This window comes from Watersipora subatra, chromosome 1 (assembly GCF_963576615.1).
Source record: "Watersipora subatra chromosome 1, tzWatSuba1.1, whole genome shotgun sequence".
NCBI classification, from domain to species: Eukaryota; Metazoa; Bryozoa; class Gymnolaemata; order Cheilostomatida; family Watersiporidae; genus Watersipora; species Watersipora subatra.
In genome coordinates, this window is record NC_088708.1 from 47,618,604 (window position 1) to 47,751,771 (window position 133,168).

Here is a 133,168-nt window from a genome sequence, read left to right on the forward strand (position 1 = left end):
AAATGTGTTATGTATCGTTAATATACTTTAACGACTTTACATTCCGATGCTTAAATTTGTTGATGAAATTTTTAGCCAAGGGTTCGTCTCATTGTTGATGAATAATTTTCGTAAGTTGTGTGCACATGCATTTATCATAAAAACTCCCACACTTCGCTCCGCTCGTTTGCTCGTGGGATAAGATGTAATACGCATTAATATGATATAGTTTTGTGGTTTGTCTGCTCACTGGCAATAAGCTTACTTGTGCCGCCTTCATTACAGTACACTAGAAATTCCACTGTCATACAGCCCACGACCAAAGAGATGGCCAGAGATATTGGCAAAAAATAAAGGGTACTGATGGCTGAGAAATGCAATATTAGCAATCAAATGGCTCTGCAGTGCAATAGGATAACTGCAATGGTAGCTGTAATGTACTGGGTGTGGGTGTTATTATATACAACAATAAGCAATAATGAATGGAAAAGATGTTTATATTTTCCCCCTGCAATAGGAGAAATGCAATATTGGCCAATATTAGAAGTAAAATGCACTGATATTCTTAGAATAATCAATTTTATTAATATAGTAATAATAGAAAACCAATACACAATTTTGTTTACATTTCAAAACGTCATAGGTAGCAATATCGAGAAGTTGTGGTATTTAAATAGGTTTTTAGAAAATTTATTTAAAAAGTGTTTGGTCATGACAAACAACAACAATGAAAGGAAAATATTACACGTTTATGTCTCTCCCTTGCAATAGGAGAAATGCAATGTTGGCCAATATTATAAGTAGAATGCACTGATATTATTAAAATAACCAATATTGTTAATATAGTAATACAGCAATAATAGAAAACCTATGAGCGTTCACGCGTCTCGAAGATTTCTGCAAACTGCAGCAAAACAAAAGCTGTTATAAAAGTGTTATAAAGCTGTAGGCCTAATTTACTGTAATGTATGTAATTCAACAACAATAAAGAAATATGTTTATTATAACTCTGAAATGCAAAATTAGAAGTAAAATGGCAAGCTATACACAGTTTGAAAGTTTGTTGCGTTGAATGTAGAACGGTTTTGATAAGCGATCTTTAACAGAAAGCGAGTAGGAGCATTCACGCGTATAAAACTGTAGCAAAATAAAAAATGTTTTTGTCATGAAGGGGCATTGTAGTTCAGCCCTAGCTTGTACATAAGTTGTAAAGAATTTCGGCTAACGTTTCAAATAATGAAACCTTCGGTGATTGGACAAAAAAGCACAGGCTGATAAACTGTGTACCACAATTTCGTACCTGTAAATCGGTCTACGCCTCAAACGGTCTACGTTTATTACAGAAATCTTCGAATAAATTCGATTACAAGTAAAAAATGCCATAGACTGATGAAATGGGCACGGTTTTCTTGTGAAATGCGCACTGCTAAATAGTTCTACTATCTGTCGCACGGCTTTATTGGCGTTTCAATTTTCGGTCTTAACTTTTATTAAACCGAGCTTTTCAAGCTTTTTGTGGCAATTTTCGTTCAAATTAATCTGTCTATTTGTGTATAATCTGATCAGATGGGTAAGTTTAAAGATAATACCGACGGTTTACAAAGACTTGGTAACATATTCAAATAGGTTTAAATGTGTTCTGTATTGTTATTATACTTTAACGACTTTACATTCCGATGCTTAAATTTGTTGATGAAATTTCTAGCCAAGGGTTCGTCTCATTGTTGATGAATAATTTTCGTAAGTTGTGTGCACATGCATTTATCATAAAAACTCCCACACTTCGCTCCGCTCGTTTGCTCGTGGAAAAACAATGTATCTGTGTTAGGCATATATATGCGCTAGTCATCAAGAAAGGTATTTTTATTGTTATACATATATTGTCATGCTTATTTTCATTATTTTGTATTTATGAACACCGCTCAACTCTTTCACTATGAAAAGCCTTTATAACGACTTGCCTTAGTACTGTTTTATGATGACATTTGTGGCGCTCAGCTACAATAATGAGTGAGGTCCAAACAGTTGTGGGTAGTCACTGCCTTTATGATAAGTGGATAAAGTAAGTGGAATAGAAGACACATGTATCCTTTGCTACAGCACATGGATGTACTTATTTTTATACAACATGTACCATGTACATGTACAAAGACATTCATCGAGCATCTCAAAGTTAACAGATCGACCAAATATTTTGCCACAACAAAAATAGGATATTTGGCCTTCGTTTTGCCAAAAAACAAGCCAGTTTGTTTCTCTTCAATTCAGAAATCACAGCATAAAAATCACAGTTTCCTTATTTGTATTTTTAATTCTATATAAACAAAAAATATTAGACAGCAACCTCAACATATTTCTGCAAATGAAATTCTTTAACACTGAGCCATAGAAACCTCTGACAAATATATTTTTCTATTAGAAAATGTAAGCCTGCGTTTTTGTTCAACTGCGAAACCAATAGCGTTTTGTTTCTGTAGCCATTTACAGAACTACAAACAATATTAATCTTGGCTTTTGTTTGTCAAATGCATCAATTCTTGTGCAAAACTTTCTGCTGATTCCAAAAAAATCCTTAAACTAAAACTTTATGATTGAGACTTTAACTTTTCCTTGGAAAGTATTGAGTGTACATCAGCAGAAGCCTTTTGGCATGTTTTAACTCATGACTTATTCCATCCAAACAAGCAGAAAGTTCATGGTGAATAAGTTAATACAGTGGTCGTCGCCTGTAGTGGCCACTATAAGCGACAGTCACTATAATCTGCGGTAGCCAGAATTTGGTAAAAATATGTAAAAAATTTTGTTTTATTATATGTCGTTTAGTTGCACAATAGTAGCATAAAGTCATCAATTTCAGGCTCGTTAAAATATCATTACAATTATTCTAAATCAATTTACAACCATTGCCAGTTTTTTTGTTGCATCGGTGGGAACACCTTTCTCATATGATCGTTTAGTGTGTTTTTGAGTGAGTCAAAATCGTCCACCGTGCTGAAATCTGATTGTTGAAGTCCTTGTCGCATCAGTTGGAAGCTACGCAGCATGTCAGAAGCAGTGACTTTTGGTGGAGGCTCGTTTAACAATTTATAATTTAAATATATTTGTTTTATAATTAAATTAAAATTTATAAGCACTGCATGACATAAAGTGAAAAATAATGTACACTAAAACACAGACCGAAGGTGAGCACAAAAGCTAAAATTATGAAACTTACCTCTCCAGAAGTGCAGTTTTTTTCTTGTTTGTGTGGGACTTGTGCTTAGACATGCTTGACGTGCACTAACAACTGTGATTGAATGTCAAATGACTCATGGTGGCCTGATTATGATCACTTGTGTCTGCATGGCTGTGCAAAATGCATTTGCAAAAATGATCTCAACACTTCTACATGCCTACCCATTGGTGACCAGTATGAGCGGTGAACTGGCCACTATAATTAGCGACATAGTTTGCTATGTAAACATTCTGTGCCGGGCAATAATGGTCACTATAACTAGCCTGCCACTATATCCACGGACACTATAAACAGCAACCACTGTATTTGCTATGCAAACAGTCAAGGCACTGGGGTAATGTGTTTAGTTAAGTTAGTGATTGTGATTAATTGTTGTTTTGATAGACTGCCAAAAGTCAAATCTGTGGCAAGGATTGATAAATAGATGATTGTCTCTATTAAGTTGAAGTGAGCAGATTTATTCAAATTAGGATACCCTAGGACACTTATGTATTCGCGGCATCTAACTTTCGCGTTTTCGCGGTGTCATCCTCTCGCGAAAGTTTCATGTGCGAAACTAAACTATCATAACAAACGAGCGAAAAAGCGAAACTAAATAGCTTTGTTCATTGATACTGTAGAATGGAATTTTATAACGACAGTTATTTTAACATTTTTAACAACCACTATAGCATCGTTAAAATATAAACCAACAAAATAATTTGACTGTCAAAATTTATTACGTTATTATTTTGCAATTAATTATGATTATTTTCCCATTAAGAATGATTTATAATGATAGGAATTTGATGTCAATGCACACGCGTTAGTAGCGTTTGCTGGGGACATCAATCAATGCAGTGAGCACCGTGTGTTGAAAGAAAATAAGACACATGCACTGACACTCGCAGTACCACACAAGCAGCATGGCTCTGGAAAGGTTTGGATTCACCACTGACACCTCTTCAATAACTTGTACTTTTTTGAGATTTATTTTGTTTTAAGTGATGTGACTGACGAGACGTTTTTAAATTAAAATAGGCAAAACATGACCGCAATTAAAACGCTCAGAAAAAAGACATCTTTTTCTTTTGAGCGTTTTAACAAAGATCAATTTTGCGGATTTTATTTTAAGTTCATTCGGAGGCTTTTACGCTTTCGATGGGACATGGCCAAGCGGGTGTTTGATAAAACTTAATCTTCTACAAACCTTTATAAAAGTCGTTAACAAAAATATTTTGCCTCTGATGATGATAATAATGATGCCTAAGAACTACTAGAAGTTGATGTTTGTCTCTATGGCTTGGAATGAGGTGATATTCTACAGCGATAAAAACCGCGTCCATGGCCGTTGGGCAAATAACTTTTCGAATAAATGATGTTGAGGTCGAGTTATCTGAAGGAATTTATCATTGCGTTAGAACTGACAAAACAAATCCGTTTGAGTTGACCTTGTGTTTGAGATGAAATGTTACATTTTATCTGAGGGCGAGTTATCCGAGTTGGACTGTACTTACCGTAAAAAATTTCCAAAAAGTTGGGACGGCTCAGCTGGCCAGCTGCCCCAGTAAAAACGGGCCTGTTGATAGTCCAAGAAACAAATGGCAGCAAGCGATCAAATTGCATTATCGACCTTGCCCACACCACTCTACCTGCGGTTTACAATTACAAACTAATCGCAAATTGAATTTTTTTTTATCGGTGAACTGAACTTGAGGAATCTAATTATGTTTGTTCCACTGCATTTATTTTTACATCACTATATTTTCGCACTCATTAGAGCTGCAAAATTAAGTTGCTTCAAAATTTTACTCTGTGAGCTACTCACGAAACTAAATACTAGCAAAATATAAGTGTCCTAGGGTAGCTAATAAATTGAAAATTGAATTGTAATTTTTTGCACTGAACTGTGAAATGAATCGATTCTTAGACAGCCTTTGATGCAAAAGAATTGGGAATTGAATCGCTAATTTTTTGATGAAATTTGAACTGAATCAAATCATTTTTAAAGTCTTATAAACATCTCTACCGAGTAGAAATTTAATCGAAGTGTATAAAGTACACCTGGAATATTTTTGTACAAATTGAGTAGGTGTATCATTCATATGCTTTCATAACATGTTGCTACAAAAACAGCTTTTAAACTTAAAATATCTCACATGCTGCTTGCTTTTGAAGCAATGACTGAAGAAGGGAAGGATGTTGAGTGCGAGTTCTGTTGGCAAAAGGGTGATGCGCTGCTCAATCCCAAGGTGCTGCCGTGCTGCCATATCTTCTGCTCAGAGTGTCTCACATCTCATTATAGAGAAAAAAAGTTTATTTGGTGTGGCATTCAAAGTTGTGGGTAAGATGTCATTTTTGGTAATTGTATGTAATTATATGTATAATAAAATTAGATTATAATACATATCATTAAAATAACATGTAATTGCATGTAATTGTATGTAAATATGTTTTTCAAAGCTTTCACTACCAGTTTTTTAAATGTTGGTGTTCCTAAGTAAAGAGTTGTATTGACTTCCACTACATGAGCTTGAGGTGTTTTGCTCTATAGCAAACTGCTTGTTTCTAAGTCTAAGATGAAGTGTTACTGGCAATATAAAAGTTGTATATAGTTAGGCAGCATTTCTAGTGGATACAATATTTGTGCATCGATTTAATATTCCAGGAAGGTTTATAAGATGTCTCCTGACTCTTTGCCAACTTCGGCTGTTGATGTCGCTAAATTGTGTGAAGCCTGTATAAAATTGGGAAAACACAGTCAGCAAGCAGAATCCTACTGCACAAATTGTTCTAAAAAGCTTTGCGCAGAGCATGTAGAGGTATGTATTGCTTTAAGTAAAATCAATTTCATATTACATTGTAAGTTCCTCTCTGTTAACAATCAACAAATATTTCACATAATGTACTAACTCTTTACATAGAGATACGGCAATTTAGCCTAGTTTCTAAGTAACCTGCTTACACATGTCAGACACCTCTTAAGTAACCTGTTTACATGTGTAACACAGTCCATATGTAGCCTGTTCACATGTATATGTCATCTCCTAAATGACGTGTGTCTAAGTTATATGGCAGTTCCTAAGAAACCTGTTTCATGATGCAGGCATCTTCAAGTAACCTGCTTCCATGTGTCAAGAGGCTCATAAATATCCTATTTACATGAGTCTGGCAGCTTATAAGTAACTTGTTTACATGTATCAGTCAGCTCCTAAATAACCTGTGTCCAAGTGACAAGGCAGTTCCGAAAAAACCTGTTTACACTTGTCAGACATCTTCGAGTAACCTGCTTCCATGTGTCAGGCAGCTCATAAACAACCTATTTACATGTACCAGACATGTCCTAGGTGACCTACTCGCATGTGTCAGACGCAAAAAGATCGGTTAAAACATTGACAGTGTATTAAAACCTCCCTCTCAGGATATTCTGCTGCTGTCATCAGAGTTCCATGACAGCAGCAGAATATCTTTGTGATAAAAAGCTCAATAATATCGCAAATAGACAGTTAAACAAATAGAATATATTATCTCTATTAAAAATATATCATATATTATGTTTATGAAACATAGAATATATATGTTATGCTCCAATCGAATGGACTGCATATTCAATCTCAGCAAATGAAGTTTTGATCAGGGAGCCTTTGTCTAGCTTCAATTAATATTCTTATGTTCAATACATGTAAGTACATGGCTACTACATTCACATTCACATTTATATTGCTATTTGTTCTATTAATAATTTTACTGTTATGAGAGTCTGTTACTGTTATGAAATCTGTTTTGCTCTGTGCTACATGTAGATTGCCTCCAATGACCTGGTACCAGTTCAAAAAAGAATGTCAACCATCTGAAATCTTTCATGCCATTTTTCTATGCTTTCTGGCTCTCCATTTCTCATACTCATACTATTTCATGGAATATGTTCTGTTTTTAGCTAAGCAGACTTAATAATACTTTCACTAAATGAGAGAGAACTTTACTCGAAGCATAGCCAGATATGGCTTCATAATATCAGTCATAGAGAATTCAAATTAATATTGGAACAACAGCCTTGAGACCTCTTTCCGTATATCTTGCTCGAACTTTACCCTGTCTTGTTTCCTAATCATGGCTCTTAGATCTCCTAGCTTTTTAGCTCAGCAAGATCAATAATGACACACTAATTTTGCTTTTTTTGACCAGATTGATACCCAGTTGTCATGCTTCTGTGAACATCCAGTGAACATCTGTGAACTCCAAGTGCACATAATGCCTGTAAAGGAAACAGTGCATCACGCTCTGCTTTATAGCCAATGCCTTTTTACTTCAACCAGTTCAGGTGGTTGTTCCATGCTTGTTCTTACACATTCACTATATAGCTGGCTCTCTTGAGAATTCCCTTGTATGTAGTTAGTACATAGTGACTACCTTAGAATTTCAGTTAATAAGAGTTTTCCGTTTGGCATGTTAAGTGCCTCTTCGCGATCATTCCCGGCTATTGTGCACAGCAAAGACTCTGCTTTGTCTTAGTTACCATCTTTCCATTATTTTTTCTCTGTTTGTTCTTTAAAGTCTCCTGTTGCTCGTTTTGCTTTTACTAATACTTACAAAATTACTATTGCTATTATTATGGGTATAGTTATGGTTGTAAAAGTTTTTCTTCACAGTTGTGTGGTGGTAGGTGACTGGTTGTTGTCCATGTTGAGTCCGGGTCTTAACAAAAGGCCAAAGGATCCAACATCTTCCTCAACTCCACTAAGAGAGGACCTTCCTCAAAATGTGAGGAAGGTCCTCTCTTAGTGGACTTATTTATTATTAGGAATTATTATTATTGTTATTATTATTATTATTATTATTGCCTATGTACTTATTGCTACTATGTGGTATTATTACTATAGTTATAGAAATTTCTCAGCAAGTGCTGGTGATTACCCTGCTATTCATTTGAACCATCCAGACTTAACTAAGCAGCATTCCCTTCATGAAATTTGCTGCAAATGTAGCATTGCAGTCTACTGAATGTTGCAAACTTCTCCTTCTATATTTAGGAAGCAGTATTTTTATTACTAGTACACAGTAAGTATTTATTAGTATTAGTATATACTGTAATATATTAACATTAATAAAATAATATACACATTATTAGTATTACTGTATACTGCAAAGTTTACCAGAAGGACTCTACCACTTCGACCAGAAATAGTTCTGGCTGTAAGATTTCTGATGAACTTAATTTAACAATGACTGATAACACAATCAGTCATGAGAAGGTTAATATAAATTAAAATCACTGTCTGATCGAGGCTCACAGAAATGAGAAAGAAGCGAAAAGTGTGCAAACCATAAAGACATACAATACGACTTACAAACAGTGATGTAATGATACAATATCAGTTCTAAGAAAAGACTCAATAATAAAATAGCAAAGAGTATGATGAAATGCACTCTAATAGATGTCAATATCATGTAATGTGTAAGAATCCATGTACATAGAGTGCTGATACATACAAAACCAATTATCATTGTATGTACTACTTTTGGTAATATTAGTGATATGACCTTACTGTTATCATATTTTGTTAATATTATTATTACTGTTGTTTTTACTATTTTAGTATTAATTTGTTATTAATGCTATTACTATAACCATTATATCACTACAATAATTGCTATGAAAATTTTACTAATGTGTATTACTATTCTTAGTATTGTCACTAATATTTGTTGTAGTTATTTTTATTCCAATAACTATTAACTACTAGGATATTTTCATTTCTTTTTTTATCTATTAGGTTTGTTTAGCTTTTGCAAACTGTTTTAGAGCTTGCAAAAATCAATGGAATAAATATGTTTGTTTGTGAGGAAACTCACAAAAGAACTTGCTAATTTGAGAATAGATCGTTATTAGGATTCATAAAGATATGATGGCGACAGCGCCTATAGCAGGGCATAGAAACTCAACTTTTACACCAGAAGTAGTTGAAAGGTGAAAAAAGGGTGTTAACACCACTATCGAGATTTTGGTACACAAAGTACTTGTTCAACTTTCATGTCTCATTCTCAATTTGTCACTAGACTGGTTTCATCTATGAAGAACTGCTCTAGAACTCAAATCATTGTTTTAGCAACATGATGCTCTCCTTGATGGTCATCAAAAGATTCCTTTGACAGAATTTTTAAAGCTTGAAACCAAGCCTAATGTGAAAACCATAGCAAAGCAAGATGGACAGGCCTGTTTGCTAGGGTGCAGAGTCTGTCATGTCATCAGCGATGTGAAATGTTTGAAAGATTCTACTAAATGTGATAAAGGTGGGCTTGATGAATATATACACAATACCTGGTAGAGGGACATGTAGATAATAGCTAATAGGGATGAAAAACACCTATTAGAGATATACAATATCTAATAAAGATAGACAATACCTAATAGAGATAGATAATACCTAATAAAGATAGACAATACCTAATAGAGCTAGACAATGCCTATTAGAGATAGAAAATATCTAATAGAGATAGACAATGCCTAATAGAGATAGACAATATCTAATAAAGATAGACAATACCTAATAGAGATAGACAATACCTAATAAAGATAGACAATACCTAATAGAGATAGACAATACCTAATAAAGATAGACAATACCTGATAGAGATAGACAATATCTAATAGAGATAGACAATGCCTAATAGAGATAGACAATATCTAATAAAGATAGACAATACCTAATAAAGATAGACAATACCTAATAGAGATAGACAATACCTAATAGAAATAGACAATACCTAATAGAGATAAACAATACCTAATAGAGATAGACAATACCTAATAGTGATAGACAATACCTAATAGAGATAGACAATATCTAATAAAGATAGACAATACCTAATAAAGATAGACAATATCTAATAAAGATAGACAATACCTAATAAAGATAGACAATACCTAATAGAGATAGACAATACCTATTAGAGATAAATAATACCTAATAGAGATAAATAATATCTAATAGGGATAAATAATACCTAATAGAGATAGACAACACTTAAAAAAAGACCAGCGTGTTGATTAAAATATTGTGTGATAACGGTTACTCTATCAATTGCAAAAAAAGTATGTATAATTTATACTTCACTTTCAATGAGACAGCTAGTTAGGCTTCCATGAACATAGAACTATACACTCTATAAAGTGTAGTCAATACTGGGAAAGATGTTGAAATCTACATGTAGTACATCATCGGCTAGCATTTGTGGGCATCAATTTTCTCATCTATTCTAGTACTGTGTTCAAGTATTTACACACCCACAGTAGTTTGTTTGAATGAAGACGTATACATGAGTCTTCACTGTAATTTCTTTCTACCTTTCATTTTGTATTCACATGACATCTGTTAGCTTTACATACGGCTATAGTTTCTCTCACAGCTAAGTTTGTACGGTATTTGTTTTAAGTTATAGTTTAACTTAAATCAATGTGTGTTTAGTACCTGATGACTTATTATATTTTAACTTAAAGCTAAATTAAATTAGTAGACAAACCTAGCTTTAAAGGTTGACTTGCAATAAAATTCACATTACAGTTATTTGGTATCAAAAGATTCACCATGTCTTACTCTGATATGTTGTAGGTGCAAAAGACGTGGGAATGTGATTACAAGCTGTTAAAAGCTAAAAAACGAACAGTTAATCACAGCCACAAAGACCGCCGTTGTTTGGATTCGCTTTCCATAACGGCTCAAATATGACGTAGTTGTTACAGGATGGTTTCTGTTTACACTTTCATGCACCCTCATTCGTCGAAATATTTTCACAAATTTACTTCACGCATTCAATAAAACTATGTTTATTGTTTTTACGTGTCTGTTTTATCGTCATTGTAATGCTGTCACTTTTAGCACCGATATCTTATAACTTACCGTAAAAAATCGTTAAAGTTTTTAACCTTAGCTCGAAAAAGTATATATCATTGTCTGATAATCATGACGAGCCTGTTGGTTACCTGTAATAATACTAATAAAGAGCTGCAAAAATTATTTTCGAAGTATTGGGTCACGTGATCAGATTACGACTTGATGATTGAATAATGCCGAATGAAAACTGTAAAGTAGTGAGCATCTATATCTAATATGGGGTCTTCGGTAAAACCTCAAGTGTTTGTCATAAACTAGTGCTACAATAAGTTTTACATTAAGCTTTTTATTGGCCTTTCAATTCACGTGAGAACATATGTGACAAGACGATAACCAAACTGTAATGACTACGTCAGATAAATAAACAGATTCCACTCTACAGCGGCTTTTCGTTTTTGAGCTTTTAAGAGCTGGTAATCACATTTCCACGTATTTGACAACTACAACACAACAGAATAAGACATGGTGAATCTTTTGATACCAAATAACTGTAATGTGAATTTTGTTGCAAGTCAACCTTTAAGTTAGTCATAAATTAGAGACAATGACTTGTTATGGTTCAACTTAAAGCTGGGTGTGTTAGGAAATTTTTGGATTTTTAAATGATGACTTGTCAGCAATGAAGATTGTAATTTTAGTTCAATATGAGTGGCAACTGCGCAGATTTAGAAATATTATTATGATACAGAAAACACTTTGAAATGTCCTATATCATTGGTTAACTTATATGAGACAAGTATATGATTTAGGGAGATATGTTTTCTACTCACCCAATATTTCAGTAGTCTTTTTATACCTATGTAATATTTATGTAAACTATAGAACATTTGGCTATTTCAGGTTGTTATTTTTCGAAATACTAAAATATATTACAGGTGTTCCACACGACTTCTTGCCATTAGAAGAGTTAGCTGAAGGTCTCTTGACTGATGAAGTTACAGCTAAGATTTTATCAAAAGAGAAGAAATTTGAAGATGTTTTTAAAGAGGCATCAAAGTTTCAGACAGAATATGAGGCTGAGACAGCGACCATGCTAGCGCTTATTCATAAGACTAGAGAAGATGAGGTTTGAAATTGCTTTTTTTACAAAAGTTTTGTATTGTATTATATAGCTGGTTAAAAACTAGATTTAAGATATTTCTTTTAATAAATTTGTTAGAATAAGTTTCATTTGATAAGGATTATTCACGGATATATGGCAAAAAACGTCTAAATGGGTAATAAAACATAGGTATGTGTGTAAATCACCTATGTTACTCTTAAAAAGCCACGTTAGCAGCTATTTAAATGAAACAGTTTGTATTTAATAGTTAGCATTTGCATATCAACGCATATAAGTCAATTCTAGAACGCAAAATATTTTTTACAAAACTTAGGGGTCTGGCTGATCTGATTGAAAGCAAACGAAGTGACACCTTAATGTTAATGCTAACTTAATTTTAACAAATCCAAATTGAGCCTTTATTAACTCTAATCTATTACTAAAAGTAAAACATAATTATAATTGTAACCATTATTGTTAACTTTTTCGCTACCAAATAAATTTTTATGGAGACAAATATTCGATGATTGATATTTGCACAGATAAGTTGTCATAACATTTTACAAAGTTAATTAGCATAAAATTTTACATCTGATGCCATAAAAAGGCCACAAATGGGTTGCAGAACCAGTTTGGAGATTTTTTTGTCCTTTTTGTACTATCATGGTAGACGTGTTAAGCATGTTCCAAGTAAATTACAACTATTGCTATAGCTTACAGCGTTATTATTACAGTTAAAATAACAACTCACTGTCACTACCACTATTGATCAATAGGTCTATTGATTTACCAATTTGTGAAATCTATGTACATGTAGCTGTAATGCTTTTGACCATCGCGAAGAACAGACAGCTATAAAGTGGACTTTTAAAAAGTGAAATTGAAGTCAGCTCGAGATGCAAACATGTTTTCTATTGGCTAAACACAAACAGACGATTGTTTCTTCTCAATAAAGCAAAGAGACGATAGGCTAATTATACAACTATTCGCCAATTAGAAACATTTTGTTCTAAGCCTGCAAAAGCTGCTCCATTTCCGCAAATCTTTGCTGATACGTATCATATAGTGTGTTATGTTTTATAGGGTCGGCTTGTATGGAAGTTCTTATAAATTCCCTGATTTCATTCCTGTTTTTCTGGCTCGGCTTATACACGAGATAGGCTTATATGCAAGGATATATGGTAATCTTAATAGCTTTTTTCATGTTGACACCCCCAGTTTCAGACAACTTCAAGAAGATTTCACTTTGTCTTTTTACAATATAACCTTCAGGAATGCATACACAGATGACCATACCATGTTACATACCTATATACCTTTCTGACTTAGCAGGCAAAGCCTTCATTTTGTTTTACCAATAAGACAAACTGAAGGAGTTTATATATACAGTTTTCCCATACAGCGATAGTGTAACGACACCTGTGTGGGTCAGTGCTAAAGCACTATGATGGGCTGACAAGCCGATCATGTTCTCGTTGGGTGCTATAGTAGAGCGTTGGTTGTGCAACATCATATGTCAACAGCAAAAATTTAAACAAAATAACAAAATAATAAACAGTAAAAGAATAAACAGAGGTGTATTTCTGCAAGTCATATGTTCAGTAGTAGATTGAGTGATAGAAATAGGGTAGTGTGACCTATTTTAACATCTACTAGGTATAGATGTAGTTTAAATTAAAGTTAATTTATTTTATCAACTTTTTACTTTTGTGTTCAAAATTGTACTATTTTAAGAAACTTTGACACATGTTAAAGATTACTTTGCATGTTGACACAAATAATTGGTTTAACTTTCAACTGTATATGTCAAAAGATTTGTATGTAGAGGTGGCATAAGTCAAGTTTAAACTGTATTTGTTGTTCTTTTGGGGTTAACTTATGACTTTTCAAAGTGATGTAAATATGAGAATACAACATGTTTCTTATGTTTGTTTCCATTGATTTAGTACATTGCTTCACATAAAAATTCAGTTAAATTATAAATCTTATTGTATGATTATTTTAAGAATTCCTCTTTTTTAAAAAAATATTTTTTGCATGAATGGCTGTTGTCCATCTGCCTGTTCATTTTTTCTTTTACAAGGCAAGCCGAACAACGATTGGCACAAATATTCTGAGCCTTAAAAAGTGTTATAACATGGCTTATAAGCTCAGTTGGTTAGTGTCAGTCTCCTAATCAGAATTTCATGAGTTATCCCAAAAATTTAGTCTCATTAATTACATGTACAGGTTGCATGAAAGTTTGTACATTTAAAACGACCGCTGTTGTAACACCAAAATAAAAAGCTTTGACACCCATTCTGCACTGTAACACTTCTGCCAATTAAACATCAATTCAAAAGTTACCCACTATTGACAACAAGTCTGTGAGTCGTTTTAAACAAATCACAAAGGAAGCTGATTTCAAATAGAATGACATACAATGAAAGTTATTATCTGTCCAATGAGGACCACTTACTTCAACAAATCAAATTTAATCCCATGACCAAATGAGCGGAGTAGAGCAAATGTTTGAGAGTTTTATGATAAATACATGTGCAAACAACTCACGAAGATTATTCATCAACAACGTCGCAAACCCTTGTACCGAAATTTCATCAACAAATTTAACCATTTTTTGTGGAGTTGTTTAAGTATAATAATGATACAGAACACATATAAACCTATCTAAATATATTACTAAGTCTTTGAAAAGGGTCGACAGTATCTTAAAACTTACCCATCTGAATGGATTATACACAAATAGACAGATTAATTTGGCTGAAAATCGTTATTAAAACTTGCCAAGCCTTACTTTTATCAAAATTAAGACCGGTAATTGAAACGCCGAGCAACAGAGAATAGAACCATTAAGTCGTGCGCAAATCACGAAAAAATAACGTGCACATTTCACCAGTCTATAGCATTGTCGAATTGCCGAAGGTTTCTGTAATTAACGTAGAAGTACTGAAATAGGTAATCATTTTTTTTGCCGATTTCAAAGTAACTGACATTTTAGACACTTTTGACTACTTTGGTATTCTAACTCATGTCCAACGCAGTGAAAGTAAAGGAAATGATGATGATATTTTTTCTAACGATTCTTATGAGATTATTACAATATTTAATTATAAGTTTGGATGACTATTGAAGTGTTATAGTCACACTAACAACACCGATGATGGGCAATATGTTACTGTTATTATTTTTTCTAAATAGGTTTATTAAATAGATTTTCTAAAAATCTATATAAATATCACAACTTCTTGATGTTGTTAGCTATGACGTTTCGAAATGTAAACAAAATTGTGCATTGGTTTTCTATTATTACCGTATTACTATATTAATATTATTGGTTATTCTCATAATATCAGCACATTTTTCTTCTAATATTGCATTTCTCCTATTGCAGGGGAGAGATATAAACATATAATCCTTTCCTTTCATTATTGCTGTTTGTTGTACATAGTAACACCCACACCCAGTACATTACAGCTACCATTGCAGTTATCCTATTGCACTGCGGTGCCATTTGACTGCTAATATTGCATTTCTCAACCATCAGTACCCTTTCTTTTTTCCAATATCACTTTGGTCGTGGGCTGTATGACAGTGGAATTTCTAGTGAAGTTATTTCTCATTCATCAACTACCGAAAGAGCGCTAGCTATTATTTAAAATGATCAATAGTGATAAAGAAATTTTTTTGTAATAATCCTTTTTGTTTTAATTTTACTTTCAAATAAGCTGAATGATACCAGAACCATCCAGATTGTTTATATAAAAATTGAACTTTTAAATGCAAAATGAGTCTGAAGGATAGAGTGTAAAGTCAGCCATATATAAGCATACATATAAAGTTCAAAAGCATTATATGTACTATTAAGCGGTGTTTGATATATTCTGATCGTATATTGTTAATTTAAACGCATTTGAGATGATTACTTGAATGAGTCAATGGAGACAAATATTAGAAAAGTTTTTGCATGCAGGTGAAGGCAGTCACACAAAAATATGCTGTGTTAGAAGAGCGTGTACTGGAGTACCGAACAAAGTCTCACACAGAAATTGCTGACTTTGTGGAGTCAGCCTTACTTCAGCCATGGAACAGCTTGAGAGAACAACGCGAGTTATTGGAGGCTAAGGCTAAAAGCTCTTCTCCGGTGATTTTAAGAATTATAATTCATCAAGTTATTATTATGAATGATCCCAACAGTTTATTGAGGCTTGCTAGTGTATGTGATGTTATTGTAAGGACTTTCCGCTTTTGTTTGTGAGAAATATGTTTGTTTATTGGGCATAGGAGTTTTTACTGTAGCGTAGGAATTGCCTACTTGTTTTTCTGTTTGTGCTAGTTTTGCGTATAATACGGGTCACTAACCAGGGTTCAACAGATTTCTGTATATCTGCTGACAAGCCCGTTTGAATTGTAGATGAGCTGAAAATAATATCAAAAGACTAGCCAAATTACGAAGTTGCATGGGTATTAAAAACAGCCTATAAACAGTGGCAAGTAATGTAGTTGCCTGCCACTTACCATTAGACTGGCACATTGCCAATGAATAATTTGAGTAAGCTTCTATCTGTATTGCTAAACTTACTAATAAGAGCCGTGAGAGCAAGCTTTAGTGATGCTTTGCATATTTTAACCGACATAACGACTCATAGCGCTTAATAAATTTATTGCATCTTGCGTAGCTTAATTAGTTAGACTATCGCCTGATGAATGGGAAGTTCTGAGATCAAATCCAGCATGTAGTGGATCTTTCATTTTTAAATTTTAATAGCTATATCTGGACACACCGAACGACAGACTTTAAGACTTATGTATATAGGTTATCTATCTAAACGATAAGCATTTATTTAGTCTTACAGTTTGTTTATAGTGTATAAAAGCATGCTAAATAGACTTGCAATAACAACTATATAAACTTTATAGACTACTGGTGTTAGGCTTGGTAATGCTTGTGATTTCTCTGATTTTCAACTCAAATTGTTGTGTAACAACAATCCATTAACACAATGATTGAGGGCTATTGTCTTAATTGCATGCAAATATGATGACACATAGTGGCACATGGTGACGTATGATAACACATGATAATACACGATGACACACAATGACACATGATGAGACGATGACACATGATGAGATGATGACACATGATGAGACAATGACACATGATGAGACGGTGACACAGGATGATTCATGATGGCACGTTTGCTGGGTTTATATGTTTTGAATGGATTCGGAGTTTCTTCAACTTCAAATCATAGAAATGGTAAAATCCAAATGGATGCGAAGGAAATTTATGCAAAGGCGTTCGCTGTAAGACTATTATTCGACATCACAGAAACACTCACTGCGGATAAACTCGAATTGACCAGGTAAGCTCTCCCCAGTGGAAGTAAAACATTGAACGCATTTCATCACGTTACCACGTGGGTATATTATAATTTCTATGGCCAACGATAGGTTGCTCACACGACAGTGATGAGATAATTATCTTTTTATATATTTTGTTACCTTATACATTAAATACCTGAACCTGCTGATTTTACAGATTCTCTCTGCACTGGTGTCAACCTCTTCTTAGATTTAACTCTTCTAGCATAGAGAAAGGTTTTTTACTAAAAGTGATTGTCATTCATGCGACCTTCAAAGTAATAATTATATAGCAAGTAGTAAATTCTGGCGCTTTTTTGTAATATAGAGAGATATTAATATTATTAACAAGAAAAGAAATTCTGATCAGGTATCCTGGCTGAGTTAGTGAAACAAACGTACAAGGCAAGAAATGAAAAGTGATCGTAACCCGAAAGCGAGTCTACTTGAACAAGTTCTGTGTTGAAAAACTCATCGCTAATCTTGAAAAAATTGATAAAGTGCAACTTCGAATCATTGAAACAATAGGGTGTGAATTCGTCGGCAGAGGTAAACTCCGAATTAGTTGGAAGCATGGAAATCCAGTGATGATGGCACACAATGAGACATGATGACACATAATGACAAAAGATGACGCATGGATGACGCACGATGGTGCATGATGACGCACGATGGTGCATGATGACACACACGCGCGCGCACACACACACACACACACACATGATGCATGATGACACATGATGAAACGCAATGGTATATGCTGACTCATGATACACCATGACACATGACACGCCATGACACATGATGCATGATGACACATGACAATGGAGTGATGCCTTATTGATAATAGTCAAGTTTCATCATATACCTCAAGCTCACTGTATATATTTTCTGATAATACCAAAATGCCTCACATAGGGCATCAGAAAGCAACTTACGGTGTACAGTCATACCTTGACATATGCGCTTAATGCCTTCTAGGCCTGAGCTCGTATGTCAACTTTTTTGTACTTCAAGGCAATATGGCTTATATAAAATAACTAAATACAAATTTATCCACTCTCATACTATGAAAAAAACACATAAAACTGGATATTATGATTGAAAAACCTGCTTTTAACTGTTGTAATTCATTACCTATGCCTATGAAGTAACAAATACCTTGTAGTAGTCATGATCAGCAACAAAATGTAATATTGCTATGTACAGTACTGTATGAAGTCGTTAATTTTAAGACAGACGTAGTGGCTAAAATAGTGGTCTGAGAGAGACTTGACAGCAACGCGTTTGCTACACTAGACTATTATGATGCAATGTAACATAACAACCTTTGAATTTAATTTAAATGACTTTATCTTACTAAACACACTTGAAGCTAAAGTTCCATCTTTTATTAAACTTGACTAAAATTTGGTCTTCATTTTAATTTTTATTATTTTTTTTCTGGTTTGCTGCATTTTTCTTCACTTTTGCTATGACTTTTAACTGGTCTTTAAAAAGAAAAACTCAAATTGATTTGATAAAAAAGATCAAGCGATGCTGTTTTGCGATACACCTGCTCATATACTTGTATCTCAACGTAAAAACTTGCTCAAGATTTTTTTGTATTTCGATGATTCTGTATCTGTATGACTGTATAAATGATCCGTGCATGCATAAGTTTTTAAATGAAACTTTATCGTTAGCTATAAATGCCAGATATTTATCTATTCTATCCCTTTATTTGTTTTTTGACATCAGCTTTTGCTCTTGTTGTCATAACACAGGCTATATCTTTCACTGAATTGTATCATTGTGATGGATCTGGCTATTTAGCACTTGTATTGCCTGTCATAATAGTATCGTGTTATTACCATGTTAGATCTGCCTATTTGAGCACTTGCACTACCTGTCATTATAGCATCATGTTATCACCTTATTAGATCTGCCTATTTTAGCAGTTGCACTGCCTGTCCTAATAGCATCATGCTATCATCATGATAGACCTGTCTATAATTATAGCACTGCTCTGCCTGTCACAATATCGTCATGTTATCATCATGATAGGCCTGTCCGTTTTTGCACTTGCACTACCTGTCAAAGTAGCACCATGTTATCACCACGATAGATCTGCCATTTCGTTACACTGTCTATCCGTAGACCGTAGTAGCTTTTTATGTGTTATAATACTTGCAGTCTTGTCATCCCTCTACAATGAGGTTGATAGTAGGTTGGCTGATATAATCCCGGTGTTGATTGTTTGTTTTTAATAAAAGTTTAAGGCTGTTTTATGTGTAGACTGAGATCGTAAAAGGATTCAAAGAGCTTAAGGAAGGTCTGGACAAAGTTATTAAAGACAGGTTGCTCAGATTAGAACTTGGAAACCAAATAAAACTGAAACAGAGAGGTATGAGTGGGCATCAACGTGTCACAATTTATTTGTTGAGTGTCTCTGAAATTACGCTTAGCCAGGCTAACAAACCTACCAATGAAAAATAAACAATGTATTTTTTGCAACTTTCACCTTTGGTATGCTTTGGTTTTTGTATGATCTTACAAATTAGGGTTTGCCATTTAATGTGAAAATTCCAATTAGTGTGTATACTAAAAGAATTTTTGCTATGATGTCTACTACATGTAGTTAAGTGAGCCACTTTTATACATATAAAGCATCTAAAATAACTTTCCGATAAAAAAAGTGAAATTTATTAATGTAGATCAATTAAGACAAGCTTCATTTTTAGCTTAAAGTTTAGCCGGAGTTGATCATTGTGGATTAGTGAAATAGACTCTGCCAGAAGGCTAAGTTATTACCTCACCAATTGTGTCTTCAGTGAATGTTTGCACTGTTGAGAGATGATTATTGCTCCAGTGTCCTACTTTTCATTAATGAGAACTCTCCGCTTAAGCATGAATCTAAAAACCTAACTTTGGCTTGTCAACTTCATTATATATTGTAATGAAAACTGCCGTGTTCCCTCTACTCCTCCACAAGAAAACAAACCACTTGAGTGCAAGGCAACAACTAGATATATATATTTCACAAATATATACGAGAATACAAATAATTCAAAGTTGCACGTACAATGAATTGTAGTGCAAGAGACTACCAGGAATCTCTGTTTTTCATCGTTTCAGTCGCTGATTTTATGCTCTTGCTTCTTGATGGTCTCTACTCATCGGTAGCATGATCGACTCGACAGCTAACCTTTGGCCAGCCAGAGGTAGCGTCGGCAGTTGAGTCACCTGCCGAGTTGGGGCTCGGCCCAGTCGTGGCGTTGATCGCCTCCTTAGTATCGGCTAGGCAGTATCGCCTCCTTGTATCGGCTGATCTGGCCTTGCCAGTTTTTACCGCACTGTATTATGTACCACTGTACCACTACTTCATGAACAATAATTTCATTTTAAATAAATATATTTTTCAAATTATGCTATACAAGAATCATAAAACAAATAAGGGCAACAATCAATAAAATCAAATAGTTGGTTTGACATATATCGTTTAAAATATCATTCTCTGATAAGATAACCAATATTAGGTAAAAGATGGTGAAAGCAGCAGGCAATGATATTTTTTAAAATAATTGTTGGATGTTATATGTAATTTGTTCACATCACGTAAGTTGAAATGAATTGAAAACCTGTAAATTTCATGTAAAAAATGAGGATACAAACCATAAAAGATCTTGAATCCTAAATTCAACATAAAATAAACATTAGTGTCTATAAGCTCACCTAGACTGTAGTGCTGGAGTTTCCAAAGAATCTGTGTAATTTAAGTGATAAGGTATTGAAAACCAATTGTGAACACAGTATTTGATAAAAACACAATGGTTGCTGGTTGGAAAGACAGGTACATAGTTAGGTGTGATTGTTGGCCTAGAATTCTGATAAGTATCCTTTTGTATTATTCTGGTCAGTTTGTAACAGATAGCTAGCTGCTACATGTATCAGCTATAAACCTTTCCAAAGCCCTACCAGCAGTGCTGCAGTGGTTACATCGTAAAATAATTTGAGCTGCATGTTCATATTTGAATTGTAGAATAAGTTGAATGATACCTTTATATTTGATTTAAATCTCATTTAAGAAAGTTTTAAACATCTACAAAGTTGCCATTTTTAACTATTCCATTCTTAATGAGTTTTTTAACTTTTTTGTTGTTGCAAAAATATTATTTGAGTCTTCTACATATTGTTTTTTAAGGTGAAGGGCAAAATACCAAACTAGAAGTAGTCTCCTCTGCTGATGTAGTTTTTGGAGAACAGGGTCAAGAAGTTTTCAGTCTTCCAAGCTCACTCAAGCTTCTTGAAACTGTGCAACTGCTGGCTGGACCGCTGTCCATCTGCGAGCACAAGGGAAATGTATATGTTGGACTGGCTGACAATACAGTCAGCAAAATTGACAACTCCTACAGACTACAAAACTCATTCATTGTATCACCTGGGCCAGTAGAATCTCTCTGTGGTTATAAGGGAGCGATATATACACTATCTCAGGGCAATCCTCGAACAGTTGGAGTTTATGATAAGGCAGGGAAGCTTTCCTCAAGTTGGCAGCATCCGTATCACAAATCTCTTTGCAACGTGTTGACTGTAGGGTTAGACCAAGTGGTTGTGGTTGACCCACCCAATGCCAGAATTACTGTTTATAATTTAAGTGGAGCCGTTCTTCGACAAATCGCCTGTTCCTTGTTGAATAATTATTATATTCGCATGAGTTCTCTTAGCGATGCGTCAGTTGTGCTATCCGATTTGGATTCACGAAAAGTATTTTGCGTCGATGTGACTACAGGTGAGGTCAGGTGGATACTCTCTAGTGTGAAACATCCACAAAGCGTTGCCCGATATGGAAATTATATCATGGTAGCTGAATACCACACCCCTACCATCACCATTGTTGATTCTGAAACAGGTTAGTTATGCAAGTAAAATCTATTAATATTAGATTAGAGCTACTATTCTCTGAGGTTGACTCATTCTCTAAGTCACCATCACCGAAAAACTCTCTATTAAGTGCATTTTCTATATCAGTATCTAATCTTATCCATCTACTTTTGCCTGCAATTTTGTTTTTAAGCCTTTTCACTTGGATATTTATCAGAAGGAAAGTTCTGGTGCACATAAAAATAGTTCTAACATCTAAACCAAATGATTATATCATGATGGAAATTTCCATGATATTATTCAAGATGGCTGCTAATCTCTTTAGCATCTAGTTTAGTACCCATAAAATGTCATTAATTCTTACTTTTGAGCAATTTTTTATGCTGAAATTTGAAGAGAACATGTCAAAGAACATTTCAGTGTAAGAATACAAAAACAGTGTGTGAAATAGTTTTCCAACTTTGGAAGCCTCTAGACAAAATCAACAAAAGTATCAAATGGGCCCTTTTTCCTTGGTGTGCCTCAGATGTCAATCTATGTTCAAATCTCTTTTGTACAATTTTACAAAAATCTTAATCAGTCCAAGTTAAAAAAGACGTGCTTTCTTACTTAAGTTTTTATGCACTTTTGCATTAAAAAAAATAAAAAAATTTTTTTACACTTAGAAATAGAAAAAATACATAATCTTTTAAAAAGTATTTCAAATTTCTCTTTAGATATTGGTTTTAGTAGCACATAAAATGGCATTTTTGTTGATTATCAAAATAAATACATAAAGTTAATTACATGTATTATATTAATGTATATATTAATATATTTTACTAAAATATATAATAATATAATATAAAACATATGCCTGAAATATAAAATGCCGAATTGCCTAGGCAAAAGGAACTTCAGAAAAGGCCTAGTAATTTTTATCTTTACTATCAAGAGACGTGCTCGGCCATCCGTCTGCCTGAAGCCACAGTTGGATGTTTGGAAAAATTGAGCACCGCTTAGGATTAGGACAGGACTAGACAGGATTAGAATATGTGGCTTACCGGACAGGCACGCTACCATCCGCGCCACTCGACCACCATGTTGCATTTAAATGAGTAATTGTGCACATATTTATTACATGTGACAATCACAGCATACAGGACTGCCAGCTCACTAGTGATAACCCATAAAGTTCATTTGAAAATGGATTGTTTTGATTAACTTTGTGCCTTTTTAGTCATTTAGAGATATACCAAAAATTGTTGTATATTTTTATAAGAAACTCTTCGTGTTTTTTTAACTCTTGCGATTGTTTTTGGTATTTAACGTGATCTGATTGCCAGGATATTTCAAAATTAAAATCGATAAAACTTGATCCTGATTAAAATGCTCAGAAAAAATGTTCAAAATGATGTCACTAATTGTCATCGTTGCGATAGCTGATATCAGCTATTGCATTCAAGTTTAAACGTATTCTTGATAACGTATGATGAAATCATAAACAATATAATTGCGCTTTCACGCCCATAATTGTACAGCTGCTTTTTGTCTGTGCTTCATCAACACACCTGATGATCTCTCCCAGCGGACTAGACTGCATGCTACTAGTATACCGTAAAACCCTTATTTGAATGCCATGCCACTATTTTTCAACTCTTCATTTAGAGTGGCGCTTTATTAGAGGTGACACTCAAATAAAGGGTAGCATTATATTTTTCAATATCTCATCAAAATGGTGATAATCTCCAACTTGTCATAGATTTTTAAGTATATGTGCATTGGGGAGCTGATACATGTGTTTACTAGTTGATATCTATTGCTTGCAACTCACCAACAATGCAAGCTAATTAATTGCAAGCAATAAATATCAATAGTAGCAAAAACTTGTAATGCAATCTCATAGCCTGAATTTCAATTTTTTGGAGATTTAAAGTTTTTGATTTCGCTTTAAATTTGAAAGCGTATTTTCATTTTACAATTATATTTAACAAGGTTGCATAAAAGCTCATTGCACTCAGCGATATGTTGGATGCAGGGCGCAGCCAAAACTGACTTTTTATGTGCATTAGAACAGGAGTTATGAGCATTGACCCATTGTAAGCTGAGTTGAGATTATCGCAGTGACGATATCAAACAATGAGCTATAAATGTGCAAATATATAAGTTTTATAAAAAAAACAATCCATCAAATGCTACAATTATATATTCAAAAACAAGTGGCAAAAAAAGAAACAAACGATAATTCTAATACAGGCAGCAAAAAAGTTAATATTTTAAAACAAACATTAAAATTTTTAGAATAAAAGTATTAGCATCGTTTGCTTGACCAGTTGCGTTCTGATAGCTGCTTTTGTGTAAAACAATTTCATATTCTTCACTACATTCCACAGTGTCTTCTGACTCCAGCTCTTTTTCTTTACAGCGAAGCTAGTCAATATTAGGGTCCAAACAATTTTTTAGCACGGCAAAACCTTTTACGCGATGCCGTTTTCAATAGAAACTTTTAGCGCAAATGAAAAGAAACCACGTGTAATCCAAATAGCCTCAAAATGTTAGCCTCAAAATACGTAGCAGCACAGTAAATGTGAAAACTTTTTCTCTTATACATCAAAGTATCAAAATCGCGTTAAAAAGGAGCTACTCTTAGCCTGATACAGTTACTAATTATTTCTGTGGTGTTGCATTCAAAGTTTCCAAGGAAAAAACCTAAATACTTGGTTTTTTTGAAAAGACCTAAAGAGTTGGAAAAGGGACTTCATTACAAACAGAAGAAACAAATAAATTATTTGCTATGAATGTAATTGAGTCATTATTAGTACGTTTTTGTAGACACCTTTCTTCAGATCATTTGCTATTATGAGTTTGTGAGGACTAAGAATGTCAACTAGTGTTAGTCAAATAGAAGTGGCGTGCAATTAAAGAGTGGTACTCTATTTTTCAACCATTCTTTTATGGTAGCGATCAAATAAAGGTAGCGTTCCAAAACAGGTTTTACGGTATATAATAGAGATAACCATATACGTAATTTTCTCTCCTAAGTGCTGAAAGAAGAAAGTGATATCTTAAGGCTAAAGATTGTCATTATTCAAATTAAACTTGAAAAATGCACCGACTTCACATCTTTTCGTTACCTAGAATATTTTACTTGGCTTGAAACAGCTTTACGTAGATTCTTTACACTATGTAAAATTTATGTCATAAGATTATGTTATAAGGGTGTCTACTGTATCACTGGTACTCAGATTGTACCAAGGGATTCTTCAGTAAAACTCTTCGGTTGTTGTCAGTCCCTTGACACCATAACCATCTAGAGTGAAACAGGTCATGCTTCTTTAACATAAATCACACGTGTTCTGAAGACTTTCATCACAGTTTGAAGCTTGTCAGTTAACTACCTATAGTTACATTGACATGGTCTCAATGTCTCTACATCCTGCTAATATTGCATGTTGTAGGAACCATAGTTGGTCAGGTAGCAGATGATGTTCTACCAGCAGATCTGTTAGGTTTGGGGGTGTTTGGATCCACTCTACTCGTACCTCAATATGAGAGTAAGAAGGTCCTCTTCTACCAAATGATCTGAAACTGAGAAATAGTTAAAGACAATTTATTAATTTTTGGTCAATCATGTCATTAAATCTGTTGACAATTCTTGATTTCTGTAGTTTCATCTATGATTTTACATGCATTACCAGTTATCCCTGCTGAATATCACACATGTATGATTTTACATGCATTACCAGTTATCCCTGCTGAATATCACACATCTATGATTTTACATACATTACCAGTTATCCCTGCTGAATATTACACATGTATGATTTTATATGAATTACCAGTTATTCCTGCTGAATATCACACATGTATGATTTTACATGCATTACCAGTTATCCCTGCTGAATATCACACATCTATGATTTTACATGCATTACAAGTTATTCCTGCTGAATATTACACATGTATGATTTTATATGCATTACCAGTTATTCCTGCTGAATATCACACATGTATGATTTTACATGCATTACCAGTTATCCCTGCTGAATATCACACATCTATGATTTTACATGCATTACCAGTTATTCCTGCTGAATATTACACATGTATGATTTTATATGCATTACCAGTTATTCCTGCTGAATATCAAACATGTATGATTTTACATGCATTACAAGTTATTCCTGCTGAATATTACACATGTATGATTTTACATGCATTACAAGTTATTCCTGCTGAATATTACACATGTATGATTTTATATGCATTACCAGTTATTCCTGCTGAATATCACACATGTATGATTTTACATGCATTACCAGTTATTCCTGCTAAATATCACACATGTATGATTTTACATGCATTACCAGTTATCCATGCTGAATATCACACATCTATGATTTTACATGCATTACCAGTTATTCCTGCTGAATATTACACATGTATGATTTTATATGCATTACCAGTTATTCCTGCTGAATATCACACATGTATGATTTTACATGCATTACAAGTTATTCCTGCTGAATATTACACATGTATGATTTTAGATGCATTACAAGTTATTCCTGCTGAATATTACACATCTATGATTTTATATGCATTACCAGTTATTCCTGCTGAATATCACACATGTATGATTTTATATGAATTACCAGTTATTCCTGCTGAATATCACACATCTATGATTTTATATGCATTACCAGTTATCCCTGCTGAATATCACACATGTATGATTTTATATGAATTACCAGTTATTCCTGCTGAATATCACACATGTATGATTTTACATGCATTACCAGTTATCCCTGCTGAATATCACACATTTATGATTTTACATGCATTACAAGTTATTCCTGCTGAATATTACACATGTATGATTTTATATGCATTACCAGTTATCCCTGCTGAATATCACACATGTATGATTTTACATGCATTACCAGTTATCCCTGCTGAATATCACACATCTATGATTTTACATGCATTACCAGTTATCCCTGCTGAATATCACACATGTATGATTTTACATACATTACCAGTTATCCCTGCTGAATATCACACATCTATGATTTTACATGCATTACCAGTTATCCCTGCTGAATATCACACATCTATGATTTTATATGCATTACCAGTTATCCCTGCTGAATATCACACATGTATGATTTTATATGAATTACCAGTTATTCCTGCTGAATATCACACATGTATGATTTTACATGCATTACCAGTTATCCCTGCTGAATATCACACATTTATGATTTTACATGCATTACCAGTTATCCCTGCTGAATATCACACATCTATGATTTTATATGCATTACCAGTTATCCCTGCTGAATATCACACATCTATGATTTTACATGCATTACCAGTTATCCCTGCTGAATATCACACATGTATGATTTTACATGCATTACCAGTTATCCCTGCTGAATATCACACATGTATGATTTTACATGCATTACCAGTTATTCCTGCTGAATATCACACATCTATGATTTTATATGCATTACCAGTTATCCCTGCTGAATATCACACATCTATGATTTTATATGCATTACCAGTTATTCCTGCTGAATATCACACATCTATGATTTTATATGCATTACCAGTTATCCCTGCTGAATATCACACATCTATGATTTTATATGCATTACCAGTTATCCCTGCTGAATATCACACATGTATGATTTTATATGAATTACCAGTTATCCCTGCTGAATATCACACATGTATGATTTTATATGCATTACCAGTTATCCCTGCTGAATATCACACATCTATGATTTTATATGCATTACCAGTTATCCCTGCTGAATATCACACATGTATGATTTTATATGAATTACCAGTTATCCCTGCTGAATATCACACATGTATGATTTTATATGAATTACCAGTTATCCATGCTGAACATCACACATGCATGATTTTATATGAATTACCAGTTATTCCTGCTGAATATTACACATTTATGGTTTTATATACATTACCAGTTATCCCTGCTGAATATCACACATCTATGACCTGGTATCAAGTAAAGCCTAACAAACATGATACTAATTTCTAAACAGATTTTCACTTTAAAACACCTCCAATTCAAGTGAACACATTTTTAAATCTTTTTACACACTGATTGTATCGACATATGTTTGTTTCCTCAATATAAACAACTAATTAAAAGTTACATCACTTTCTGTTGAGCATAAAACAGCAACTGCTTATGGTTGCATGAACGGTATACAGTCATAACTCGACATGCGAGGTTAATATGCTCTAGGACTGAAATTGTAAGTCAATATACTTAAATCTCAAGGAATTATTTCCCAATGTAAAAGACGCTGTTTGCTCTTTCATGGCACACTAGCTAATTTCCCTTTTTCAGGCTCAGAAATAAAGCCTGAGAGTAGAGTGCTATTATTGTAGAGTGTATATTTGCATATAACAGGCACAGTTGCAGCCAAAGGCTACTTCGCCATCTCAGAAAAAGTGCCAGCCTTTTATATGGTTGGCCCACAATGAAAACAACAAATGTTACATAAGATAGCATAGTCAAACTTGTGAGGCAATTACATAAGTTGTGGTAAGACATTATTCAATAAACAAGGAAAATGATATAATAAGTGGATAAACATAGATATATATATATATATATATTTATTTATATAGGTAATATAAAATAAAGTGTAAGTTTTAAAATGTACAGTAGCTTATAATGTCTGTGTGCTATGACCACCACACTATATAAAATCATTGGGTACAAATTAATCCGTTACCATACTATGACAACACTACATAAACAGGATAGTACAGTGGAAAAAAGTGTTTTTTATTGTTGCAATTCAGTACCTCTAACACCTATTTAGTTGGTATGATCTGTAATAAAATTTAACATTGCTATGTACACTACTGTATGGAGTTTTTTCTCATCGAGACAACTATTGTTGATTACTAAACTTACTTTAATTTTATAATCGTATTTTTTTAGTATCTTTTGGCAGTTAAGCGGTTTTGCCTCGCGATGGCTATAACTTTTAGCCAACTTTTAGCCAACTGTTTTCAAACTGATTCAAGGAGAAAGTCTGACCGATGATGTTCTTGAATGCTGTTCTTGGGTCTCTTGCATACTTGACCATATAGTGACTATCGATAAATAGCTTGTTTGCTCATATCTCAAATATTACTTATAGTTAAAGGAAGAAACTTGCTAGAAAGTAAACTCATACTGCAAGTTTCTCGTATGTTGTAATGCTTGTATGTAGAGGTGTGACTGTATGTCTACAGCTACTTCAGGCTTTTATGCAATGAAATACATGTGTAGCCCACTTAGAATTAAAGTACAGAGTACCACAGTTAGTTTCATAAAAAATCATTTCATGCGTCTGAATAAAGGTTAATTTTAGCATAGCTTTTAATGCTTATTTTTTCATGAAACTTACTTTAATAAGCGACAAGACAAAATATTTCTACTTACACTATACTATTAAATCAAGTGTTTTCCAATTTTTAGCAAATCTTCTAGTACTATAAGTTAGCGTATAATCATGGAATATATTGGATATCAGATGTGTAAAAGGATGTCTGTTCTTGACTGAGCAGCAAACAAATGGATTACCAAAATTGTTTAAAAATTTTCAAGTTCAAAATTGTTAAAAATTCTCTCATTTCCGCACTTCTCAAGAAAAATTTGTTTCATTGTTATTTTCAAGTTTCTAAATTGAAAAATACGCTGTTTCTATTAAAGAGTTTTGAATTAATATTGCAACACTGTCCACACTCAATCTACTTTAACCCATTCATTTCTTACTTATAAAAAATCAGACTTAGTATTGTCTGATATCACATGTGGGAAACATGGCTGACTTTTCCATATCTTAGGGGGCACCAACGGCTGGGGGACTACAGGTGTTAGTGGGAATTCTAGGAGGCTCTTCTCAGGTCGGTCGGATCTGGCTCCTTTCATGTTCAGGCATCTCCTGGGTTTCAGGGGGGCTAGGGCCTGCCTTAGCTTTTTTGGACACACATAGTATGGTTTCAGTCTCACCTCATTCTGTATGAAAGATTGGCTTTGCCTCTCTACCAAATACGTACGGTTGGCCCAGGCTTTAAGGATCTGCATGGCCCTGCAAACCTAGCCTGCAGTTTTGGATTGTCTCTCCTTTGCCTGCGTTTGTCTGTGAGCCAGATCTGCTCACCTGGTTTGTACAGAAGGAGTTCTTTTTTGTCCTCCTGCTGGACTTCCATGTGGTTCTGTCGTAAAACCTCGTGCATGGTTTCAAGTCTCTTCTAGACTGTTTTTGCGAGCTCGCTAGTCGAGAAGAACTCGGTTAAGGTGAATACCTCTTTAGCTTGTCTGGCAGCCTCAGCTTTTGCCTCAGCATCAGCATATTTGCTGTTTTTCTGCTTGCGGAGTGGGTGATGCTTTGGTATGCTCTCGTCAGCTGGGAAAGCGGTGTGTTCCAATCATCTTGCTTCCGAGCGAGCAGCAGAGCAAACAGCGAGTCTCCTAGTCTGCGATTGCTCCGCTCTTCTAGGTGAGTGTCTTCCCCATGTTCCAGAGTTGTACAGCTCAGCCATCAGCTGGCTTTCAAATTGCGCTCCCTGGTTTGTGTAGATTTATTTCTGGCAATCTCACACAGCAGAGCATCCCCTCGTCAAATGCGCTGGCCACTACCTGTGCCGTGGCATCTGCCAGCACTCGAGCATCCTGCCATTGGGTGAAGTGGCCTGTGAGTGTCAACACCCATTTATTGCCACCTGGGGTAGTGGGAGCGGTTTAGCCAAATTCATAGTTACCTTTTATTAGGGTCTGCCTGTGTTTAGCATGTGTTTTTCAGCAGCGGCTTGATTCCATCACGTTTGGCGGCCTGGTAAACGTAGATTTTTATTAGCTTCCTGACTGTAGCTATTATGGTCGGCCAGTATCAGAAAAGCTAGAGGGAGCTTGTCATTCTTCCTACCCCAGAGTGGGCTAGGACGGGAGTCTGCAACACAGTGATTCTCGGAGAGCTAGAGAGCAGATGGCGCACCATCTGAGGTGGTGTTGGGGCCACCCAAGTCTCTAGCACTCTGTCTGACAGGATTTGGAGGGAATCTCGCATACAGTGCAAAATATCCTTCTCTCTTCCTCCTAACATCAGCTGTCCGATTGATACTTTGCCTCTGGTGATGATGGCTTGGCACATGGTTGCCATAGAATCCAGGCTCATGGTCTGTAAACTTGCCAATTAACCCGTTTGACTAATATCCTCGGCGATCATCTGTATCGCAATCAGTGCTGGGCCTTTTTGTGTTTCTAGGTTGGCTGTTGGAAGAGCAGTCTCACAAAACCATGCCAATGCCCAGGTCGAATTCTGCTACTTTTGAGGTGGGAGTCCCAACTAAGCTACCGATCAGTGTTCCTAGATAAGCAATGTTACCCAGTTTCAATCCAACCGGTTCGAGTAACCAGTCAGTATCTGTGTGATTGACTTTCTCCATTTTTTCTCGGCCAACTCCTTTTGGGATAAACTTCATCTTTTTGTTTGATGTTCTTGCACTTGTGGCAGCCTTCACAGGTTTGTCTACTCAAGTCATCTGGATTGCCGTGTTTTAAGCTGAACTGAAACTCCAATGTGCATCGAAACTCTTCCAGTATCTCTAGCTATCGAGCCACCTGATGAGAGAGCTCTCTCCTTTTGCACAGACAGCAAAGGGAAGCGTGATTGGTCTGTAAGAAGAACTTTTGGCTGTCTAAGTAGGGCTTGAAGTGCTTTACGGCCTTGATCACAACCAACAACTCTCATCATGTGTTGCAGTAGTCAGAGTCAGGTGGTAGAGTTCTGGCAATGTCAGAGTTTTGCTGTAGAAAGTAATGACCCTATCTTTATCTTCCTGCACCTGAGAGAGCACAGCTCTTACACTATGTTCGTTAATGTCTGTACTCAGAATATACGGGTGCTGGGGTCATGGTAGCCCAAGACTGGTGCGAAGGAAATGCTGTTCTTTAGGTGGTTGTAGGCTGTCTGTTTCTTGTCTGTTCCTCTCCATATCTCACTCTTGGCCATCAGCTTGTGCAAGGGGTGGGCCATTGTGGCAGACTCTGAAATGTACTGCTGGGAATATCCAACAGTTCCCAGGAACCCTTGGAGATCCTTGATTTTCTAGGGTGTCAGCCACTTATGAACTGCCTTATTTTTTGCTGGATTGGTGGACCCTCTATCTTGGCTGACAATGTTTCTTAAGTAACACAACTAGGGTTGAAGCAACTCGCACTTTAAAGAATTCAGCTTTAGCCTGGCTTTTTGGAGTGTTTGGAAGACCTCTTTGTGATGCTGAATATGTGTCTCAAAACCTGAAGCAATGGTAATGATGTCGTTGAGGTACAACAGCAATATTCTCCTGTAGAGGTGAAGTATAATGCACTCCATGAGTCTTGGGAAGATGGCCGAGGTCAGCCCAAAAGGCAACACCTAGCACTTCTACAGGCCAGACCAAAGAGAAAGCTGATTTCGCTCAGGCATCAGTGTATAGGGGTATCTTCCAATACCCATTGACTAAATCAAGAATACTGAAATATTGAATGCTAGATAGGGCATATTGGCTATTGATGATCTAAGGGGGTGGCACGCGTCCTGTTCGTTAACAGCATTTAGATGCTAATAGTCAATACAGAATCGCCACTTCCAGTCTTTTTTAGTTATCAGTACCACGGATGAGCTCCAGTTCCCCAGTCGACCCGATGAGTCTTTTCTTGAGCAGGTCTTGCACCTGCCTCTCTGCCTCCATTTCCGGCCTCAACCTGTATGGAGGTTGCTGAATGAACTGTGCCCCTTCCTTGAGCAGAATGAAATGCTCAATTTTTTAAGTCCTTCCTACATCCCCGTTACCCGTACTAAACACGCCGGTGTAATAGATGACTAGTGTAGCGAACCTCGCTGCCTGACCTGGCTCTGGGCCGTTAGATTGGGCTACTTGAAATGGGTTCTCTAAGTGAGCCAACACTCCATTGGTGGGTGTCTGGTTAGCTGCCCACAGCAAGAAGATCTTCTCATTGATCTAGGAAGTGTTCACTCTTGTGTAAGTGCCAATGGTGGCACCTGACTTGAGGGTCATGGGCTGTCCTGCTGAGTTGAGACTCCTGGCTATGACATGACTTTTAAGTTCAGCTTGGCTTTTGCATCAGAGCAAAATTTTTCCATAGGGTTGCTCGGGGTTCGAGAGAGACGTGCTGGTCTGTTGAGTGGGTCTCTTGGAATGGCGTATGTGTCAACCCTGCCGCTTATAAGGCAGGCTTCCGACTGTTCCGTCTGGTGAGAGCTGTTTCGGTATTCATTGGAGTCTTGGTCGGGGAAGATTTAGTGGTCTTTCCCCTGCATGTCAAATTATGCCCTTATCGCTCACATGTGAAAGTGTAGGCTATGTTTGTTTCTGGAGCAAGGTCAAGGCTAGCTTTGACTGGTAGTAGTTTTGAGCCTTCACAGGTGTATTCTGTGCATGACACTCCTCTCATCTAGCCTTTGCAGGGTGAAACCAGCCATCAATCTCTTTTGGGTTCCAAACGGCTTTGCCTGATTTTTGGGGAGCAGGTGCAGTAGCCGGTGCTACTGCTGTGGCATTTCATTGTTTTTTGGAGTTATCTTCTTGTTGCTTGGGCAGTCCTTCCAGACACATTCCCATCTACCACACCTTCAGCAAAGGATGGCCCGAGGTTGCTTCTCTTCCTTCTGGGAGGCTTGCTCCTGGAGCCATTCCACATTTTTGGTAAGTTCCTGGACCAACTGTGCTAATTAGCCAATGACCTCGGTCTCTGCAGACTTTACCTGGCTGGGAAACTCTTCTTCCATGGACCAGATGAAGGGACCGGCATTCTGGAACTCTCTCCTCTGTATCTAGAAGTAGTTGTTACCAGCCTGCATGGCCTCTGCCAGCATAAGCGTGAGCCTTGCCAGAAAATGTCATTGCAGAGAGAGGTTGCTGAGTAAGTTGCTAAACATCTCCACAGCCAGGTTGTCCTGATGTGGATTAGACAGGTTTTTGAAGGCAATACGAACCGGCCTGTTTACCATCGATTCATGCTCCTAAATATTTGTTTGCCCATTCCAATGCAGGGCACTGAGTCGACTCTTGGCCTGTTGTGTGGATAGCCCAAGCCAGACCGTGAAGGAATCAAAGACATCGTTAGGCGTTAGGCATTAGTTCTCAGCCCTCAGCTTGATTGCACAATGTTTCTTTTAGATGTAGCAGGGTCGCACTTTCTGTCAAGCGATTGTAGTCAGCCACCTCTTAAAAACAAGTGATAAAGTACTGTATATCCCCAGCCTTAGTGTACTGAGAGGTTTTGAACTGTTGGGCCAACTCTTGAGACCAGGCCATAAAAAACACTTGCTCCAAGGCTTTAGCCAATTGGTCTGCACCTGTGTTAGGGCGCCTAGCTCTTCTGTTTGCTATTTTAGCCATTTAAAGGGAATGCGGAGTAGACTTCTGCCACTTTTAAGGCAGGTCTCTACTGTGCCTCTCTGTTTGTTGAATTGCCACTTTTAAGGCTTGTAAAGAATTTGTTTTGTCACTTTTACTAGCTCCAGGTAAACTCAATGAATGACTCAGTGCGCTTTGAGTTTCTTACCTATACTTGCTGAGCGTATGATTACAGTATAGAAACATGTAACAGTTCATAAGCAAGCACAAATTGCTTCTACCCTCTCCCTCTTTGTTGCCTGTGCCTTTCATATGCGTCTTTGCTAGGAGGTCCCGCCTCCTTATGTATGACCCCGGCCAAGCCTGAGATGCCCTGAGTCGTGCCGAGCTGGCCCGAGCCAGGGTGTCTTGAGCACGCCAAGTTGGTCTAAACTGAGTCAAGGTACTGTCCTTCACACATGTACTGGCAATAAGCCAATTGACACAATCAACAGGAACACGCTAAATGATATTTAATAAAATTGGCTGCCGGCTAAAATTCTTATCTATTGTGTGAGTATTACACAATGATCTGAATGCATTGGTACTGTTGGCATAGGAGCCAGTGAGCCTCATACATTCCCACTAGTGACAAACAAAGATGTCTAATTGCTTCAACACTGTTTCTAACATTTCCTCTAGATGTTCTAGATGTTTTTCACAACAGACTAACAGCTGGAATCAAGGTGCAGTATAAAATGGGTAGGTGCCTGTTCATTCCGAAAAATCTCAAAGCAAAGTCTCTAGTATATATATATAGTACTTTATTGGCAATAATTTCATTTCACAAATAGAAATGTTTTTCAAATTAGGCCATACAACAATAGTAAAACAAAAAAAGGGAAAAAAGCAACAATTAGCCATTAAAATTGAATAAATAGTCTGACAAATAGTGTTTAAAATGCCTTTCTCTGCTAAGAGAACGGATATTTGGTGGAAGATTGTTAAAGCAGCTGGCAATGACATTTTCAAAATGATTGTTAGTGATTGTATGCAATTTGTTCATATCACGTAAGTTGAAATGAGTTAAGAACTTGTAATTGTCATGTAAAAAACGAGGACACAAACCATGAAAAATCTTGAAACATTGAATTGAAGTAAAATAAATATTTAGCATAGGCAGAGTAAGAAGATGCAGAGATTTAGAAAGATCATTTGTTGGAATAATATATGCTGGCATATGATGTAAATTTGCAATGAGTCGAAATGCTCTTTATATACACATCCTGTATGGAAATTATTGTATGCAAAAGATAATGCAATTATTGCTCATTCAAAAGAGACTTTGCAAAATACAATGGAAACTTTTGAGTACGTTTGCCACATCTTTAGGTTTGAGCTCAACACCAAAAAAACTTGGGTTCTTTACCACCTAAACCCAGGCAGACAGAGATAAGATGTATGTACTAGATTTGTTTTTCTGTTTAACTAGAATGACCGAAAACCTTGAGGGTCCATCGGCTAGCCAAATTTATAAAATAATTTGCCTGACACTATCTTCTATTTTTTCTCAGTTTTCAATCTGCAGGTTGCTGGTGCATTGACGAAGTGTTGTAGGCTATGTGCGATTATTTTCTACTATGCAGTTTTTTCTATATGTATATCTTTTCTTTAGCTGAAGAGATCTTGCTATTCAGTTGAAAGCAAGTGAATATCTCTCAATTGGTCGTCTTGAGAGCAAATGTAGGTTATGTTTGTTCAGAAGGTGCGTAAATAAGCAAACAATAACCCCAGCGATGTGCTGCAAAGAGTGCCCATCAAAGGCTCAAATGCAGCAAGCCTGATTGAAGATTTAGGGTGTGGCAATATGGCAGTGAAAATGAAACTTCCAAAGTGAAAAAAATCTCAGCTGAAGCAACCAAAGTTTGAAACTAGTGATCACTTGATTCGGAACTGAACTAAAATAATTAACATGGTTTCAGTTATTTCTTGTGTTAAAGATGTGATTGCATCATTGAAGTCATTCAAATGAAATTAAGGCAAATATAAGGCTAAAACATCAGCTACAATTTGATGCCATTTTTGTTTTTGTAGACCAGCCCTGTCCAGAATTTCAACTCTTTAAATTTTAACATTTTAAATTTAACTAGCGACATTCAAATCGCAAGTTTACAAACAAGCGCGTGTAACCACAAAGCTAAGCTGTTCCTATCATTCCCAGTTTTTTTACCATATACTGTATATCCTTTTGTGATTGCACGCGTTAAATGTGCACTCGTTATTATTAATTAATATTACCTTTTTCATTCGTTTTATTTTTTTAAATTTTTAATAGCTTTATTTTTCCATTATCTATTTTTTAATTTTGTTTGTTCAATTTCAATTTCAAATGTGACATTACACTCATATTTCTGGTTTTGGTAAATCTGTCAAAGCTAAATACTTTTAAACTAGACATTATCTGTATTATCTGGCGAAGGAATTGCCTCTACATTCTCTTTACATTCAGTCAGACATAGTATCAGAGAAAGATAATCCGGTACCTCATTTTTGCGTTTGTACCAGTATCAAGAGGTACTAGCACCCTCCATCAAAACTTTAAATATAGTAAACAGTAACCTTTTTTATACACAAACTTCCACGTATTCATTGTTTATTTTTTTCTTTTAATTTATTTGAGTTGCACAAAAACATTTCTCTCATAATAAAAAGTTTAAAAGTTAAAATGGTAAATGTTGCATATGTTAAATAAAAATAAGTTTTTTGCGGAAAGACTTTTTATTGCCAGGAATAATAATAATATTTTATTATAAATAGTAAATATATAAATATTATTATTTGTAGACCATTTTTATTATTTATTTATGACTTTTTTATTTCTTGGGCAACCCCGAGAATTTGTCTAATTTAAACCATAAAAAGGATTTTAACCTCTTTATTTTTATGTTTGGTTGGTTATTTTATTAAATTTTTTATTAAGTGTTTAATTTGTGATAGTAGCTGTTATATAGCTGCTACAAAACAAATATATTTCACCATCTATAAATAGTTGTTAGTCTAAAGCACTGTTGTCATCCTCAGGCAAAAGCCAATCTTGTACACAACTTGTTATATTGCAAATACATCAAATTGAATTGGGAAAAATAAAATCCATTGCAGTTTCGTCGGTTCCGATGTAACCAACATTTTGGCTGTTGAAACTACGCATCGGCAACGCGTTGCCGACACTTCACCAACGCATCGGCTACACAAACGACACATTCTGTCGGTGTGTAGCCAGGTCTTAAAGCCTTCTACAAATTTATGTACTTTGAAAACATTCTTTCTATAAAGAGAGCCCACAGGCACATTATATGCTACTTAACTAGGTATTGATAGGAGGTAACCTTAGTGGATCGTGGCTACCAATTCCTTAATGGTATTTATCATATGCGCGGACTCAGCTCTATGACTCAAGGGGTTAACCGTTATATTACTCTCAAGTTATCTTTCCAAGTTAGTCTCAGAATAAATGCTTTCAAATATTGTTTTTAACTTTGACAGTACATATATATAGTTTTATAACAGGTCCTTTCCGTGATACAATAAACATGAAACATAAACACAAAAATGTGTTCATTTTCATTCATATCTATGATAATTGTTCCTGATTGTCACTGTCAGTACTGACTACAAACGTTGCACCAATATGTGGTTGTTGAAGCTGTGTTTGTAGATGCTAAACACAATCAGGTGAAAATGTGACAGCCCATTCACAAGTTTCCTTTTTGCTGATTACTCCAAAATCTCTGTCAGAAAGGCATAGGTGAATTAAACATAGTGGGAAGTTGTTGCACAGAGTATGACAGAGAGTTGTGCGCAGTATAGAGAAAAAACAATTCTCAATTTCTTAAAGTAGCTTTTAGTTTATGTATTGATAAAAGTGATTGTCACAGCTGTAGATGATGCATATAAATTAGCATAATTGTATCAGATTAACATAGATCTTGCAACGAATCCTCTATAAAGGTTTCCATTCCATAACAGATGTGAACTAATGTACCTACCAATCTTTAATCTTTTAGGCCTATATTTAACACTTAGATAAGGATCGGTTTATATGCTACAAAATTTTATAAAATACATTATTAATAGGCTTAACAGCTTCATAATCAAAATTTAAAATTTTTTTTAAAGTGTAACCAAAAAGATTTATGAAAAAGCATCGCAAATTTGCCAAATTGAAGTTAAGCATAATAGTTGCACATTTATTGTTGGGTCAAAAAGAGACTGTGATATTGTAAAGGATGCCTGAAAGACGCCTTTATGGCACCACAGGGATAAGCATTTACAGAAGAGAAAGGGCGCTTTGAACCTTTCTTGTGTGACTTCATATATAGGTATGCTGGCGAAGTAAGCTCCGCCTTCTTTTACCGCGTGTATGGCTGGTTCCTTTGTCTTGTCTTTGTGCTTGGTCGAGTTGGGGCGAGTAGGAGCGAGCTGTCACAGAGAGCTGGTTTGGAAACAAGGCCAGCTGGCTCTCACCACAACAAGAACATGATACTGAAATTCTAACTAAGCACGTACCATTAGCTCTCTCTAAAATCGACTCAAATGAAAGTACAGAAAGACTGTTCAAACAAGCTTCAGAGGTTGTCAGTCAAACCTACTCTTCTTATGTATTCTCACTTAAAGCTCTGTTGTTGTTCACTTGCAGCACTTTTTCTTTTCTCTTTTCAACCTTTTTGTTCCTTGTTCAGCGGTGTCTTGAGTCATACCAGAAGCCTGCTCATTTAGTTTTATCACATCTGAAAGCATCTTTTGTGGTTTGAGGAGCATTTCCATGTTATGCTTAATTGCTAATCGAGTGATTTCTCTAAACACCTGAAACACAGTAAAAGTTTCATGCCACAAGAGTGTTATTGAGGTGCAAGAGGAGTTTAAAAACACATAAGGATTATTATTCGTATACAGAAGCGAGCTGGGAAGGGGGAGAGAGAGGGGTAGAGAATGGAGAAAGAGAAAGAGAGAAAAAGAGAGAGAGGAGAAGAGAGAAAGAAAGAAGAATGAAAAGGGAGAGAGAGGGAGAGAGAGATAGAGAGAACGAAAGATGGAGAGAGAGGGAGAGAGAGAAAAAGATAGTGGGTAAGAGAGACCAAGAGAGAAGGAGAGAGCGGAAGAGAGAAAGAGAGGGAGGGAGAGACGAATAAAAACGATAGAGAGAAAGAGAGAAGGAGAGAGAAGTGTCAGGGTTGGAAAGTTTGAAAGAAGCAGAAAACTTCTTTCAAACCAAAGATTGGCATGTTAGAGTTGGCATCGCAGAGATTGTAATGCTAAAACAAAAGCATGATAAACTCTCAGGTTAGGAATACATCAGCATTGGAAGCTCTGACAGGTCAGCATGTCAGACTGCGGAGATAAGATTGCATCAGTGATGGAAGTGCTGACAGGTCAGCATGAAAAAACTGCCAGGCTAGGACTGCATCCATGTTGGAAGCCTTGCTACAACAGCGTGTTACTTGTCAAAACAATATATAAGTAAATTGTTTGACAGGTAACGCCAGCATAGGAAACATGAAAAAACTGAGAGAAATAGCATGCTCCCATGTATCAAGCATATTAGCCATCTAACCATTACAGCTGATGAGAGACATTAACAAGATTGGTGGATGTATGACCATATATGATGTTACCATTACATATAAAGGAGAACAATACATCACAAGAAGTACCCAAGGTTATTCTACAGAGCAAACAACTTTGCAGAGGGACAAGCACAAGCAAGGACATATATACATCGAACTGTCGACCAGTCATAAATTAATCGAATATTTACAACACTTTTATAGATATAGCTTATAACATCATTCATTATAGATAGTATGACTTTGTGAAATCATAATATAACTATGCATGAATTTTAATGTTTTGAAAAACAGAATTGATGTAATGAATATAGAATAGCATGAAATATGAATGTCTCTTTTGCCTTATGTAAGATAGATGATTATAACTGTCTCAGGACAAATATTATAGAAAAATCCATTTTTTATTAATCAGCTGTTGACGGTTTTCAGGTTATGGCCAATCTTGTACAAGTTATTGACTTATAGACTTATTGACTTAAGCATTGTCATAGAATCCCATAAGATGTCAACTGTCAAGACATCAGATATCAAATGTCAGAAAAGAACGCTGGCTGACATTGAAGACACTAGAAACAGACATTACGAAAATGTTGTAAGAATCTAGTGATATTTGACAATAATCCAATAATAAGTATATAAGGAGGAGCTGGCAGCAAGTCAAGGCAAAGCTCAACTGGCAGCGAGCCAGAGAAAGCAGCTAGAAGCTGGCAGCAAGCCAAGCAGCAAAACAGGGCGCATACAGAGAAGCTAATATAAGCCAAAGGAGCCTGCAGCAAACAGCCTGCAGAGGATCAACCTATTGAGGAGGAAACATACAGCAGATACAGTTTACCCAAAAAGGCAGAAAGCCAGGAACTTATAAAGCCCTGAGAAAAGAGAGTTCATTCAGCCCCAGCCAACAGAAGGCACCAGCACTACACACCTCGCAGACACATGTCACTACACGCCTTGTAGATACACGTAATTATTGAACCTAGAAAGGCTATAACTAATAGGGCTAAGTTTACAAACATATTGTTTTTTTATTTTGACTAGTGAGTATTAACAGGATAATTGTTATTTTTGATCTTCTGAAGGAAAAAAAGTTTACAGACACTTGAAAACAGACCACTGGCGTATTATTGTTGATTATAGGATAATTGCTTTCAGACAGTTGTAGGCCTCTCAATCTCAATACTACTTGTGAACATTGATACTTGGGCTCATCATTGCAACAGCGCACGTTACTTGTCAAAATAATTTCAAGGAGAACTATAGTAGTGCCTATCTCCATTAATTGAGTTATTACAATTTCGTTTCATAATGGCAGTCTGATTTTTGTGGGCAGAAGTGCCACTTTGTCTGCGGTCAAAATTTGTCTTGGGAGAAATTGAACTCGAGGTCCAGAGGCTAACCATTACACATAGAACCATAGAACCATTGGAATATTACACTCAAAGGAAACACACACAAAAACAATACATTTTATATTATTAATTAAATATCAAATAATTATTATAACAAAAACAAAACAATTCATATATTCATATATAAATATTTAATTTCAGTTTTTTCCCTTGACAGAAGGAAGAAGAGAAAAAGAGGAGATAGGGAGAAAGAGAGTGGAGAGAGGAGAGGAGAGAGGAGAGAGAGGAGAGAAAGGAGAGAAAGGGATAGTATAGAAAGAAAGGGAGAGAGAAAGAGAAAGGCATATAAAGAGAGAGAAAGAGAAGAGGGAGAGAGGGAGAGAGGGAGAGGGAGAGAGGGAGAGAGGGAGAGGGCGAGAAGGCGAGAGGGCGAGAGGGCGAGAGGGCGAGAGGGCGAGAGGGCGAGAGGGGAAGAGGGGAGAGGGGGAGAGGAGAGGAAGAGAAAAAGAGATAAAGGAAGATAGCAAAATATGGATAGCAAAAGTGGGATTAAAATAGAATAAGACAGAGAAAGCAAGCAAAAGAGAACAACAAAGGAGATGAAAAACAAATTTGGCCAAAAGTAGAAGTGATAGATGATTACAAGCAACAAACAGGACTCCTGTCAAAAATCACAATAACTGTGATTTTCATGTCTTATATATTGATCAAAAAAGCTGAAGACTGCACTGTTTTGCAGCACTTTTGAAATTTTTAGTACATTTTATTTCTAAAACGTTAGTTTTTGAGATGGTATATGTACTCAGTGTACATTTGTAAGTGGCTATCATGTTCTAGTTTTGGTGCAACAGCATTTGCATTGAATTTATCTCTTTTACGTTTGGGTGTTTCTTAACAACTCTTTGTTACCTGTTCAACATTTGTGTTTGCCTTGGCACTAGTTTCAAATAAGGGAATGACCACTTGTTTAGAAAACTTGCGAGCATCCCGAGTTGAAACTTCTTTCATCTTCGGTTCATCACTTTTGTTTCCCACTAAAATGAGAAAGGAAGAGTTTCTAGTTGCACATCATCATACCGTGCTGTAAACCATATGGAGTTATTTGAACAGACAGGAACAAAGTCGGCTTTGTTGGAATAATATTGGATAAAGTGAGATCAGCGCTGAACAGTCTCAGCAAACTTTCTAAACTTAAGTTCTTAAAATATCTTGTTTTTAGTTAAATAAGGCTAAAACCAGAAAACAGTCTCAAGCTAAAGAGAATCGATGCTTCACAGGCAATTAAAATAATCAAATATGACTACGATTTGCAGTTTTAAAGGTTAACCGGCAGCTCATTAATAACAGTAACAAAAAACATTTGAATATAATTTTTGTGTAATTTCGATCAAATAGAAAGTTTTATTTAAATTTTCAAGTCATAAAATGAAAATAAAGACCCGTAACTTTTGCCAAAGGTCAACCAGAATGCGCTGCTATATAATTACGTTAAAATTGCTCCTTTTTAAACTAGATTTTCTAAAGGTTGTTCATTCAAAATCTTTATTTATGAAAACAATGCATGCGATAATAGATTCTAAACTAATGACTTCTAAAAATAAGTAATTTGAAAAGACAACTTTTTAAATTTCATTTTTGTTTGAAAGAGGAATTTGTTTTGCTAATGCCTTCCCTAAGGTGTATACACAAACCAATTGGTGTAATTCTAAAACGATTGCTCAAAAGTGGATGCGGGACATATAATACAACCCAAACTTTTCTCGAATATTTGAATCTGCTTAGACTATGCGTTATAATGATCTGGCATGTTGGGAAACCGAAACTTGTAAAGTGTCAATTCGATAGAAAAAATGTATTAGACTGGAATCCAGCAAAAAGAACTTTTGCTTCATATTCATTGCATTGGTTAATCGTCAACATTGACAGCATATACCATACATCTTTTGTGTTGAAAACTGAACTCCTCATGTGGCAGTTTAGAGCATGCGTCACAAGTGTGTGCCTTCAAAACTGTTTTTTTTCCTAACATAAAAATCATTGCCTAAAAACAAAATATTAAGATTGTAATGACACAAGTACATGTATTTTAAAATACTGTCAGGTAACCTTTTATATATCATGTAGATGCTCACTATTCACTACACTACAACCAATTTTAGTTTTCATTAATAAAGCAAAGCTTCCTACCCAATATCTTTGGAACATCATCACGATGGTTAGCTATTTCCTGTAACCACTTCGGGATGTTTTCAAAAGTACTGATCTTCTGTGCGTCATACACTAAAATTACTCCATGTGTTCCCCGATATAGCCTGCAAGTACAAATTAGCCATGGACCAATAGAATCAACTCTTGAGTTATTCTGACACCATTATTCAGACCTACAGCCTTTTTTATTACTATTTCATTACTAGAACATCATGTGATTTTGGTAGAAACAGCATGAACACACTGCTGTTATCATCTAAAGTTTAACTTTTCACAGTTTATGATACTCTCATTCCTTTGAGGTTTCCATAGTCTAATCTGCTGAATTCATGCACTCACAGGTGATTCAAGAATGCTTTAGTTTTTTTATTTTTCCGATGTGTGCTTTTGTGATAGAACTTCTTGCTTCTTCTTAGAAGCTGTCCAAACCAAGCCTTTAAAGAGATTTTGCATCATAAACTGTATTATTCCAAAAATTTGATGTTTAGAGATCACTTCCGGGGATGGCCTTTTTTATCTGCTTGCCTTCTTTCCGTACTCCTCTGTTTGTTAAATTTAAATACTTGTTTATATTATGCATTCTCATTTGCTGCCATTTCAGCACATAAACTAGATGACTTAAAAGGCAGCCATTCAGCAACCAAAACTACACTTTTACCATCAGAAGTCTTAGTTGGAGGAAGCAGCCAACGTTTCCGAAATGTCAAAGTTTACAATTGACCAGATTTATTCATTCTTTATTTCAGTTGGCTACGTGTAACTGAAGCGCACATTTGAATTGACGAGTTTTAACAAATGTATTTTTACTTTATTGCTCTACCATTTTATTTTTGTTTTAATGTTTCATGTATGAGTGATTTACTAAGTTAGTTGGTGAAACAGCATAAACCGATTTTAGATTAGCAAAACAGAAACTAGCAGAAATGATGTGTTACCGAACATTTTGGCTACTGTTGAGTATGTTGACATGTCAGGTGAATAAAATGAGTTATTTAATGAGGCAGTTTTTATTTGAGTCATCAGAATCTCCAAAACAATAAATAATAATAAATAAAAAATAATAAAGTTAATTATTAGTGAAGCTGAGTATTTACCCTTTACAATAATAAGAGCCACATTCTGAGTCTGAAGCAACATTAAAAGTGTTAGGAGGAAAATTTCCTCACACAAAAATTGAACTCAGACATTCCATTTCACAGACAGGGGGCGCTACCAACTGTATCACTCGACCACCTACCAAATTTGAAAAGAATTGTACACATTATAATTATTATACCTGATGATCTCTCACAGCTAACCAGTCAACTACATGTACCATCAAAAAATTGAGACGAAAAAGTCAGCGGTGTGTTATATAAAAATTAGATACATCAACAAATAGCTGACTATATTTCACCTGACTTGCTTATACTTGCAGCAGGCTAGTTCAATATAATCACTGCATGACCATATACATATATTCATGATTATGACAAACTCGCTTTTTTAAAGATTGACTGATGGCAATTATCGTTTATTCTCCTAAATGTAGATAGAGTTACCAATTATTGGCATTCACTGTGTCTCAAAAGTCCCAGAAGACCAAGCACTACCAACAGAAGAGAGAACGACTTAGTGCTTGATCCTTATGTGAGTCAACTTGGTTCCTTGAGAACAAGATGACCTGCTAGTATACTATATGCAGAAGTCAAGGTATTTATACTTGAGCTTAATTGTTTGCTTCATGAATGACTAAAAGCTTTTGAAGCTTTTATTTTTCATCTAATTCCAATTTTAAATAATTTTCACTAACTGATTTTAATGACAGCTTGATATAAACTTGGTCAGCCAGTTTTGAAAAAATTAAAAAAAAAGTAAAAAAATTAATAAAGTAAAATACATAAACATTCTGTGATGAAAAGATAAATGTATAAATATTCTGTGATGAAGATATTAAATACATAAAAACTCCCTGATAAAAAATTTAAACTCATAAATATTCGCTGAATAAGAGATTAAATGCATGAATATTTTTTGATTATATATTTCGGTACATCAAAGTCTTGGCTTTCAAATGAGCCTATATTCAGTACACAAAGAATAATAGAACTTTTGAAAAACAGAGTGTCAAAAGTATGTCCTGCGATAAAAAAACACTTGGTTCAGGTTCTCAAAATGTGATGTCATAATTATCGTTAATTATTTTAGCCTTAGGTCGTCGAGCTCTTTTGTTGCCATTGAGGCTGCGCTTTTCTATGACAATCGGTGCTCTTAAACTCAAAGAGTGCTAATAAAAAACTAGCATTTTAGATAATCAACAATACCCGGGTATCGTGCTAACGCCCGACCAATACAAACACATATTCTGGGTTAATAAATTTTGGGTGTTTGTTAGAGTTTACTTTTTTCATCCTTTCGTTCATTTTAAACATTTATAGCAATTATTATCACATCGTTTTATATGATGGCATTGTTTGTCCCATACAGAAATGATTAATAACTTGATTAATAACTAGTTAATAATAAAATATCAAAAAAAAAAATATAAAAATTGAAATATTTATACCGTATTATATTCGAATAAATTACAGTATATGGAAAATAGAAAACAGGTGTTTTGGACAGTTAAATTAATCACTTTGTGTATGTTACTAGCTTATTGACAGATTAAGTCATTTACAGTAGACTTCTCTATTTTAAACAATCCCGGAGTGCAGTGAGTCAACCCCAACTATTGATTTAATTCAATTGACTTCTACAACAAAATTAAACAAAAACAAATGACTACTAAAAACATACTTGGTTGTTAACCACCCATGGTGGTAAAGGTAGTGAAATCACATCGATTAAATTGTGACCTGCAGTGGCGTGGCCCTAGGACTATATGTAAATTGCACTCTTGCGAGATCACGCAATGCTTGAAATCAATTAGCCTCAGTTGTGCCCCTCAACATCACAATAAAAAGAGAGGGCTAGCGCATAATATCATCGGGAAAATATAATATGGTGCTTGCAATCTGAGTTATTTATCATAAAAATAATCTGTACATGGAGAGCTAATGACACTGATTCCTTTGTCATCTTCATTGGTTCTCTGGAGTTGTCCTACTTTTGCCTGCCACTAGCGTCATTATCGTAGTGGATAAATATAAGCGGTAAGCAATAAAAATAAGTGGTAAGAGCACACAACACCAAATATGAAAATTGTGGCGTAATAATTTCTGAGCCTATACCATGGAACATTTCTGCGGTAGAGCTCTGGGGAAATCTTATAAACACCAACCAATGTCTGTCTCACCATGTCAAACAATGGCTCATTTGAAAGTCAAGATATTGAAGAACCTGAATAAGCTAAAACAGTACTTATATAATTGATGGGTTTTAAGAGCTTCAATACACAAGCTAACGAAAGGATCAAATATTTTTTGAGAAAAATTAAGTGTTAACAATAATTAATGGAGAGATTAAATATATCTTTTTACCTTTATTATGCAACTGTTTGTTCCAAAAATGTCAACCTTGTTTTACCTACAGGTCAACCATAAGCATTAGTTCACAGGAAAGAAAAGTATTTGTATCTGTCTAAAATCTAACACACAATAATGTTCTTTAACCTAGCATTCTGTATTATCAAAGTACTATAATTTAATTATACTTCTACAAATAAACAGGAAAATACTGAAAGAATAACACTTTGTTAAGAGTAGCATACCAACTTCAGTTGGAGAATACAATATGAATAAGATATCAAAAAATAAGTAGTTTACATATAGAAAAGCACCTGCTGAAAATGCTTATGATGATGTGAGTTTTAAAAAAATTCTGCATTGATATTTATCAAGTTTACACTTGGCTAATGTTATATCACTTCAATAATACACAGTTCATATTTTATAGTAAAGTAAAACCCAGTTTTGTGTTAGCGTTACTTAAAGCCAGTTTTCAACTTTAGGCTAGTACCCTTTCAGCAATTATGTATATTTTATACAACTTTGTTGAAATGGAAGTGCATGCCACAACTTCACATACAATAAATACTACATTTATGCATAATTCTTGAATACCCACGTAGATGTGACTGCTCTGAATCGCTCTTGTCCAGCTGTATCCCAGATTAATAGTTTGCACTTTTTCCCATCCACTTCTATTGTTGTTTCTATGAAGTCGATACCTATCGTGGTGGTATGTGATTCTAAAATATTGTGTGTGCATAAGCAATCAATTTTTCTACTTTATTTTTACCATAAATACAAAAAACATCTCACAAACAAGTAGCAATGGCAACAATGCAGGATCTTGCTTCAGACCAACAATACAAAAGATAATGTAGGCTTACAGACACTATTATTTTCGAAATGAAAAAAATAGGCTCACTATACTACTAACATAGATTTATCATATTTAACTTGTTGAGATCTACATGTATGTCTATTTAGGACATTCAGTGTTGTTTAGTTTGGTTGCTTTGCATTTTTTGGCTTTCATCGGATACTAAATAATGACCATTCAGTGGGTTGAAGCCTGCTACTTGTTTTGATCAAGCTTTTTGTTTTTGACAGTTTTTTACGTTGAGTCATATAAGAGTTATAGGACATTTAAGCTACACATTTAACTGCATCTAATATGAAAGCTAATGAAAGAGTAGCTAGGGGTGATTTTCTAAAAGTCAAAGTCATTGTCCGAAGAGTAGCTTCTGTAGTTCATTGACATTACCAGCCAGTCTTTTTAGACATATCATTTCCATTTTCATGTTCTCCTATCTGATGCAGCCATAATTATCATTGCTTGCAACTTAAGTGTTCTTATCATTTATTTGCCGCGTATACATGTATATCTATGGATGCTTTACAGTAGAATGAATCTGTTTTATCTACAATGCACAACATTATTTGCATATTTGTTTATGTACAACAGTTCTACTTAGAGTGGGGTAAATTGTTTATATAACTTTACCAGTAGTAATCACGGTTTATATCACTCATGTTATTGTTGAAACTGATAGATTTTTGAATAATGCTTTGGCTTGTAGGTACATATAATAATCCATGTAAGCTATGTAGCTAGGACTAACTTTTTCAAAAGCAGCTTTAGAAACACAAGCTACTTTCTGTATCTCACATCCTCTCAATAATCATTTTACACTTTAGGAAAGCCTACAAAAATATCAGCTCTAATCATGGCACCAACCTATTTGTGTTATATAGGAAGATTTTTTTTTATTCACTTGCATGTATATAATAGAGATATATAGACAACCAAGAGCAAATAACTACAAGAGTTGTGGATTCTAAAATTGCAGGCGTAAGAACTAAGAGTTTGTGATTTTATTCAAGTCGATATCTGCATTAAATTATCCCTTGTTTGGGTTATAAAATCTGTAGGCAGTTGTGACACGAAGGATCATCAAAGTGACTAAGTGGACATGCCATCTGCCTTGAAGTGCCACCAGCCTTGAGTTGCCACCAGCCTTGAGGTGCCACCTGCCTTGAACTGCCACCTGCCTTGAAGTGCCACCAGCCTTGAAGTGCCATCTGTCTTAAGGCATTCATTAGAATAAACTCTGTCTATGAAGAAATTCTTTTCAGGGATTTTACGGTTACCTGTTTTATACATATTTCATCTTTTATTTGGTTATTTAAAAAGAACAAAATGTTTTTTTGTATTGTCATCCATTTTTCGGTACAATAAAGTAAACCGACATTAAAAGCAATGTTGAAGGTCAACAGCTGTAAAGCAACTTAGACAAACTTCAAGTTTGTTAAGAATGTCATAGATGATGTAAAGTAGACGACATAAAATATCAATCATCAATCAGCTGCAGGTAAGTAGATGATTAAAAAATAGGACAACACTTACCACTGAACGTATGATCTGTATATTGATAGACTAAACTTGTCTTCCCAACTCCTACAAAATCAAAAAGTTTTAGTAAACACCTAATTATAAGACAAATTGGTATTGCCTGTAATTCTAGCCAGGCTTGGTTATAGTGGTAGGAAGTTGAATTGACAGACAGGTAAAAGGGATGCTTAGATATACTTAGATTTTAGCAGTATTTGAAATCAGCTTGGCATGATGTGTTTGGTTTATATCTGGTTGGTATAAAAAATTTGTCCAAGTTCTTTAAAGCGATACACACAGTTTTTAAAAGTGATCACTTTAATCAATTATATCTTATTTATTCTTTTTGTAGACAGTGAATATACATGTATTTGTAAAATACCATAAACCTACTTATTGAACGCCATGGCGCTCTATTTTTCAACCCTTCCTCTCTAGTGGTGGTCAATTGGAGGTGGTGTTCAAATAGAGGCTGGCATTGTATTTTTCAAATGGCTCGTCAGAATTTTGAAAAGATAAATTTAGCCTTTTTTCGGACGAAGCGATTGTTGCTTATATTTTGCGTTCTTTTTTCCGGTAGAGCAATGTTAAATCTTTTGGATGCAATAAATCTGCTAACTTACCTCTACCTTGTCAAAGATCTCTAAATAAAATATGCATTGGGAAGCCGAAGAAATTTCTTACCAATTGTTATCTATTGCTTGCAATCAATTTGCAATGATATTATAGCGTGTGCCTTGCTTTGCAATTTGTTAAAGTTTTCAAATTTTTTATTTTATTCTAAATTTGAAAGCATATTTTTATTTTATATTAATATTTAACAATGTAGAATAAACGTCTGTTGCACTCATTGATATGTTTGCTACAGTTTGCAGCTAAAAAGAACTTTTTATATGCAATAGGTGATGAGTTATGAGCGTCGATCAATTGTAAGCCGTGTTAAAATAACCGCAAGGATGCTATTAAATACATGTATCATGCTATAAATCTGCAAATTTATAAGTTATATAATGATATCCATCAAATGCTACAAATATATATATTCATGAACAAGTGACATAAATTAACCATACTTATATTACATGCAGAAACCAAAATTAACTTTTTTAAACAAACGTATTTGCATCATTTGCTCAGATAACTGCGCTTTGATTGTTGCTTTTCATGGAATGAGCTTTTTCTGGTTGTCCAATACCTTCCACAATGTCTTCCGACCTCAACTCTCCAGAACAGAACTAGTCAATATTATTGTCCAAACAATCTGTTGGCAGAGCAATTCTTTGACGCGTTGCATTTAACACAAATTCAATGCGTAAAAGCAAATTGCACCAAATTTGCAAAAATGCAAATTGCTTGCTAAATGCAACCTTCATCATAAAACTAGAAATTCCCCTGTCATACAGCCCACGACCAAAAAAATAATGGAAAAAAGAAAGGGTACTGCTGGTTGTTGAAAAAGTAGTTACAAAAGGTCAGAATTCTACAAAATTAGAATTCTTTAGTTAGATGTTGTAAGCTTTGCCTACAACATCTACTAAAGAGTTCTTTGAATCAGATGAGTTGTTGTTATTATCTTGAGTAGCGTGTTGTTGAACATTAGCATTTGATGTTGATGGTTGCTGTGAGCACCTTCTATTTCTCCTCCTCTGTAATAATTGGGAGACATGTGGACGGCCAATGCGACGACGTGGTGTTCTGGGAGGTTGTATATGTTCATGGTAGTTGTCAAGTTGTTTTGAAATGAAATTCAAAAGGTCAATTATGCAAAACAAAATGTTGTATAAAAATCAGACCTAATCTACTACTATCTCAAACTTATGTTTTACAACAATAAAATGAATATTAATTCAAGCTGTAGACCTAACCTACTGTACGTAATTTAACTAACAACAGCAATAAAGAAATATGTTTATTATATCTCTGAAATGCAATATTAAAAGTAAAATGGCAAGCTGCCGTGTAATATACAGTTTGAAAGTTGGTTGTGTTGTGAATGTAGAATGGTTTTGACAGCGATATGTAACAGAAAGCAAGCATTAGCATTCACGCGCCTAGAAGTTTTATGCAAACTGGAGTGAAATAAAGAAATATTCTTGTCATAAAGGGGCATTGTAGTTTTGTCCTAGCTTGTAGATAAGATGTAGAGAAGTCTGGCTGATGTTCTAGATAATTTAAAAAACCTTCGGTAATTGGACAAAAACGTAGGCCGATAAACTGTACCACATTTTCGTACCCGTAAATCGGTCTACGCCTCAAACAGTCTACGTTAATTACACAAACCTTCGGCAATTAAACAATGCCATAGACTGGTGAAATGTCCACGTTTTTCTCGTAAAATGCTGGCGACTTAATATTTCTACTCGGCTTTATCGGTGTTTTATATGTCGGTCTTAATTTTAATTACAATAAGCTTGTAAATTTTTTATTTCGATTTAAGGCCAAATTAATCTGTCTATTTAGGTATAATCCGATCAGATGGGTTAGTTTCAGAGTTTTGCCGTAACCTTTCAAAGACATGGTAACATATTTAAAAAGGTTTATATGTGTTTTGTATCGTTATTATATTTAGACGACTCTACGCAAAAATGGTTAAATTTGTTGATGAGATTTTAGTACAAGGGTTTGCGACAGCCGTTAATGAATAATTTTCGGGAGTTGTGTGCACATGTGCATTTATCATAAATCTCCCAACCAATCGCTTCGCTCGTGTTTGGTCGTGGGACTAGTCGTCCATCTACCATCGTAAATGTAAACAATTTTATATACATGTACGTTCTGCTTCAACGTATCAAGACTGTGTTAAACAAAGAACTACTATTAGCCTGAGGCAGTTATTAATTATATCTATAGTGTTGCTTTTAAAATTTTAACAAAAAAAGATAGAAAGCTTTGGAATTGGAAAGCGAGATAATTAATTGTTATTGATGTGAATGATTCGTAATTAACACGATTTGGTGAACACTTTTCTACTGATCAATATATATTATGGGCTCATAAAGATCAAATAATATCAAAGTGGTAGTCAAATAGGGGCGGCGTTCAATTAGACAGTGGCGCTCTATTTTTCAAACCTTCTCTCAAAGTGGCGGGCAGTTGGAGGTGGTGTTTAAATGGAGGTAGCATTTAATTAGAGGTTTTACGGTAAGTAGCAACTATATGTGAAACCTGAGCATAGAGTCGTAGGATATATCTTAACCAAAACCAGGTTAATTTTAAGTTGCGCTCGATAATGTACTTTTGTTAAGTTTTAGAAGGTTGTGGGCTCCTCTCGTGCTTTTTCACAATTACATTCTGACTGAAGTAATTTGCATTAACCAGAGTTGTCACGGTCTGCCTCTCACATGAAGAGGTGGCTATTAAAAGTGCACTCTTTGGTTTTAGAATATTCAAGGTGTTGATATACAGAGCTGGATTCTCTAGATATTTGGCAAGCATTTTCTATACATCTCTCTTTACTAGCAGTGCTTTTGTATCAAAACTAATTCACTAGTTAAACAAACCTCACAAGATAAACGCAGTAGAGCTGTAACAGACATTTGGTAGAGTTGACTAGCGTATGCTAATTCATATACTATTTGGTTGGCAGGCATTGACACTATTACACGCAGGTAGTTCAGAAAAATAATAATCGCTGTCCAAAATCAAAATGCTAGTCAAGATAATTGTTAGCAGCTAGCAGTTGTATTCATAAACAATAACATTAATGGATAATAAAGAGTTGTCTTGTTTTGTCTGTAATAATTGTAAGAAACTGTTCATTTAAGCAAAAGGCTAGTCAAGATAGTTGATAGCAGCTAGTGGTTGTATTCATAAACAATAATATTAATGGGTAACAAAGAGTTGTCTCATTCTGAATGTAATAATTGTAAGAAGCTGCTCATTTAAGCATAAGAAAGCTCCACACAAAGTGACCCTTGCTTGAATACCCTAGCGAAAGTATGCCAGACACCCTAAGATCATTAGCTACTTCAAGGAATTGTCCTTATTTCCATCATGAGTGTGAGTGCTCAACATCATGTGAGAACTGGTGGGTTCTGTCTGGTTATGCTTATATTTAAAATGCGTTTGCTGCAAATACCAGTGTTTAGCCAAATACATGTGCTCTTGCTATATTTGTATAAACTTGTAGGTGTAATTGAGAAAGATTTTATTGTTGGTGTCAAATATTTAGCAACTTTATTCAGCTCATTTCTTGAAACTGCGCAAACTTTAGCAAGCCTCATGCTTGCATTGTTTCAAAGTTATGAAGTTTTCTCTCGTTTTATAATCTCACTAGCGCGTTTTCAGTACTCCTACTGGCCATCATAATTGCTGTCTTCGTAGGTTGGGAAGCTGTCAATCAGCCTTTGTAAATACAGATAGCCTAAGCAATATGGTTAAGCCTACACTCTCACACATTTGCTGCTAGAGCAATAATCAAAATGTATGCGATGTCTAGTAACATTATAAGCAGTGTTTCCTGGTTTGCCATTTGCTAATATTAAAACATAGAAACAGCAAAACTAGTCTAGATTCTTCTTAATCATAAAAATGAAGCATTCATTCACTTATTAGTATAGAGAAAAACTAACCAAGATCTCCTAGAACCACCAGTTTTAGGATATAATCATATTCCTCAACATCTTCCCTAGCTGCCATTGCTTCCTTCAGCCCTGCTAAGGTTTTTACTAGCAGCCTATACTGTGCAATAGCAAGACGACAATGTCGACAATGAACTCATAGAACAATTAGCATTATGGAGCCTTTGAATGTGAGTGAATAAAAGATGTTTTTATAAGGTGAATGAATCTACCTAAGTGTTTATCACATGAAGGTTGACATTATGGAATGTCAAAAGAACTACTGTTTGATTATGTAGTGATTAGACAATTTTAATTATCATGCATAGACCTATTAACTATACTTAATACTTATAGTTAATAGTTCTATGTTATCATGCATTAAGTTTTGAGAGTTTTTGTTATAAAGAGCTCACAGCCTGAATAGAAACAGCTGATTGCCGATGCCTACCTGTAATGTCCCTGAGTACAGTGCTTTCCCAAACCACTGTATCCATAAATACTCACATTCTACTTTAGACTTCCACCACTCTCGGATTCCACACACTCAACCAAAACTAATCTTTGAAAAAATTGTTAACATCATTAAGATAATACGTCAAAATAAAAAATAAACTATTTGTTTACAAATACTTTTACTTTTTAACCCTGACGGTTCTTGTTAATGCGTGTCAGTATCTCTCGACAATTTGTCAAATGATAGGAGGCTTTGTAGGCTTTTTATATATCTAAATATGCTCATAATCTAATGATATTTGGTGAAACAAGTCTAACAACATACAGCAAACATCGCAAATATAAAAAAAATTGTTTCACATTTCTTCGGGCTAAAACCATGAAGTTTGTACGCTTTAAAGGTCGACTTGCAACAAAATTCACATTACAGTTATTTGATATCAAAAGATTCACCATGTCTTACTCTGTTGTGTTGCAGGTGCAAAATATGTGGAAACATGATTACAAGCTCTTAAAAGCTCAAAAATGAACAGAAAATCGCAGCCACACGAGACCATCAAATCATGAATGCAGCATTATATCCATCAAACACACATACATTATTATATTCTGACTCAAAATAGTCAACAAAAATAATATTAATATCATATAATTCTTCATCTGCATCACAATCAACTATCACATACCAATTATCACATACCAACTATCACATACCAATTATCACATACCAACTATCACATACCAACTATCACATACCAATTATCACATACCAACTATCACATACCAACTATCACATACCAACTATCACATACCAATTATCACATACCAACTATCACATACCAACTATCACATACCAACTATCACATACCAACTATCACATACCAACTATCACATACCAATTATCACATACCAACTATCACATACCAACTATCACATACAAACGAGTCACATCAAAATTTTCGCAATAACTCCCCAGTAAAATTATTATTATATTGAAGGAAATAGATAAAGATATTTAAAAACAGTTAAAAATGAAAGTAAAATTTCTGGTGCAGCGCCCTATGAAAAAATTAATTTGATTGGTTTACGCAATTACTTAGAAACAGCATCTGTATACAGAGCCATGTGCATGCCCGTATACCGGCAATCATGGATTCTGACACATGCGACTGGTCGCCAGAGTCCAAAGAGTTACGTGTACGTGAGATACTACCGGTGCAAGTCGATGCTTAAATAATATTAGTTGATAGGAAATGGAGTGGATTTATAGTGGATTTATAATCACTGGAGTTACAACCTATTAGCATTCTAGTTTAAAAATTAAATGACACAATCAGATTTTCCTTGTACTTGTGCCAGATATGTGTTTAGATTGTCAATTATATACAGTTTCAGTAGTATACCCTACAGGATGAAAATATTCGATGGATATAAAAATTCGCGATTTCGCGAACAGTCAATTCCGCGAATTATTAAATTCCAAGAATAATTAGCTCTATTTTTAATCCCAAGGGAGAATAACTACTGCCTCAAATTTAAAACTAGCCACTAGGCATAAATACTAAACATATTTGAGTTCCAAAACCTTTTTAAAATCATTGCTGGGGCTTTGAGCTAACCCCATTGCCAATGAATCGCATTTCTTTACAAAAATTTTCAAGGTTGTCACAAGATATGCAGAATGGCGTCATCGCAAAAATAGCCGCTAGGCAGGAGTACTAAATGTAGCCGAGTTCTAAAACTTCTTTAAAATCATCGCCGGAGCTTCGAGTTTTATTGCCATTCAAACTTGTTTACAAAATTATTCAAGGTTTTCACAAGTTATTTGGTATGGCTTCGTCATCGCAAAAATCTCTCCTACAGTCTTTATACATTGAAATCAACTCTATCCATCTCTAATACCGAAGTTGAGGACAATAATGATTCTGATCTAGACATTATGGTATGTATTTGATTTGCAGTGCAGATACGTTTTTCCATAATTAACTGCGTTAGTTAATTTTTTTGTTTAAAAACTGATCGTTTTCATTAAATACTTCAGCTATTGTTTTTTTACTTCCTTTACACTTATTAATATTTTTTTCTTTGTGTTTACTGCAAATTGAGAATGAAACATGACCTATTCTGATTACAAAAACTAGAGACAAGTAGTAATATTCATCACGGCAGGAATATTGGCAGAGAAGCAACCAGTCAACGTAAACCGCTTCATTAAGAACAACTCCTTGATATGGCTGCAGCAAACATGATTATATTATATATTCTATTTCATGCATAGATATGTTACAATTTACTACAAACTTGAGTGTACAAATAAAATATTTCAAATACAAATAAAATTTTACAAACGATGAATGGAGTAGATATAAACAGTTTAGTTCATATGGTGGTTTGTCTAGCAATAAAATTAAACTGATACTCTTGATAAGTGAATACAAGCGTGTAATGGTGCTCTCTGACTAGTTATTTTGGTAATAGCAGCTCTATATCGCTGTCACTGTCTTGGATAGATGTTAAAGGCAATTCTCTCGCTACTACATGGCTGGTAAATGAGTTATCATCAGAACTCTTCTCGTGGCTTACTATTGCAATGTTCTGCCGGTTGGCCAAAAATTCGTCTTCGTAAAGGCGTTGTTGTTCCTTTTTTAAAACAGATATATTCTTTTCATTAGCAGCTGCAGTCACTTCTACCTCAATTTCAAGACCTTCTGAATGATTGGTGGTGTTCTAAGAATGACATCTACCACCCTTGCAGTCATTGTGCCTCCGTGTATGATGAAAAGTCTCTCTCACACTAAAACAAATAACGAAGTGGTATGAAGAAAAAATAAATATTGCGTTTCACCAAAGAACCAAAGTAAAATTCAACTAATTTAGTAAATGGTTTTGAAAAAACTTATTACTTACCACAAGTTGTTGGTTCATCAAAGGCCTCCAACTCAATGAATATTCGTGAAAACCTCTGAACGCAGCAAGAAATTTATAGCTTAGCATGATCGACTCGTAGTTGTAAGCTAAATAGAAACCGAAACACGTGATGTGCGCGCATGCATATGGTTAACTCTCTTGTTAGCCGCAATAGAGTTAACTCTTCATAGAGAGTGACAGTGTTCAGCCGCGAATAAATTAATCCGCGCATTTGCATGAAAAAGGTAATTTGCGCGAAACTTAACTCCGCGAATAAATTCATCCTGTAGGGTAATAGTTATAATAGTAAATATTACCACAACAAAAATTTCTTTCAAATATTAGACTTTTCATGAGACGAAAGCATCTTAATATAAACTTGAATAGCCACCAATTTTAAGTATTTAATACTTCTGTATTGAATCGCTAAAACCTTATAACGTTAAGATTGAAAAAACCAGCTATCTACAAAATAAACAGTTAATCACAGCCATCATGAAAACGGTAGTAGGTTGAAATCCCTCTCAAAACGGCTCAAGTGTGACATAGTTAAACATGATGTGCTTCTGTTTACACTTTCATACAACCTCATTCGTCGAAATATTTTCACAAATACACTTCACGCATTCAATAAAATCATGTCTATTGTCCTTACGCGTCTATTTCATTATCATTGTAATGCTGTCACTTTCAGCACTGATATCTCAAAACCTAGCATAAAAATCAGTTTAATCTTTTAACCTTAGCTTGACGGGTTGTATATCATCCTCTGATAAACACGAGGAGCCTGTTGGTCACTTGTGATGGTCGAAAAGTGCTGCAGGAATTGTTCACGCAATTTGGCGCAAATATGGGTCACATGATCAGATTATGAATAGGTGATTAGACCACACTAAAATGAAACTGTAAAGTAGCGAGCACCTATATTTGATAAGGGTTTTCCGGTAGAACCCGAAGTGTATGTGGTAAAATAGTGCTATGAGACGTTTTATATTGAGTCTTTCATTTCACGTGATAACATCACGTGTCAAAACGATAACCCAGTCCAGTTGAATACGTCATCAAAATAGTGGGATTTCAACCTATGGCCATTTTTAACTGTTCGTTTTTGAGCTTTTAATAGCTTGTAATCACATTTCCACATATTTTGCACCTACAACACAGCAGAGTAAGACATGGCGACCCTTTAGATACCAAATAACTGTTATGTGAATTTTGTTGCAAGTCAACCTTTACGATTTTGCTAATAGGTAGAAGCTCAGTCACAATAGCCTAGCCTGAAATTAGTACAAATCTATATGAGTAATATCTGGGATAATTTTGTTACTGGTTACCTGAAATAATAGCTCCTACTTGTTTAATAATTCAGAGTCAATGAAGCTTTTGCTATTGTCTTTGAATGGTGAGTGTTTATTAAAATGCAAGTTATTACCAATAATACGTTTCGAACAATAATAACATTAGGTTCCATTCCTTAGCATGAATAGAAACAACGTTTCAATATTTTACCAATTACTCACCTAAATTGTTTCATATTGTAAAGGTTTTGTGCCCTGCCCTTTACTGCTCCAAAATACAAGACTCAGTGCAAGAGTTCATACATATATTTATCTGTTTAGTATAGAGTGGTTACAAGAATAGCATGCAACAAGTCATACAACAGGCGCAGATCAGCTCTGCCTTCTCATCAGAGTGCGTGCTCTTATATAGTAAGAAGCCCCCTTCTTGTTCCACTTGGTTGGACTCAGCTTGGCTCGGCTCTCTTCATCTCATTATTCCGCATGATTGAGCTCAGCTTGGCTCAGCTTAGCTCAGTCCTAAGCTCAGCTCTCGGTGAATCACATTCCACAACAATATATCTTACAGAGTCCTCTTGAATGGTAAAATAAGAGCCACCAGAAAACTGAATAAAAAAAAAACAGAACTTTTGGCTGCAAACTCTGACAACAGCGGTTAGTCCTCTAACTTACATGTGATATTATCACACTGTTATTGCCCTGAGCACTCCTACTGCATATGTAGCTCACCTGCTGATACATGCCAGGTTTTAATATATGCTTGATCTTATATAGTTCCTCTTTCATCTTTCACTCAGTTGGCTAACAGACTCATTGCTTATTTCATTTTTCCTTCCTTAGTTTTTTGATGCCGTGGAGTAAAACACAATATTATTCAAATTTAATTATTAAAATAACACGATTTAATGTCAATATAGTCAATAAAACAAAATTCATCCAAGATAAATAAATTATTTAAAATTTTAAACCACATTTCCTTATCATTGCCACTGTACTGCTTGCTATACACTTAGATTCATTGCATATAAATTTTTAAAAGTGTGCTACATTTAGCAGCTAATACTTCTGAATGAGTAATAATATATAGATTATCTGTAATATATATTACAGATAGACTATATATAAATCTCAAAGTTTGTCTGCCAGCTCTGATGTCTGCCTGTGTAGCTATAGCTATTCAAATCTTGGAATTAAAAGCTCACCTTGTGCTTTATTTGAACTAACACTGATTGCAACAGCAAGCTGGTGATATAATTGACTAACCACGAATCTAAGATGGCTCTTATGATTAATAGCTCTTAATGTACACTCTCATACTGTACACACATTTTTTCCGGTTTTACGCGCTAGTTGATGTAATCATTGAAACTTCATTAACTCTATGAAACACCATGCTTTTCCATCCTCGCCATACTAGGGCTAATTTGTTTTCCGCAAAAAGATATCATCTTACTCAACAATAAATTCTCTCTAAATTAAAATTTGGCAATTGCATCTCAGTTCAGTATCATTCTCAATAGTAAGAATGGGTTTGCAAACAGATAGGTGATGAAATTTTGATCAAAAGTTTCCTAAAACGCACACTAAAACTTCCTTCAAGTATGTTTTTAGTAAGCAAAATTCATTTAAGTTAGATTCAGTGATTATGTTACACGTCTGTCTCGAAGGTAAAAACTCCACGTAGTACATTGTAATGTTACGCTTTCTTGCAATTCGTAGCCACGAAATGCATTAAAGTTATTGTAAGTAATTATAGTTACTAAGGCTAACATATAGTTTTGTGACTTTTTATAATGGTGATGATTTTGAAGATTTTTACCAGGCAGTGATTGCATTAGATAGTTATTATGGGTTTCTATATCACTCCATACGTCTATACAATATTTTCGCCTTATGATGCCAAAACTGAAATGAACTAAAATCATATAATACCAATAATATAATAAATCATGTATACCAAATAGTTTTTCATTGTAATCATAGCAAAACAAACTATATTTAGCCACTACTTGCTAAAGATTTCACAATTACATTTAAACACCTTTACAATTTTTTTTTATTTATCTCAATAAAACACTTCTTTCATGATATGAAATTTAAAAGTTACAGCTGCTTGAAAAAGTGTAAAACTCTTTCCAGTTGTTTTTTTTCTTAATTCATTTGAACTGCACAAAAACATTTTCTATGATATGAAGTTTAAAAGTTAGAATGGTAAATGTTGTTAATGTTAAATAAAAATAAATTTAATGTCCAAAGATTTTTTGTTACCTGGCAATCAAGGTCGGGCATTCAACTAGTAAAAGTATAAACACCAGATTGTTTGAGTGAATTATTTCTATATTACAGGTAACAAAAATAGAGATACTTGATATTTTGAATGAATACCAGAGACAGTACCAGTAGCAAAAATATAGACACCAGTCAGTCTGAGTTTCATAGATATTGCAGCTGATGAAAGTATAAACACCTGAATGTCTGAGCAAATTATATATATATATATATATATATATATTTATTTATATATATAAATCTCAGTGTCTGTTGCCGTTTGTTCATTTATAGCGATAAGATTCTAGGAAGGAAAATTTGGCTTTGCGGAGGGTTTGATCATTGAGGGTTTGACATTGGCCAAATATAAAAATAATCAAATATATAAATAAATGCCTTTATTCATACAGACATATTACTTTATTGGCAATAATTTTATTTCAAATAGAAATGTTTTTCAAATTATGTCATACAAAAATAATAAAAAAAGAAAAAGAAAAAAGGGCAACAGTTAGTTACTAAAATCGAATAAATAGTTTGACAAATAGTGTCTGAAATGCCTTTCTCTGCTGGGAGAACGAATATTATGTGGAGGTTTGTTAAAGCAGCTGGCTATGAAATTTTCAAAATAACTGGTAGTAGTTGGATGCAATTTGTTCGTGTTATCTAAGTTGAAATGCGTTGAGAACTTGTAGTTGTCATGTAAAATACGATAACACAGACCATGAAAAATAAATGTGTAAATGTATAAATGTGTAATATAATATTTTATATATCACTTACAATGCCATTGGTTTGTGATATAAGAAGATGTAGTCATTGATTGCATGATACTAAACAGAGATTGTACAAATGGTCAATATTCTGGAGCTGGTTGACATTTGAATAAACAGAAACTTTGCAGATTTATAATATATTGAAAAATAACAGCGAACAATTTGATATGTTTACAGAGAAATGGAAATAAAGGTGAAATGGTTAATTCCAGGAAGTGCAGAGCACAAAGTCCTTTGTGATGCGTTAGGGCAAGCGAGACTGCTAAACACATTGCGTTTGTTGAACCATGGTTCACACACTGGTGCTTTAGAAAACCTCCACAGCCTCATTAAGTTATGCACCAAAGCAAATATAGACTTTGATCCCTCAGGATATTTTACGAAAATCAAACTAGCAGTGACAGATCACAACACGAATGTGGGAAGAGGAGTTCTGACTGGTAAGCTGTATCTACAATAAAATTATATATGGATTATTATACTACTCTTCAGCAGAGATACCACTTTTACAGCTTGTACAACATTAAAGATAAATTTATGCAGAAATTGTATTAACACAATTGATAACTGGCATTAAATTTTAATTATTATAAAGTATTTATTAAAGATGTAGTTGCGTCAAAAAAGTCAATTAGGACCCATAAAAGGCTAAAACATCAGCTACAATTTGATGCCATTTTTTTCTTTGTAGACCAACCCTGTCCAGAGATACATGCGTTTGAATGAGGCCCTCTTTTAAAAAGCTCACGTTCCAGCGGGTGCCTATTTCGTGACGTCACAAGCAAGGTATCTGAAACGAAACCACGAGCAATAAATATGAGGTCGATTCGTTAGCCAATCATGCGTGCGAAATTTTTATATAGGCCGTAATAAATGTTATCACTCGTAAAACGCGTTGTCTGTGATCTCGAAGATTCTCCTAATTAGAGAATTCATTCTCATTACGCGTTACAGATTCAACGCGTTTCAACAATTACTAAGCTATACATAGTTTTAAAATGGCTTCAAGTTCGAGCGACCGCTACTCAGAGTTATCTGAGCAACTTTTAGTAAAAGATTAGAGTAGACAGCCTATGGCCAAAGCTGACAGGCGTCAGCAGCGTTTTGCTGCAGAAGAAGACAGAATGGAGGTAAATTAACTTAGAGTCTTCCATACTTGAGTAAATGTGATATTTTTTATAGTCATAAATACATATACTAATTAATAAAATGATAATTCTTTGCTATCTCCAATCATCGTTTCATAGCTTATCTGCCGTTTTACCTAGCTATAATATTTTTTTCGAATTTTCTTTGGTAAATTAGAGTCATGATTACAAATTATTATCACTCGTAGGAAGTGGGTAAAATCGATTGATCATTGCAAGTCTTTAATTTCCAGAACCAAAGCTTCGAATCGTTGGCTTGGCGTACTTGTGCCTTTATTAAATGTTTATTCGTTTTTAAAATTACACTCACAATCTATTTAACTCCCAATTTGGAAGCTGTCAATAGATACGCTTTAGAATGACATATATTTATTGCATTTTTTTTACTGATTACAGAATGTTTATGTCGTCCCACCAGCCGAAGAAGCTTTGTCAGTGTGGAAACTGCCATAAAGTGGAACGAGAGACTTGAATGCGTGCTGCATAAGCCATGATGCTTTGTTTGAGTTTGTTGCAATAGATGAATTTGTCTTATTGTATCAGCTAATACTATCTGAGTGGCCACGACTTGATGAATATTTTTAATAAAAGTTTTATGCCGAGATGAAAATATTTTTGCTTGTAAAAATTATATAATAAAATAATATTGTTGAAGATAATGCAAAACATGATTTGCAGAATATTGTAGTGAATCGGATATGGTATATGGGTGTCCGCAGAACTGGAGAATGTGAGTTCAAATCCAGTTTGCAGCAGACTTCTCATCCTTAAAACTCTATCCCTGTCTATATTCTTTTCAAAGAGGTGGCTTGCTTATTTCACTTATCTAGTATTCGGTAAGAATACTACTAGTAAGAAACTAGTACGTAGGCAATAGGTAATAGGCGACATAATGTGGGCGGGGCTTATGGGAGGCTGTATATCGTTTGTATGGGTAGCTGCAGAACTGTGCTGATACAAAGACCGCGTTCTACAAAAGTGACTTGACAGAATTACCGTAGACTGGTAGAATTGGTAGTCGGTACCCAAATGTTTACACAACATTTGGAGAAAGTGAGTAGAACAAATTTTCAATTTTCGTTATTTGAGGCCTTTGAAACATTCATAATAATGCATCTGTAGCAGGATTTAAAATTTTATTCTAGCCAACATGAGCAAATACAAAATAAGATATATGCCAATAGAGCCGCGTAAGACTAGACTTTTATCGCAAATACCCGAAGTGAATTCGAGAGATAGAGACAGGTTGCCAAACGCGTGACATCATTTTGGGCAAGTCTGAGCACGTTTTGGTGGCCTGAGCGTTTTTACGGCGATCAGATTTTTTCGGTTTTAATCTTCAAATATCTTGGCAATGCAATCGTGTAACACAACAAACAACATATCAACTGATAGAGAAAAAAAAATGCTTTCTTTTAAGATCAACTTAAATTTGACGCAACTACATCTTTAAAGATAGCGATATAGGGAACTGAAGATGACAGTCTATTACTCTAAAGAAGCTAGAGGCTTTGCACAAGAAATGTATATGCTGAAAAGAGGTTTGAATTTCGAAGAGAGCTTTTAAAGATTATCTGTAAGAAATCTATGGGATCAACTCCAAAAGTACCTGCAGTAAGTCATACCTAAACTGCAATGTATGAAAAGCACATTTTGTACCAAGATGTTGGTTCAATAAGTCACTGTCACACAGTCTGCAGAATAATGCATGAACATACAGTCACCATGCAGTCTTAAATTACCCTAACACTGTACTGTGTGACATTCTGAAATTAGTATGATGATGGTGTAAAAACACACAAAAATTTCAGCCAGTTTGTTATAATTTTAATTGCTCTACATGTAGATAATAGCTATATTGTGAATAAATATTATATGAATTGGAGGACAGAGCAGCTCCACTTTCAAAACATCTTTCAAAGCTAGATGGTAGAACAGCAATAGAAATGCACAGGTCAAGATTTACATGAAAGTTATACCCAATCCTTAGTAGTTCTATATGAGGTATCGTTTTGATAAAATTAATATAACAGGCTATTAAAATTATAAATATTATGTTGTTCTTTGTATAACATGATTTAGATTTATGTAACGTAAGCTGTTAAATGTGGTGTTTTTATGTCATGGCACAAGACAAATGATTGAAATATAATTATTTATCAAACCACACATTATGATTGTATTATTTTGTTAAAATCACTTATTCACTGTACAAGACATGAACATCAGCTAAGTAAAGATGCTGTCAGATTCAGTTAAAATATTTCTGAAAACCATGTTTTTCTCAACTCACAACTGAACTTACATTAATTTCCTTCATCCATAATAAAAAGCTCCACTTCATCTGCGTCATTCTGATCATCATCTTCTGATTCTACATTTTTGAAGCCTACATAACTCCCATTTGGATCAGGCAACATTATGTAGAAAACAACGCATGAAGGAATAACTTTTCGGTTTTTTTTCCAAGGTACCCGTAGACAAGAAAGGGGTAGTTGTTTTAGCATTGAGTCTTTTAGCCTTCATATTGTGAACGTAATAAAAGAACGATAGAAATAAATTATAGTTGAAATTTTTTAGCGAAACGTTTTAGCAATGACGATCATAGAGCGTGTTCTATATGTGCACTTGTTTTCGGGTTGTCACAATTGCGGAGACGTGCGGTCTCCATAACATTGGATAATAACGAATCAAGTCAAACGCTATGTTTCGCGTGATTGGATGATTGATTAAGAATCAGTGTACCCAGTGGCGAGTCCGTTTCACACTCATTTTCGCAATGGCGTTATCTAACCGATTTTTGCAAAATATGCAGTCGGAAAAAGACTCCATACTCAGTTATATGTGAATGCACGGGCATTTTTTGTTTTTAAAATATTATTCTTAGTATTTATCTGTTGTAAGAAACAATTTGTATTTTGTTAAACGTAGTAATTTACACAAAACAAATAGGGTAAAAGTTGGCCTTGCTCAGTAAATTGTGTTCACTTTCCCTTTAAATTTAAGAGCCAAGCTGTGTCGAAGGTTTTCATTAGTAGGCCTATTATAAAAAAGGAAATGCAATTTTTGTAAATTAATTGTCATGTGATTTGAAGTATACCAGTTGCTGGTAATTTGCATGATGAGATTATGGTTCACCTGTATAAGTTGCATATCTTGTGATGACTCACAAAGACAGTATCATCGGCATAGACAAAGCCTCTTGGAATAAGTCTGAGAAGATCATTGATATATATTAAAAACAATACTGAAGCAATAAGAGACCCCTGTGGAACACCAACATCTATTTCTTGTGTCAAGGATTCTTTGTCATTCATGAGAACTTTTTGACGACTTTTGTGAAAATAGGATTAAAGTATAATTTGCAGCGATTCACTTCTAATAAAAATTTCAGTTTATAAAATAATATTTTGTGATTGGCACAGTCAAAAGTTTTGCCAAAACCCAAAAAAATTAAGCAAGTTTTTTCACCCTTTGTTTTAAGATCTAAACAGTCTGAGATCAGTTTACGAACGGCATCAGCGCATGAGTGGCTTTTTTGAAACCACACTGATAAGGGTATAAAATATCATTTTTGGACAAATGAGAGTAGATGTGGATATTTAAGTGCTTTTCAAAAACTTTATATTAAATAAGGAGTACTGAGATAGGGTGGAAATTTGATGGGTTGCTATGATCTCCTCCTTTGAACAATGGAGTAACCCGTGTTTGCTACCATGCCGAAGGAAAACTGCCATCAATCAATATTCTGTTTAACATATCAGTGATAGTAGGTACAATGACTAGAAGAGTTGCTTTTAACATTTTTACAGAAGTATTGCTTAAGCCTTTTGCTTTTAATTTACATGTAGGTATTTTACTGATGAATTTCACAATATCACTAGAAATTCCCCTGTCATACAGCCCACGACCAAAGTGATAATGGAAAAAAGAAATGGTACTGCTGGTTGTTGAAAAAAGTTTAATTTCAGTGTATCCTCACATTAATACCACTTACAAAGCGGTATTAATAATATGGCTTGTCCTGTGGTATCATAATGAGAGTGGTCATTTTAAAAGCACTCAGGCAGTGGTATTAATTAGCACCACTTGTGATGTGATATTAACTAATACCACAGTATGAGTGGTAGGAAATAATGATTTGTCTTTTGGACAAATACTATATAATTATAATATATAATATTATAATATATCATTATAATATTATTGATCTTTCTGTTCTGTAAACTTTCTAACACTCGCGCTTATTTTGTGTAAAAGATGATGTGTTACCATGAAATGACAAGCCTACTAAATTGCTATAGTCATAGAATATCCACAGTGACTGTCAAGCCAGTATGGGGGTTGGTTTGGGTTTTATTTGCTACCACACCACAAGTGGTACTAAACTAATACCACTGCTTGAGCGGTTCTAAACAATGCTATAATTATGTTGCTGCATTCTAGATATTTTATAATAAATCATCAAGATAAATATCTCTGTATGAGTGATGCTAACAAAACCACATCATGAATGGTACGAATAATACCTGCTAATAAGTGGTATTAGTGGTGCCATCTAAACCACTTATTTAGTGATACTAAGATGATACTAGGATACTAGGATGATCTCTTTAATTTACATGTACATGTAGGTGTGTTACTGATGAAGTTTACAATATCATAAGGAGTAAATTTTGGAAACTTATTCAAAGTGGTCTTCCACTCAGTGTTTTAATAAGAAAAATAAGGATTTGATGACGATAAAACTGAACTTGAAAGATTACTTGCAATAGATACAAAATGTGAGGTAAGTTCTGAAGCTGTCAAAAAAGTGTCACAGCCTTGAGGTTTCTTATCTTTCACAACCAAAGTTTGCTAAAGTACCGCTATCACCGAGCTTTGACTGTATAACAAGTTTGTCAATACACTTTGTTTTTTTTTCTTTAAATGAGATTTGCGACAAAATTGCCTGTTCTTTGTAAGCAGTCTAATCTCTGCAGTTTTCATTTTGTCTCTCAACTTAATGTTTTGCCGTACGTCTTTGTCAAGCCAGATAAATAAAGATTCTGACTTGAGGTTTTTAGTTTTGAGAAGTGCCAAATTATTGACAGCTAAAGAAAATTTTGATTAAATAGATTAATTTTGTCATTAATGTTCTTTTTAATCAGGATATCATTTTATCTGAGGAGAAAATTGATTTGAAATATTGTCAAGCACAAATCTGGAGTAATCTCTATAAGTGATATTCGAGGAAATGAGTTATGCGTGACACCAATGTTTTTTACAATAAACACCAAATTATGATCACTCAGTGATAATTTAAGAATTCCAGAAAACTTGGCGTGATGAGAAAAGTTTGTGTAAACATGATCAATTAATGTGAAGGAGTTTGCAGTTATTTTGGTTGGTTCACCAATCAGCTGTTTTAAAGAAAATGGATTACATATTCTGCGTTTCCAATTGGACCCCTCTTTTGTGTTCAACAAGTTGACATTGAAATCATCCAGTATCCAAATTTCTTCAGTGTTGCTGTAACACTTTTTTATGAAGTTCGAAACTTTGTTATCCAATCAAGTGTTGAATTTGGGGGTCTATAAACAAAAAACGCTATGTAAGGTCTCGAAATGACTAGAATGACTTTAATGGAATGACTATCAGCATCAATTTCATTATTTGCAAATTCCAAATGCTTGAAATTAATGAAGTGCCGAATATATCATAACAAGCCACTACCCTGGTTATAGTTCTTATTTCTTATCATATTGTAACCGGAAATTTTTAAGTAATCATCACCATTTTTTGCTCCAAAAAATGCCTCAGAAACACAAATACTTTTGATTCTATACTTTAAAATTAAATACTTGACTTCATATATTTTGGAAGATAAACCTCTAATATTCCAAATAGAATGTAAAATCCTTTAGAGAGACCCATTATTTAAAAGGTTCAGCATGACATAAACAATGTGCCGATGGTATACTCATTCAATGTGGTCGAATATTGAATGTGAGCGCTGATTGAATATATGATGAAGAATTGGATGAAGAAAGTGTTGAAAGCTCAACAATGCACTTTGTTTATATTTGCTCATTAAGAGCCTTATTTTGTTCTTCTGTGAAGGCGGTTAATATCTGTTCATAGTGGGAAAAGAAGAAGTAAAGATCTGTAAGCTTTTTCACATGTATTCTACTCGTAGTGTTGTACAAGTTCACAGTATACAAGGCTAAAGCACCTGAGTGAACGACGAGACCAGGATGGTCTATATTCTCCTGATGGACTTCGCTTATTGTTGAATAATAGGTAAATCACGAAACCATGTTTGAACACTTCAAAGCTGGGAGCAGTACCATATATGACTATCTGTGAGTTTTTAGGCTTACCCAGAATGGCGTCGGTAGTTTTAGTCCTTTCAGTGTAATCTATTTTTTGTGCAGATATTTGATTCTAGACAATGTGTATGGCTGCTGATTAGACTTTATTATTTCACTTGTTTTTTTTTAGAAGCCTGACTGTCCAATTCGTTTATCTGCCCTTTTTTATTAGTATCAGAAAATATTTTTTTCCTTATTTTGATTTATTCCCCATTTTTAATGAATGTTTTCAAACTTTAAAAGAGCACAAATTTTGCCGATTTTTATTTAAAAGTTAAAATTTTAGGTGTTGTATACGTATGTTAAATAAAAATGAATTTTCCGTGCAAAAACTTTTTTATTCCTTGTGCACCGTCTGGTAGTTAGTTAGTATGACAGATGATGGGAGTATAGACACCAGCTTGTCTAAGAAAATGGTGTATACATTACATAATAAGCCGAAAGCTCACAGAACAAGTTTTAGAATGATATATCTATGAACAATGAATTTGTTTAATCTGCTTTTATCAAAATTTAAATGCAAAGTTTATGCCTGAATTACATATCAAAGTCATTGGTTTTTGCTTTAAAGTTTTTTTAACAAAATTAAATTAATTACTTCAATTTACCACAAAAGCCTTGCATTTGGTTTATGCAGCACTCAAAAGGCAAAACAACTGATTTATGTTCAATGTCCAGTTCGGAGACATCCTACTCAAAGCTCATAATATCAACATGGTGCCTCATTTAATAGTAATAAATTTCAACTAAATTTTTGCGTTCATAAATATAGTTAATTAAAGTTCTTACTATTAATATGCATTCGAAAGGCCAACATATCTTAATACTTAATTTAGCAATTTTCAGGAGATTATTTGAGATCTGTGGAATTCTTTAAAACTGATTATGTTTGATACCAATTTTCAAGGTTTGGTAATTAGCAGCATATGGTTTCGTTCCGTAAAACTCATAAAATATCAATCCATCTGCTTGGACTTAGTCTAAAGTAAAATGAGTTGGTTTAATATTTTACAGCAATAACATAAGGTGTGTAGTGATCTCTACACACATTATTTTATTGTTGTGATAATACAATAAATCGACAGTGCTTCCTAGTTGTTAACTGTTTGAAGAACTTGCAAACAAATATTTGCTTTCATTATGTCTTTGTGTAGTCAATGTTTGTCTTTTTAATAAGGTAGTGTCTGCATAGCTATTGTTGGTTTCTAGATTTTTGTAGTCTGTATAGCCAATGTTTGCGATTGGAAAAGTGCTCTCAAATCCTATTTTGCACATTTAACAAAGTTATAAAATCGGCAATGACAACCAGTTTAGTTGTCTATGAACAAACTGATGATTTCACATCTATATATATAATTCTCAAAGTGTTTGAGTGTGTGTGTGTGTGCGTGTGTGTGCGTGCGTGTGTGTGTGCGCGTGAATGCGTGTGTGTGTTTGTGTGTGAATGCGTGCGTGTGTTTGTGCGTGAATGCGTGTGCGTGTGTGTGTGCGTGTGTGTGTGTGTGCGTGTGCGTGTGTGTTTGTGCGCGTGCGTGCGTGTGTGTGTGTGCGTGTGTGTGTGTGCGCGTGTGTGTGTGCGTGTGTGTTTGTGCGCGTGCGTGCGTGCGTGTGTGTGTGTGCGTGTGTGCGTGTGTGTGTGTGCGTGTGTGTGGTTCCTGCGTGAGTGTGTGTGATTCAGTTTGTCCAGCTATAGCTATTAAAATCTTGGATTCAAAAAGCCGTATTGCTGAAGATTTTATCTCGGAAATGCTGTTTGATTGATGTAGGAACAGTAAAAAATATCTAGCTCTAGATTTAAAACAGATTCACTTAATATATAGTAATCACTAGAAGGCTTGACGCACATGTAAGAGGCAGTAGAAATAAGGAAAAACTTTCCTCTCCTAGACGATGTGATTGTTATTCAAGTAGTGAAAATGATTATGAGATTAGGAAGTGTGATGATGTGCATTGCTTTTTCTGTAATGACTTTACAGCAATTATAGTAGATCGTGTGAACAACAGAAAAATAGATAAACATAAATATTGTCCAACAAAAGATCCCAAAGTCTCTGAGTTTTGCAAGTACAGTAGGTAATCCTATACTGTAAACTTCCTAAAACATAAAGTTCACTTGAAGTAAAAAATTTATGAAAAGTTTTTGCTTCATGTTATATAAAACATTTCATATAACGCAAAGCGTCAAGTCGGTGCAAGTTCTGAAACTCTATTGAATGACGAGTCCCATAGTTACCCATAAAAATATGTTTTTTTTTTCTGCCGCGCTTGGGAGAGTAAATTAAATATAAAGGTATTGCTATCATAAATACTAGTGCTGTCACAGCTTAACATGCCTTAAGAGATTGAATGCGTGAAGTATTTTCGTGAAAATAATTCGACGAATGAGGTTGCTTGAAAGTGTAAACAGAAGCCATCTCCTACATCTCCCTTTCCATTTTGGAAAGGGAATCCAAACTACGGCAGTCTCGTGTGGGTGCGATTAATTGTTCGTTTTTTAGCTTTTAAGAGCTTGTAATCACATTTCCACATACTTTGCACCTACAACACAGCAGAATAAGACATGGTGAATCTTTTGATACTAAATAACTGTAATGTGAATTTTGTTGCAAGTCAACCTTTAAGAGATTGTCAGGTGTGCCAATCAAGTGTGGATAATAAGTAGCTGCACAATTATTCAGAACTACCTAAAGGAAGTCGATTGATGCAGGTGTTGGAGTGTCAGGCCCATCAATCCGAATGTCATGAGCTGGAGTCTTTTAGACTTTTAGACTTTTAGACTTCTAGAACTAGACTTTTATCGCAATAGCCGATGTGAATACGAGAGATAGAGACAGGTTGTATCACTCGTTACATCATTTTGGGCAAGTCTTGGCATGTTTTTTTGGCCTGAGTGTTTTTACCGCGATCAATTTTTTACAATTTCAATCTTCAAATATCTTGACAATGAGATCACCTAACACAACAAACAACATATCAGCTGATCGACAAAAAAATGCTTTCTTTTAAAATGAAATAAAATTTGACGCAACAACATCTTTAACCTAGCCTCTGAAAAATGGACCGACACCCATCACCCAATTTTTTATAAATTTAAAAAAATTTATACTAAGCTCAACTTGGACGGATGACTTGAGGTAATATAATGGATAGACCCCTTGAGTCATTAAACTTAGCCCACGCATATAATAAATACAATTAAGGAATTGATAGTCCCGATCTACTAAGGTTACTTCCTATCAATGCCTAGCTATAGCTTGGTTCCTATATACGTCGCAAAGCACCGACGACAGCACTGCAGGCTATTAACGGTAAAATGGAAACCTACAAGCCGGATACCGCCGAGGACCGCCGATAGCTGCCAGTGGCAACGCAATAGTTTAGCACTACTAAAATTTTGCGACAGACCGCAGGCAATACCTTCTCAAAATGCACTGTACATGTGAAGGTCACCATTATAGAAAAGGCATGGCGAGCAAACATTTTATTTGATTACGCGGTTATGTTTAGCGATGCAGCTTATATGTGAACAGATGCCGCCGAGCCTAGCGTCGCAAGCGTTTTGCTGGGTAAGTTACAGCCGGAGTCTCGCAATCGATATGGGAACCAAGCTTAAGTGGCATATAATCTCTACGTGTTGGCTTTCTTTATAGAGATAATGTTTTCAAAGCACATGATATGTACGATAGTAAGAGCGAACTATTGCGTTGCCAGTGGCAGCTATCGGCGGTCCTCGGTGGTAACCGGCACATAGGTTCCCATTTCACCAATAATAGCTTGCGGTGCTGTCGTCGGTGCTTTGCGACGTATATAGGAGCCAAGCTATAGCTAGGCATTGATAGGAAGTAACCTTAGTAGATCGGGGCTATCAATTCCTTAATTGTATTTATCATATGCATGGGCTAAGTTCAATGACTCAAGGGGTCTATCCATTATATTACCTCAAGTCATCCGTCCAAGTTGGGCGTAGTATAAATTTAAAAAAAAATTTTTTTAATTCCTTTTTAAAATCAAAAGAAAAATGGGTTCGTTTTCATCCATGTCTTTGATTATTGTTTCCGATTGTCACTGTCAGTACTGACTACAAACATTGCTTCAATATGTGGTAGATGAAGCTGTGTTTTAGATGCTGAAAACAAGCAGGTGAAAATGTGGCAGCTCATTCACAAGTGTCTCTTTTTGCTGAGTACTCACAAATTCATGTCAGAAATGCATAAGTGATTTCAACATACGGGAAAGTTGCTGCACAGAGTATGACAGACAGTTGTTCCCACCGCAGATCAAAACAATTCTAAATTTCTAGTAGTCTTTATTTTGTTTGTTGAAGAAAGTGATTGTCAAAGCTGTGGATGATGCATATAAATTAACAAATTTAGTCACTTCAATCTTGCCACAAATCTGCCATGAAGTTTTACAATCTATAATGTGTAAGAGCCCATGCACCTAACAAACTTGCAATATTTTAGGATTATACTTAACACTTAAACATAAAGATATTCTTAAATGTTGCAAAATGTTTTGGAGTATATTTTTGATAAGTTTTATAGCTTCCTAATCATAGCATTAAAGATAATTTAAAAGTGCCAACAAAAAGATTTGTGTGTATGCATCACAAGTTAGCCAGCTTGAAGTCAAGCATAACATTTACTACTGAGTCATAAGGAGTCTGTCAGATGAACATGATGCTCGTATATAATAAAACTCTGACTGAGAACATATTATTAGCTCTCTCTATAACATCAACTCTATTGAATGTATAGAAAGACTGTTCAAACAAGTTTCAGTAAATGTTGTTCAAACCTACAGTTCCTATGTATTCTCACTTAAAGCTATGTTGTTGTTCACTTGCAGCATTTCTTCTTATTTTTAACTCTCTTGGCTCTTAGTTCAGGAGTGTCTTGCGTCACACCAGAAGCCTGCTCATTCAGTCTAATCACATCTGGAAGAGTCTTTTGTGGTTTGGTGAGCATTTCCATGCTATGCTTTATTGCTAGTTGAGTAATTTTTTCAAACGCCTAGAATACAAAAAAATATTTCATGGACCAATGGTGTTATCAAGGTGCTACCGAAATTTAAAAAGGAGTATTAGCATTATACAGAAGCACACATTCACCATTGCCCAAACTGAAGAATTTGTCTTGGATGTTTCTTTTTCAAGGAATCGCAAAAGCTATATCTGCTATATCTGCTATATCTCTTATTACGAACGTAGATCCGTTCTTCTTTGCTTACAATTATGGTTCACTGAGACCAACAAAAACAGTTTGTTCAATTAAGTTTAGAATCAAAATGACCAGGCGCTAATGCAAACGACCTGCTCAATACTGCCATTTGATATCAGTTTTGGCTATTTTCAATAAGCGCCAATTGTTCTTGGAAGTAGCAATAATCACCATTGAGTAATTCCTGCCAGATAATAGTCTGGTACAAAAATGTATACTTTATTATTGCATGAACAAATGCGACCACAGATGTTCTGTGGCTTTTGTGGCAAAATCTGTGGCTTTCTTTATTTTAAACACAAAAGTAACAAACAAAAAAGAACAGCGACAAATAAAGAGAGGGAGAAAAGAAGGAACAGAGAGCGAGAATAGAGAGAGAGTGTTGGGACAGAGATAGATAGCAAAAGAAAGAGAGAAAGAAGGATCAAATGGAGATTGAAAAGAAAAAGCGAGCAAAAGAGAAAAAAACAAAGGATGTAGAAAAAAAAGTTTGGTCAAAAGTTGAAAAATTGATAGAGGATTCAATGAAGGAAATGTGTTGTTAATGAGAATTCACTTTGAAATTCTCTCTTAAAATTCACCATGATTTGATATTTTAAGAGAGAGTTATACGTTGATCCAAAAAAAGCTGCAAAAGCTTTTCAATATGTTTTATTGCTATTACACGAGCTATTGTGATGTAAAATATACACTAAACATTCCATCGTAGTACTTCCGGAAAAAGATGCCTTGCTCTAGTCTTGTTGCAAATAGTCTTTGCAGAGAATCTATTGATTGCTTTGAAGGTTAGTTGCTATCTCATATCTTTTTGTTACCTGTTCAACATTTGTGTTCTTTTTGGCACTTGCTTCAAATAAGGGAATACCCTCTTGTTTAGAAAAGTTGCGAGCACCACGAGTTGGAACTTCTTTTTCCTCTGGGTTATCATTTTTGCTTCCAACTAAAATACAAGAATAAGAGTTTAAAGTAGCACACCTTTATCATGCCATGCGATATATGCTATGGAGTCAAATTCGTTAGAATAATTCTCACTATAGCAAAAAACCACGGTTGAAAGTTGAAAAAAAAGAAAACATCATTCAAAATTTGAGCTCACGCTTTCCAGCATGGTCGACGCTCTAACAACTGCAAAACTTTGCCATTTTTAGACACGTAGAAATAATTGCAGACTTATTCTCTGTGCTTTATTTAAACTCAAATTTCTAAAACATTGTTTCTAACTGAATAAACAAAAACCAGAAATCGGTCTCAAGCCAATGGGAATTAAGGGAATCTCATTTGCCTTCACAAGCAACTAAGATAGTCAAATAAAACTACGATTGGGCTTTATAATGTATCATGCAGAATACCATTATTGGACAACCAATCTTCATATTTATTAATAAATAAAGTTTACTAACCCAATATTTTTGGAACATCGGGACAATATTTATCCACTTCCTGTAACCACTTCGGGATGTTTGTAAAAGAGCAGATATCCTGTGTGTCATACACTAAAATCACTCCATGTGTTCCCCGATATAGCCTGCAAACACAGAATCATCCATGCAGCTATAGAAAGAATCAATTCTTGATTTACTCTGACACCATTATTCTGACCTACAGCCTTTTTTATTACTATTTCTTCACTGAAATATCTTGTGATTATGGTAGAAATAGCATGGACACATTGCTGTTATCATCTAAAGTTTAATTTTTCATAGTTTACAATACGCCCATGCCTCCGAGGTTTCCATAATTTAATCTGTTGGATTCATGCACTTACAGGTGATTCAAGAATGCTTTTTACTTACTGATTTGCTTACTATGATCCTTTTTTAAAAGATCAATACTTTCTCTCAGAAGCTGTTTTATTTTATAAAATTATTAGAGGAAAAAAATATCCTACATCAAAATTTGCTCATGACAACAACAAATGCATAGCTACTGTTTAGTTAGCCTCTCTTGACAAATTTTTGTTTTTGCGGAGTTGTCCCCCGCCGAGCGGGCAAGCAGCACAACAGCCTTTCACAAGACATACTGCACCTGATGCATCAGCTACACTTATAGGGAGTTGTTCTGTTCCGTCTATGCGGCTTGGTTACGATGTTATGTCGGTCGCTCCATTGGTAATCATAACTGATTTCGCGCAACAAATTATGTAGAAAAAAATAAGATTACAACGTTTAATCGTTCGATCGAGCCTATATTCAATGCACAAAGAATAATAGAACTTTGAAAAACAGAGTGTCAAAAGTATGTCCTGCAATAAAAAAAACACTTGGTTGCGGTTTCCACAATGTGATGTCGTAATTATTATTTGGCCTTAGGTCGTTGATCCTTTTCGCTGCCACTGAGGCTGCGCTTTTCCGTGACAATCGGTGCTGTTAAACCCAGAGAGCGCTAATAATAAACTAGGATTCTAAATAATCAACACTGCCCGGGGATCATGGTAATGCCCGACCAATACAAACACATGTTCTGGGTTAATTAATTATGCTTCAATAAATATACTGCCGTTGATAAAAGTTATGAAATCCCATCAATTAAATTGTGACCTGCAGTGGCGTAACTCTAGGACTATATGTCAATTGCAATTGAAATTAATTAGTCTCAGTCGTTCCCCTCAACATCTCAATAAAAAGAGAGAGCTAGTGCATAATATCATTGGGAAAACAGAGTATGGTGCTTGAAATCTGAGTTATTTATCATAGAAACAATCTGCACATGGAGAGCTAATGACACTGATTCCTTTGTCATTTTTATTGGTTTTCGGGAGTTGTCCTACCTTCGCCTGCCAGTAGCGTCATTATCGTAGTTGATAAATATAAGCGGTAAGCAATAAAATAAGCGGTAAGACCACACAACACCAAATATGAAAATTGTGGCGTCACAATGTTCGAGCCTAAACCATTGAACATTTCTGCGGTAGAGCTCTGGGGAAATCCTATAAACACCAACCAATGTCTGCCTCACCATGTCAAACAATGGCCCATTTAAAAGCCAAGATATTGAAAAACTTGAATGAGCTGAAACAGTACTTATTTAACTGAGGTGCTTTAAATACCCTAGGACACTTATGCATTCGCGCCATCTAACTTTTGCGGATTTGCGGAGTCATCCTCTCGCGAACATTTTATGAGCAAAACTAAACAATCATAACAAATGAGCAAAAACCCAAAATTAAATAGCTTTGTTCATTGATAGCCACAATAAAATCGTCATATTAGAAATGCAGGTAATTTTCGTGTGTGGTGTGGTTGGCTCATTGGGCAATTTCTGCTAAACTCGTTATAGCTAATACACCGGCTGAGCAGCATGGCAAAGCAAATTAAGATAACAAGTTTTTTTGGAGAAGCCAAAAATTAATAATAATAGTTAATAATAAATTTAGTTATTATACTTTTGTTCATCGATTAAATCAAATCACCATTCGTTTCCTTAACAAAAAAAGTCGATGAGTAATTGTCTTCCTCTTCTGCTTTTGTTGATAAGATACTGTCAAGACATCTTCCATGTCAGGGGTCTAAAATTCTCGATAAACATGAAATCCTCTCAACCCACAAGTGAAATCAAACTGAGCCATGGCCACCACGTGCTATAAATACATGAGATCTAATATTGGTACCACATCAGTCAAGGCGGCAGGGACCTAGACGATAGTCTAGGTCCATTGGTAGTCTAAGAAACAAATGGCAGCAAGCGATCAAGTTGCATTATCGATCTTGCCTACACATTTCTACCTGTGGTTCACAAATACAAACTAGTCCCAAATTGAAAACTTTTTCCTAACCAGTAAACTGGACCTGAGGAATCTAATTATGTTTGTTCCACAGCATTTGTTTTCACATCACCATATTTTCGAGCTCATCAGAGCTGCGAAATTAAGTAGCTGCGAAATTTTACTCTATATGCTACTCACGAAATTAAATACTAGCGAAATATAAGTGTCCTAGGGTATATCTCTTTACCTTTATTATGCATTTGTTTGTTCCAAAAAGGTCAACTCTGTATTACCTATAGGTCAACTATACGCATTAGTCCACCAAAATAATGGCATTGTGTCTGTCTAAATTCTAACTCATGATCATTAGTATTAACCTAGCATTATTTGTTCTTAAATACTATAATACAGATATGTTTATTGCAATAAATGCCATAAATTTATGTTTATGGCATTAAATTGGCAAAAATCTAATGTTATTTCAATTAAATAAATCATTGGCAAGGTTTATGGGAAATACTGAAAGAATAACACTTTACTGAGAGTAGAGTACAAACTGTTACTAAAGAATGCAATATAAATAAGGTATTCAAAAGTGAGAAGTTTATGTATAGACAAGCACATGCTGAAGATGCTTGTACAGGTGTGAGTTTAGAGAAAGGAACACGCATTTATATTTGCAGTCCATATTTTATAGTAAGACGAGCAATAACTTTTCATCAGCAACAAGTTTCTTTTTTCAACCTTGTACTATGTCAGCAATTATGTTTATTTTATATAATCTTGTTAAAACAGGAGTTTGTTGCATAAAGTCGCATGCAATAAATAATATATATTAATCATGCATAACTCATAAATACTTACGTAGATGTGATTGCTCTGAAATTCTCTTGCCCAGCCGTATCCCAGATTAATAGTTTGCACTTTGTTCCATCCGCTTCTACTATTTTTCTCTTATAGTCAATACCAATTGTGTGAACATGGTATTCTGAAATATTTCAAGTGTATAAAAACTTAGTTTTGTCACTCTATTTTTACCATAGCTACAAAAAACATCTCACAAGCAAATAATCATGGTAACAACGCAAGATCCTGTTTTAGACCGCAGATAGAAAAATATTATGAAGGTGCACAAACACAAAGATTTTTTAAGGATTAACTGGCAGCCCAAATTTTTATGACACTAGCAGGAGCAGGTAAAATTACAGATTATTGTTTGAATAGTATATTGAACAGATTTTACCAACGTTTTCAAGTCGTGAAAATGAACGGTAAGACTTGTGATCTTAGCAAATTACTGACCAAAAATGGCTGCAATTCTATATGATTATATCAAAATTTTCATTTCTTTAAAAATCAATTGGTTCAAATCTTTATTAATAAAAAGAGAGCACGCATTAAAAGGTTTTAAACACATGATTTTCAAAATGGCTCATTTTTTTTGTTAGTGAGGGAAGAGTGCCTTGTTAGATGTAGACACATTCAAGCTCATTGGTTTTAAATTCACGCATTAGCTATATTATACATCTACGTTTTGCCAAAAAATGACTTCTTTAGGTTCCAGTTTGGAGCTTCCATTGCGAGTGTTTGTGTCTCCAAAGCTAGTTCTTGTTCTGATATCAACATGATGGCTGAAAAATTAAATATCGTAATTATAATGATATAAATAGATGTAATAGTAAAATGCTGTCAATTAGCTTTTAAAATGTCAGGAAAAGGCTCACCATACTATCAAATATAGCTAACATATCGACTTGCGAAATGGTGAGTGACCTATGTTCATGTATGTTATTTAACATTGTTCAGCTTTCATTTGATACTGACTAATGACCATGTAGTAGGTTAAAACCTGCTACTTGTGTTTTAATAAAGCTCTTGTTCCTTTTATTCTTTCTGGAAAGTCACACTGAGAGTTATTGAGAATGAGTAGACTTCTATACCGGTATAATAGCAAGGGCTATTTGAAGAGCTGGCAGATTCTCAAGAAGTGGTTTTATTTTTTTTTCTTTAGATCAGGTTAAGCTAGTTGTATGGTTAAAATAGCTTAATAGACTTTGTTGTCTACATACGTACTTGCTTAGCCCAGTCTGTAAAAATAGAATTCACTCTGCCACTAGTTGTCTAAGACTCGCTGTAGAGGCTGACTCCGCATAAATTATTTCTAGGGATAACGGCTAGCTGTTTTATACATTTCCTATCTTTCCTTTAGTTATTTCAAGAGAACACAAGTTTTTTTGTATATTTCTGTCCATATTGCAAAACAATAAAGTAAACTGATATTAAAAACAAAATTGAAGACCAACAGGTGTGAAACAATTTGAAAGAATTAAAAGTTTATTAAGTATTTCATTGATGATAGAAAGCCGAAGACCTACAATATCAATCTTCAATCAGGGGCAGGTAAGTAAATGATTAAGGGAAAAGACAACACTTACCACTGAATGTATGCTCTGTATATTGATAAACTAAACTGGTCTTCCCAACTCCTACAAAATCAAAAATATTTTATTGAACACTTCATTTTATGACAAACTAGTACATTTGGCAATTCCATGAACCGTGAGAGATTGTAATGAGTAATCAGTGTATGCATCATTAATTTGGGAAGTGGCAAGGAGGTGGAGTAGGGCAGCGGTTAAAGCGAAAGATCACAAATTGGAGTACCTGAGTTCATTTCTTGAGCAAAGCAATTTTTGTCGCGAGCGCTGTTTGCATGGCTCTTAACAGATGTATGAACGCTGCCCTTATCATAGTGGAGACTAGTTGAATGTCTAGCGTCACTCGAGTAATCAAAAACCTTTGCACAGAAGACATTTTTTAATTTAACATAATGCAACGTTTACGATTCTAACTTTTAAACTTCCTATCATGAAAAGAGTGTTTTTGTGCAGCTCAAATAAATTAAGAAAAAAAAAACAATGAACACATGGAAGTGTTCATATAAAAAAGGTTACTGTTACAGCAGAAGCTCTTTGTATTCGAAGTTTTAATGGACGATACTGATACCTCCCGAGACTGGCACAAACGCAAAATATAGATATTGGACTGTCTTTGTCTGATATTTTGACTGACCAAACGAAGAGAGAATGTAGAGGCATTTCCTACACCAAATAATCCAATTTTTTACATGAAAAGCCTTTATCTTTTACAGACTTTCTAATACCGGAAATATTAGTGTAATGGCACATTTTAAATTGAAAATTACAAATCAGAAAAATAGGTCATAGTAAAAACCTTAGTTTTCAAAGAAGTTTAGAAAAATTACAAATGAAAAATGTAATATCAATTAATAATAAATGTGCACATTTATCGTCTGCAATCGCCAAAAGGATATATGTACAGTATAGGGTAAGAGCAATAGGAATGATAAGAACGGCTTAGGCTTGTGGTTATGCGCGCTTGTTAAGAGATTTGCAATATAGATGTGACAAATTCATTACGAAGGTGACTTTTTATTGCTATAACTTGAATATATAGCACAGATCGTCATTTGTCCTCCGTTTGGGCGGACAGATAGCATACAGACAATGAACAGACAACAGATGTATGACAGACAGACAGGCGACAGACGGACCATGAACAAACAACGGACAGACGACGACCAGTCAAAAGACAGATGACGGACATACGCCGGACTGATGACGGGCAAGCAACGGGCAGACGACGGACAGACGACAGACAAATGACGGGCAGACGACGGACATACGCCGGACTGATGATGGACAAACACTTAGATTTATATATATTGATTACTGAATGCCCGGCGTTCCCCGGATAATAAAAAAGTATTTGCACAGAACATTTATTTTTATATAACATGTAACAAAAGTGGCCATTTTAATTTTCAAACTTCATCTAATGAGAAAAGTGTTTTTACAGTTCAAATAAATGGAGAGAAAAAATGAAACAACTGCGAAGGTTTTCAAACTTTTTCAAATAGCTGTAACTTTTAAGCTTCATATCAGGAAAAAAAATGGTTCATGCCGTTGAAATAAATTAAGAAAAAAAAATTACACAACTGTAAAAATGTTTGAATGTAAATGTGAAATAATTAGCAAGTAATGGCTAAATAAAGTCTGTTTTCCTATATGTTTACAAGGAAGAATTACTTAATATACAATGATGCGATTTTAATTCATTTCAGTGTTGACATTGACAACGCAAAATGTTGTATAAAGTAGCATAGATAACCCTAGTAAATATTTAAGGCGAACAACCTCTCATAAAAATTGTCAAAGTGTTGAATATGTTCTGTACATATTAAAAGTTAGTAACAAAACAATATCCTAACTTTAGTAACTATAGTTACCTACAGTATACTTAGTGTATTTAGTGGTTATGATCTGCAGACAAATGTAACATTACAATGTGCAGTACATACCATGGAAAGTTCTTATGTTACAGACATATAAAATAAACATTGAGTTTAATTTAAATGAATTCAACTTACTAGACACTTAAAACTGAGTTTTAGTATGTATTTTCCTAAAGTAAACTTCTACTTTGCCATAGGCTAAAATTTTATTCCATATCTGTTTTCAGTTTTGTTCTTACCATAACTTATAATGCTGAACTGAGATAACGAGCATCGTATTTCCTTCAAGCGTTGTGGGAGCGAATTGCATATTGGCATTTTTGTTGTTTTGATGCAATCAATGCAATGACTGCTAAATTTTATTTTTGAGAAAAAATTTTCTTGATATAGTAAAGAGGGAGACAAGAGGGCACACTGTAATAATTAATAATTTTTTGTGTGCAATCATGAAAAAGACATACAATATATGGTGAGAGCGATGAGTACGGTAAGAACCGCTTAGCCTTGTGGTTACCGCTTAGCCTTAGCCTTTGGGAGTTCAAATCCAGTACTTATTATATTTTTCATTTTTTTTTTGGTTATTTTTTGTTGCTAAAACTTTATCGCTATAAATAGAAATATACACAACAGACTAAAATTTATGTATATATGTACTAGTTGAATGCCCGGCGTTGTCTGGGTAATAAAAGTCTTTGCACAGAAAATAGATTTTTACCTAATATATAACACAGTTACCATTTTAACTTTCAAACTTTATATCATGAGAAAAGTGTTTTGTGCAGTTTAAATAAATTAAGAGAAAAAATAAAACAACTGTAAAGGTTTTCAAACTTTGTCAAAACTATGATCGGGTATATCTACTAGTTGCGCTACCTGGCGTTGCCCGGGTAATAAAAAAGTCTTTGGTTAGAAAATTGATTTGTATTTAACATACATGTACAACAACATTTGCCATTCTAACTTTCCAACTGCATATCATGAGAAAAGCGTTTTGTGTAATTGAAATAAATTAAGAGAGAAAATAAAAACAACTGTAAAAGTTTTCAAACTTTGTCAAACAACTTTTAAACTTCAGATCATGAGAAAAATGTTTCGTGTAGGTCAGATAAAAAAAATAAAGTGACTATAGAAAGGTTTGGATACAAATGTGAAATAATTAGCAAGTAATAACTAAATTAAGTCGGTTCTGCTACGATTACAATAAAAGATGATTCAGTAATGGTACAATTAATACGAACTGAGAAAACAAAATAAAAATCCAGAATATGTTAAATTAACAACAATTCTTGCATAGAAATGCGTGTGTATAAAAAGCCTACTGTTCCACCAGAAGCTATCCATCAAAACTTTGAATACGACAATACTGGTACCTCTCGATATTGGAGCAAATGTAAAAATTAGATATCGCACCGTCTTTGTCTGGTACTTTGTCTGACCGAACGGAGAGAAAATGTAGAGGCTAGTCCTACTCGAGATAATACAATTATCCACGTAAAAAGTATTAGCCTTTACCGATTCAGCAATCAAACCTTACAAAAAATCGAAAATGGAAGTGTAATGGCACATTTGAAATTAAAACGGCACATTTAAATATTACAAATTTAAAAAGTAGGTAATCGTAGAAAAAAATTAGTTTTTAAACAATTTCAAAAAATAAAAATTGCAAAAGGTAATTTTAGTTAATAATCAAAAGCGCTCATTTAGTGTGGTCATACGGTATACGCTATATGACAAGAGCTATAGAATGCTAAGCTCTTTATAGCTCAGTGGTTAGGTGCATGGTTTGAAAATTGCAATTGCACCCTTCAATAGTTCAAATTCTGCACGTTGTGAGCTTTTTATTTTATGATTTTACTAGCTATAACTGGGAAGACAGACCACAGGCGACAAACTTTGATATTCACGCATATACATGTGTATAAATTGGTATCGACTCCAATCTTATTTATCCTGAGTCATAGTTGCAGAAAGTTGAATTGACAGACAGAAAAAAATGCCCAGACTGTGACAGTGTTTGAAGTTAGCTTAGTACAGATTCGTTTAGTTTACACATGATTGATGTAAAAAATTGTTCAAGTTCTTCAGAAAATATACACAAAAAACTATTTAAAAGTGATTTATTTAATTAATTACATCTTATTTATCAGTTTCATGTTTATAAGTGATTATAGTTCTAAAGTGAGTAGCGGCTGTACATTAAGTCTGAGCGCAGGGTTGAAAGAGACATTTTCACCATAACCAGGATATTTTAAGTTGAGCTGAATTAAACAGCACAATAAACTGTATTAGGTGAGTTTTAGGTGGTTGTGAGCTCCCCTCGTGTTTTTTTACAATTACTTTCCGGCCTAAGTAATTTTCATTAACCGGACACGGTGTGCCTCTTTCATGGAGAAAATACTCTTAAAATTATGCTCTCTGGCTTTAAAATTTTTTAGACATCATGATACAGATCTGGAGGCTCTAGAAATTTAACAAGAATTTTCTTTACATCTTCTTTTACCAGCGGTACTTTTGTATCAAAGCTAATTCTCTAGTTAAACAAACCTCACAAGATAAGCACAGAATAGTTGTAAGAGGCATCTGCTAGAGTTGGCCAGAGTATACTTATTCATATACAATTTGGTTGGCTGGCACAGACACTAATACAAGCAGGCAGTTCAGAAACAATAATAATTCCTGTCCATAAGCAGCAGGCTAGTCCAAGCAATGGATAATAAATAACAGCTAGTAGTGGTGTTAGTAGACAATAATTCTAATGGATAATAAAAAGGTTTTGCCTAATTTATAATGCCTTTCAGAAGAGAAACACATAGTTCATGAGTTTTTCCACTTGAAGGTTTACTTGCAACAAAATTCACATAACAGCTATTTGGTATCAAAAGGTTAACCATGTCTTACTCTGCGGTGTTGTAGGTTCAAAATATGTGGAAATGTGGTTAAACGCTCTTAAAAACTCGAAAACGAACAGCTAATCGCAGCCATCATGAAAGTTCGGTAGTTTGGAATTTCTTTATTCAATGATGTACTCAACTCAACGTATATATTGTTTTGACATGTGATGTTATCACATGAAATTAAAGACCAATAAAAGGCTCAATATAAAACGTCTCGTAGCAATAGTTTATGACAAACACTTCGGGTTCTACCGGAAAGCCCGTATCAATTATAGATACTCTCTATTTTACAGTTTTTTTTCAGCCTGGTCTAATCATCTAGTTGTAATCTAATCATGTTACCCATACTTCCTGCCAAATGACGCAAACATATTCTGCAGCATTTTTGCGACTATCACAGATGATGACTTGCACCCCTTCGAGCTAAAGTTAAAAAATTAAACGAATTTTTACGGTAGGTTTTGAGATATCAGTGCTCAAGGTGACTGCATTACAATGATGATGAAATAGACGCGTAAGGACAATAGACATGGCTTTATGAATGCGTGAAGTATATTTGTAAAAACATTTCGACGAATGAGATTGCATGAACGTGTAAACAGAAGCCATCGTGTTCAACTATGTCCCATTTGAGCCGTCTTGAAAAGGGATTCCAAGACATGGTGAGTCTTTTGATACCAAATAACTATAATGTGAATTTTTATGTGAGATTATTAGCTACTTCAAGGAATTGTCTTTACTTCCATCTTGAGTCTGGGTGTTCGACATCATGTGAGAACTGTGGGGTTCTGTCTGTTTATGTTTAGAATTTAAAGAGTGTTTTCTACAAATACCAGTGTTTGACCAGCTGCATGTGCTTTTGCTACGCTTGTATAAACTTGTAGCAGCATTTGAGAGAAATTTCATTGTTGGTGTCAGATATTTAGCTACCTTAGCTCTAATACTGGTTTTTTATTGCAAAGTTAAGGGTTTTTAACACTACTACTGGCCACCATGATTGCTGTCATCCTAGTTTGGGAAGTTGTCAGCCAACCTGTGTAAGTACAGGCAATCTAAGCTGCCAAGTTAAGCGTACACTCTCCATCATTTGCTGTTAGCAAGTGAGAAAGCAAGAAAGAGAATGCATGCAATGTTTAGTCTATTCATATAAATCTCTGTGTTTCTACTTGTCTGTTAGTTATTCTTGTTGTCATTCTAAAGTTTTAGGAATGAGAAATTGGCTTCGCACAGGATTTGACTTCGGAACCTTAAGTTATAATAACTGCTTTTATTATAGTCAGATTAACTAGCTTAAATTACTCAAATTCGTTGGGTAAAAAAACTTAGCCAATTAAAAATAATAAAAATATTATTATTATATACCCATGCAATGCCAGGCATTGCATTAGTAACATTATATGCAATCTTTTCTGCAATGCCAGACATTCACCTAGTCTATATATATATATTTCTCAAAGTGTGTCATTTGTAGGATTGATTGTCCGGCTATAGATCTTAAAATCTTGGAATAAATATTCTGTACCGAAAAGGATCCGATCTTGGACCCTATCATTCACCAGTCTGACACCTTACCCACTAGACTACAGAAATCGAATTGCTAGCTTGCCAATCTAAGTCATTATATAAGAGCAAATACCTACTGCTTTGCATATGACGCGGGTCATAGAATAACGTCACGAGAAACTGTTCGCTCACATTATTAAACTGACTAATGGCGAGCAACTCTCACTACTTCTCATTGTTTATAAGACAAAACACTTTTCTCATGATATGTAGTTTGAAAGTTAAAATGGCAAATGTTGTTATATGTTAAATACAAATCAATTTTCTGTCCAAAGACTTTTCTATTACTCGGGCAACGCCGGGTGGCTCAGCTAGTAATATTATATGCAGTTTTTCCTGCAATGCCAGGCATTCACTTAGTAATATTATATGCAGTCTTCTCAGGTTTACAATTTGTTGATACTGCAAAAAAGAAACAGTAGAGCATTAGGCTCTTTTCAATCAAAAATCAGTAAATTAGACAGCGATGTCGATGCTCTAACTAGTAATTGAGTGAATTCCTTAACGACGAAAATCTTTGAAATCGCAGACAACTTTTTCTACTGGCAATAACATTTGTTATGACCTATATAAAAATTTTATGCTAATGATTGGCCAAAGAAGAGATATTATATTTATCATTTGTGAACTCTTTTCATATGTATCACTATACATGTCACAAATAGAGCACCCGCTCGAATCTGAGCATTTCAAAAAAAAACAGCAAAGCCGTAGGCTCTTTTCAACCAAAATTATTTTGACTTCAGCTTAATTATTAATCAACCTCATCCAGTGTCTATATTGTTTATATCTCTACTGCCTGATATAAGCTTTAGAAGTTATACTCTATGATTGGGTGCTGCTGCGATGCACTGAAGAATATTTTGTTTTTGACTTGAAATTTGAATGAGCCCAAAAAATAACTTGCAACTTATAAGCTTTCGAATGCAAGAGAGTAAAAATAGCGCATTTTGGACTTGAGTTACGTGTAAAAGAAGAAGAATGTCGGAAACTGTACATTTATATATAGCAGCATTAAACGTGTTGATATAGTGTAAGTATAAGGGATAACTAGCGTACTAACCACTATCTCCAAGGACCACCATCTTTAAGATATAATCATATTCTTCAGCATCTTTCCTTGCGGCCATTGCTTCCTTTAGCTCTGCTAAGGTTTTCACTCGCAGTCTACTGTGCAATACAAGACAACAATATTTACAAAAAACTTGTAGAACAATTAGCATTATGAGGCTTTTAAATGTGAATAAATAAAAGATGCTGTTGTGGTGGCCAATCACGGAGGCCAAAACCGAGAGAGAAGACTGCTGACGCCAAGGGGACTGATGCCAGAACCGGGCCAAGCCTCGACTCAGTAGACAACACAGCCTTCAGTAACGCTTCTAGTCGACTGAGGGTCGTCTGCCAAAAGTCGGCCCCAGAACCGAGGCGCGCAGCCTAATCAAGCCAGGGAACTATATAAGACGTCGCAAAAGCTACAGAGAACAGTGCACCTAGAAGTTTCACACAGTGCAGTCACTGATATGTCTTTTGTATATTTAGCTGCACTTATATTATTGATAGTTGCGAAATAAATACTTTCACTGCCTTGCAGTCAAGTAGTCTGATTCTGCAGGGAGCCAGTAGATAAACTTGTTCAATTCCTTTACACTTTTAAAAACTGAATGAGTTTTCCTTCATGTATACTCTTATTATTAATACCGTATGAAGGTTGACATTTTAGAATTTCAAAGAAACCGCTGTCAGATTAAGTAGAAAAAGGACAAATGTAATTATGATGTATCAAGTTTAAAAGATTTTTGTTATAAAGAGCTCAAAATCTGAATAGAAACAGCTGATTGCCAATGTATACCTGTCGTGTTGCAGAGTAAAGCGCTTTCCCAAACCATTATATCCATAAATACACCCATTTTACTGTAGACCTAGGGCGCTTTTGGATTCCATATACGCTCACCCAAATAACCATCTTTTAAAAAACTGTCAGCACCATTCAGATAGGGTGTCAAACTAAAAAATTTATTTATTTGTTCAAAAATAATTCAAGGGCACGCAAGACACCATCATGGCGAGTTATTGCGGGAATCATTTGACAGAATATTCCAGGTCAGAGTGGATTTATAACCACTAGATTTATAACTTCCTATAGCATTTCAAGTTCAAATACAAATAACATGTAATGAGATTTTTTCTTTTCTTGTGCCAGGTATGTGTTTATATTGTTAAATATATATTGTATGCAGCTTCAAATTCTTTGCAAACGTTCATAAACATCTGCACATATTTCATCACCAATTTTAAGTATCAAGTACTTCTGCTTTAAATTGCTGAAAGGTTATCGTGCTTAGATTGAAAAATTCCATGTCTACGAAACAATATTTATGCGAGGAGGTTTTGAATAGCACGGGGTGAGCACAGTTTTTTAGATGACAATACTTGGGTAATCCAAAATTATTAAATTTTCATATTTGCTTCAATCAAAATTTCATTTACAAGGTTGAACTTCTATCTTTTTTAAAGAGAAGTTATTATCTAAACAGTTTAGTAACAAGAAAACTAGAATGCATTTTTCGTCATAATCGCTATCAACATAAGATATTTTGGTTTATGGTTGGCGCTTTGATTCTAGGTAAGGATGGTTGCTTGAAAAATGATAGTAAAAACTTTGCTTGAGTAAATGTTAGTTTTAAGGCGATAGACTTTACAAATTTAGATAGTTAAATATAAATTGTTTCAATTAGTCTGCAATAGATAAACTTAAACCAATTAAAACAATGACTTTTATAAACCACTTTGATTTGTAGTCCTGCTTCTTTTGCAGACAGCGTACAAATACACACACAAAGTGCACAAGTTTATCTTTCATTTTTCTTAATGTTATTACAAGAGAACCATAGCCTGTTGGTGCCTGTTATGAAACCTATCATAACTTGAAGTATGTAATGGCATGCAGCAGCATCAAAATGTATCTGCTTATAATTGTGCGGTTGATTCCAGTCGGCCCTTTATATACTGTATGTATTGGTATATATATAACATATACAGATTTCCTGAAAGTTTTTACACAGGTGGCAGCAGTGTATTCTAACTTATTTCTGACTCTATGCTAACTCATTTCTGGATGAACCCCCAACAAGCTGAGGGAGTCTGTTTTAAAACAGCCAGCAGCATGAACTCAGGGATACAACTCAAGCACTGAATACTTTGAATGTGGTAGTTCAGTGACAAAGAATGTTGTACGGGAAAAAATGGCAGCACAAACTTGGGGACATGAGCACGGCCTGCCCTAAAAGTGACAGTCCCATAGCCGAGTGAGTCCTGCCTACAAAATAGCACATGTAACTTGGAGGTAAAATGTGAGCACTTTTTGCATTAAAAGTAGTAGCTAGGTACTCCTGAGAAACCCCTGCGACATGGCCCACAGATATGCCAGAAGCGCAAACCCAGACTTGTTAGTCGAAGCTCTGAAACGCATAATGCTGATGCTCCGGTCTCAGATAGTGGCTGACCATTTCACGGCACCTCAGTATACTAGAACTGGAGATGTTGAGTACATTGTCAGTAAGTTTTAGGAAGTAGCAGATGCAAAACGCTAGACAGAGAAGGCCACTCTGCTGCACTTGAGGGAGGCTTTAAAAAAAGCCAAGGACTGCAGACAAACCGAGTGAGTAGTAGCCATCATTGATACACTCTGAGTTTGGTTAGGGCTGTCTCTCAGATTCAAAGTTGGCACAGCTCATTGAGGTGGAGCAACAAAATCTCACTGCAGGAGCATGCCATGAAGGTAGAACAGCTTTTCCTTGCTTACAGAGATCTGCCTGACTTGCACTAGACCAACATGGCAATGGAGATTTTCTGCAATTCACTAAACAACCCTTCTCTCTCTCTAGGACACCTGTTGGCAGTGCCCACCTCTACACTATCTGATGCTGTAAGAGCTAACAATGACTTCCCACAAAAAAGCTGAAAAAAACAAACCCATTGGCACTTCTGTCAGGGTAGTGGATGAGAAACCACTTAGCCAGATACAGGTGGCAAAAAGGATAACATCACTCAGCTGACGCTGATGATACAGCATCTCACATGAAGAGTCGAGAAGCTGCAAGAACGGCCCAATTCTACCAAGGTAAAGACCCAATTACGGCCCACCATCTGATGGAAATGTAACAGAAAGAGCACGTCTGTAAGAACTGCTCCAACTAGACAAGGTCAACCCTAGAAACGACGAAGGGCTATGTTTCTCAATACATAAGCAAAATAGCCCAAAGCCTATGGAAATGGGCAGACAGGTGAAACTATTATGGAGGGCTATACAAAAGAAGGTCAAGGCAGAAAACACTTTTGTGGCCACCTGTTACTACTATCAGGCTTTGGATAGACCCCACACCAGTTCGGCGCTAGAGCTGAACCAAACAGATGCCGCAAACTTTTGTTTGGTTCAGCTCTAGCGCTGAACTGATGTGGGGTCTATCAAGGCCTGATAGCAATAACAGGTGGTCATAAAAGCATTTTCTGCCTTGACCTTTTATATAGCCCTTTGTTGTATATATACATGTATATATATATATATATATATATATATATATATATATGGCATTGAGCACTTTTTAGTCAGAAGATTTCCACTAGATATATTAGTATATATATATATATATATATATATCCCATCGAATCCAAACTAAGGCGGTCTCATGTGGCTGCGATTAACTGTTCGTTTTTGAGCTTTTAAGAGCTTGTAATCACATTCCCATATATTTTGCACCTACAACACAACCGAGTAAAACATAGTGAATCTTGTGATACTAAATAACTGTAATGTGAATTTTGTTGCAAGTCAACCTTTAAGTAAATGTCTTAGGGTATTAAAATTTGGTAAAAAATATGCATAACGTACTGGATGGTCATACATTTAGAACCTATCGTTGAAAAACAACAAAAAGAGAATTATGCTAATGCTCTTTCTTCTTAGAGGACTTTACGGTCCTTTAGTTTATTCAAACTATGAATGCAGTAACTAAATTATTCTTCCTACTTCAGGCAACCACTAGTGATAAACAGATTTTATTGATTAGACGCCTTAAAGCTGATAGTGGAAGTTGACTACATAGGTGTTAGGTATAGCTGTTGAGTAAATCAACAACTCAGGACAGGCATTTGCTTGTAAACTAAATGGCATCGGCAGCAGTAAATTACACCGGATTTGATTAAATTTCCAAAAATGGTCACTGGTGATGGCAGTAATAACATCATAACCGTCAAATGCTTTCTGCAACCGGGTACATTTCGAATTGAGGTTTCTTTGCTACTGTACTCAGACATGTTCAGCCAAGATCCCAATGTCATTGTTTTTGCAACAATACTCTTAAAAACTTGTACCCAGCCTTTGCTTACAGCACACTAAGCAGACAGAGCACCAGAATTTGGGTTTGGATTTCAAGTGATACAATACTGCCAACATTCTTCCTTAAAAACTCATGTTCTCAAATTAACAAGTTCACTTGTGTATTAAAAAAACAGTTATCACAATGATCAATAGAAAGGTTCTCACGTTTTCCTGAGACAGGCACAAATGAACAGCTCATCATGATTTTTTGCCCTATAGCAATAAATTATAGAAATATGAGAAAATAATAATGACCCACTAATCTTACATTCTGTTTTGACAAGCGCCAACAAGGTATTTTTCTAAAAGGTACACATTCATTGTCATTATCAGCTTTTTATCATCACAAATATGGGATAAGAGGTAGGAAATAAAAATAATCTTGGTCTACTACTATAATGGTAATATGATATTTTAGTATATTACTCCAAAGCAACAAATTTTTCACAGAATTACAAAAAAACTGTTAAATATTGAAAGGTTTATGAGTGCTGTTTTTTTACCCTTTATCACTGTAAGTCTATAAACTTTAGTAGAGCTATCCTATAATGTAAATACAGCAGAAGACAACTCTTTAAGATTTATTAGCTCATAGATAGGAACTCGGTCACAATGGCCTAGCGTGATATTAGTACAAATCGATATGAGTAACATCTGGGCTCTTTTTATTACTGGTTAACTAAACTAATAACTCCTGCTTGTTAAGTAATTCAAAGTCAATGAATCTTCTGTTATTGTCTCTAAATAATGACTGTTTGTAAAGTATATAGGTTATTACTAATAATATGTTTAGAACAATAATAACATTAGGGTTTCATTCATTAACATGAATACATACAAGGTTTTGATATTTTACCAAGTACTCACCAGTTGTTGCATATAACTTACAGAGTCCTCTTAAATGGTTAAAATAGCAGCCACCGGAAAAGTGAATAAAAGAAACAGGTACTTTCTGCTGCAGACTCTGATCACTTATAATTCTGATCTTCGAGGACAGCAGATAGTACCCTAACTTACATGTTATCTTATCACAGTGTTATTGCCCTGAGCACTTCTACTGCATGAGTACCTCACCTGCTGATACATGTCAGGTTGTAAAATATGCTTGACCTCATATCTTTTATTCAGTTAGCTAACAGACTCATTGCTGATTTCATTTGTCCTCCTTAGCTATTTTGATGCTGGGGAGTAAAACACAATATTATTCTAATAATGCTATTTATTGTCAATATAGGGTGAATTCTCATGTGTGAGATGTTTTATTGTGTGTAATTTATAAGTAAAGCATAGAAAATAACAAAATGCAAACATAAAGCAAAAAGGAATCGTCTTATAGTTTGAGATTAGCACCAGGACAGACACAGTTATGGCATCACACAGATGAGCGAGCATTGGTAGCACCATGGTTGTTAATTGCCGATGAGCGCTCCGCCATCTTCAGTTTCATAACATAACCGCTGAACCAACACAGGTACATCGAGATCAGGCCAGAATAGATGCTGCAGCTGCTAGAAGTGCAGAGACTGCTGAGCCGACCTAACAGCAACTCAAACGGTTCAGAGCAGCCGCTAGAGCGACCAGATGTGCAGAAACCTCCGAGCAGATGCAGCGGCGACAAGAACATGATGCACTAGCTACAACAGCTGCTCGGAGAGCTGAATTTACAAAGCAGATGAAACGGCAACAACAGCAAGATGCACTAACTACAGCAGCTGCTACCAGGCGCCGTGTATTGGCAGGAAAACTTCGCACTTGATTACAGTCCTGCAACACAGTATAGGGCCGAAGTTTTCTATGGGCCAAATGTCCAAAAATGCTCCCAGGTGTAATGCCTTACGTTGGAAAGGCGAGAGGCCATATATATGTAGCTTATATGGTAGATTTTATTGATAATAAATTTTATCAACACAACCACATTACTGCTGCACAGTTTGTATATACCATGTCAAAAAGCAGGCTATAGACGAAGAACTGGTGAGTCATGATTAGTGTTTTAAGCATGTAGAAGTCTCAATTTCAATAAATGCTGGCAATAGCTTAACAGTGCAATAGCAAAATATTTTCTAGAATTTCTTAAAATATGTAAAACTTTTCAAAACTGCCAGTTTGAAGAACTTCAGTTTGCCTAGCAATGTCAATTTCATTATCAGTTTTGTGTACAAAATTAGGACAACTTCGATTTGAGTGGTTAGAGACTGATGCATTGTAGACTAGCTGTAAAACACATTGCATATTTCCATTGTTCTCCCCACCATTATTGACATGGATGACTGCATATGTGTATGCAGTCTGATTGGCACAAAAATTTCAGTAGATTGTATATTTGGAGTTGTTTACAGTATGAAAGACGATTCTCAATAAAACTATTGCTTTACGTAAATCTGTTCCCAAACACGGGTAATGCAGCTAGTGAACTTATAAAGATATCCTGTGTGTCATACACTAAAATTACTCCATGTGTTTCCCGATATAGTCTGCCAGCACAAAATCAGTCATGAACTTATAAAAAGAATTAACTCTTGATTTATTCTGGCAACATTATTCTGACCTCTTTGATACAGCCTTTTTGATTACTATTTCCTTACTAAAATATCATGTGATTTTGGTAGACATAGCATGGACACATTGCTGTTATCATCTAAAGTTTAACTTTTCATAGTTTATGATACTCTAGCGACAGTCTAGCCTGCCTTGACAAAGTGTTGTTTTTGCGAAGTTGTCCCCAGTTGAGCGGGGCGAGCAAAACAACAGCTTGTCACAAGAGGCACTGTACCTGATGCATCAGCTGCACTGAAAGAGAGTTGTTCTCTTCCGTCTATGCGGCTTGGCTGCGATTTTATGTCAGTCGCTCCATTGGTAATCTTAACGGATTTCGCGCAAAAATTTATGTAGAAAAAATAAGATAAATACGTTTAACCAGAGACCAGTCTCTGCAATAAACTTTAGTAAAACTTGAGAATAAAATAAATTTTTAAACAATCAATGAGACCAAATAAAACTGACTGATACTAAAATAGAAATAAAACTGACTGAGCGCATTAATAACAACATGTTTAGTTGCTGTTGTTGCCTAAGTTCTACTAAAGTTTACCGCAGAGACTGGTCTCTGGTTAAACGTTTTTATCATATTTTTTTCTACATAAATTTTTGCGCAAACTCCGTTATGATTACCAATAGAGCGATCGACATAACATCGCAACCAAGCCGTATAGACAGAAGAGAATAACTCCCTTTTAGTGTAGCTAATGCATCAGGTGCAGTGCGTTTTGTGACAAGCTGTTGTTTTGCTCGGTGGGCTCGCCGAGGGACAACTCCGCAAAAACAACAGTTTGTCAAGACAGGCTAATGATACTCCCATTCCTCTGAGGTTTCCATAATCTAATCTGCTGGATTCATGCACTCACAGGTGATCCAAGAATGTTTTTAGTTTTCTGATATGCTCGATGTGTGTTTTTGAAAGAATCAACACTTTCTCTCAGAAGCTGTTTTACTATACAAAAATCATCTTAGGAAAAACTATATCTATCCAACTTAGCTAATAAAAATACCAAATGAATAGTTATAATTCAATGCAATAATTAAATAAATAAACAAACAGTCTCTAATGAAACAATTAAATACATAAATATTTTCAAATGAAGATATCAAAGAAACAGGCATTTGATGAAAGAATAAGATACAAAAATATTTGATGAATAAAATTAAAATTGTTAACAATTCTTAATGGAGGGAGTAAATATATCCCTTTACCTTTATTATGTAATTGTTTATTTTAAAAATGTCATCTCTGTTTTACCTATAGGTCAACTATAAGCATTAGTCAACGAAATAAAACATATACATGTACATATAGGCCTACACATATATACACATCTACGCATACATATATACAAATATATATGTACATGATATATATATGTACATGGTACATATGTACATATATATGTAATAATAATATATATTATAATAATAAATAATATATATTAATATCGCATAACTCATAAATACTTACGTAGATGTTATTGATCTGAATTGCTCTTGTCCAGCTGTATCCCAGATAAATAATTTGCACTTTTTTCCATTTGTGTCTACTATTTTTCTCTTATAGTCGATACCGAGTGTGGTGATATGCGATTCTGAAATATTTCATGCGTATAATAACTTAGTTTATTCACTCTACCATTACCATAGTTACAAAACACATCTCACAAGCCAATAACCATGGTAACAATGCAGGATGCTGGTTCAGGCTGCAGATAGAAGAATATTATAAAGGTACACAGACACAATACTTTTAAAGGGTTAACTGGCAGCACAAATTTTATGGCACTAACAGGAGCAGATAACATTACAGATTCACTTTCAACAATAGTTAATTTTTAGAGACGATATTTTAAATTTCTTATTTGTGTGAAGGAAGAATGTCCCGCTAGCACACTTTTCAAGATTTACACAAGCCGATTAGTGTAATTTTATAACCATCCCTCAAAATGTTATGCGGGAGGTATAAGTACAGTGCAAACTTTGTCATTATTTGTAGAATCTGTTTCACACTTGTGTTATAATTATCTGCTTGCTGGCTAACCAAAACATGTAGCTTCATGACTAAATGGGAAAATCTATTAAAACGGCAGACAACATAGACGCTTGTCTTACATACATGCATTGGCTATATTATACGTCTATGTTTTACCAAAAACTGACCTTTTAATGTTTCAGTTTATAGCTTGCATTGCGACTGTTTGTGTCTCCGAAGCTAGTTTTTAATTTGACATCAAAGTCATGGCTAAAAACCAAAATATATCATATTTATGTTGATATAAATAGATATAATATTAAATTCTGTCAATTAGCTTTTAAAATATCAAGAACAGGCTCACCATACTATCAAATATATCTAACATATCAACTTGCAAAATGATGAGTGATCTATGTCCATGTAAGTCATTTAGTATTGTTTAGTTTCGTTACTTTACACATTTTGGCTTTTACCATCTTGGCTAAATGGCTATTGACTAATGACCATTTAGTAGACTGAAACCTGCTACTTGTGTTGTAATAAAGCTCTTATTCCTTTTAGTTTTTCTGGCAAGTCACACTGAGAGTTATAGGAAATGTGTAGACTTCTATATGGGTATAATAGCAAGGGCTATTTCAGGAGCTGGCTGATCCTTGTGCCAGTGTTTTGCTGCTGCGTATCTAGTTAAGCTAGTTGTATACTTAAAATAGTTTAACATAGTTTGTCGTACATACTACATACGTACTTGCGCAATCTACACTCCGCAAAAAAAAGAATTTAAAGGTTGCCTTCACATCAATTTCTTCGAAAAATAACGGCTAGCTGTTTTATACATGTTTTAACTTGCAATTAATTTTCTTAAAGGATCACGAATTCGTTTTTGTATATTAGTCCATATTGCAAAACAATCAAGTAAACTGACATTAAAAGCAACATTGAAGACCAATAGCTGTAAAATAACTCAGACAAACTACAAGTTGGTCAAGTATGTCTTTGATGATAGAGCAGAAGACATACAATGTAAACATTCAATCAGCTGCAGGTAACTAGAGGATGAAGGGATAAGATAACACTTACCACTGTATGTGTGATCTGTATATTGGTCAGAAGATGATTAAGGGATAAGATAACACTTACCACTGAATGTATGATCTGTATAATGATAAGTAAATGATTAAGGGATAAGATAACACTTACCACTGAATGTATGTTCTGTATATTGATAAGTAGATGATTAAGGGATAAGACAACACTTACCACTGAATGTATGATCTGTATATTGGTAAGTAGATGATTAAGGGATAAGATAATACTTACCACTGAATGTATGTTCTGTATATTGGTAAGTAGATGATTAAGAGATAAGACAACACTTACCATTGAATGTATGATCTGTATATTGATAAGTAGATGATTAAGAGATGAGACAATACTTACCACTGAATGTATGATCTGTATATTGATAAGTAGATGATTAAGGGGTAAGATAACACTTACCACTGAATGTATGTTCTGTATATTGGTAAGTAGATGATTAAGGGATAAGATAACACTTACCACTGAATGTATGTTCTGTATATTGATAAGTAGATGATTAAGGAATAAGACAACACTTACCACTGAATGTATGTTCTGTATATTGGTAAGTAGATGGTTAAGGGATAAGATAACACTTACCATTGTATGTATGTTCTGTATATTGGTAAGAAGATGATTAAGGGATAAGACAACACTTACCACTGAATGTATGCTCTGTATATTGGTAAGTAGATAATTAAGGGATAACACAACATTTACCACTGAATGTATGTTCTGTATATTGGTAAGTAGATGGTTAAAAGATAAGATAACACTTACCACTGAATGTATGATCTGCATATTGATAGACTAAACTTGTCTTTCCAACCCCTATGAAATCAAAGGATTCTGGTAAACAAGCTTTAGTAAGCTTTACCAAAGTAATGCCTGCTTGAAAACCCTACCAAAAGTATGCCAGAGTTGAAAAGATTTTTGCAGCCTTATGTTCAATTAGGTATCGAGTGAGATTTGGTGTCAGATATTTAGCCGCATTAGGAGACTCATATTTTCAAAGTTGTACAAACTCGGATACTTGTGGCAAAATTGCATATAGCTACATATATTATTATATGTAATAAATGATATGTATCATATACTAATATAACAAACATATATAAATATATTGTGTCAAAGTTATAGAGTTTTCTGGTTTTTTAAATCTTATAAGTTAGTTTTCAGCACTATTACTGGCCACCATGATTGCTGTTTTTTGTAGTTTGAAAAGTTCTCAGCCAAACTGTGCAAGTACAGATAGCCTAAGCCATCTGGCTAAGCATACACCCGCACACATTTGCTGCTAAAGCAAAAAAGGACAACGTATGTATATACAATGTCTAGTATATTATAAGCGGTGTTCTCTGGTTTGTCATTTGTTGAAGCTAATGAAGGAATTGGTAAAACTAGTTTAGATTCTTGTCAATCATAAGAGTGTCAGCTTGAAAATAAAGCATTCATCGGTGGCCTATTTGTTATGTCGTGTGTCTCTATTGCCTGATATAAGCTTTGAAAGTTTCCAGTGATGAAAAATATTATTGAAATCAATAGATCTAGTCATATAATTGCGCTCTTTGATTGGGCATTGCTGCATTGCGCTAAAAAGTATCTTGCTTTTGACTCGCTCAAAATTTGAATGAGTCAAAAGAATTAAATTCAAAGTTGAAACTTTAAAATCCAAGAGGGTCAAGAATAGCAAAATTGTAGACCTGATTTAGATGAGGATGAATGTGGGAAACAGTACATTCAAGTATAGCAGCATAAAACTTGTTGATAAAAAGTAAGTATAGAGAATAACTAATGTACTAACCATTATCTCCAATGACCACCAGCTTTATGATATAATCATATTCCTCAGCATCTTACCTAGCCGCCATTGCTTCCTTCAGCTCTGCTAAGGTCTCTACTAGTAGCCTACAGCGCAATACTGAGATGACAACGTCGACAAAGAGGTCTTTGAATAAGAATAAACTGATTGAATCTACCATATATATATAAACCTAGATTGGCCAATAGGGAAAAAGCCTGTCAGACTTAAATAGCACGACGTAACGTCATTGTATTGTACCTCATGCTTAACTGCACTCTTAATAACAATGGAGCTCATCAGGAGAAGATGACAAAATCACATTTATTTTCACATAAAAACCTTCTTGGATACAAAATCCAGTAAACTAAAGCGATTCTGTGATAACATCTGATAACCACCATAGATTAAAAGTATAAAAGCTATGAAATGTTGCACACAAATCATGAGCCATCAGGGCTTTATTTGCCACCCTCTCCTATCCCCATTCTCTCTTTTCCCCTTCCCCAAAGAAGAAGTGAGAAGGGGAAAAGAGAGAAGGGAGAAAGGAGAGGGGGGCAAATAGCCCACCCACCCGAAGCGCCAGACCCTGGCTAGGTGAAAAGACCAATATCATGCTGAACTAAACATGACTAAATACATGTATGATGAGCCTGTGAAGTTTTGATCTGATCATGAAATGGAATCAATGGCTTTCTTAGCTAGAGCTAGAACGAGATCAAGGAATGCAGGGTCAGACCAGACTCAGGGTCAGCAATGAGGGCCAAGATCGGGTCGGACCGGGTCAGCACGGCGCGCAATTTTTTATTCATTTAAGGTTAAGAGATAGTTATATTACAGCCTAATGTTGTTACATCAATAAACTAAGATAAAAGAAACCACTATCACACCAATCATTATATTTTGTGGCTTGGTTTATAGATGCAATCTACAATTTGTGGTTAGACATTGGTGGATCAATGCTATTCAATAGGTGATAGATTAATGGCATGATTTGGCTAGTTTTTTTACAGATTTTATTTTCAACTGCTATTATAATCAACAAGAAATTAATTAAGAAATACTTTCCAAATATAGAAATAGATAACCCAGCATAGTGGAAAGCAAAAATCCATCACTTCCCTAAAACTTCTGGTATTAGTGAAAGAAACTAAAAATAAAATAAATTTGCTGGATTGAAGGTTCTTAGACGCGCTTTTAAGCTCCTCATGATGCCTTCGTTGTAAATGCCTCAATAGTATTGAAGTGGACCTTCTTTGTAGCTTAAAGGTTGACTTGCAACAGAATTCACATTACAGTTATTTGGTATCAAAAGATTCACTATGTCTTACTCTGTTGTGTTGTAGGTGTCAAATACGTAGAAATGTGATTACAAGCTCTTAAAAGCTCAAAAACGAAAAGCCGCCGTAGATTGGAGTCTACGGTTTATTTATCTGACGTAGTCATTACAGTTTGGTTATCGTCATGTCACGTGATGTTCTCACGTGAATTGAAAAGCCAATAAAAAGCTCAATATAAAACTTATCGTAGCACTAGTTTATGACAAACACTTCGGGTTTCACCGAATACCCCGTATCAAATATAGATGTTCGCTACATTACAGTTTTGTTTTGGCATTATTCAATCGTCAAGTCGTAATCTGATCACGTGACCCAATACTTCGAAAATAATTTTTGCAGCACTTTTCGATTATCACAGGTGACCAACAGGCTCATCATAATTATTAGACAATGATATGTACTCCTTCGAGCTAAGGTTAAAAAGTTTAACGATTTTTTACGGTAAGTTATAAGATATCAGTGCTAAAAGTGACAGCATTACAATGAGGATAAAACAGACATGTAAGAACAATAGACATGGTTTTATTGAATATGTGAAGTATATTTGTGAAAATATTTCGACGAATGAGGTTGCATGAAAGTGAAACAAAAACCATCCTGTAACAACTACAGCCCATCTGAGCCGTTTTGGAAAGGAATCCAAACTACGACAGTCTCGTGTGGCTGCGATTTTCTGTTGGTTTTTGAGCTTTTAAGAGCTTGTAATCACCTTTCCACATATTTTGCACCTACAACACAACAGAGTAAGACATGGTGAATCTTTTCATATTAAGTAACGGTAATGTGAATTTTGTTGCAAGTCAACCTTTAAGTTTTATGTATTATAGTCAAGTGAGGTATACAGTGCTGTACTTGACTAGCTCCCATGTAGTAGGAGTGTTGCATTCAAGAGTGGAGTTTGACCTCAAGTTAACATCATTAAATTCAGTGCTCAGAACTGCCTCATTTCTTCAGATCATTTTGTAAAAAAATGGTAAAATAGTTTGTTTTCTTCCAACAGAGTATAAGAATAAAATAATGCAGTAATCAAAGCACAAAATTCAGTTAGTATTTCAAAAACCCAAACAAACACGCCTGCATGAAACAGTGAAGTAGTAAAGATAACGAGAGGAGAGAGAATTTTTGATAGACATTTGAAGCAAAAAAATCTGAAATATTTTGCTTGAGATCCAAGTTTTTTGAGATCTGTGACATACAAAACTGAGGCTAGACTGTATATGGATGCATTACTAACAAACTGACACACATGACCAGTAGTACTGCAGAGCTGGTGACGCGCTGAAAAACTAGAGATGTTTTGACATATGTTCAAATTTTCATGAAATGGTCAGCGACGAAATGATTTTAATTTAATAAAAAGACTTTTTAACACGTGTAAGAGGAGATGACTCTAATGATATAACACTGACATAGATTTGGTTAATAAAATGGTACAAACACTGAGTTATACCTCATTGATATAAATTTGAGTTGGACACATCTTTATTTAAGCTTTCTCATTTTTAAATGTAAATAGTTGAAAATATTTGAGCTCTAAAGCTATTTTAAGATATCTACAAGTCACAAGACTGTCTTGAGACTATAGTCTGTCTACAAGCACTGCAATAGAACAGTGAAGGTATAAACACACTGAGAAGTTTGGTGTTGATCAAGTGCTTTTGGCATGGCAAGAAACCACAGATCTAAAAACACTTGAAGTGAGATTTCTTAACAAATAGTTTAATGGTATGTGAGACACAATCACTGCGAGTCATTGCTTGAATAAGATCAGTAAACAAGAAATTCCAGTGTCTATTTCTGATGGCAGCACTAGTGCTCATTCCTGTTGGCAGCACCTAGTGTCTATTCCTGTTGGCAGCATTTAGTGTTTATTCCAATTGACTGCATCTAGTGTCTATTGCTGTTGGCAGCACTTATCATCTATTCATGTTGACAGCAACTAGTTCTTATTCCTTTTGACAGCCTCTAGCGTCTATTCATTTTGACAGGACGTAGTGTCTATTCCTGTTGACAGTCGATATTGTTTATTCCTGTTTGCAGCACCTAATGTCTATTTTTGTCAATTGAAACTTAGTGTCTATTTTTGGCAGCCCTCCAGTGTCTATAACTATATATTCTGCAGATAAAACTTCTCAAGCCTTATAAAGAGGCTGCACGCTGACAACATGTTCATTAGGTTAGCCAGAAACCTGATACATCATATCTTGTTATATTTGTAGACAAGCACTAAAGCAGTCAAGTATGATAAATAATACTTTAAATTGCTATAAACATAAAGAATAAATATATTGAAAATATAAATAAGTTTATGATATCAAGTAAAGTTAGTCACAAAAAGTGTATATATAGACTAGCTAAATGCCCGGCGTTGCTCGAGTAATAAAGTCTTTAGAAAAAAGATTTATTTGTATTTAATATATAACAACATTTGCCATTCTAACCTTCAAAATTCTTGTCATGAGAAAAGTGTTCTGTGTAGTTGAAATAAATTGAGAGAGAAAATAAAAACAACTGTAAAGGTTTTCAAACTTAGTCAAACAACTGTAACTTTTAGGCTTCATAGAAGATGTTTTGCTCAGGTCGAACAAGTTTAAAAAAAATAAAACAGCTATAAAAAGGTTTAAATGTAAATGTGAAGCAATTAGCAAGTGATGGCTAAATTAAGTCTCTTTTGCTATGATTACAATAAAAGATGATTCGGTAATGATACGATTAATACGAACTGAGAAAACAAAATAAAAATCCTGAATATATTGAATTAATAATAACAATTATTGCATAGAAGTGTGTGCGTGATTCTAGCCAGGCCTTACAGCCTACCATGTGCTTTGAAAACATTCATACAACAAAGAGAGCCCATAAAACCTAAAACAGCCCGTAAAACAGACTACCATAAAGCCTTTAGTTGAATGCCATAGCACTCTTTTTTCAGCCCTTCCTACATGTATATAGTAGTTAGTGCTTTATTAGAGATGACAATAAAGGGTGGCATTTTATTTTTCAAACACTTGGTCAGAATTTTCAAAAGATAAATTTAATCCTCTCACAGCCAAAATGAATGTTGCCTATATTTTGCAGTCTCCTCTGGCAGAGCGACATTAACCCTTGTAAATGCAAGAAATTTGCTAACTTACCTCCAAATTGTCGCAGATCTCTAAATAAATTTGCACTGGTAGAGACATGTATTAGCATGTCTCTACCAGTGCTGATATCAACTGGTTGATATCAAATACTGGTAGATACCAGTTGATATCAACTCTCAACTGGTAGAGACATGCTGGTGCATGCATGTCTCTACCAGTTGATTACAATCAACTTGCAATCTTATAGCCTGTGTTACAGTTTGTTGGAGCTTTCAAGTTTTTATTTCAATATAAATTTGAAAGCATATTTTTATTTTATAGTAACATTTAACAGTGTTTCATAAAAGCTCATTGCACTCATTGATAGGTTTTCTATAGTTTGCAGCCAAAGCTGGCTTTTCATGCCCAATAGAAAAGGAGTTATGAGCATCGATCCATTGTAAGCCGAGTTTATCTAACTGCAATAAAGCTATCAACCAATATGATATATTCCTATCTATAAGTTACATGTATATACTAATAATCTATTAAATGCTAAAAATACATATATTCAAGAACAAGGGATATAAACAAACCATACTCACAACACATTCAAAAGCAAAAGTTCACATTTATAAAACAAAAATATTAGCATCATTTGCTCGTCTAGATGAGTTCTGAATTTTGCCTTTATTTGAAACCATTTCATATTTTTCTGGGAGTTCAATACCTTCCATAATGTCTTCTGACCTCAAATCTTTTTGCACAACTGAGCTAGTCGATATTAGTGTCCAAACCAATTTTTCGCAGAGCAGAACTTTTATGTGGTGCAATTTACACTTTCCACGCGAATAACGAGAAACTATGTGTAATCAAAATAGCCTCAAACTTTTAGCCTCAAAGCTCGTAGTAGCACAGATTCTATCAGAACTGCGAACAATTTTTTTTCATGTACATCAAAGTATCAAAAACTGCGTTAGGTAAGCAACTATTATTAGCCTGATACAGTTACTAATTGTATCTATGGTGTTGCATTCAAAATTCCAACAGACAGAACTGTAAAGACTTAGAGTTGAAAAAACGGATTGCGATACAAACAGAAATAAGGAACAAGTTAATTGTTATTGATGTAATTGACTCATTATTAGTACGGTTTCGTGGATACTTTTCCACTAATCACTTGCAATTATGCAATTATCAAAAATGCCAAATAGTTGCAGTCAAATATAAGTAGCATTCAAATAGAAGTGAGGTTCAATTAAAGGATGGCGCTCTATTTGTCAACCCATCTTCCATAGTGTCACTCAAATAGAGGTGGCGTTCAAATAAAAGTGGCGTTTAAATACAGGTTTTATGGTATATTCTACTTAGCTAGGTATTAATAAGAAGAAACCTTAGTAGAGCTACCAATCCCTTAATTGTATTTATCTTATGCGTGGGCTGAGTTCTAAGACTGATTACATAACTTGGGAGGAAGATAATACATTATATTATTCCTAAGTTATCTTTTCAAGCTGAGCTCGGGATAAATTTTTTCAAAATTTCTCTTTCGACCTTTTATCAAAATTCAAAAGCAAAATATTTCCATTTTTATCCATGTCTATGATTATTGTTTTTGATTGTCACTCTCAATACTGACTACAAAAATTGCTTGAATATGTGGTAGTTGAAGCTGTGTTGTCATGTCAAATGCTGAACACATTCAGGTAAAAATGTAACGGCTCATCGACAACTGCATTTTTCTGCTGAATATTTAAAAATTTATGTCAGAATTGCTTAAGTGAATTAAACATACTGGAAAGTTGTTGCACAGGGTATAACAGAGAGTTGTTCACACCACAGAGCAAAAACAATTCTAAATTTCTAGTAGTCTGTATTTTGTTTGTTGAAAAAAGTGATTGTCATAGATGTGGAGGATGCATAGAAATTAACAAATTGAATCACTTCGATCTTGCAACAAATCCCTTATCAAGTCTTCCAGGTGTGAGGTGTGTGAGAACAAGTATAAGCCCATGAACCTACTAGTTTTGCAGCCTTTTAAGCATCTAGTTAACACTTTGAAATAAGGAACACTCATGTGTTGCAACATATTATAAAATATAATTTTGATAAGTTTTATAGCTTCTTAGTAATGATGTTAACAAATTTTAAAGGATCACAAAAAGATTTGTGTAAGCATCACAAGTTAGCCAACCTAAAGTTAAGCATAACATTCACTGCTGGGTCATAAGGAGTCTGTCATATGAACATGATGTTAGTATATACTAAAACTCTAACTAAGAACATATTATTAGCTCTCTCTAACATCAACTCTATTGAATCTATAGAAAGACTGTTCAAACAAGTTTCAGTAAATGCTGTTCAAACCTAAACTTTCTATGTAGTCTCACTTGAAGCTCTGTTGTTGTTCACTAGCAGCATTTCTTCCTATCGTTTTTAATTTTTGTTGTTCCTTGCTCAGCATTGCTTCGAATCACACCAGAAGCCTGCTCATTCAGCGTAATCACATCTGGAGGCATCTCTTGTGGTTTGAGAAGCATTTCCATGCTATGCTTTATTGCTAATCGAGTTATTTCTTCGAACGCCTGGAATACAAAAAGTATTTCATAGATCAAGGGTCTTATTAAGATGCTACAAAAATTGTAGAAAACAAACAAGGATTGTTATTATTATTATCTGGAAGCGCGCATTAAAATTGAAGCTCCCTTATCTCCGATTTTCCTTCTCTCCCTCTCTCCCTTCTCTCAATCTCCCAAGGGAGAGAAGGAGAGAAGAAGGAAGACCGGGGAGAAGGGAGAAAAAGGAAGGAAAGAAGGGAGACCGAGAGAAAGAAAAGAGGGAGAAAAAAAGTGATGAAAGGAAGGAGGGAATTAAGGAAAGAGAGGAGCGAGATAGAGAGAGAAAGCAAGCAGAGGCAAAAAAAGATATAGAAAAGAAAGTGTGATCAAAAGTTGAAAAAGTGATAGATGATTTAATAAGACGCATGTTGTGTTTGTGAAAATTCATCATTATGAATTTTTAAGAGAGAGTTATAAGTTGATTAAAAAAACTATAAAACCTTTTCAATATGTTTTATTGCTATTACAGGACCTATCGGGATGCAAAATCTACACTAAATATTCTATTGTAGTACTTTTGATGCCTTATTCTAGTTTTGTTGCAAATTGTCTTTGCAGTGAATCTATCCATTGCTCATAAGTTTAGTTGTTAACTATTATCTTTTTATTACCTGTTCAACGTTTGTATTCTCCTTGGCACTGGTTTCAAATAAGGGAATACCCTGTTGTTTAGAAAACCTGCGAGCATTGCGAGTCGAAACCACTTTTGTCTTTGAGTTATCATTTTTGTTTCCCACTAAAATGGGAAAGGAAGAGTTAAGAGTAGCACATCATTATACCGTGCTATAAACCATTTGGATATATTAGAAGAGACAGTAGCATAGTCCACTTCATTGGAATAATCTGAACTATAACAAAAGCCACAGCTGGAAATTGAGAAAAAGATGACATACAGAATTTGAGTTCATGATTTCTTGCATGATCGACGCTCTAATAACTGCGTCAATATGCCATTTTTAGACATGTAGGAATAATTGTGGAAATACAGTCAAACATGGATAACTCACCCACGGATAGCTCGAACACATGGTCAACTTGAACGGTTTCTTTGGTCCGTTCCCACATAATGATAAATTGCTTTAGATAACTCGACCTCAACTTGGTTAACTCAAACAGTTTTTTGCCCAACGGCTACCGAGACGGTTGTTATCGCTTTAGAAAATCACTTTATTCCAAGTCATAGAGGTAAACCTCAACTTTTCGTAAATCATAGGCGTCGTTATTACCACCATCGGCAAAATATTTTTGTCAACGACTTTTCTAAAGGTTTGGTGAATTTTGATTTTTACCAAACATCCGCTTAGCGATCGCCTTTCGAAAGCATGGAAAAATGAGGTGACCTTCATATAAACTTCAAGAAAAATTGGCAAAATTGATCTCGGTTAAAACGCTCAAAGAAAAAGATGTCTTTTCTTCTGAGCATTTCAACAACGATCAAGTTTTGCCAATTTTAATCTAAAAAACGTCCTGGCAATAACATCACCTCAAACAACAAAACAATCTCAAGTGATAGAAAAATCTCCTATACTTTTTGATAAAAAAGTTTTAAACTTTACATTAAAAGCATTTTATTTGAAACAAGCCATTTATGCTTTTGATTTCTATTATAGTTTGTATATGTGCATGTATCTACTAATAAATAAATAAATACATGGACTTGTGACAGTGCTCTGATAACTTGAACGCTCTGATAACTCGAACACTTTTGCTCGGTCCCGTGAAGTTCGAGTTATCCATGTTTGACTGTACTTATTCTCTGTGCTCTGTTTAATCTCAAATTCCTAAAACATCTTGCTTCTAACTGAATAAGACCATAACCAGAAATCTGTTTCATATTATGTAGGAATCGATGGCGATTCATGTGCAATTATACTAATCTGATAAGACTATGATTTCAGCTTTATAATGTATCATGCAGAATATCACTATTGTGCAACCAATCTCCATATTTATCAATATAGCAAGTTTACTAACCCAATATTTTTGGAACATCATCACGATGCTTAGCTATTTCCTGTAACCAGTTGGGGATGTTTTGGAAACTACTGATATCCTGTGTGTCATATACTACAATCACTCCGTGTGTTCCCCGATAAAGCCTGCAAGTACAAAATCGGTCATGAACTTATAAAGAGAATCAACTCTTGATTTATTCTGACACAATTATTTTGACCTACAGCCTTCTTTATTACTATTTCTTTACTAAAATATCTTGTGATTTTGATAGACATAGCGTAGACACACTGTCGTTATCATCTAAAGGTTAAAGGTTGACTTGCAACAAAGTTCACATTACAGTTATTTGGTATCAAAATATTCGCCATGTCAAACTCTGTTGGGTTGTAGGTGCAAAATATGTGGAAATGTGATTACAAACTCTTAAAAGCTCAAAAATGAACAGTTAATTGCAGCCATCAGAAAAACGCTGTATGTACGTTGGAATCCCTCACCAAAACGGCTCAAATGGGACGTAGTTGAACACAATAGCTTTCATTTTCACTTTCATGCAAGCTCATTCGTCAAAATATTTTCACAAATATATTTCACGCATTCAATAAAACCATGTCTATTGTGCTTACGCTTCTATTTCATCATCATTGTAATGCTGTCACTTTGAGCACTGGTATCTCAAAACCTACCATAAATATTCGTTTAATTTTTTTATCTTAGCTCGAAGGAGTGCATATCACCCTTTAATAAACATGACGAGTTTGTCGATCACCTTTGTGGTCGAAAAATGCTGTAGTAATTGTTTGTGCTATATGGGAGAAAATATGGATCACATGATCAGATTACGACTAGACGATTAGACCGAGCTGAAACGAAACTGTAAAGTAGCGAGCATCTACATATATTTGATAAGGGCTTTTGGTAGAACCCAAAGTGTTTGTCATAAACTAGTGCTACAAGACGTTTTATGTTGAGCCTTTTATTGGCCTTTCAATTCACATGATAACATAACGTGTCAAAACAATAATCACAATGGTAGAGTACGTCATCAAAATAAAGAGATTCCAACCTAAGGCGTTTTCGTGATGGCTACGATTACCTGTTCATTTTTTAGTTTTTGAGAGCTTTTAATCACATTTCCACATATTTTGCACCTACAACACAGCAGAGTAAGAAATGGTGAACCTTTTGATACCAAATAACTGTAATGTGAATTTTGTTGCAAGTCAATCTTTAACTTTTAATAGTTTACAATACGCCCATTTCTCTGAAATTTCCATAATCTAGGCTGCTAGATTCATGCACTTACAGGTGATCCAAGAATGTTTTTTTTTCATGGGCTCACTATGAGCCTTTTTGAAAGAATCAATACTTTCTCTCAGAAGCTGTTTTACTATACAAACATTTTCTGAGGAAAAACTGTATCCACCAAACTTGGCTATCAAAAACACCAAATGCATATAAAAGTACAACAACCAAATCGATCATATTATTCAATACAACAATCAAATGAATAAATGTTCTACAATGAAAGGATAAAAGGATCAAAGGATCAACGTTCTCTGATGAAGGATGTAAATACATAACCATTATCAAGTGAAGAAATGAAATATATCAAAATTCTTAAATCAAGAGATTTAACACATCAGTATTCTTTCATGAAGAAATTCAATAAACAGATGAATAAATCCTGTGATGAATAAAGTAAATAATATAAATATCCTCAAATGAGGATATCGAAGAAACCGGCTTCCGAGGATGGGAGAATGAGATGCAAACATATTCATTAAAGAAAATTAAATGTTTGCAATAATTTACAAGGAGATTAAATATACTTAATATATTGCTGTACCTTCGCTATGTAACTGTTTGTTTCAGAATTATCATCTCTGTATTACCCATAGGTCAACCGTAATCACTAATCCACCAAAAAGAAAAGACATTGTGTCTCTGTGTCTGCCTAAATTCTAACACATGACCTTTAACTTTTAACATGAGCATTAACTTAGCATTCTTTATTCTTAAATACTATAATACAAATGTTTATAGAAATAAACAAGACAATACTAAAAGAATAACATTTTGTTAAGAGTAGCGTAGAAGCTTCAGCAAGAGAAAACAATATTAAATAAGATATTAAAAAGTGAATACAGTAGACGCTCCTGTAACATATGTTATAAAAGCATTAAATAAAATGCTAAATTAAAATTAAATTAATTTTTTGTCTAAAAACTTATTACTCGAGCAATGTCGGGCATTCCTGTAGTCTATATATATACTTTACAAATATATATATATATACCAGCTTTTTCTTAGCAATATTTTCACTAAGTTCTCTTTTTCAAGATTGCTTAATTTCAGTAATTATGTTTATTTTATACTATCCTGTTGAAACAGGAGTATGTGACATAACACTGCATGCAATAAATAATATATATTAATAATGCATAACTCATAAATACGTACGTAGACGTGATTGCTCTGAATTGCTCTTGACCAGCTGTATCCCAAATTAATAGCTTGCACTTTTTTCCATCCACATCTATTATTCTTTTTTTAAAGTCGATACCAATTGTGTGGACATGCGATTCTGTAATATTGCATATGGATAAGAATTTGCTTTTTCACTCTACTGTTACCATAGCTACACAACACATCTCGCAAGCAGATAATCACGGTAATAATACAAATCCCATTTCAGACTATATATAGAAAAATATTATGAAGGCACACAGACACAAGACATTTTAAGGGTTAACTGACAGCACAACAATGGTAACATGGTAACGATACAGGATCCTGCATTGTGTGTGAGTGCGTATGTGAGTGCGTATGTGAGTGCGTGTGTGCGCATTTGTATGACAGAGCATGCATTAATAGTTTTTGAACACATGACTTCCAAGAATAGCCTATTTTTATGCTATTATTTTGTTTGCATGAGGGAAGAAATTCTTGGTAATGCACTCTACAAGATCTATCCACAAGCGCATTGATGTAATTTTATAACAATTTCTCAGAATTTAATGCGGGACGTATAAAAACAGTACATACATTTTCATTATGTGTGGAATTTGCTTCAGCCTTGTAGCATAGGGCCTTAAAGCATTAGCATAGTGACTAAACATGGAAAACGTATTAAAATGGCGCCTAACATAAACGCTCATCTTGCATTCACGCATTGGTTAGTATGTCATAAATGTCATATTGCAAAGGAAACTGCCGTGTGCCCTTTACCACTCCACAAGAATCAAAGCCCCTGAATGCATGTCAATAAGAGATATGTATTTCACCATATATATGAGAACACAAGCAATTCAAAGTGTGCATGTACGATGAACAGCACGCAAGCGAATGCCAGGGATCACGGCTTTCTTTAGCCCATCCGGTCTTTACATATGTTGTAAGCTCTGCCTTCTCCAAGTTCGCCTTGTCTTGTGTTCGTGACTCGGCTTCAGTATATAGGCCTAAGTTATAATGTTTTTGGCTTTAGCCGAGTGAAGCACAGCCTTGATAGTCGAGCTGACTAAGCACTTACCAGCCAAGACGGTCTCAGCCAGCTGGCAATTTTCTGATCTCTCGACTGATAGTGCATGCAACTAATTGTTGACCTCGCAGCCAGAACACTCGATGTTGGGGCCGGCTGGCTTCCACCACAATATATCACACAATTATGTCTTGTAAAAAAAGGCTTTCTTATGTCCCAGCTTGGAGCCTGCCTTGCATGTGTTTTTATTCCTAACGCTAATTTTTTGTTCATGCGTTATATACTGTAAGGCCTCTAATTGAATGCCACTTTAGTTTCAACGCCACCTCTTTTTGACCGCCGCTATAGGAGAAACGGTTTAAAAAATAAAGCGCCACCCTTTCATTGAACACCACTTCTACTTAAACGCTATTTATATTTGATTACGACTATTCGACTTTCTTCATCTTTACCCATAAGAGCAAGTGACCATTAAAAAAGTGTCCACAAAACTGAACTAATAATGATTCGATTACATCAATAGCAATTAATTCGTTTAATCTTTCTGTTCATATCGCATTTCGCTTCCACTAAACTGTCACAAGTCTTTACGGTTTTGTTCGTTAAATTTTTAAATGCAACATAAAAATAATTAAAAACTGTATCAGACTAATAATTGCTTTTTATTTAACGTGGGTCTTGATACTTTGACGTACGTGAAAAATGGTTTTAACTTACAATGGTATATGAATGACTAGTTTTAGGCTAGCAGTTGTGCTTAGCTCGCATGCGGCTAAAGGTTTATTATTATTTATGCGATGCGTAAAAGTTTTGCTTTGCTAAAAAAATTGTTTGAACGCTATTATCGACTAGTTCAGCGGTGCAGAAGAAAAGATGAGGTCAAAAAAACATTATAGAAGGTATTAATAGCCAGAAGATGTTTACTCCATCAAACGCAACAAACAGAACGGCAGAGCAAACGATGCAAATATATTTTTAAATGTTAATTTTTGTTTCTACATGTATTATAAGTGTGGTTCATTTATGTCACTTGTTCTTGAATATATATTTGTATCATTTAATAGATTATTGTTATATAACTTATAAATTAGCAGATTTATAGCATATTATTTGATAGCATTCTTACAGCTATTTTAATTTGGCTTACAATGGATCGATGCTCATAACCCCTCTTCTATTGCACATAAAAAGCCAGTTTTAATTGCAAAATGTAATAAACATATCAATGAGTGCAATAAGCTTTTATGCAACATTGTTATATATACAACATTACTAAGCATAGTTACAAAATAAAAAATATGCCTTCAATTTTATAATGAAAATAATAATAAATCGAAAGCTCCAGCAACTTTCGAAGCAGGGCACAGGCTGTAATATCATCACAGGTTAATTGCAAGCAATAGATATCAACTGGTTGAGATATTTCTTGGCATCCAATGCATATACAAGTTAGAGGTAAATTAGCATATTTATAGCATCCAAAAAGATTAATGTCGCTGCACCTGAAGGAGAGAGCAAAATATAAGCAACATGTGCTTCAAAATGTAAAGGGGTTAAATTTATCTTAACAAAATTCTGACGAGCTATTTGAAAAATACACTGCCAGCCTCTATTGGAAATCTATCTCTATTTGACCACCACTCTAGAGGACAGGTTGACAAATGGAGCACGATGGCATTCAAATAAAGGTTTTATGGTATCTAACATATTGACTTGCGAAATGGTCAGTGATCTATGTTCATGTATGTCATTTAGCATTGTTTAGCTTTCATTTGATACTGACTAATGACCATGTAGTAGGTTGAAACCTGCTACTTGTGTTTTAATAAAGCTTTTGTTCCTTTAATTCTTTCTAGAAAGTCACACTGAGAGTTATTGAGAATGTGTAGACTTCTATCTATTTATAAATATATATTGAATCTATATATATATTGAATCTATTTATATTGTATCTATAAATCTATTATATATTATATCTATATATATAAATATATATATATATCTATCTGTGTGTATGCAGTTCAGTTTGTTCAACTATAGCTATTAAATAATTGGAATGAATAATCCATATCACAGAAGATTTGACGTCGGAACCTCATGTTTGTCAGGCAAATGCCTGACCAGTTTATAAGAAACATAGAAGCATTGGGCGATATACATGTATGTTGCTATGTGGGTGAAAATACAATACAATAAAATACAACGCTCTCCGCGACGGCACAATGTAATTTTATGCATGCTTTTCCGTGAGAGCAAGTAGTTAGCTATTATTAGTAAGCTTACTCGAATTAGCCATTGGCAATGTGCCAGACTAAAGGCAAGTGGCAGACAACTACATTACCTCCCATTGTTTATAAGCTGATTTTAATACCCATGCAATGCCCGCCATTCCGCTAGTATTTATATTTATATATACTAGATATACATATAGTCATATACTATACATATACTAGATATATGCATATATATATATAGGTATATATATATATACATATATATATATATATATTTATATATATATATATACATATATATTAGCTATATGTATATATAGCTAATATATATATTAGCTATATGTATATATAGCTAATATGTATATTAGCTATATATATATATATATATATATATATATATATATATATATATATATATATATATATATATATATATATATATATATATATATATATATTGGTTGGCAATCTTCACCAAACATATATGTGGCTGAACAAAGGAAACCTAACGGCCAATACAGAGTCGCTAATCATGGCAGCCCAGGAGCAAGTGCTCCCAACAAGGCAACTCCAAACGAAAATCTATCACACTAGAGACAATCCTAGATGCAGACTGTGCAAAGATGCACCTGGACCATCCAACACATCATCAGTGGATGCAAGCAGCTAGCAGGAAACGCATACACTGGCGGCATAATCATGTCGCAGGTTTTGTGTATAGAAGTCTATGTGATGAGTATGGCCTTAATAAACCACAACACTGGTGGGAAGCTCCTTGTAAGGTCAATGAAAATGACCACGCTAAGATCCTCTGAGACTTCTACATCCGAACTGACAAGCATGTCCTAGCAAACCAACCAGATATAGTGGTGGTAGACAAGGAGAACAAGAGGGCTACTATAATAGATATAGCAGTACCCAATGACTACAATATAGCCAGCAAAGAAAAAGAAAAGGTAGAGAAATATCTCCCTCTTGGGGAAGAGATTGAAAAATGCTGGAATGTAAGAACAACTGTAATCCCAGTAGTCATTGGGGCACTGGGCGCAATAACACCGGCTCATAAAATGTGGCTTACCCAAATACCAACAACAATCAACTCAGGTGAGTTGCAGAAAAGTGCGCTATTGGGAACAGCTAAGATCTTGAGGCGAGTGCTCAAACTCCCAGGTCTCTGGTAGGAGACCCGAGTTAGAGCAGAATTTACCACCCATACGGGGTATCCGGGGTGAGGAAACAATTTATATATATATATATATACTCTACGAGAGTATATATAATACTCTCTACTTCAAACGATACCTCATTTTTACATTTGTGCCAGTATCAAGATGTACCAGTAAAATCGTATTCAAGTTTTGATGGATAGCTTCTGCTGAAACAGTATCCTTTTTATACACACACTTCTATGCACAAATTGTTATTATTAATTCAACATATTCAAGATTTTTATTTTGTTTTCTCAGTTCTTATTAATTATATCATTATCAAATCATATTTTATTATAATCGCAGCAAAACAGACTTAACTTAGCTATTACCTGCTAATTACTTCAGATTTACATTTAAAAACTTTTATAGTTGTTTTATTATGTGTCATAATTTATTTGACTTGCACAAAACATTTTCTGCATGATATTAAGTTTGAAAGTTACAGTTATTTGACAAAGTCTGAACACCTTCACAGTTGTTTTATTTTCTCTTAATTTGTTTGAACTGCACAAAACACTTTTCTCACGATGTGAAGTTTGAAAGTTAGAAAGGTAACCGTTGTTATATGTTAAACAAAAATAAATTTTTTATGCAAAGACTTTTATTATCCGGGCAATGCCAAGCATTCAGCTAAGTATGAGTACATTAGCAGGGAATATCTGAGGAGCTGGCTGATCCTCGTGCCATTCTTTCTCTTATCATGTTAGGCTAGTTGTACAGTAACGCCCAAACAGCTTAATGGATTTTTTTATCTACATGCTTGCTCAGCCCACACGGTAAAAAATAGATTTCACTCTGCCACTAGTTGTCAAGGACTTGCTGTAGACACTTTTGTCACAGATTCTGTAACAGCGAGTTTTTTATACATTTCCTTTTTTCTCTTTGTTTATTTCGAGAGAACACAAGTTTTTTTGCTAATTTAGTTCATATTGCGGTACAATAAAGTAAACTGACATCAAAAACAACATCGAAGACCAAAAGGTGTAAAACAACTTGAAATAATTAAAAAAGATTTTAAGTATGTTATAGGTGATAAAAAGTAAAACACTTACAATAACCATTTTCAATCAGTTTCAATGCAGGTAAGTAGATGATTAAAGGATAAGATAACACTTACCACTGAATGTATGTTCTGTATATTGGTAAGTAGATGATTAAGGGATAAGACAACACTTACCACTGAATGTATGATCTGTATATTGGTAAGTACATGTAGATGATTAAGGGATAAGTTAACACTTACCACTGAATGTATGTTCTGTATATTGATAGACTAAACTTGTCTTCCCAACTGCTACAAAATCAAAGGATTTTGGTAAACACCTTATTTTATAATAAACCGGTAAGTTTGGCAGTCTCTGTGTCCCCTGAACTGTGGGAGATCGTGATGAGTAATCAGTATATGCATAATTAATTTGTGACATGGCAAGTCATCTGACTGGGGTGGTGGCTAAAGTGCTTGACCATAAATTGGAGTGCTCGAGTTCAGGAAAGCACAAATAGATAGAGCTTTTTTTACTGTAAAGATTGGTGTTGCCTCTAATCCCAGCCAGTCTGAGGCATAGTTATAAGAAGTTGAGTTAATAGACCGGAAAACAAATGCTTAGATTGTGGCAGTAATCGAAGTCAGCTCAGTATAAATGTGTTTGGTTTACACATGGTTGATGAGAAAAATTTTCCAAAAGTTCTTCAGAAAATATACACAAAGACAATTTTTAAAAGTGATTTCTTTAACCAATTACATTTTATTTATCCATTTTGTAGGCAGAGTGATTGAATTTTTTAAGTTAGTAGCAACCGAATGTGAAATCTGAGCGTACGGTTGTAGAAATTATATTTACTACCTGGATCATTGTGAGTTCCATTAACTTAAACAGTGCAAAATATAGTGCATTAGGTGAGTTTTAGGATGTTGTGAGCTCCTCTCGTACTCTTTTACAATTACATTCTGGCTGAAGTAATTTACATTAACCGGAGTTGCCACAACTTCAACAAAAATAACTTAAAGGTTGACTTGCAACAAAATTCATATTACAGTTATTCTTTATCAAAAGATTCACCATGTTTTACTCTGCTGTGTTGTAGGTGCAAAATATGTGGAAACGTGATTACAAGCTCTTGAAAGCTCAAAAACGAATAGTTAATCGCAGCCATCATAAAAATGCTGTAGTTTGAAACCCCTTTGATTCGATGACGTACTCAACTCGATGTGGTTATTGTTTTGACACGTGATGTTATCATGTGAAATGAAAGGACAATTAAAGGCTCAATATAAAATGTTTATAACAAACACTTCAGGATTTCCCGAAAAGCCTTTATCAAATGTAGATGCTCGCTACTTTACAGTTTTGCTTCAGTTTGGTCTAATCATCTAGTCGTAATCTGATCATGTGGTTCATACTCACTGCCAAATAGCGTGAACAATTTTTGCAGCATTTTTCAACTATCACAGGTGACCAACAGGCTTATCATGTTCATTAGAGGTTGATATGCACTCCTCCGAGCTAAGGTTAAAAAACGAATTTTTACAGTAGTTTTTGAGATATCAGTGCTCAAAGTGACAGCATTGCAATGATGATCAAATAAACGCCTAGGACGATAGACATGGTTTTATTGAATGCCTGAAGTATATTTGTGAAAATATTTCGACAAATGAGGTTGCATGAAAGTGTAAACAGAAGCCATCGTGTTCAATTACATCCCATTTCAGCCGTTTTGGAGAGGTATTTCAATTTATGCCATTTTCGTGATGGCTGCCATTAACTGTTTGTTTTTGAGCTTTTATGAGCTTGTAACCACATTTCTACACATTTTGCACCTACATCACAGTAGAGTAAGACATGGTGAATCTTTTGATACCAAATAACTGTAATGTGAATTTTGTTGCAAGTCAACCTTTAAACAAACCTCAAAAGATAACCACAGAGTAGCTGTGAGAGGCATCTGCTAGAGTTGCTCAAGGTTTATATTAGTTTACATACTATTTGATTGGCTGGTACAGACACTATTACAAGCAGGCAGTTCAGAAACAATAATAATTCCTGTCCATAAGCAGCAGGCTAGTCCAAGCAATGGATAATAAATAACAGCTAGTAGTTTTAGTAGACAATAATTTTAATGGATAACAAAGAGTTGTCCCATTTTGAATGTAATAATTGTAAGAAGCTGCTCATTCAAGTGACAGAAAGCTCAACACAAGAAATGTCTGCTTGAATACCGTAGCAAGAGTATGACAGACACAACAGAGTTTTAGCTTTTTCTTTAGTTAGGTATTGTCTAATTTATAATGCGTTTTATAGGGGAAACACTCAGTTCATGAGTTTTTCCACCAATCAACCAAAGCATCCAACCAATGTTACTTTCTCAGCAATCTGAGAGCATTAGCTACTTCCAAAAATTGTCTTTATTTCCATCATGAGTCTGGATGTTCAACATCATGTGAGAACTGGTGAGTGCTATCTGGTTATGTTTAGAATTTAAAGAGTGTTTGCTGCAAATACAAAATAAAAAAGTAGTGTTCTAAAATACAGAATTCAAATAGTGTTTGACCAGCTGTATGTACTCTTGCTATATCGGTATAAACTTGTAGTTGTAATTGAGAAAGATATCATTTTAGTGTCAGATATATGTAGCTACCAAACTCTGCTCCCTTTTTAGAGCTGTGCGAGCTCTAATACTTGTTTTTGCGGCAAAGTTATGAAGGTTTTTGTGGTTTCCTAGTTTTTATAAACTAGCTTTCAGCACTACCACTGGCCACCTTGATTGTTGTCATCATAGTTTGGGAAGTTGTCAGCCAACCTGTATAAGTACAGGCAATCTAAGCCACCTGGTTAAGCATACCCTCTCAGGCATTCATTGTTGGAGCAAGAAAGAGAACGTGTAATGTCTAGTAATACTATATGCAGTCTTCACTGTTTTGCCATTTGCTGATATTACAAAAAGCAAACAGCAAAACTGGTCTAAGCTCCTTTCCACCATAAGAATTTCAGTTTAAATGAAGTGCGGTATCGATCAGTCAAACTCACCTAGTGACTATATCAAAAGCTTACATCTCTACTGCCTGATATAAGCTTTGGAAGCTTCCAATGATGAAAAACTTTGAAATCAATAGAGATACATATTTTTGCTATTTTATTGGTGTCTGCTGCAATGTGCTGAATATTATCTTGCCTCTAATATTCTCAAAATTTGATTGAGCCCAAAAAAACTTGCAAATTTCAAGCTTTCAAATGCAAGGGAGTCAAGAATAGCAAACTTGCAGATTTGAGTTAAATTAGAAAGAATGTGGGAAACTGTACACTTATATATACCAGCATAAAACGTCATATCGATATAATGTATGTAAATATAGGAGATAACTAGCGTACTAACCACTATCTCCAAGAACCACCAGCTTTAAGATATAATCACATTTTTCGGCATCCTTCCTAGCCGCCATTGCTTCCTTCAGCTCTACAAAGGTTTCTACTAGCAGCCTACTGTGCAATACAGAGATGACAACGTCAGCAAAGAATTCATGGAACAATCAGCATTATGAAGTCTTTGAACGAGAATGAATAAAGTATGCTTTCATAAACTGAATGAATCTACCTAAGTGTAAACTATATGAAGGTGGACATTAGGGAATGTCAAAGGAACTGCTGTTTGATTCTGTAGTGATTAGACAAATGTAATGATCATGCATTAAGTTTAGAAAGTTTTTCCTGATGAAGAGTTCACAACCTAAATATAAACAGCTGATTGCCGATGCCTACCTGTCATGTCACTGAGTACAGTGCTTTCCCAAACCATTATATCCATAAATAGACACATTTCAATTTAGACTCGAGGTGCTTTTGGATTCCACACACTCACCCAAAGCTAATCTTTCAAAAAATTGTCAACACCATTAAGATAATACGTCAAAGTGAAAAATTAATTTATTTTCTAACAAATACTTTAAGAGTATGGCGAGACACTTTTGCACCGATTCATTGCTTAAGTAACATCAATTGACAGAAAATAACAGGTCGGAGTGGAGTTATAACTAGATTTAAATCCTACTAGCACAAATGACACGTAATTAGGTTTTCTCTCCTCTTGTGCCAGGTATGTGTTTATATTGTCAATTTCATCGTATGCAGTTTCCATTTCCCTACAAAAGTTCATAAATACTGATGCATATTTTATTACCTCTGTGGCGAATTTTTTCTTAATATTAGTCTTTTCATGAGATGAAAAAAATTTAATAAAGACTTGAATAGCCGCCAGTTCTACGTATCAAATACTGCTGCTATGTTTTGCTAAAACAATCATGATAAGAATGGAAAACCTAGTTCAGTGCACCCTCAAAATACGATTTGGACTCGTTCCATGGTTGGCATCTCATGGTGAAAAGGTTGCATGTAGGGGTATAAAAATCATAATAATTATATAATGCAAACATTCCCTGGTAAAAATCGCCCAATTTTATGTAAATGCTGGACATATTAAAAATTAGTAATGAAATAGTATGTTAACCTTAAAACTATAGTTACCTACTGGAACTTTATTGTGTTTAGTGTATTTATTAGTTATGATCTGTATTAAAATGTAATGTTGCATTGTGCTGTGTCGTGGGTACCGTAGAGAGTTCTTGCCTTCAAGACAGAGCTTTGTATAACGTAAACTTTGAATTCACCTCAAATAAGTTTAGCTTACTAAGCACAAACTTGAAGCTAAGTTTTAGTTCGTATTTTTATCTATTTTATTGAATTTCAATTTTTTATCGCCAAGATTTTATAACCTATTAGTTTCCGGCTTCATTTTTAACATAATTTTAGCCGGTCCCATTAAAACCTTTTTCAACCTAATTTGGCAATAAAGCCTGAACAATTAGATGCGGTTTTCGTAATGAATTGGATTTTTATTAGCAGATTAATAGAAGACCGTTGAATCCTTCTTTTTGAAGGGATTGCAACTCCGATTTTGCTAATGATTTTAAAGGGAAAATATTACCGTTTACGCATGAAAATTACTGAACTGAGAGAAATCAGTCATGGTGTCTTTTTCAGGCATTGTGAAAATATTTTCGACGAACAGCATTGCAGTGTCTTTGTTATTTTGATGTACGTAATAAGCACCAAAATTTGAACTCGGCGAAAGTTTTGTTGGATTTGTATGGTGAAATAAGATTTGTATGATGAGGTAAAAAAAAATCATCATGTTCCACTTTATAAGGTGAAAAACTGTATATCAGGATAGTCGTATGCTGAGGGTGCACTTTATCTACAAATCAGTATCCACATGAGGAGAATTCAAACAGTACGCAATATAAATGTCGCACCACAAGTAGGGAGTCATTGCATTTCCTTTGAGGACAAAATCTGGGATAATCCAAAATTATTTTATGATTGGTTAAATTTCAAATAGAAATTGACATACAAGTTTGAACTTCTATCCTTGTTAGATAGAAGTTATTATCTAAACAGTTTGGTGGCAAAAAAACACAAGAAAACAAAGAAGTATACTTCGGTCGTCATCAACAAAATATATCATAAAAGCTCTGATTGAACGCCACCTTTATTTGAATGTCATCTCTAATTGACCATCACTATAGGAGAAGGATTGAAAAATAGAGCGCAACCCTTTAATTGAATGCCACCTCCATTTGATTGCCACTTTGACATTCTTTGATCTTTACAAACTCATAATAGCAAGTGATCAGTAGAAGCCTCCACAAAATTTTACTTATAATGGCTTGGTTACATCAATAACAATTAATTCTGTAATTGCTTCCGTTCGTATCAAAGACCGTTTTCTAACTTCAAAGCTTTTCGGTTTTTCGTTAAAACTTTGAAAGCAAAATAATAGAAATAATTAATAATTGTATTAGGCTAATAATAGTTTTATGTTCAACTCGGTCTTGATACTTCAATGTATTTAAAAAACGGTTTACACTTTTTGATGGTATAAGAACAACTAATGTAGTTTTAGGCTAAAAGTAGTGCTTAGAACCTATCCAGCTAAAAGTTTATTATTATTTATGCGAAACGCAAAGCATAAGAAAAATTGGTTGGACACTAATATCAACTAGTTCAGCAGTGCAAAAGAAGAGTTGAGGTCAGAAGACACTGTGGAAGGTATTGAACAGCCAGAAGATGTTCGTTCCATCGAATGCAGCAATTAGAACGCAAATAACTGAGCAAATGATGCAAATGTTTTTGTTTCAAAATAGTCAATTTTTGTTTCTGCATGTATTATGAGTATGGCTCATTTATATCACTTGTTCTTGAATATATATTTGTAGAATTTGATAGATTATTATTATATAACCTGCACATATTCAAATTTGTAGCATATTATCCGATAGCATCTTTGCGTTTATCCTAATTCGGTGTACAATGAATCGACGCTCATAACTCATCTTCTATTACACATAAAAAGCTAGTTTTAGCTGCAAACTGTAGCAAACATACCAATGAGCACATATATACACCAATAAGATCTTTTATGCAACATTACTTAAATATGCATGCAATTATTAAATAAAGATCTGCCTTCAAACTTAAAATGAAATAAAAAATTTAAAGCTCCAACAATTTGCAATGCAAGCTATAAGATCATCGTTGGTTAATTGCAAGTATTCCAAGTCGATACATTGTAAGCTGAGTTCAGACTACCGCACAGGCCCGTATTCCCTTGGGCGGCTGGCCGGCTGAGCCACCTCAACTTTTTGGGAATTTTTCACGGCTAAGTACAGTCAAACTCGGATAACTCGCCCTCGGATAAAATGTAACATTTCATCTCAAACACAAGGTTAACTCGAACGGATTTGTTTGGTCAGTTCCAACGCAATGATAAATTACTTCAGGTAACTTGACCTCAACATCATTTATTCGAAAAGTTATTTGCCCAACGGCCATGGACACGGTTTTTATCGCTGTAGAATATCACTTCATTCCAAGCCATAGAGACAAACATCAACTTTTAGTAGTTCTTAGGCGTCATTATTATCATCATCAGCGGCAAAATATTTTTGTTAACGACTTTTATAAAGGTTTACAAAAGATCAAGTTTTACCGTACACCCGCTTGACCATGTCCCATCGAAAGCGTAAAAACCTTCGAATGAACTTAAAATAAAATCCACAAAATTGATCTTTGTTAAAATTTTCAAAAGAAAAAGATGTCTTTTTTCTGAGCGTTTTAACTGCGGTCAAGTTTTGCCTACATGTATTTTAATTTAAAAACATCTCGTCAGTCACATCACCTAAAACAAAACGAATCTCAAAAAATAGAAAAATGTTGATACTTTCCGATAAAAATTTTTAAAACTTCACACGAGAGGCCCTACATAAGAAAAACCTGTTGGAGGCTTACACCGCCCCCCCCCCACCGTGTTTATAACTAGTCGCCTAACTTACAACCAGTGAATACAGGCCTGCTACCGCAATCAAGCTATTAAATAATACGACATAAATATGCAAATTTATGTTTTTTGATAACAATGATCTATCAAATGCTACCAATATATATTCAATAACAAGTCACATAAACAAGTCATAACTACAATACATGCAGAAACAAAAATACAAAAATATTAGCATTGTTATTATTATATTAGCTCAGCCAGTTGAATTCTTTTGTTGCTTTTGTTTAGAGCCATTTTATATTCTTTTGTCTGTTCAATACCCTCCACAATGTCCTCTGACCTCAACAAATCTTATGCACAGTTGAGCTAATCAATATTCGCGACCAACCATTTTTTGAGCATTTTTTAGCAGAGCAAAACTTGTTACGCGATGCTATTTTGAATAGACACTTTTAGCGTGAATAAAGAGAAAGCATGTGTAATCGAAATAGCCTCAAAATAAGCAGTAGCACATTTTCTATCGTAAATGCAAAAACTTTTTTCTCACATACCTGTACATCAAAGTATCAAGATTGTGTTGAAAAAGAAAATACTATCAGCGTGGTACAGTTGCTAATTATTTCTACGGTATTACAATCAGAGTTTCTAACAAAAAAACCTGAAGATTTGGAGTTAGAATAAGGACTTCTATACGACTAGGAACAATGAACAAATTAGTAGTTATTAATATAATCGAGTCATTATTAATGTGGTTTTGTGGACACGTTCTATTGATCACTCGCTATTATGGGTTTGTAAAGATCAAGAATATCAAATGGTGGCGATCAAATAGAAGTGGTGTTCAAATAGAAGTAGCGTTCGCTTAAAATGTGGCGCTTTATTTTTCAACTTTTCCTTCATAGCTGGGATTGCTCACAATGCCACAACTCCAGCTGCTTAATTTTGCTCCATTATGACAATGGAAGATGCTTCATCTCCCCGGGTGCAGTGAGGAGGCCTAACAACATACACAGCCTTCGAGCCGATCTCATTCCATGAGTTATTTCCTTTTCAGAAGATTGGAGAACCAAACTGTGCAGTTCCTGTCTGACACTGGCTGTACGACAAAATTGATGGCTAAAGAAGCTTTGGACGAGTGACCAGAAAATGTTCGAAATCAGCTAAGAAAGCAACAGCTGTGGTCTGTTGGCAGATGAAACGTTTTTATCATTATAGGGGTAACACAGTTTCCTATCCAGCTGCCCAACAGGAAGATAAAGAAAGGCTATGCAAGATATTGCTGCTGGCAGCGACACTAACTTTGCCGAACGGAGGCTGCTGATAGAAAAGATTAGCTATAGAAAATAAAAAGACTGAGCCAGCATGTAGTATAGGAAGGCGAAGCTTTTTTCGCTTTCATTAATGTATAAAGAAGAGTAACACAAGCAAGAAAAAGAGCATATTTGCGTATTTTTTAATAAATACTGAATTGTTTGCGCACACACACGTATGCACGCACGCACACACATATTATGACATTAGGGGGCACATTGGGGTGGTGAATGCAAAGACGTAGTGTATTACGTAGACAAAGCCAGATGGTTACTATTCCTAAAGACATGGAGATGGCTGAGAGAACTCTCTATGAGGATGTGTACACCCTCCCTGACTACGACGCTGGATTCGCAAGGAACAGGCTATGAAGCCGGTCAGGGACAAAAGGCACAAGCTTCCAGAGAAGAAGAGGAAGAGGCTGGTGACCAGGAGCCAACTCAACACTTTAGGGCTACCTCTCAACTGACTCGACACTCTAAGGCTACCCTCCCACCGACTCGACATTCAAGAGCTACCTCTCCACCAACATGGTAGCCGACAGAAGAGTCAGCTATCGCCAGACCGGCCACCTCAGTCAGTCTGCCACCAATGCCAGACCCCTCTGTACAGTACATCTACGACCCAAGTCAACTTATGATCTATATGGCATCGGCATCAGTAGATTGCACCAGGTTTGAGTTCGATTACCGAAAAGGCCACTGGTGGTGACAGGAATGACATCCGACCTTAACTTGTTCTCTGCAACTTGGCATGTCTCGAGTCGAGGTTCCCTTGCCACTGGACTAAGACATGTTCAGTCAAGATCACAGCATGCATTGTTTGTACAACAATGCATGCACAGCCTCTATTTGCAGTAAGCTAAGAAGATATCATACTAGATTTTCAAGGGCTTACCCTTAATTTTAATTTTTAATTACGCAATTTAATCTCACAGATGTCAGTATCTCATTGATTTCACTCTACCAAATATCAATCTATTTTTTCATTAATAATAAGTGAAAGTACTCCAGCTGTCGGTACACCATTATCTAACAGATGGTAACGAGAGTTTGTTTAGTCTGGTTGTGCAAAGTGTGTGCATAGAAGCATTTGTGGGTCACATGATGAGCTTAGTTGGCTAGTATCATGTCAAAATTTGAGACTTATTCATGCCCCAAGTAAACAAGGTGTTTGCTGCTTAGATAGAAGGCAAGCATTGTGTATTCCAGTGATGAGATATGGCTGAGGGCAGCCATGGCCTAGCATTCTAAAACAGTTCAAGAGTAAATGCCTGACCTGTTTCCAGGTCTGGCATTTACTCCTGACCTATTTGAAATTGAACCAAATAGGTTTGGGTTCAATTCCTAAAAAAAGACCTCTGATGGTGACTGGAATGGCACACAGCTGTAAATCACTCTCTGCTACTTGGCATGTCTCCAGTCATTGAGGTTCCCTTGCCACTCAACTCACACATGTTCAGCCAAGATCACATCATACATTGTTTGCACAATAATGCTCTTTAAAGCACTCACAGCTTCTGCTTGCAGTAAGATAAGCTGACCTCATACTTGATCTTCAAGGTCTTACTCACACAGATCGCACCGGACTTTGATTTATACTTTATATGATACAATACTGCCAACATTCTTCATAAAAACTAATTTTCTAAAATTAACAAGTTGTGAATTAAATAAACAGTCACCACTACAATCAATAGAAAGGTTTGCAAGTTTATCAGAGACAGGCACAAGTGTGCAGTTCATCCTGATTTTGTGCCATACATGTAGTAGCAATAAATTATATAATGACAAAATAATAATGAGTCACTGATCTTATACTCTATTCTGACAAGCGCAAACAAAGTATTTTTTTAGAAAGTACACATTCGTTATCATTATCAATTTTTCATCATCACAAAAAATTTGACACTGAGATAAGAATCAAAATGATCATTTTCTACTATTATAATGGCAATATTATATTTTAGTGTATTGCTCTAAAAATCTTAAGTATGTAATAGATTTGTTCACAGTATTACAAAAACTCGTTAAGCGTTGAAGGGTTTATTGGTCTGCCTTTTTAGCCTTTATTACTGTAATTCTACAAAGTAGATAGTAGTAGAGCTATCTGATAATGTAAATACAGCAGAAGACAACTCTTGAAGATTTATTGGCTCATGGATAGAAACTCAGTCACAGTGGGCTAGTCTGAAATAAGTACAATTGGATACATGTAACGCAACCATCAGGGCTTTTTTGATATCGTTTCCCTAAAAGACCGTAAAACCTCTAATTAAAGGCCATGACGCTCCATTTTTCAACCCTTTATCTATAATGACGGTCAATTGGAGGCGACGTTCAAGTAGAGCCTGGCAATGTATTTTTCAAATAGCTCATCAGAATTTCGGGGAGATAAATTTAGCACTTTTACAGGCGAAGCGAATGCCGCCTGCATTTTGCCATCTTTATACAATGGAGCAATAATTAACTTTTTGGATGCAAAAAATCTGCTAACTTACCTCCAGCTTGTCAAAGGTTTTTAATAAATATGCATTGAGAAATTGATAAATATCTTTACCAGTTGATATGTATTGCTTGCAATTGACCTGCGATAATATTATAGCCTGTGTCCTGCTTTGCAATTTGTTTGAGCTTGCAATTTTTATTTCATTCTAAATTTGAAGGCACATGTTCATTTTATAACTATATTTAACAATGACGCATAACAGCTCATTGCATTCATTGATATGTTTGCTACAGTTTACAGCCAAAACTAGCTTTTTATGTGCAATAGAAGAGGAGTTATGAGCGTCGATCTACTGTAAGCCTTGTTAAGATAACCACAAGGATGCTATCAAATAATAAATTATGCTAGTATTTTGAAAATTCAAATAAAATGTTACAAACAGATATTGATGAACAAGTGACATAAACAAACAACATACTTATATTACATGCCGAAACAAAAATTAATATTTTTAAAACAAAAATCTTTGCCTCGTTTGCTCAGATAGCTGAGTTCTGATTGTTGCTGTCAATGGAACGAACATTTTCTAGTTGTCCAATACTTTTCACAATGTCTTCTGACCTCAACTCTTCTGCACTGCTGAAGTAGTCGATATTAGTGTCCCAACAGTTTTTGGCAGAGCAAATATTTTACGTGTTGCGTTTAGCACAAATGCAATACATGTATATATACAGTCAAACATGGATAACTCGAAATTCACGGGACCGAGCGAAAGTGTTCGAGTTATCAGAGCACTGTCACAAGTCCATTTATTTATTAGTAGATACATGTACATATACAAACTATAATATAAATCAAAAGCATAAATGGCTTGTTTCAAATTAAATGCTTCTAATGTAAAGTTTAAAACTTTTTTATCAAAAAGTACAGAGATTTTACTATCACTTGAGATTGGTTTGTTGTTTGAGGTGATGTTAATGCAAGGACGTTTTTTAGATTAAAATTGGCAAAACTTGATCGTTGTTGAAATGCTCAGAAGAAAAGACATCTTTTTTTTAGCGTTTTAACCAAGATCAATTTTGCCGATTTTTCTTGAAGTTTATGCAAAGGTTACCTCACTTTTCCTTGCTTCCAAAGGGCCATCGCTAGGCGGATGTTTGGTAAAAATCAAATTTCACCAAACCTTTAGAAAAGCCGTTGACAAAAATATTTTGCCGATGGTGGTAATAACGACGTCTATGAATTACGAAAAGTTGAGGTTTACCTCTATGGCTTGGAAAAAAGGGATCTTCTAAAGCGATAACAACCGTCTCGGTAGCCGTTGGGCAAAAAACTGTTCGAGTTAACAGAGTTGAGGTCGAGTTATCTAAAGCAATTTATCATTACGTGGGAACGGACCAAAGAAACCGTTCAAGTTAACCATGTGTTCGAGCTATCCGAGGGCGAGTTATCCATGTTTGACTGTACATGTATATATACATATATAATATATATATATGTATTATATATGTATATTATATATAATACATAACATAATATGTATGTATATAATATATATATTATATACATGTATGTATAAACATACATATACATGCATGTATAATAATATGTATATATATATATATGTGCATGCGTGTAATTTGTATATATATTTATATACAGTGCACCCTCAGGATACGATTACCATAATGTATAAATTTTTTACTTCACGAAATGGAACATGATGATTTTTCACCTTACCATACAAATTTTTTTTACCATACGAGTTCAACAAAATTTTCACTCGAGTACAAATTGGGCAGTCGATGTGCTTTTTACATACATGAACGTCAAAATAACAAAGGCGCCAACATGCTGTTCGCCGAAAATATTTTCATAACCCTTGAAAGAGACACAATGACTGATTTTTTGAGTTCAGCAATTCTCGTGTGTAAAACAGTAATATTTTCACCTTAAAACAAGTTGCGAACTTTCATACCTAAGGTCAAATGGGTCAGACAACTTTCATTAACTTGCTAACTTCTATTAACCAAACTTCATTACGAAAACAGTATCGAGCGGGCTTATTTGTCGAATTAGATTGAAAAATGTTTTAAACAGGTCCATTAAAAATTATAGTGAAAGCGAAGACAGAAATTAATAAGTGATAAAATTTTAGTGATAAAAAGTTGAAATTCAGTAAAATAGTTAAAATACATACTAACACTCAGCTTTAAGTGTATGTTTAGTAAGCTAAACTTATTTGAGGTGAATTCAAAGTTTATGTTATGCGTATGCCTGTCTTGAAGGTAAGAACATTCTACAGTACATTATAGTGTTACATTTTATTGCAGATCATAACTACTAAATACACTAAAGTTACTGTAGGGAACTATAGTTACTAAGATTAACATACTATTTTGTTACTAATTTTTAATATGTACAGTACATATATAAAAATGATGATTTTTACCAGGGGATGTTTGCATTATATAATTACTATGGTTTCTATACCCTACATACGATTTTTTTGCAATGGACATATAAAAAGTTTGAAGTTTGAAAACGGACTTCGATATAAACAGAAGCAACTAAACAATTAATTGTCATTGATGTAACCGAGTTATTATTACTTTGATTTTGTGGAGATTTTTCTACTGATCGCTTGCTATTATGGATTCATAAAGATCAAAGAATGTCAAAGTGGCGATCAAATGGAGGTGGCGTTCAATTAAAGGGTGGCGCTCTATTTTCAGCCCTTCTCCTATTTATAGTGATAGTCAAATAACGGTCTGTGACTCTATATGTATATATACACAGTGACGTAGTGCTAACCTTTTTTTAACCATAACTGTAAAGTTGAAATAAGTGGATGTAGGGGACCAACAGTCGCAACGCGACTCCACCGCACAGCTTGGGGCCTGGGGAGGCTGTAAGTCCCCTCCCCCAGTGGGTCCGGGGCAAAGCCTCGGTTGCCAAAGCCTACAGGGCTTTAACATCATGTATATGATATGAGAAATGAGCACAACTGTAGTAATAAATAAGCTGAAAAAATAATAAAAATCAATGTCTTTGTCCTTTAGTTCAAATGCTGACTGCCAATGGTTTGCTATAATCTGATCTTAGCTTTTGTTGTAGACCAGGGGTCTCCAAACTACGGCCCGCGGGCCAGATGCGGCCCGTTGGTCCCCTCAATCCGGCCCGCAGAGACACTTAAGAAAAAAAATTAATAAACAAAATAAAAAAATAATATTATTAAACAAAATAAAAAATAAAAATATCAAAATAACAAAATAAACTTTGTGCAGAAAATGCACGTTATGACTCAAGCCAACTAGCAAGAGTGGCGTGCGTCGACTTTCCAGATATGTTTCCGCACCGAAATTAGCTCACAGACTTTTTAACAGACTTTTGTATGATCTCTATTTATATTAGTATATTTTGCTATTTTTAAATATTTAATGATTAAATAAGTCAATTGCAAATAGCTGAGATAAGTATTTATTAAAAAATAATGACGTTTTTGGTTGTTTTCTGATCACTATCTCACTCATGCGAAACTGCGCATCTCATTCAGAGATCATATAGCATTCATGAAAAGGATTTCCCAGGGTTTCCATGGCGTTACGGTGGTTTGGACTGAGTGAGATAGTGATCGGAAAACAACCAAAAACGTCATTAATTTTTAATAAATACCTATCTCAGCTATTCAAAATTCACTTATCTAATCATTAAATATTTAAAAAGAGCAAAATATACTAATATAAATAGAGATCATATCAAAGTCTGTTAAAAAGTCTGTTAGCCATACGTATTTGGTGCGTAAAAATACCTCGCGCGACTTTTGATCCAACTTCCTATTCGTACCTCCAAGCACATTGCGAAATTTAAAGAGCTGAGCTACAACATGGAAATTTTTTATATTTCAATGCTTCATAATGGTTGATAAAAGGAAAAGAAAAGTAGATGATGAATGTCGGCGATTTCAAGAAGAGTGGAGTGTAAAATACTTCTTCATCGAATCTGCAGATAAAGCATTGTGTGTCATCTGTCATGAGACTGTTGCAGTATTGAAGGAGTACAATTTACGCCGCCACTACCAAAGCAAACACCAGGGAACATATTCACGGTTTGAAGGAAATATACGTGAAGAGAAACTTGCAAAGTTAAAGCAGTGCATTAATTCTCAAAGATCAGTTTTCACAAAAGCTTCAAAACAAAATGAGTCGATAGCAAGGGCTAGTTTTAAAGTGGCTTATATTCTCGCTATAAATGGCAAGCCTTTTACAGATGGTGAGATAGTAAAAAACTGTTTGCTAGAGGTTGTGGATGAACTTTGTCCGGAAAAATCAAATGTTGTTAAAACTATAACATTGGGTGCTAATACTGTTGCCCGGCGAATTGGAGACATGAGCACAAACCTAATGGAGCAAATTGCCAGCCATGCTAAGAATTTTGTGCATTTTTCTTTGGCAATAGATGAGTCAACGGACAGGTGTGGCACCTCCCAGTTGCTAATTTTCATTCGAGGTGTGGATGCCAATTTAAATATCACTCAAGAGTTGGCTTCACTGAACAGTATGTACAACACGACTGGAAAAGACTTGATGAAAGAAATACAGAAAACATTTGAGCAATATAGTTTGGATTGGAATCGATTGAAATGCTTAACTATAGATGTGGGAAGAAATATGTGTGGTGTGAAAAAAGGATTGGTGGGACAAATCAAACAATTTTGTGCTGAAAAAGATATATCCGAACCAATGTTTCTACATTGCATAATACACCAAAAAGCTCTTTGTGCAAAGTATGTGGACATTAGCTGTGTGTTGGATCCTGTAACAACAATGGTGAATTTGATAAGATCACATGGACTGAATCACAGACAGTTCAGGGAAATGTTAAGAGAGACTGAGAAAGAATCTGTAGACATGCCATATTACACTGCAGTAAGATGGCTAAGTTGTGGAAAAGTGCTGTCAAGGGTTTTTGAGCTAAGAAAGGCAATTGCTGAATTTCTTGCAGGAAAAGGGAAGCATCAAGCATTACTGTCTGATAAAGCGTGGATATGTAAGTTGGCCTTTGCTGCAGATATCACTGGCCATATCAACAGTTTAAATCTTAAGCTACAGGGAGAAGAAAACCTCATTAGTGATTTGTTCACACATCTAAAGGCCTTCAGACACAAACTAGACCTGTTCCTGAAACAAGTTCAGGTTATGAATTTAACACATTTTAAAAACTGTACAGAG

General features: G+C 34.8%; 4 protein-coding genes across 4 annotated transcripts in view; 1 reads left to right on the forward strand and 3 right to left on the reverse strand.

The window, feature by feature from the left end:
* Positions 1-33,181: 33,181 nt before the first annotated feature.
* On the reverse strand, positions 33,182-54,353 carry LOC137388326 (ras-related protein Rab-35-like). Its single transcript, XM_068074815.1, has 7 exons — positions 54,287-54,353; positions 49,731-49,781; positions 47,943-48,066; positions 43,875-43,999; positions 42,597-42,721; positions 34,141-34,209; positions 33,182-33,376 (listed from the first exon to the last, which is right to left on the reverse strand). The coding sequence occupies exons 1-7, from the start codon at positions 54,351-54,353 to the stop codon at positions 33,182-33,184; spliced, it is 756 nt and encodes a 251-aa protein (XP_067930916.1).
* Positions 54,354-74,060: 19,707 nt separating this feature from the next.
* LOC137388336 (ras-related protein Rab-35-like) lies at positions 74,061-104,480 on the reverse strand. The gene is made up of 7 exons (XM_068074824.1): positions 104,423-104,480; positions 99,952-100,002; positions 98,928-98,978; positions 96,564-96,687; positions 76,100-76,224; positions 75,515-75,639; positions 74,061-74,492 (listed from the first exon to the last, which is right to left on the reverse strand). Exons 1-7 carry the CDS (start codon positions 104,478-104,480, stop codon positions 74,319-74,321), a joined length of 708 nt encoding a protein of 235 aa, XP_067930925.1. The 3' UTR covers positions 74,061-74,318.
* A 2,281-nt stretch (positions 104,481-106,761) lies between these two features.
* On the reverse strand, positions 106,762-120,285 carry LOC137388343 (ras-related protein Rab-35-like). The gene is made up of 6 exons (XM_068074832.1): positions 120,219-120,285; positions 117,091-117,141; positions 111,385-111,508; positions 108,943-109,067; positions 107,580-107,704; positions 106,762-106,935 (listed from the first exon to the last, which is right to left on the reverse strand). Exons 1-6 carry the CDS (start codon positions 120,283-120,285, stop codon positions 106,762-106,764), a joined length of 666 nt encoding a protein of 221 aa, XP_067930933.1.
* Positions 120,286-131,854: 11,569 nt separating this feature from the next.
* Positions 131,855-133,168, forward strand: part of LOC137388352 (general transcription factor II-I repeat domain-containing protein 2-like) — a 7,362-nt gene continuing 6,048 nt past the window's right edge. The window contains exon 1 of the mRNA XM_068074840.1: positions 131,855-133,168. This exon is cut by the window's right edge and continues 180 nt beyond it. Within this exon, the coding sequence (XP_067930941.1) occupies positions 131,855-133,168 (1,314 nt within the window).

Bases quoted from the DNA above. Each gene is read 5' to 3' on its own strand.
- LOC137388343 (XM_068074832.1), bottom strand. From the start codon at position 120,285: ATGGCGGCTAGGAAGGATGCCGAAAAATGTGATTATATCTTAAAGCTG. The intron at 111,509-117,090 runs GTAAGTGTTAAC...GCAATATTACAG, and splicing joins TACAGAACATACATTCAGTG to AATCGCATGTCCACACAATT. The intron at 106,936-107,579 runs GTAATAAAAAGA...TTTGTATTCCAG, and splicing joins AGAATACAAACGTTGAACAG to GCGTTCGAAGAAATAACTCG.
- LOC137388326 (XM_068074815.1), bottom strand. From the start codon at position 54,353: ATGGCAGCTAGGGAAGATGTTGAGGAATATGATTATATCCTAAAACTG. The intron at 49,782-54,286 runs GTTAGTTTTTCT...TTGATTTTGTAG, and splicing joins GGTGGTTCTAGGAGATCTTG to GAGTTGGGAAGACAAGTTTA. The intron at 44,000-47,942 runs GTGGGTATTCAA...TTGTACTTGCAG, and splicing joins TTCAGAGCAGTCACATCTAC to GCTATATCGGGGAACACATG.
- LOC137388336 (XM_068074824.1), bottom strand. From the start codon at position 104,480: ATGCTAATACATGTCTCTACCAGTGCAAATTTATTTAGAGATCTGCGA. The intron at 100,003-104,422 runs GTAAGTTAGCAA...CGGCTAGGTAAG, and splicing joins AGATCTGCGACAATTTGGAG to ATGCTGAGGAATATGATTAT. The intron at 98,979-99,951 runs GTTAGTACATTA...TTGATTTCATAG, and splicing joins GGTGGTCATTGGAGATAATG to GGGTTGGAAAGACAAGTTTA.